This window comes from Lepeophtheirus salmonis, chromosome 14, assembly GCF_016086655.4.
Source record: "Lepeophtheirus salmonis chromosome 14, UVic_Lsal_1.4, whole genome shotgun sequence".
NCBI lineage: Eukaryota > Metazoa > Arthropoda > Copepoda > Siphonostomatoida > Caligidae > Lepeophtheirus > Lepeophtheirus salmonis.
The window spans coordinates 9,584,039-9,728,217 of NC_052144.2; the positions used below are offsets into that span (position 1 = coordinate 9,584,039).

The 144,179-nt window shown below is 29.7% G+C and overlaps 1 protein-coding gene across 2 annotated transcripts; it reads right to left on the reverse strand.

Annotated features, from left to right (window-relative positions):
- Window positions 1–2,248: 2,248 nt before the first annotated feature.
- LOC121129622 (uncharacterized) lies at window positions 2,249–80,968 on the reverse strand. Of its 2 annotated transcripts, XM_040725346.2 has the most exons (22): window positions 80,488–80,968; window positions 79,159–79,545; window positions 51,663–51,918; window positions 48,069–48,285; window positions 35,329–35,427; window positions 35,148–35,215; window positions 29,956–30,094; window positions 29,365–29,608; window positions 16,514–16,593; window positions 14,702–14,884; window positions 14,303–14,631; window positions 14,131–14,248; window positions 10,738–10,918; window positions 8,526–8,600; window positions 8,070–8,213; window positions 5,338–6,888; window positions 4,777–5,259; window positions 4,550–4,717; window positions 4,304–4,489; window positions 3,610–3,828; window positions 2,944–3,144; window positions 2,249–2,723 (listed from the first exon to the last, which is right to left on the reverse strand). In XM_040725346.2, the coding sequence occupies exons 2-22, from the start codon at window positions 79,517–79,519 to the stop codon at window positions 2,635–2,637; spliced, it is 5,391 nt and encodes a 1,796-aa protein (XP_040581280.1). In that variant the 5' UTR covers window positions 79,520–79,545; window positions 80,488–80,968; the 3' UTR covers window positions 2,249–2,634. The 2 variants fall into 2 exon arrangements, with proteins under 2 accessions (XP_040581280.1, XP_040581281.1); XM_040725347.2 differs by lacking the exons at window positions 35,148–35,215; window positions 35,329–35,427; window positions 48,069–48,285; ... (1 more) ...; window positions 79,159–79,545; window positions 80,488–80,968 and adding an exon at window positions 34,272–34,401.
- Between the last annotated feature and the right edge of the window lie 63,211 nt (window positions 80,969–144,179).

Sequence of the window (144,179 nt, forward strand, 5' to 3'; positions counted from 1 at the left end):
GTGACTCATTTTTCTGCATAAATAAAAAATCTTAATCATTAACATATATTTTTTTTGACTTCTTTTCATCAGTTTACCTGTAATCTTTATGCACCAAAATGGCTAAATTATTTGAGTAAATTTTTCTATTTCTTGACACAATCTACTATTTAAATTGTTTTTTGTTTTTTTTTTAATCTCCACGACGATTCTAAGACGTTGTGAAATGTATATTTTTAACTTTGGAAATTTAGTTTCAATGTATTTTTAATCATCTGAGCATTAGGTTCTGTGGTATACTTATGTATTCATATCTCACTTAAAATATATTTACTTTAAGTTGGTACTCTTTTAATATGTTGTTACATATTTCTTTTAATAAAATATCAGGTTTTCCTTAAATATCTTCCTATTGCCAGCTTTTGTGTAATATTTGAGGTACCTAAATTGAAAAATAATACCACTAGTTCTAGAACGTCGTTATGTAAATGTTATAACTCAACCTAGAAGAAAATGGGCCAAAATAAGTTGGTAGTTAGCCAACTCTAGTCCTATTACAGAATTATTATTCCAATATCGTTAAAAAATGACAACAGCCTAACAAGAACTAATTTCACTTTAACCAATGAACGTTCAATACACTCATTAGGGGGAAAAGGGGCAGCAACAATAGGCAACAAAATACACTGTGTATTTTTTGAATTTGTAAAGGAACGTCTTGCTAAATATGTATTCTTTTGGCTATTTTGGGCAAGGATGTAAGTCAAAACAGACCAAAATATAACATTTTATGTGAAAATAAAAAAATATTCAGTCCATCGTCTCACATCTGGGAAAATTATTTATATAAATGTTTTGATCATCAGTATAGCAAAAGATTATAACAAGATTTTGAGATGTTTTACTGAAATATGTAAGTATCTTTACCTTGAAAATTTATTATAAAAATAATATACATATATATACGATGCAAATTTTTTTAAGCATGATGATATTAAGTGATGCATTAATTTTGTTTAACTATTTTATAATACCCTTAGTTTTTAAGAGCAATATAACAACTAGAATAAGTTTTTTCTTTGGAAAAATAATAAATTTTGAGCATTTGGAACTAATAAATATAATTAGACAAAGTAGATTCCGCTTTACACCAAGGATGGCTTTTATTTAATGTTGGTTATCTCAAACTTTTGGAGGCATGAGTTGTTTCGTCTTTTAAGGCAGTGTTTAAAAAACTTTTATTTTTATTTTTTCACAATCATACAGCTTTTGAGCACCGGTTCCTCATCCTTCCATATTGTAAAAAGATGAACTTTCAACTTTTTTATTAATGTTACAAGGAAGTTTTGATAAATTTGTAGGGTTATGTTAATATTTTTCATATAGTTCTGTAAAAGAGAATTTTTTTTACACTTTCCCCATCTTTAGAAAGGATTTGCTCACAGTTTGAGAAGCACTTATTCTTAAGTGTAGGTATATGCAAAAAAAATGAATTTTGGGCCTTAAATCTGTGAGTAAGAGGTAAGCATCATAGTATGATTATTAAAAGGATAACAAGGCACTACCTCGCTAACTCAAAACTTTACAGTGAAAATGATTGTCAGCTGTGGATGTTTCCGTTTAAGTTATCCTGGCTAGTGTTGTAAATGTCGATTCGTTGAATTAAAATGAGCTCTTGTTTAGCGGTGTATAATTCCTAACAATTGATTTTCTATTTCATTATTGACAAGAATGAGCTTACTACTTATGAATTTTGGGCCTTTTATCGATTTACTTTTCGACAGAAAAATTGCGTGATATAATAAAGGTAAGAATGTGATCGGGAAAAAATTGGGAAAGGGTAAAAAGAGGAAGGCAAATTCAAAACTTTTGTCATAAATTATGAAGTGAATCCAAGATTCAAGTATGAAATAAAACACAATAGATCATTTTTTTAGTAACAATTATAATATAGTTTCTTATTAAGACAAAAAAAAGAAGGTGTTACAAAGCAGTTTAAAGTAGTATATCCAGTCACTTGATACAGGGGAAAAGCCTTGATTGATAATATGACTTGTATGGGTTTCTTTTTAAAGTAATAGGTAGCAAATGATCATGTTAAAAAAATAATAAAGAAGTATCAAATCTATTATTATTATACATAGTTTGTATGTAAATATATTTATATGAAAAAAAAAACATCCTTTCATAAATCAATATTCTTCCTAAAGACAATGATTATAAGAGCCTGTTTTTTTTGTTGTTTTCTTTTAAATTAAATACATCATAATTTGCTGAGGATTTTTTTATTGTGTGTTCTTTGTTTTTGTGTTTGGTTTTAATATATATTTTTGACAGTGAGTTACAAGTTAAACAATTAGTTTGATTCTTTATCATAATATAAAAAAATAATTTATATGGACTACTTTTCGTTGTAAATGAGATATCGGGGAGAAGGGAGGAAGAAGAAGATGGACTGTGATTTCAAGTAACACAAAACAGAAATACAGATACATGGGTAATGGAAGTCATTATTAGTAAGTTGATGTCAAAAAAAATAAATTAGTAGTTAATAATATGGAGGAAGAGTAAAGGGGAAACGAATATATCAGGATCCACACTCCTCTTGTATTATTCGTGCGTAAAACATAATTAAATGTCCAGAGAGAACTCTGTTCAGTGTTTCGGTATTCTTCGATGATAGTTGCTGTTGGATGGATTGTTGTTCCTGCTGTTATCTGACAATTTAGATACGAATGGGGATCCTGAATTATTAAAAGATATTATTTAGTTATTATAAAGAGGTTGAGAGATACGAAAGGGGAGAGAGAAAGAAAGAATGTGTTGAAGCTTGGAATTGAGGAGTAAAGGAAGAAGCGTTCTAATAGCTTCCTAAAAGCTCAAATATCAGTTTAAAAAATGTTAAAATAGTATTACCTAAATCCTAAGTTCATGTATTACATATGATATTAATTAGATTCTTACCAGGTACGTTATGGTCGTTAAACGTTATGCAAACTATATGATCCTCAAGCTCCTCGGGGAGGAAGCTTACGTTGAAATGGGCATCTCCTAGAGGCTCAACATGAGTCTTTAGACTATAGCCAGCCTCATAATTGTCTCGAAAATTCTTTCGAGACTGAACAAAGATTTCCAAATTTCCATCACCTGCTTCACTTGCGTCGACTAAGAAATATAAATACAAGGTCTTGTGTTATATATTTAATTATAAGAAGAAATAATTAAGATGCTGTTTGGGTCTTTTTTTTTTCTTTTTCTTTTTTTGAGCACCGATCCATTGGGGGGAGGTGCGGAAAGTTTTTTTTATAAACTTTTTATTCTTTGTTTGAGTTAGAGATTTGAAGTTATTTTTTTAGTTTTTTCATGCAAAAAATTGTTAATAATATTTTTCAATATTCTTTGTATGTGTTTGTTTTAATGGAAAAATGTCAATTTTTAGGTATGTTGATTAAAAAGAAACATTAGTAGTAAAAATTATGGAAAATTAGCCATTTCTGATTTGAGGGGCTTGAAGAATCGGTCACCTACTCATTTGCAAGAACAAAAGAAGGAAATATAAATTATAATGTAGAGATTGTTCAATTGAGGGAAGGGGTGGGGGGGATAACTAAGGATTCTTTTTCTTTTTACCAGCAAAGGTAACTGTTTTCCCAGGATTAGTTTTAGGAATTTCTGATACATCAACAGAGGAAACATCATAGGCTTTAGAGTAGAATGGAGTTCCTCCAACGGCAATTTCATTATATTCTACGAGGATAAGATGTATGCCTACTTCTTGAGGAACAAACTCTGCTGTGAATCCATTTTTCACACTTCCTGTCACTTTGACAGGAATGTCATCCGAGGGTCCTGTAAATAAGTCAAAATTAAATTAAATCCCCGCATATTGTACAAGTCAACAAAAGATCTTTTATAAAAGTTTTTTTTTTAACGCTTTAAATGAATTTTTTTGGCTTAAAACGCATGATTTTTTTTGATTTTTTTAAAAGGTAGTTTTTTTGTCTTAAATTCCATTTACTCAAGATTTGATGACTCCACATGAAATATAAATCTATATTTAAAACTAAAAAACAATCTTCATGTGCATTTCCGGGTCTTTTTTGTACTAAAAAATTGTCTCAATCCTATAAAAATACTTTAGAAATTCAAATAAAAAAATGTCAAAAATTTAATTTGATACAAAAAAACTCATTACAGAATCGTGATTAATACTCTAGTTGTACTAACTAGTGTTATATGCCAAACTTAAGTAAATTTATACAAAAGTTAAATTTTGTAGTATTGTGTTATCTATTATTGTTTTGTAATATGGATCAACTCAAACCTTGAACAGACACAGCTAGTTCAGCATCATCTCCATCTGCGACATGAATTGTAAACTGAGAGGGATCTCCTATGGGAACCATGGATAAATGATCCAAAGTTACAGAGACGCGGGAGAAGCCACTGTCATTAACTTCATAATTGAGAAGTTCATTCACATCCGTGATTCGACTCAAAAATGGAGATCCTGGGCATCAAGTAATTTATAATTTTATTTAAATCTACATATATCAGTATTTGATTTTACCTGGGACTTGCTCATCATTAAAAGTCACTTCAATTTCATGAGTTATTGACTGTGTTGGAGTGAAAGTAACTAAACATTTACCCCCCTCCAAAAGTTGAACAGAGTTTGATACTTCACCGTCATTAATTGAAATTTCTAATTGCCCATCTCCAGCTTTGGAAGCATCAACTATAAAATTAGAAGGTGTAAGGTGTAATAATTAGATAAACTAACAGAGTCATGATTACCCCAAAAGGTACTAAGACTCCCTTTGACTCCATCAGTAATATCTGTGACTTTGATAAGAGAGGAATCGTAAGCTTTTGCTAAAAACGGACTTTGAGGTACAGTTAATCCAGATACCGTTACATCCACTGCATAAGTTCCAACTTCAACTGTTGTAAATTCAATACGAAATACACCATTTCCCTCATCCACGATTTTACAAGGGATATTAGGACGGCGTTCTGGACTGATGATATTGACCTCAACTTCATCTTTTTTATGGCCTGGAGCTTTAAGAATGAAAGAAGCAGGCTTTCCTGCCTTAAAATTTTTAATAACTTCATCATCGAAACTACATTTTTCTGCCATTCCTCTGTAACTATTCAGCCGGGGAGATTGATTTGAAGTTGTGGTGGATTGCTGAGCTTTCTCAGGATTTTTGTCATCTTTAGTAAGGGAAGAGGATGATGTTGTCGTAGTGTAAGTCTTTTCCCCATTTCTAGTTGCTGAAACACATGTAAATACAAATAAATATACAATCTTTAAGAACTGGCTAAACAAAAATAAAATTGTCAAACTCATACTTGAATAGGAATAATTTGAAGTGGAGTAGCTCTGTGTTTTTGATGATTTGGTTTCAATGATGGATGAAACATCTATTTTTGGGGGGGTTGATTTTCGTGGGATACGTGATAGAGGAGTACTATTAGTTGTTGCTGTTTTAGACTTTTTACTGTCCATATCTTTTATTGTGGCTGAGCTCTTGATATTACCATCAGTGGAATTGACTTTTGAGAGAGTAAGAGACACCTCTTTTGGACTATTGAGAAGAGCGGAAATTTCCACATTTCCATCAGAGTCAATGTTTTTATTTTTAATCATTTTGGAAATGGTCGTTGAGTACATCGTGGGAGAGGGCTTTGCATTTTCCGTTACACTACTACTCGAGTATTGATGTTGAGTCGTTCTCATGGACTTAGTGACGGAAGAAACGTTATTGTTGTGGTTATTTGTGTTATTCGTGTTGGAGTGTGACTCATGATTTTCTGTAACGTAGCTGGATTTATGGGGACTTGTGGCTTTCGTGGTGGAGGAATAAATGTCTTCCGTTTTTATTGGCACTGATTTAGTCATAGTCAATAAGCTCGGTGTCATGAGTGAGGAGTATTCTCCAAATTCCTTCTTCTCTGTTTTGAGAGAGTTTTCTTTTTTGTTGAGGATGTTCTTATAATACTCATTGCTATGACCATTGACTATTTCGTTACTTTTGTATGTGTTTGTGGAAGAAGGTATTTCAGGTGTTGTTCGAGTCTCTCTTGTTGTCGTAGTGTCCAATAGATTATTGATGTCATTGATACTGTAGTTCTTGTTTGTGAGTGACTTTGTGACAGTAGATATGGTGTTGGAGACTGTGCTACTCTTGTTGTTAATGTGATTAGAGACGGATTCATTTCGAGTTGTTGAACTTTTTGAATCCGAATTGCGCACTGGAGACAAAGAGGCGCGGAGGGGAACATAGCTAGACAGAGTAGAAAGATTATGATCAGGACCCTTTGCAGACTTTGCAGAAAGAGCAGAATCATGTGCTTTAGCAGTATTTGTAGAATCATATACTTTAGTAGAATTTACAGAATGTGTAGTATCATATACTTTAGTAGACTTTGTAGAAAGTGTAGAATCATATACTTTAGTAGACTTTGCAGAAAGTGTAGAATCATATAATTTAGAAGAATTTGCAGACAGTGTAGAGTCATATACTTTCAACTTGTTAAAATCAGAGGAGGATAGACGTGAGGAAGGCTCTTCAATGTGATGTTGCTTGTTCACAGTGGCATAGTGATTTACTCCATTGGTGACAGAGGACGAATTGTAGTTGTTTGTCGATGTTGTTGTTGATTTACCCGTGACGAGACTGGGACTTGTGAGCTTAGCGTTGCTATCCTTTACTTCCACAAACCAAGTAGAGTGAGGAATCTTTTCTCCATTGAATGTTATGTCCATACGGTGACGTCCCATATCATGTGGTATGAAAGAGGCGTGGTATTTGGAATTTGACTTTTTGGAAACATGGCTGCTCACTCGACCCCCATTCACGACGAGCTCCAAATTTCCATAACCGGCACCAGTTCCATCAACTAAAACGTATAAATAAATATGAGGATATCCGAGTAAACAATATATGTAATATAAGCATAATAATAAATTAATCTGAGCAAAAGGGATTTGTGAAGTGGAGGGAGATCAGATAAATATATTAAAAATGTGGGAAAGGGTAATTTATTTATCTCAAGTGGCCTTATATATGTATGCATTCGGGGTAAAATATCCATATGTACACACACATATATATTTATTTAATCCAATGCAGTTCTCACTCGGATTTTTTTAAATAATTAAATGCATATATTTATTAATGTATTTGACTATCTTTTAATGACAGTATTTTATTTTATTCTTTAATTTTTGTCTTTATATTATGAAAATAAAATCATTTAATTAATAGCTATACGAGAAAAAAATAAAAGTTGTGAATATCAAAGATCGGAATGAAGCAGATAATTTGTTTGGTTATTTAACCTTTTTTTTAAATAAAACAACTTATACAACACGTGTCTTTATTATTTTGGGATTCAACTTTTCTTTTATTGAAAAAGTGACGACAAAAATAGAATTTAATTTCAAATAAAAAAAGTATAATCATATTTCTTTGTGTTCTGGTCATATATTTTGTCCTTTTTCTCAGTTTCTAACCAAATATGTAAGGGAATATACATATATATATATATAAGTATATTTAAGACAAGTCCTAGAACTAACTCATATGAAATAAGTAAAGGTATAGAACATCTGTTTCACAAAAGTGAGAAGGAAGAAAAAGTCTAAAATTTCCTTTATACTTACTTCAAACATATTTGATATTACATCGGAAGATATACATTATAAATAAAATTTAATTATATCTGACATGCCAACATAAAATCAGGCTGGAATTGTTATTATGAAAATCGATTAGTAAGCTGAAATCTGGATTAAGTTTTTTTCTTTAAATTATATTATAAAGTTTTTTTTATTAGTATGGTGTAAGCCGTAGGTTTTAACTACTTAATTACATGTGAGAAAAAAGCATTATATAATGTTTAACAAAGAAATAGATTGCATTTGATTCAAAAAACATAAATAATTATAATTGATATAATAATGCTTCTGTTTTGACACGTCACATATATGATATCTACAGTATTTATGAATTAACGTATGTCTGTTTTTGTATTTTTATGTTTACACGTCAGAAACGGTATATTATTCAAATTCTTACTCTCAAATTCCACGGGTGATCCCACATAGCCTGGAGGAATATCCTTGATATTAATTTTAGAGGCGTCATAGGTATAGAAATGCGGAGTGCAGTTTAATTTGTTACCACAAATTATGACCACTATTTCGTGCTTTCCAACTTTTGCTATTGAATAAAAAAATAATAAAGTAGTAATTATCACATTTTTATAGGAAGACAACTTTAATTTTGACCGAATATTAAAGATTAGTACAACATTGGGCACTCGGACACATTTAGAAATAAACAAGAAAACAGTTGCACATAAAAAAAACATTCATTTGATTAAATATTCTATATAAAAACATATCTATTATTACTTTTCTCATATCAGACATTTTTAAATCGATGTTTATTTTTTATTTATTAAAATTTAAAAAATCCTGAATTATTTCATCCCACCTAACAGTCTCCCCACGTTAGTAAATAGATACTTACTTGTGGTGAAGTCGCATGTAAAACTACGATTTTCGTTGAGCCGGATATTGGTATAACATTTCCTATCATCCGGATCTGTAAAAATATTTAAAAACATATAGATATATCGAAATTAAGCGTCTACGGATGCATTGGAATAGGTTATCAGAATCATCCCACTGATTTCACCAATACCAATGTATACTTATTTATAAAAATTATTAAGCAAACAAAATTTATTTTTTAAATTGTACTGTTTGAAATGGTCAACCCAAAAATAAGGTGAGTATCATAGTTTAAGCTTAATTAAGTTTAAACCGAGGATGTTCATTCTGTAGGGGCACCAAATTAAATTACTTTCTCCTATATTTTGATGTTAACATACCAAAATTTTGGTCATGATATCATGATAGTTAGTGTAAGCCGTAAAATACAGAAATCACATTTAAAACTTTTACCTCACCCAAGCTTAGCCTTTAGAGACTTTTTATTAAAAACCCAAATTTTGTCGTGAAAGAACCATATAGACAATAATCAACGATTGATTAATAGCATGGCATCATTTCAAAGATTGTGAGGCTTAAGAAATTCACCATCTCAACATTGTCTCGTACATAGCCGATTACAACATGGACACTCTACCTTTTTAGTGATTGTGGAATAAATATTACTTGTTGATTTTTTGTAACTGTCGGCAAACACTTCTGATTATCCGCCAATACAACAAACAACGTCTAATCTGCACATATGAGGCTGTCTCAAGAACTTAAATTTGTTGTTAAATACCGTCTGTACAATGTACATCCTTTCTTTTTCATTAAAAAAAAAATTGTTTTTCATTGTTTGCCTGTTTTAGTTAGCTGAAATGAGCCATTAAGATCAAAATATCGCTACATAAACAAATATATTCTCTTTATTTAACTTTTTAAAAAAGACAATATTGATTAAATGATTTATATAAATTTATTGCACTAGAAAGAAGAAGTATCTCAAAGAAGAAACGACTTCCTTATAATATTTTAGGTAGGATATGTTTAATATAATACCTACATTATTATTATATCGGTTACACGCTTCATGCTTTTTGGACAATTTTCCCAAGTTGAGAAACTCTATTCATATAAACTCATATGTAAATATAGGATTGTAAGTTACAAGCATGTACTGTTCATAAAAAAAACTCAATAAATTAATATTGTAACCATGAAAATTATGAGAATGTTAGAGAAGAGAGCAGCTTAACTGTCATGACGTTTCATTAAATTAGCTTAGAGCAGCTGTGAAATAAAGGAAATAATACTAGAGTGTTTTTTTATTCTTTAAAACTATTAATTATCATTATTATTTAATTCTTGGGGAGGGAACAAAAAAGAACAAAGTAATCACTTGATCAAAAATGAGGCTTACATGTAACGCTGCTTTCAGATAATTTAATGTAAGATCATGACGGAAAATCTACTCTCTTCCTAAAATTGTCTTGGTTGCCATGTCATTTTTTGGTGTCTTTTATTTTTATATACCGGCAAGTAATATTTTATACAGCTCTGGAGATGAATTTCTGAGTTTTCATCCTCAATTACTCTTACTGCTGCAAAAAAAATCTATGTCAATAATGAGCACATACGCGCATAATTATACTTTATGCGTAAATGTTATCTCATGAAGAATAAAAAAAATATCCTTGAGAATTTATTTTTTTTAAAACACCATTTAGGTGTATAGAGTTTTAAAAAATATGACATTAGACGAGCACTTGAGTTTTTTGTAGCTGTAAGCTCAAAAGTATTTTTTATTTCCCAAATCTATGACCATTATTGTTTTATTCATGAAGATATATCATCAGGACATAAAGTAATCACTTTTACGTCAAAAACGGAAAGTAACAATGAGGATTTGTTAAGATGTGGGTATAAAAGAAAGTCTTTATTGAATTCAGAGTAGAATTGAGGATCGATATCGAAGTCATTCCTGCCTATGTCATTGATAGATATACAGTAAAACTTTGTTTTTATTTCCTATGTCTCATAGCTGCCCCCAGCTAATATAATGAAACGTTATGACAGCTGATCTGTTCTTCTATAAAACATTCTTCAAATTATCGGGGTGACGATGTTCGTTTTCGTTTTTTTAAGCCTACTGGTATATCATAAATTTTTCAAATATACTGTACTACCAACATATTTTTATTAGGTTTAAAATATGCTCTTAATTTTAAAATTTTTATAAATCAAACCTCTAATTTCAACGGATATATCTCCTCTTTTGATGTTTTTGTCATCATCTACAAGAAGAGGACAGTCAAATTCAATTTTTCTCTTCACAGGAATTAAATCCATTCCATCATCTGTTCTATGCTCTGAATCGAAGAGAGCAGTGGTTTGATGTTTTTTCTCAGATTTGAAATCTTTGACACTCTGAAAAAATGAAAGTAAACTTAGAAAATATGTCAATCTATTGTAGAATTCAATTAGTAGTTAATTAATTAATTTAAATACTCTGTATGAAAGTTTCTATGCTAAAGCTATAATGTCAGGAGTAGTTTCCCCTTCCTATAAATTCCACGAATGATAGAACTACCTAAGAATATAAGGTAACATTCCCTCAAATTAGACGGACGCAATTTCGAGGGACATAGTCGAACATATTCTGTTATATAAATAATGAATATATATAAAGTTTGAGTCATATTGAACATTGTTTAAACATCCTTTAGAGTTGTAAATTTCGGAATTTTAATTAAAAATAAAATTGTTACATAAAAATAGTCAATATGAGTCAAAATTGAGCATTTTATAGTCAATTAATAAATGGATATCCCGTGTTGCTCGGGCCAAGGAAGAAGCAAAAAATCACTTAGACAATGGTTTAAATAATTGAAAAAATGGAAAATTAAGCAGAAAAAAACAACTCAGAAATGTGTTGTTATTTATTTGTGCAAAAAGTATTTTTTTTGTGGCATTTTTTCTTAAAAACTTGAAAATTGATGTTTGATGAAAAAGAAAAGAGACAAAAAATGAATAAAATTATTGAGAAAAGGACAGCTATTTCATTTGAAAATCAATTTTTATCTGTCAAATTTATATGCAAACAAATTTTCAGACAAATTTTTACATGCTTGAGTTTATTTACGAATTCAATATTTAATTGGTAGTTCCTTTTTTTGCACTTGTAAAAACGAAATTGTAATTTCCACAAATATACATTTTTTTTACTGCACATTGTACTGTTAAAATTGTACACAAGAAGGGAATTTTTGGTGGTTCAATGATAGTTGTTGACTTCACCAAAGCTTTTGATTCTATTATACACAGTCATATTTTGAAAGCAATTGAAAGACTTTTTCCAAAGGAATATTTTACAATTCACCCGTATGCCAGTTGCCTGTCTGAAATTATTAGAGAGTTTATCACACTGAATGTTCAAAGACTACAGAGAAACTTATCACTCTTTATTTGTTATTTGAACTCCATTCGAAAAGTCGTCATGCTAAAAATTGAGTATTTGAACATACTATTTCAAATTTGACTGCAGAAAAATTAACTATTGCAGAGCCCATCAAAGTTGAAAATCTTAAAAAAATAATGATTGCAGCTGATACAAGATATTCATCATTTTTAATTAGGATTCCTAATACTCTTTTAACTTCATGTATCTATGCTGAAGATTTAATAAGATATTACACCTCTTTTTCAGATAGAAGTGTAATGTTCCTGCATCGATTGTTTTGCAAATGTAGAAAGTTTCATAATGAATGTATTTGTCATATTTAGTTTATTGCTGTTCGTTTTTAAATTTTATTTTTTCTAATAGTTTTTAGTTGCTTAATTAATTTAGCTCTTAATCAGTTTAAAAGCCCTGCTTTTAAAGTCATTTTTTTCAATTATTTGAAAGAAGTATAGATTTATTTTAGTCTAATAATTTAATTATACATATGTCCTAGTTGTTTTGATGGGGATAACTATTTTTCTAGAGGCTTAATTATAAACTAAAATGTTTTTATTAATATATATATATATATTATATCTCTAGAATGAATTAAGTTAACAAAAAAAAATTCCAAACTTAAGTTTATTTACGAATTTAATATTTGATTGGAAGTTCATTTTTTGCTATTGAAAAAAACACAATGGCAATTTACACAGATTTTGTTTTCTGAAATAACTTTTTTTTGGGATAATGTAAAAATATAAAATTATTAATTTTTAAATCCATAGATATTTTTTGACCCAAATAGGACACATTTTTTTTAAATAAAATATTTTGATCACCAGTAGAAAGCAAAAGATTAAAATTTCAGTTATAGTATAATTACCCTTTGAATATTCACAAATGGTATATTATGAAAGGCAATTTAATTTACTTACTCCATATATCAGTGGTTGTGTAACAAATCAAATCGCTGAATAAGTCCTCGATTTTACACATATATGGAAAAGTTGTGGACAGACCCACGTAAATTTCGGTTTGTACTAACATTAAAATAGTAGGGGTAAAAAATTCATTGTCTCTTACTTTGTCTCGTTTTAGTAACCCCAGTTTTGTAATTTTCAAGATAAGGGATATAAAGGAATTTCGTGTGTTGATTAATCCCTGTTTTCTTATGGGTAACATACAGTTAAATATAACAGTGACTTAATATGCAATATGGGGACTCAGAGCCAGGAAAATTAACTATTATTGAGTGGTATGTTGAATTTAAATGAAGCCGTACAAGCATGGATGATGCTGAACGCTCTTGTCACTCAAATCCGGAAGTTGTTTTGGAAAACAAGAAAAGTACACCAATAGTGGTCACCTTGAAGTATCAGAAGGTAGAATTATTACTATTTAACAAGAACATTTGGGAATGCACATGTTGATTTCGAAGTGGGCAACGTTTTTGATCAGACCAAACAAAAACAACAAGAGCGCCTCTATGGAGCTGTTTAAAATGGATTTGTTGTGTCATTATGTGACAATGAATGAGACATTGATTCAATATTACAAGTCTGAATCACGAAGATTGTTGGCTGAGGGAACATTCGATGGAAATATATGCTTACGAAACTTGCCTCACTAAATATACTTTAACCTATATGTAAACTAACCGTCAGAATACAATAGAACTTTGAGACGTACTGATCGAAGACTATTACTAACTAGAAATTAAGTGGTTTTGTTGTTCATAATGCTGATATATTAGTGACACACTAAGGCTTTATTGAGTTTTGTAGTGTAGTGTTGTGCGTGTCATTATTTATTCGGTCCATTCCAGCTCAGTCTTAGGACTGGTACTATCAGTACATGGGGTTGTTAGTCCTTCGGACTCTCAGTACTAGAACTGATTAAATAAGAAGAAAGAAAATTGATTGACTTCATTAAGGACTGAATTTTATAAGTTTTAGGACTCAGGTATAGGGCTGAAATGGACAGGACTTAAGTCATAAATAAGGACCGGCACAACCCTAGTCATATGTGTATAATTCTTCTATTTTTATTTTATTTTGAAGTAATTAATTAATTTTGTAAATATGTTTGGTTACCTAAAGAACCTGTCATTTTCATTAATTATAATAATACAACAATTGTTTAATTGCATTATATATTAAAAATGCAAATATTGATCAAAATAATTGTATGTGCATACCTTGCTTTTATCTCTTCTTACTCTAGGTGGAGCAAGAGGCGCTGCCTGAATCGGTATTTCCTTCTCAGTGAAATAATTCTTCCGTTCTTCCAATCGCTGTTCCTCAAATGTTTTATACCTAATAACATATTTAATTACTACCAAATCTATATCATATGTAAGTCAATATTACCTAGAGACGCGTTTATCCGCACGGAAAAGTTCAGAAGAAGGCTTTGACTTTTCTTTCAAGTCCTTACCAATTTTAAGGGAAAACGGCGACCCTTTTACCTCCATGCCATGTAAATATACGTAGACCTTATGCTTTCCACGAGCCTGTGGTGTGAACGTCACGCGATATATTCTATGAGCAATTTCTTCAACATAGAACGTACGACGAATGGATTCGTTCTCAAATGCAACATCTATGCCTACTTCTCCCCATCCTGTTTTAGAAGCATCAACTGTGAATGTAAAGGGATCTCCTGGACGCGCCGTACGTGCAGCTGCTTGATCTGGGATCTAAAACAACATTTACAACATAATCACATATTCATTTTTATAATTAAGAAGTATTATGCTCTTTACGTACATGAATAGCTCTTGGATTAAACACCATACACTTAAATGGAGAGTTTTCAATATCCTCGTTATTATAAGTCACATGAATTTTCCACTCTCCCGCTTCGTCAGGTTGAAATGAAGCATAGAATGTTCCATTGTCTTCCGTGACTGGGCAACCTAGGGGTCTTTTGGTTGGGCTGTACGCTGTTACCTATGGAATAAAAGAATAGAGTTCAAAATTAAATAAGGATCGTATACAATCAGTTCAACTCTTATTTTGTATCATTAACCCAAAAATTTCAAAATGGTTGATCTGTAATGTCCAATAGGCCTTTACATTTTTTTTTCTGCATAAATTATTCCTCATTTATCAGAACTTTATTTCAGGACATCATAAAAATACTAATGACGTCAAGTAGTAAGATCAATAATTTTATACTGAACGTCTTTATAAAACTTGAGAGCCCTACATTTGTTGTACATATTAAGCGATGTGTTATTTATGTTATTTGAATGAAATCAAAGGGAAGTGCTTAAGAATTGAAGTTATACCCAAACACATCAATTATTTACTTTTCATCTATTAATAAAAATATTCATGTTAAAATTGTACATAATATTTACTCAGTCAACAAAGGTATGAATGTAAATGAAATATAATGTAGGGCAAAAATAAATACAAAGTGACATATATATATTGTACGTTTTTCAAAGCCTAAATTATACAATTACTTATAAACATTTCTCAAATTAGTTTGTTCCGCTGATTTTTGTAGGCTTATAGCTTTTTCCATGATCCAATTGGAGTAAAGCTGTCGATACAAACCCGACAACGACAACGGATAGTGGTTTGGATGGTAGCACAAATGGCTCAATAGAAAGCTTCATCATTTTACAATAAGCAATGTGCCCAAAAACCATAACTTGACCAATAAAATTACAGTTGGATAATTTTAAATATAAGTCACTACACCTGTTGTAGATTTGATCCATTTTAAATATATTTTTGTTCCTATCTTTTTAAAAAGTAAACGGTTGACTTAGATTATGTAACTCGTTTCTGCATAAGATTAATGTATACATTTGCCCATGGACTCATACATGCAACCTCAAACCAAGCTCTTTGGGGGGTCGTAAAATGTTTGTCCTCTCAACTACAAGGATTCTTCTCATTAACAACGTTGGATATTTTTTGATGGCCGTTGGACTGTGCAAGGTTTAATCTTGAAAGAATGACAACTACTTCATACTCCTCCATCTTCCTCTTCGCTTTTTAATCAGCTGGAATGTCCATATATTTCCTATTCAGACAGTCGGCAACCTTCCAATTTGACCATGGAGCTACGATCAAATCAACTATATGTTGTCTTCAAAATGTATCCATTGACATTTTTGTTTCAATTATAACTCGTGATATATCATTTGAAACCTGAGAGCCTAAGAAATTCAGTGGTACCTACAGTTTTTAAATTTTCGTTAACAAGCGTTTAATTTAAACTTTAAAAAAGCACAATTATATGTTTTACATTGTGCATTTGTATAGTGTTTCAACAGTTTTACAACCTTTGTATTTTTCAATTTAAATCATTAGTATTTTTTAAGCTTTATGTATTTGAATTAATTCAACCAAATATATGTATATTTTAACCTATTACGTGGTAAAAATCATTCCATTCATATTAGACGTAATTAAAATTTGTCACTTTTATAAATATACACAGATCAATACTGAGAAAATTTTATCATCTACTCTCTGGGCCTCATTCATGTGAAAAGCAAATATGTATTACGTAAACCTTAATAAGAAATATGTTTTTGGTATTTTTGTAATTTTTGTTACCTCTAGCAACTCGGGTCTTGCTGCATGATGTGGATTAATAAGAACTTCAACTGTAGACTCAACAGCACAAGGTTCAATGCCTGAAAAGGAAAGATCATGGATTAATGAGAAATTTGTACTTAGATTAAAATACATGGCAAGTTAACATAAAAAAATAATGAATTAGAATCTAGAAAACGGGAAATGTCTAAAAATTAATTGTACCATATGTGCTATGTGTGTAGAATACAGATTAACATTTTCTAAAGATACTTTGGGGAATTATGGCCTGTATATTGACATATTTTCAGAATATTGTGAGATACCCAAAAATGTTAACCATTGTTTAAAATCTTCATTTGATGTATTACACTTAATTCCCCCTCCCCCAAATGTCAGTCCTAATTGATTGTGCCTAATCTACCCTTAAAACCAATCCTACTGGTTCTTAGGACTATCAGTCGTTGAGACGAGAACTTAACTATAGGTTCTTGTGAACAAACCATAACTGTAGGTATTTGGGAATGACCCTTGGAATTTTTCCAGCAAATGTCGATGTTTTATCTAGCCATATATGATATATTGCATATATCGCCGGTCCATTGAAATCTGAATACTTACTAGTTCAATAATTAATAAAGGTGGTGTGATTATAACTAATTCATATTTCCATATATTAAAGCAGAAAAAATAAGTTACAATACAAAATAAATCTGAGCTCTCTGGTTTACGTAAAAATCAAGAAAATGACACTTGAACGTGATTGTCAAATTTCCATTCGAAAAATCCAAGCAGTTTGGCGTCTCACGGACCACTGTCTACGGCGTCAGCAAATTTGAAACGTTTGAGAGAAAGAAGGACTTTGTCAAAAAGTTCAAACTGGACTTGGAGGAGTTAAAGAAAACAGCCCAGGCCGAACCCCCATGTTCATGCAAGAAATATCAGGGTTTCGCACCAGGCTTTCCAGAGATCGATAAAAAAGTGGCTTAAAATAGCTTTGTGAGGGTGGAGAGGCCACTTTTGTCACCAGCAATGAAAGAAACCTTCTCCCACGATGCGAGACTCTTTTAAGTTCTTCTTATCTCTTTTTGACACTTTTGGCCCCCTATATCCCTGATGCCAACCCCCTTGACTACACCTTTGAGTGCATGTCCATAAGAAAGCCTTCAGTGTCCGTCATCAAACCGTCAAGAACCTCAAAGCCACTGTCATCCAACACTGGGACGCCATGACAGAGAACTACATCCGCAGCGGGTGCCAGAACTTCTGCTGCTACCTGGAAGTAATTGTTACTGCTAAGAATGCCTACATTAATGACTTAGAAAGCTCAGACACTCATCTATGTATTATATTAATTTTGAAAAAGTTATGTATTTAATTATTAAATTATATGTTAATGAATTTTAAAATTCAAACTTTTAAGAGTTTAATAGACCACTCGGTATTTTGCAAAGAAAAATATTCCTTACTTTTAACATAATACATTATAAAACGAACATATTATACTTTTACTTAGTTATATAATCTAAGTATTCTTTAAGGTGTAAAAAAAAATCAATTATTTTTTTCATGATGGTTGGACTATACCATATTTTATTCACATGTTCGACAATTACCCTTCCACAATCTGGTACATCTTTGACATCAAAATTACCGGGATGAAATGATGAAATCCACGAAAACTTAATTGGATGTAATAGTATTCAAACGATAATGACTATTCATATTTTCATCTTCCTGACTTGCGTTTTCCCCTTTAAGGAAGAAAAAATGTATAGCATTATGTATTTTCTCTTAGCTGGTGTCCATCTTTGACTCCACTGAAAACAATAATGAGTCCCACAATCACAAATTGTTTAAAAAGTTTTTTTTTAAGAACGAACCCTTATATTTCGAAAATCATCTAGTGTAAACTGATTGCATACATACAACGCGAGATACACATTATTAAAGCCATTTTTTCGAAAAATAGGGGATTTTGTTAAACTATATGGGCTTTCAAATTAAATCAAACAATTTCTAATTTTTTCAGTGGAACGATAAATTTGTACTACATTAATTGTAATTTCCGAATAATAATAACCAAATAATAATTAGTGGGAGATTACAAATGTAATCCAGAGTTAATTTAAAAAAAATCTATGAAATATGACTTACCTACACATTTCTTTTGCATAGAGGAAATAGTTATGAATCCCACTTAGTATATACATATCTAGAGGCTAATTTCCATATTACAAAAAAACAACAACATATGCTATAAAAGTGAGTAAATATCCAATATCTACACTTTTACACAACATAAGGTATTGAGTCATGGTCCTATTAGGATTAATCTGTCATCTGTAGAGTGATACATTTGAAAAGTAAATACGTACCTACATATGATGTATAATGATAGGACGTCCATGCTTTTATTTTTGTGTTTCATTCAGAAAAACCTATCATAAATCGTTTTCACCTGTACATTTCTATGACTTGTATGTAGATATCTAATATAGTATTAGACCTGTATAAAAAACATTTTTCTATCTTTCCCTTATTTTTTACATGCTTTCTGATGTCAAGAAATGTGGGGTTGCCCCCAAATTTTTACCATATTATATAATAATTTTTATAAGTCAGTTTTTTGTGTTATCAAATACGAAATCTAAAATGATGGAAGAGATTAATCTGAAATTTAGCACCTAGACGTAAAAAATAACCATGCATCTTTTTCAGTCAACCTTGCCCCAAAAATTGAAACAGAAACAAGGGATGAAATTCGGCTCATATAAAGCCAAATAAGTCAATCCCACCAACTGATATTGATCTCTTAAGTACTCCAAGACTTTCATTAGTCCTATTAATATTAAACCCTAGACAGTATTTTATTCGATATGTATATAATATTGCTTCATAATATTTTATTAAATGCGTAGCCATACATTTTAATTTGTGATAGCCACAATTAAGTCATAGAAATAATTAGATGGACAATATAATATATTATATTTTAGGTGTCAAGAGTTTTGGCGTTGTTAGACTTAAATATAATATTATATATATATATATACGACCAGGGATCAGCAAGTAATTGTATTTCTGTTCTTGTGAAAACAGAGCATATAATTTATGACTTTGTCTATTTACCAAAATGAATAAACTATGAAATAGCCATGACGTAACAAGTCTATATCACATTGATGACGTGGTCTTTTTTCTGTTATAAACATTAAATACTATTGATTGGAAGATTAATTGGAATCAGAGAATAGGGTGTGTTTTTTTTATTAACATCGGCAAAATAATGTTAAAAATCTAAAAAAAAATTAACTTTCTGTGAATAAATATTTACTTTTGAAATGAAAATTATATAATATTGTGGACGCTCCTGATAAAAAATGGTATTTTTAATTATTATTTAAAATATTAAAGTATCTGAATCGGGATTTTTTATAGGAATTGTCCATCAATATTATACTTACAGTGCTTTTGGTATAATTTGGATTTATATATGTTTTCCGTTGGTAATTCTTTAGAAATAAAGATAGTCAATGATATTTGTGAAAAATAATGAGTTTTTTACAATTGGTAACAAAAAATTGAGGAAAACTCATCTTTGATGATGTTTCTAGTTAGACATTTTATAAATGTTATAACAATATCTATCCGACCCTTATTTTTCTCTTATTTACTATTGTAATCATAATATACAAATTGACACATACGGGAAAAGAAAAATGTCGTCAATATTCCAAATATCTAGAATTTCATCAGGGACGTCTGCAGAACTTAATTTTTTTTTAAAAGGGCTGGGTTTGTAGGTTTTTTGCCGAAAAAAAAGTCAAAAAAAAAAAAAAAAATTTATTAGAAAAATTTAATTTCAAAAAATTTAAAAAATCTATAGCTATTCTCAGAACATTAAAATTTTTGGGGAAAAAAATCAAAATTCACAGTTAATGACAAAAAAATTAAATTTTGTAGAAAAAAAAAATCAAAAAGTTAAATTTTTAATATTGTAATTTTTGGAAAAAAAATTAAAAAAAAAAATTTGAAAAATTAAAGTGAATATCAAATATTAAATTTTTTGAAAAAAACAACTCAATATTAAATTTTCTGGTAGAAAACAAAAATTCTTTCATTTTGAGTAGGGCTACAGGCCCTCCAGCCCACCTCTTGCAGACGGCCCTTTTCAAGGTACTATCTAAGTATGTAACCTACAAAATAAGATTTAGAATATGATTATTATATTCATATTTCAAACAAATGGTTTTATTGTTTGGTTGGTTGCTATTTCTTCTTCTTTTCCGATATGCATAACATTTCATAAGATTCTATTTTTAGAACATAAAAAGGTAGAGACCATGTTTTGTGTTATCGTGTTTCTTTATATATGTAAAAGATGTTATGTGAGGTATGAATTTTATTCATTAACTAAGAAAGCAAATTCTTATTTAAGGTAAGGCAAGCTGGAAACGATAATGAATAGAAAACGTATGTAAAATTTACATATAGTATATCCAATATGCATATACATAAAAGTTAAGCATATGGATACATAGGACTTGCTAGGTATTTGACTAAGATGCAAATTAATATGCAAAAAAAAAAAAAAATGAATAATGATATGATTGGTTGAGTGCTTCTGGAGAAGTGATGTAATATTATCATTTCGTTCCTTATAAATAAATAAAATGTCATATTATGATATACCGTCTGGTAATTGCAATCTAAAAACTTATTAATTTAATGTGATATGAAGTTTTATTCTTCGAAAATAATTCATCTATCGAAATATTAGAGCATAAATAATTAGTTAAAAAACAAATCAAACTGGAGCTCTCAATTTGCGCCCTCCAAGCAGTTGGGGGTATCCGAGACATCCGTCTACGCCTTCATCAAGTGTGAAACGTTGAAGAAGAAGGGTTCTATCAAAAAGGCCCTATTGGAGGCAGAGGAGTTAAAGAAAACAGACTAGGTCAATCCCCTCAATTTCATGAGGGCTGAAGCAAGAGATCTCGGGAATTTTACCAGACCGTCCAGAATGCTATTAAAAAAGTAGATGGAAAGAGCCACTTTTGACTCCAGCAATGAAAGTAACCCATCTCCTCCGTTGCAGGACTCTTTTGGATGAGTCTCTTAAGTTCTTTTGAACTCTTTTTTTCTTTTTTTCTCCTTTGCCCACCACACCCTCCATACTGTCCTAATGCCAACCCCTTCGATTAGTCCTTTTGATAATGTTAAGAGGGTTTTTAAGCATTTTTCTTTTAAATTTGGTGCAGCCTGATCCACACTCAATTTTGGGAACAATTATAATTATCTTACTTTTGTGTAGACGCACTACATATGTATTTTGTATGTATGATTCGTCAAGAGCATTACAAAGCCAAACTATATTTTGCGGGATGTTTAATATATTCAAGACTCTTAGCTATAACGTAGAAACTTTATTTGACTGATGAGGCTTATAATAGCCCATATATGGCCCCTTTCAATCCTAAAAACTGTCAATTTATCAATATTTTATTGTGACAATCAATCTTGCCTTCTTAAAGTGCACTCTTGCTGAGCCTCCAAAGGGTTAATAAGTATAATTTCTTGATATAAATAGACTTACCTTATTTATTAACGTTGTATGTAGGAACCATTTGTTTCACTTCTTTAATTTGAAAAAAATATTTTGTTCATTAAGTCTCCTTAAAGTATGTTATGTGTATGCAGAGTATATATGCCTATGCCTTGTTTTTTTTTCTTTAAAAAGTCATTAAATAAAAGTAATGACAATAACAAGAACAATAAATGAGATATATAGACTAAATTGACTCAATAAGTGGAAATCTATTTATTCGGCAGAGAGTGAGTGAGACTCTACCACAGATGTTTATTAATCTGATAAATATAGATAGAGAGAATAAACAGCCGATAAACATTTCTATAGAGACTGTTTATTATACAAAATAGCCATTAGAGCGCCCTCCATACAAGCAAAACCTGACAGGATATCAAATTTTAAAATATTATGAGGAAGTCGTATTTCTGTCAAACATTCAAATTCTGTGGCTTCTTTTTCTTGTGATATACATTGTGCATAAGCAAGTTGTACCCCGCCCATTAAAGTTCCATCAAACTATTACTACTTGAAATCGAGGTTGGGTTATTAAATGGAAATTATTCCTAAACTTATTAGCTTTCATACATTGTATTATTGATTCCGAATCGTCAACAAACAACGACATTAGAGGCAAAAGTGCAACGGATTACAAATATCATCTGTGTCAATTACCAATCACCTGTAAAGAAGGTCCCATACGTCGTGAAATGCTCTGTTGAAATTGACCTTAAGGTCAAAAGGCTCATGAACAGCGATGAGAGCCTCTCTAGGAAACGGGAGACACAATAAGATTGTCATTGAAGACTTCTTGACCGGTGTGACCATTGAAATTGAAGCATGCCCAATCACCAGCAAGACGGGGTTGATCAAGGACCTTAACGTCAGTGATGAGACTATCAGGAATGTAGTTAGTAAAATGAAGGCCTATTTTTATATCTATAAATGGCGTAACTTAAACATGGTGCAAGGAAAATATTACTAATTTCTTGCCTCCAAACTTGTGGCCCCCTCAACACCAGACTGATCGGCACTAGACTATGGAATATGGGGCTTCGTGGAGAGAAAGGCCTTCAAAGTCTCTCACAGTAATGTTGATTCTCTGAATGCCTCCGTTGGGAAGGAGCGGTCTCAAATATTAATGACCATGTCATCAAGGTATGCAAGGTCTTCAAGCCAAACTGGAGGACATTATATCTGCCCTAAGAGGGTATTTTGAGAAATAATTGTTGATATTATAATGTATAATTATAATTAAAAAAATACACGCCATACTATATACATATTGTTCTTGATGAAGTTGATTTAAATGTTACAATCAAAAACGGTACATACACACAATGTATACATTTATTTAATCTTGGTTTTTTTGCAACTAATAATGCTTTTAGTCATAATTATTGTTTAAAATCCTATTGAGCTTTTTTGTGATACTAACATTCAAATTGTTGTAGTAATGAATAGGTGGATATGTTAACAACATAGAGAGTGCTTCAAATATTCATATGTTCGATATTTTCGGAGGCCGTTACCTTTATTGTGTCAGGCAACCTTTCATACGAAAAAAAAAATCCGAAAAAGGCTCAAAATCAGTTGTTAGTTAGCCAATTATGGGTAAATCTTCCCAACTATGCAATGTTTATTCAATATTTTTGAGAAATAATCACAACTTAACAAGAGCTATTTCTTATTCGACCAATCAACGTAAAGAACCCTGATTACGAAAAAAGAAGCAAATACCTCGACAGTTGACAAGGAAATAAAGTGTATATGTGTTAGGGGGGTAACTCAGTGCACCATATTTTACTTTATGGGACTCTTCAGTTCTGATAGATTCTGAATGATTTTAAACAAGATCTGGTGTGATTGATGTGTAAATAAAATATATATTATCATTGTTTTGGTCAACTAACTTTCGAATTCAAAAAATTCCCCTTGTTATTCCTTAGCGTAAGCACTCTTTGTATTTTATTTATATGGCATACCCATATAAAATGATGAGAATCCAATGTAGAATGGGCATGTAAAAAAAAAAGATAACATCAATATGGTATCCCTGACAATTTGAAGATTTTTTGGAGGAGAGAAATAATAATGCTCATAATATTTCACTAGACAATCTACAATCAGATGTTACAATTGAGAAAGGAGAATAGAATATTTATTAGAATTACTCTATTATCAATCCCCAATTTTACTTTGAGTCCAACAAGGACTTAAAATTATAACTCTGCAACAAATACGAATATCTAAGCAGGTTTTGAATATTATTGAATCTATTGACGAAAGGATGTTCACTTCTCAGGAATTAAATAATAATAACATCTGCTAAGGAAAATAAAATTCGTTCTTCAGATTACCAATTTAAAAAAAGTGACCCTGCTAAAAAAAATACACCAGATTTTCATCACTGCTCATATAAGTAAGAGAAACTGGAATAGTTTCAACAAACCCTTTTCCACGAGCATCAATAAAGCATACAAAAAATTTACATAGGAAGTGTTTAGTATAATGAGTTGGAATCTGAAAACTGTTGCAATCCACTTGAGACTACTTTTTTTGAGTATATGTTGGTAACCTACAAGATATAAGTGTTTAATTATTTATCCCTATTTTAAAAGTTCAAAACAATTAGCGAGCAAGAAGAAATTAATTATGATAGTGATAGTGATGAGGATATGGAAAATGCCCAAATCTGCGTGAGCATACATATAAAAATGAAAGTTTATGTTTCTAAGATACTATTGGACAAAATATAATTGGTCTTTTAGTTATTTATCTTTATTGCAAAAAATTCAAACGTATTTGTGATTAAGGAGCACTATACATTATTTTGTGATCTTTTCAGAAGATATGTTGCTTATCAAAGCTGCCAACATATACTTTTCTTCTTGATATACACCAAGGATGAGCAACTGGTGGCTGGAGCTGCACAAGGTCCTTGTCCTCACTCAATGTGGCCCGCAAATAGATCAGTAATATTTTTTTTAAATGGTCATGTGGCCCTCCCATGATAGTGCTGAAAAAAATTTGGCCCTCTGTATCATAGAAGTTATCCATCTCTGATTTACACTCACGAGGATTTAGACAATTTTCTCATTACTAATAATGACAATTATTATAAAAAAGCAGAAATTTTTGTCCCAAAATATATATATAGTATATAGTCCCATTTTTGTCCCAAATTTATATATAGTATATAGTCCCATTTTTGTCCCAAAATATATATATAGTATATAGTCCCATTTTTGTCCCAAAATATATATATAGTATATAGTCCCATTTTTGTCCCAAAATATATATATAGTCCCATTTTTGTGTAAATATTATTGATGTTTAGAAAAAACTATTTTCTTAATTGGATATTAAATTAACTGACTTTAACATTAAGGTCTTTCATACCATTAAAATTCAAAAAAATATTTAAATTTTAAATTAAAATAACTGTCAATCCTCCCAAAAAAATGTCCTTTGTGGACGCGTTTGGATTTGAAAATCTGTGGAATCTGCCATTATAATATAAAATCGTTATTGTTATCCAGTGGCCCAATTTAGTTCATATTTAGCCTTACAAGATTCCTATCACATGTCAGATATAACATATGAATTCTTTTTTGTTTTCTTATTTTATTTAGATGAATAAATTATCAGTTACAATGATTGAAAAAATTCCGTCCATGTTTAATATATCATAAAAAGTAGGATTTTACTTCAAAATGATAAATACTTATAATATAATTACTCGTTTAGCATAAACAAACACTTTAAGTATATTTGATTATATTATATTTCACACTTTGAATGAAAAAAACGAGATTTGAGTAGTGAAAATGAAGAAACAAATCAAGATATTTACGCGTAATATGCAGTTTTCCAAAGATTACATTTATTTTTAGGACTAAAATACTACTAATACAAGGCAAATTTGAGCAATGGTATGCTTATATTGTTGATAGATAATCTTTTTGTCTTACAATACTGCACATAAGAAAATCCCGTAGCTCGAGCAACTCAATAATTTTAAAGGAATAACATAAAAAAGTCATTATTGTCGGTATTTTACAGATTTTCAAAATGAAAACTCATCCAGTTTGAAAATTAATGTAATTTCTTGTTAGATTGAATAAAATAACCTTGTATACCAAGTTGCAAACTTTTGTACTTAGGACACAGTCTAATGTGTATAGTAACGCTCTCTATAAATATAACTAAGTAATTCACAAAGTATCACGATACAAAAAAACTCTGAAGTAACTTTTATCTTGAGTAAACGTTCCTACGTATATAAAATATATCAATGATGAATTCTTGATTACTTTGCTATTTTAAAAAATCTATAAAAATACCTAAGTGTTAACTTTTGTTTCATGCCATTAATAAGGCATAAACTACTAATATAGAAACTTTATATTAAGAGGAAAAATTGTTTACACAAACAAAAGGATTTATTCGATCAGAAACAGTCAAAGAAAGAAAGAACAAAAACAAGAAAAAAAGCTTTTTGGATACAGCATAAACTTTTTTTAAAATACCTCTCGAAAAACTAATAAAACACTTTTTTATTCATTCAACTCTACCATTCACAAGCTCATCATAAAAATTAAAATAATAATCCTCATCATTTGCATTTATAAAAAATATATCAATAATAATCTGTTCAAGATTTATTTGGCATCTTTTTGAGTGTGCTTACCAGCACTCAAAATGTACTACTAATCATACCTCTACAGGGATGTCCGGATAAAGTAAGAAAAAATTTAAAGGCTTATAACGAACGGCCTAGATGGGTTAGAATTTAAATCTTTTAATTATGTGAAAGCTACATTAAATGTCATGAAATGATTGTACTGAGATTGGCCTTTCTCGGTAACCTTACCACACGACACCGGAAGCTTTGACAGGCCAGGGCAATCTTGTGTAGATACAGCATTGCTATTGTACTTCTTCAATGCCTCTGCAAACGAATTATACTTGGCAAATGGCTCATGTTTGACCCTCCGCCAGAGACAAAAATCGCATGGTTTCAGGCAGGCTATGAGCAGGCCAAAAATTCAGACTCCAAAAGTGAGGAAATTTGGTGGCTAAGACATCCAACACTTTTTTAGCCTTATGGGCCAGTGCACTGTCTTGTTGGAAGGTGTAAATTTTTTTACCTTGGGCTACTCTATCCATTGAAGAAGGTGGGGGGGGATGACGTCCTCCTCACTGGAGATGACATCCAGAATCATGGTCTCAACTGGTTTCTTCGTCTTCACATTAGTGAGAACGAAGAAGGGTCTCAACAGATCCATCTGGGGTTCCTGCGGTTGAATGAGCGGTCATCTGTGAAAATTTTATCCACTGAAAAAAATATGGTGTGCTCTATCTTTCGCAAAACAATTTTGTAGCTGTTCGGAACTAAATGATTTTTATCAAACCACCAACAGAAATCGAGATATAAGCGATTGAAATTGTTACCAATTTATTTGGACCACCTTCTACCAGCCAAGCCTTAAGGATGTATCTGGATCAAACGCTAAAGCCGTTAGATAGAACAATATTTCATAAATGAAATCATCAAAGCTCGATATTTTTCATAAGAATAATAAATACATTAATTAGCCCTAAAAAAAAAAATTACAAACTATTTTCATGAATGAAATATACTTAAAGTTTTACTAAAATAGTCGAATTAATAAACTGAGATATTTTTCTACAGTATAAGTGAGAATTGTTAACCGCGCTATAAAATGTAGAAAGTTTTTTCTAGAATAGATAATAAGGACCAACTTTAGGTCCCACATTAACAAACAATACAACTTTAATACAGACAAAGACAAGTCCAAGAAATTGAGACTAATAGATTCAAGTGTAAAGACAACAACATGACCAATACTTTGATGAATCAAGACTACGAAAAAATGATTTCTAGTCTTGTTTTTCTGTTTTTAAACAATTTCAGATATGTTTAATAAAAGTATTTTATAAAGATAAACTTTTGATCGTTATTAAAGGAGTAGAGATCAAGATGAAACTTTCCATAAATTATTTCTCGACCCTGGTCTCAAGATCAGGACAGACTACTTGTGCCAAATACGTAAATGTGAAACTGAATGGTTAAGTCAGTGTGAAAATTAAAATCGGAAAATATTATTCAAGGTCTGGGTACTTAAGATAGGGCAAAGTAAAGAAACTTGGACTCCCTTTTGATGTAGTAGATATACTAAGCCATTTTTGTACGACGAAACATACATTTAAATAGTAAATAGTTGGAGCTAAATCAAGTTTATTTTGGTTTTACCTATGTAATCTCAAATAGTGTTGGTTTATAATTTCATATATTTGCTTTTATACACAAAACCTCATCAAATCCTACAAACAACACTAAAGTAAGCTTTTAATATTATTATTACAATTCAATTTATGAATAGAAATCAAGTAGAGGAATAAAAAAATAAATGCATTTATATTTATTTATACTCTAAATAAAAGGTGTAGAACCACAAATGAAATGCTTTAAAAAGTAATATATGGATTCATAAACATGTATGAAATATCGTGTGCTTTTTTGAATGAGTTTTTGAAGAGGTAGAAGTAATCGATTTTTCATGCATTAAGTCTAATAATAATCTCTTTTTGCTTCTAATACATATTTACGTTAAAATATATTGGATATATTGTTCAAAAATAACACCATGAGAGAAGGTATATATATATATATCAATGTTACTATAACAAAGGTTAGGCAACAAGATAATGGCTGGGTAAGTACATCCGATCTATTAAATAAATTTTTCTATTTCTAGTGACGTCATTCGAACGACTTTTGGTTATATTTAGTAAAATATCACTTTAGAAATATCGAGCAATAACTTCCATCATAATAATAATAATTGTTTTAAATATTTACTTTCTAAATTTACGTAGTACTAATAACCAAGAGTTGTCCAAATGACATAACCAGAAATAGAAAAACTTATTTAATAAATATCTTTAAATAATAGCCCTTAATATTCCCCTCCCTCAAACATGGATTCCATGCCCAAAAAATAGGATTAATTTACTCTATAAGAAAGATAAAGTTACTTTTTTAACAACCAAGTTTATCACTCTGTTGCATAAATTATCATGTTTGCTATGACAATATAATAAGAGTAGGCAAATAGTGAAAATCACCAATGTGAAGGATTATTTTTGGCAAAGAACAAGACAGGGATTAATAGTCTTGATGGAAAATGTCCAAAAACAAACATAAAACTATTATATATTTATGTAAAAAAAATATTAATATTGTTATAGTTACCATCATAGTCCTTCTTTGACGAGGGCATGACTCGTGTGAAATGTGGAGCACCTCGTACAGCCTCCCCTTCATTTGTAACAAGCACTTTATGCATTCCTACTTCAGAGGGTTGAAAGTAAGCTGTTCCACCAGAGCCTGGAATAAAGTCCCAATTCACGTAAATGGGCCCAGAGGGTCCAATTACTTGTGCATTCAAATTTTCTGGATGTATGTCCTCGTCCAATAAGTCCACTTTAAAGTTACACTTGAAAAAATATTATATGTAAATTAATTTTCGTAGAAAATGACAACAAATCTCTATCAGTTTTCTGTTAATTATAATATTTAATTAAGAGAGGCAAAAAAACTCCCAGCATACACTCTGCTGATAAGAGGAGTTCACAAGTTAATAAGTCCCATTTAAGTACGTGCTTGGCTTATAAATTCAAAGGAACATCTATTTTGTTTTTTTGAGTGTTTTTGTTGTGTTTTTTGTTTATTTGTAAAATTGTATGTACTTAATTTAGATCAACAAAAGTTAAGTAAGTCACACATTTATTATAATCAGAGTGAAGACAAACAAGTAGAAAACAAAATACTTGTCCCACATACCTCTTCTCCAACTTTTGTCTTAAGAGTACTACATTTCATTTCAAGACGATCCCCAGGAGGGGTCCTGTCAGCAATCCATTGAAATTGTGCGGCCCAAGACATCACTCCAAGATATTCTACGTTTGGATTAGCCATATCCCTAACAAAAAGAAAAACAAAACTTAAATATTTATCAGAGTGACCTTGTGTTCAGATCAGGTTTAGTGTATCCGGGTCAATAATGTAATGAATATACCTACATATTTATGTTTGTTCTTTTGTCACTTAACTGTTTATAAGTTCATACAACTAACATCCCTTGACAGTCTATATAGCTTCTTTATATAAGATTGTATATGAATATTGTCTCCTTTTGTTTGAAAAAACTGCATAAGCACATATGTAGATATGTGTAACAAATATGAACTTGGAGTATTGATACAAATTTATGAGGCATTCATTAAAAATGTATAATGAGCATAGTGTCTCCAATTATTCAGACACGTTCAACTTTTGGAGATATATAAATACAATTAAATAAGTAGGACACACATTTAAAGAAGTTGAACACATTGTTAAGTAAAGATGGAAGTATAAATTTGAAATGTTCACAATATTTCTGAAGTGAGATGGATTCATCGTAGTGCTAAAATGTTTATTTATACTTAGTGTTGGATCTTTTTTATCATTCATCGTCCTAAGGACTGATACATCGGTCTTTCAGTCCTACGGTCCTAGTTATCTTTTTATTTTCTTTACTCGGATTGAATATAAGAACTACGACAATAATAAATGATAGATAGAACGTACGCTAATACTTTCCAGTCACACATCTTCTAAATGTATCTTGTCTGTTTGAAAAGAGGTAATGAATTATGATGTAACTTTAGCGACTGTTGTTTCGACAAAAGACCGATAAGGACCGGTCCTAGGTCTGACAAATATAATTAGGACCGAACTGATAGGACCGCAGTCTTTTTGGTATTTTAAGACCTATTAAACACTACTTGTATTCAATCCTAGCAACTCCATATAACTTAGAATAATATATATAAACCCCCACGTCGTTCCGCAACATTTTCTCAAATAATAAACAGAGAAAAATCCCCAAAATCGGTTGATATGTATTAGTCAATTATTTCCAACCATGGAATTATCATTCAATAACTGTTGAAAATAGTTCACAGTAGCAAAATAAAATAGGTACTTCAAATTCAACCAATCAATGTTAAGAAACGAAGGATATAAATCGACAGCTGACAACAAAATAGTATGTACATTTTTATACGTTAGTGAGGTAACACCGTGTCAAATGTGAAGGACATTTTTTAAAGAGACTATTCAAAAAAATAAAAGGATTTGAAAAGTTTAAGAGGTAGTTGTTGACCTTATGGGCAATAGGGCATATATAGTAGTACCCAGGTGGTTGACATTTAATACATAACATATCTATGTACATGCAATGATATATTTTTTCTATATATATTTATGGATAGATAAGTCCCTCAATGCTCAGATGGAGCAGCATGAATGAACAAATACATTATACATAAATGTCCACCAAAGCAATTGTTTATATGAAAATAACCATGAAATATAAAATTAGACCATATTATGTATGTAATACTCATTACTAATACGCTGTCTGATCTCTTATCCCATGACAACTCTATTTAACTATACATATATGGTTAATACGTTAAGCAAGTATACCCTCTACCTTTATTTAATATCAAAACTGTATCCTTATTGAGATATGTAATGAAGTAGGTAGTTATATATGTACCATTTGTGCATTTGATTCCATTAATCAACGACATATTTCAATGACATTTGAGAGGAGGAAAAAGAAAAAAAGAAGGGAAAAAATTAGAGTTGAGTGAACTCCTTATTATAATTAAAAGGTTTTTGCCAATTCTAAGAAGATGACGATATTACATGTGGCCTGTTGCAACAACAGCAAGTTAGAATGTTTTATTTTAAAATATAGAGTATGAATTAAATTGTATTCCTTGACAAATTATCTTCCGTTTCTATGAACAAACTATTCTTATTGAACCTTAGACAGGGACGTCCTCAGGACTCAAATTCATATCTATTCAGAAAAATTAAACTTTTGGAAAAGAAACTTCAAAAATCCAACACAATTTTAAAAAAAAAAAATTAATTATTAATCTTTTTTTTTTTAATTTCAAAAATACATAACTATTTGCAAAAGTTAACTTTTTGGAAACAAATTTCGAAAACACATTTCTATTTACAAAAAATATAATATTTTGGAATTTTTTTGTTAATTTAACTATACATAAAAATTTTCCAAAATTGAATATTTTTCTCTGCTGCAGAATTTCCCCAAATGACGAAAAAGATTACTATTTAAAAGAAAATATTCCTTTATTTGGGGGAAGGCTACAACCTTTCTAGCCCACACCCTGAGGACGCCCCTGTACAATTTGTTTATATAAGCTATAACTTGTCAGTAGCGTCCGAGGGGTGTTGTCTAAGGATTTTTGCTCTTTGCTAGAGAATTTAATATTTAAAATTTTTTTTTCAATTTTTTTTTCAAAAAAAAAAAAATTTATTACAATATTCTATAGATTTTTGAAATTTTTTCATAAAAATTGTATATTTGAAATTTAATTTTTTAAATAATTCTTTGTGAACATCTGTTGATTTTTGAAAAAAAATAAATGATTTTTTGACAATAGCTATAGACTTTTTGATTTTTGTACAAAATATCAAATTTTTGATATACTTTCGAAAAAATTTAGGTTTTCTGTAAATAGCAATGGATTTATTATATTTTTCTCGAAAAAGGTTAATAATTTAAATCATTTTTCTCAAAAAAGATTAATATTTTTTTTTTTTTTTTTTTTTTTTTAAAGTTTGAATTTTGAGTTATTTATCAAAACAATTTAATATTTTTTGAAAAACTGTGGTTTATTGGAAAAAAATTCCAAAAAAGTTCAAATTTGAATCTTAGTTTTTAAATGGTTCATTGTGAACAGCTGTTGATTTATGCAAAACATTTAATTTGCTGCGAATAGCAATGGATTTATGACATTTTTTTCCAAAAATTTAAAAATTTTTTTTAAATTTTGAATTTTTTTTCCAAAAATAAAAATTTTGAACTATTTGCTGAAAGCAATGGATTATTGAATTTTTTTTTCCAAAAAATTTAATTAATCTTTTTTTTTTCAAAGATATAAAAAATTCAAAAAATTTTTTCGATATTTTTTTTCCAAAAAATTCCAATAACCAAACACAAAGCCCCCAAAAAAAAAAAAAAAAAAATATGTATATGTAATTCTACGCACCTGCTTGTATATAACATATACACATATATGAAGTGTTAAAAGAAAATTTATTTGATATTCATTACAAATTGTCTTTATGTTGACTCAACACGTATGGAAAATACTAATGATATACAATATGATGAGGTTCCTATTAGGTATGTTAATGGTAATTAGTTCATGATGGTGATGAAAGTTGGCTTACTTTACATTGTATCTAAGCAAAGACATACTACCAAAAAAGGATATATTGTGCACTTTTGAATCTAAGTAAATGTATGTATGTGGAAGGACGGAAAAAGACTTTTAAAGTCTTACCATATACAGTATGTTAATCACGTGTTTAACTCATGATGTCTTGTTATTTATTTATTTTTTAATAAAAGTGAGTAAATCCTAAAATAATACCAAAAAATAAATAAACTTTAAAAAATGGGAATAAAAAGTTACATAGAAAAAATAAGGATTTTTGCTTTTTTAAATATTTTTTTGGGTCAGGGTGAAAAAAATGTATGCAAAATAGGGCCATTTTGTGAAATATTTTTTTTTCTTTAAAAAGGTAATTCGTGTAATTTATGTGATTTTTGATTTTTTTTTTCAAATAATATAATATTTGAAATTTTAATTCCAAAAAAAATAATTTTTTGTGAATAGATGTTGATTTTTGAAGTGATATGTTTCAAAAAATTTAATTTTTGTAACTTAATAAAGACATTTTTTTTTTGAATAACAATGAATTTTGAATTTTTTTTCCAACAAAATTAATATTTCTGTGAATATTTATGGACTTTTTTTCCAAAAAATTAATATTTTTGTGAATATTTATGGATTTTTAAGAAATTTTCCCAGAAATAGAATTTTTTGTGAATAACTATGGATTTTTGAAAAAAAAAAACTAAAAAAATGTTGTATTTAAAAATTATTTTTTGCATTTTTTTGTTCAAGCTATGGATATTTTATCAAAAAAATCCAAAAACCAAACACCCCCCTTTAACTATAATTTTGTGGACGTCCTTGTATACTTGAATAAATGAAAATTACCTTATATAGATAAGGGATATGAAGTGGTGGTTTTAGCAATAAGGCATATTTACAATGTAAGAAACTAACACTGATATTTTCATGCACCTTTTTCAAATGATAAACCTAAACTGATTATTCTACGTGCTTTGAAAATAATAAATATAAGTATTTTTAAATATTTTTTTTCTTTTTTGTACCTATTTTTACCCTCATTCTGAAACTTGGGTACAACCAAGACGTAAAGGAAAAGAAGAGGGCACACACAAATCTATAAAGGAAAAAAGAAGCTTGATTTCTTTTCTTTTTTTTATCATTATTATTCTTTTTCAAGTAAAAAGTCAAATCGAGACAGTTTTTATACTTTATTTTGAGGTAAAGTAGATTTTTTATTACAATAATTAGTAATACAAAGATTATGACCCAAACACTCAATATATACATTGATTGCATGTTAGTTGTAACTAGTTTAAACAGATTGTTCTAGTTACTATCAAAAAATTTGTTGCATAATTTTAAACCACAAATTTAATGTACTTATAAAGGTGTAAGTACTATAAATGATCGACATATTATTAATGCTATAATATTGAGTGTTTCCATAAGAATTTATAATTGTAAGTCCGTATTTAGTGGCAAATTATAAAATTCGAATACAGAGTTATATTACTCGTATATATAAATATATAATGAGGTATTTTAATGCGTCCAGATGAAACGATATCATTATTTTATAGTTCTGAACTATATAAAATGACCAACGTTATAATGAAATAAGACGTTATGAGACGTACAAGTTGTTACTTGTACAATCTGCTTATACAAGTTGCAACTTGTACATAATATTTAAAGTAAACTATTTGATCCACAACCGCTATATAACTAAGCATTTTATACCTGGCTTCCATGACGGGCGTGACACCGAGTTTTTTTCCTCCATCCAATGCCACTTCAAGATTAGAGATCTATTAGACGAAGAGAAGGAAAAGAAAAGAAAAATGAAGGAATGGTTGTAACTTATAATGGGAGAGAAATTAAGATCATAATGATGGTTGAATGAGAAGAAATGGAGGCTTACATAATATTCTGGAGTTGTTTTCATTTCTGAAAATCCTGGAACGGGTCCACCTTTTGCCTTGACAAGAGAGGAAGGAACTAAACCATCATTCCAGTCCGTCTAAATAGAGAGAAAACAAAGTTGTTGTTTTTAATAGTTATTGCGTAATGCGTAAAGTAAGGATAATTTTGAAATAAACTGGTTATTTCAAAACATACAAGTATATTTGTATTATATATGAATATATATTATTGGTAGAGAAGAAAAGGTGCAGTTGTCATACTTTTTTTTTTTGGCTGAATTATTCCAAGTTTGTTTGTTAATCAGATGTTACAATCAATTTCAATTTTAGCTCAACTTTTCGGATGCAAAATGATATTTTAAGCACAATGTAAACAAATTCTGCCCATCTACTTTCAAAATAATAAGAAGAAACTCATGGACGACGTGATCATTATAGCCTTTGTTATAATTAAATCAATAGTTGTATAAAATTTTAAGGTCACATAAAAGGGTGAAAGGTCACAAAAAAGGTCAACTTCTTCTAACTTTTTATTTTAGTGTATATAATAGTGTGTCCATTTTTTAGAGGGACATAATAATTTGATCTAGTGTTGTATTTTAATAAAAAGATTATCTTTGAAAAGTCTTCAAATTGCGTTTTTTGGCCTTTACAGCTGTTTGAAAATGGCTTTTTTTACGCAACATTCTCTATTTATAAAGGGCTTCTGAAGTTTCAGTTTAAACTTATGTTGCTGAAATTTGAATTTTAAAGTTATGTTGCTGAATTTGAAAAGCTTCATTAAAGTTACTTTTCTTAAGTGATACATAAAAATATAATTCTTATTTTTCATTTTGAAGAAAGACAAATTTAACCCCAAAGAAATATGTGACCTGTATAACAAGTCATTAATTTTTTTCACAAATTTCATTTGAATGTTACTGTCAAATATTGCAACTGCCCCCGTAATTGTAGCAGTTAAACAATTTCCAATTTGATTGAGAAAAAAATTGAAAATATGACTAATTGATATTTCTTCATAAATGAATAACTAGACTTTTCCTGATATTAAATGAGTATATTTCAATGTGATAGTAGATGAAGAATAAAATTTATAACATAACTCAGTGGCCTGCACATGATTACATTTTTTTTTTTTTTGGGGGAGGCATGGTTTTTGGATTTTCTGTTTAAAAATTCAAAAATCAAATTTTTTGGAAAAAATTTCAAATTTTAATTATTTTGTAGAAAAAATTCAAAAATCCATGGCTTATCTCAAAAAATAAACTTATTTAAAAAAAAAGTATTAAATTTTTTGGGAAAAAGTTCAAATATTGAATTTTTTTGGAAAAAAATTTAAGGATCTGTAACTATTTAAAAAAATTTCAAAAAAGTACAATATTCAATATAACTGTTTTGAAAAAATAAAGTGTTTCACAAAAATTTCAAAGAATTAATTTTCTTGTAAAAAATTCTAAATATTAATTTTTTTCGAAAAAGTTCAAAAGTTGAATTTAAATATTAAATTTATTGCGAAAAAGCTCAAAAATTAAACTTCAAATATGAAATTTATTGGAAAAAAATTCAAAAACCAATAGTTATTCATAAAAAAATTGATTTATTTAAAAAAAAAAATTAAAATTAAATTAAATTTTAGATATTACATTTTCCAGTCAGAAATTTCAACTCATTAATTTGGATGTAATCATCCTGCCCACCCCCTACAGACGTAGTTATAGATCGGGTTCTCTAAAAAAAACATGCTTGATTATGATATGTGATTTTATAAAACATTAAAGAAGAATAAACACGCCGAGGAAAATTGTATCACATCTTGCAACTGTCAAATTTCTCCTCACGGAGTGAGTTTTTTTTTTTTTTTTTTTTTGATTAAATTATACCGAATGATAGTATAATAACCAATATTTCAAGGCATACGAGTCCAAGCAAAAACAATGAAAAACCAACTGCATTAATACAAAAAATATGTTCCTTACATATATGCTTCTACCCCCCCTGAAAAACAGTTTTTATCCAATATATCGAAGAAAAGTTGATGAAAATTATTGATTTTTTTTTTCAAATAATCTCTATTATAATATACTATATTAGGACGTATCTGTATTATAAACTTTATTTTGAATCATTTTATAAATGCTTTATATAACTACAGACTTTAGTAAAACTTGTCGATAGACTACATAATAATTAGAAATATATATTCCTCTTTAAACTTTAATAAAGATACAAATTAAGAGTAACTTGCTAAACCTTTTCCTACTTTCCTTTTTTCATTCATATTTAATATACTTTCTCTCCTTTTCCGTTTGTATAATAATTCGCTTTTTGGATTTATAATTTTTTCGTACATTTTCAAATTTACAACCCATACCTTATAAAAACTTTGAGACTCGGAAGAATCCATCTTCTTTAATGAAGAAAAAAATCAAATTATTAGGGAAAAATCAATATTGCCTCCAGAGCCTAAAAATCTGGTCTCGTCAGAATGTAACTCATAATTTTAAACAACTTTTATTTCATGTCTAAAGTCTGTATTTGTCTCCGTTTTGAAATAAATACTTTGTCTTTTGCATTTTGATTAGCGGGCATAGATGCATTTTATATATAAAACTATAATATTATATTATAGTAGATCATTCGAATGTATGCCTCGAACTTCTTTCATATTTCAGATAAGGGGATTGTGCCCAATCTCCCATAGCATGTAAAAATTGTCTATAGATGAACATCGATGAGTGTGATAATAATTCAAAATTTTTAATATTATGTAAATTTTGTTCATAAGTAATGAAGTAGAACAAGGGATGAAACATGAGTAGGTGTATAACTCATTTTGCTGTACATCATCAAAGGACCTTATGGAAGACATCTTGGCTCTAATCTATATATTTTTTAAATTAAGAAAATGGGGCTATATTGGATAAAATTCATTATTCTATAAAGTTTTTTCGGCATATAAAAATATTTTGATCGAAAGATATCTTTAAAAGAAAATCACGAAACCTTTCCAAATATATTATGTTTCACTTTATAATACATTTTTGTATTATGTTACAAGTATTAGTGTTGGATTGGTCCTTGGATTGATTTCCTAAATCTCCCCCTTTTTTTCAGTCTTTTTATTTCTCGGTCCGATCTTTTTGAACACTCAACTATCCTAAGGGTCTTTACATCAGTCTTTCAGTCCTACGATCATAGTTATTCTCTTTATTTTCTTCACTCATAGCTAAGTTTGAGGAATATCAGAATAAAAAAAGTAATGAACAATAGCTAAAGCCATTGAACGGTCATATGAACTGAAACATCAGTTTTTCAGTCCTTTGCTCCTAGCTATCTTTTTAATTTCTTCACTCATAGCGTTGATTGAAGAATATAAGAACGAAGAAAATAATAAAAGATAGAAGGAACGTATAATAATACGTTACGTCAAACATCTCCAACAGGTATTTCGTCTCTTTGAAAGAGGACATGAATAATGATGTAACTTAAGCAACTCAAATGACGTAGTTTGTTTAATTTTAGCAGTTTTAGTTTCTACTAAACACTCTAGGCAAAGAGTGGACACTGAAGGTAAGGAAGGTAGGGTTTAGTAGTTCACAATTCTGATTGGCTTAAAATTAGAAGCTGCTACATGTTCCTCCAGCTAAGCAAGCAGCCAGTGAGGGTGGGGGGAGTGAAGGAATTAGTTTCCCTTCTAGTTAAAAGAGAAGAATAACGAAGACTACGTTAGGAACATTGCCTGCTTTGTTTTTAGATTGAATTGTTTATTTTTTCCTTGACGGCTCTTTCTATAGAGTCTTTTAGTTTCTACAAACATGAAAAAAAACTTTTTATCTAATCATTCATTGTTTAAAAAAAATCAATTTAGAAGCTGCAGCAAATTCATATTAACTTAATTTAAAAAATATATCAAATATAAAAACCAAACTGAAATTTCAAATTTCAGAATGACTAGATAAAAAGTGCCTTTTCATGCATGTTAATAAATTTTTTTTTTATTTTAATTTTATTTTGACTAAAAATGAAATGCAAAGTATGAAAATAAGGATTTAATTCAATACAATAAATTTATCTGTCATGCAAATAATATCTTTGAGAATTAAAATTCATTTAAAGCATACTAAGCTTCAAAATTAATATTATTTTTATAAAAAAATTTTTTTGTCTAATTTTGTTTGGAATACTGATTTCCCGACATTTTTATTTGACTAAGTATATATTCTTTATTATTGGTCACAACGGATCATACGATATAGTGGTGTAAAGGTATGAATGTACACTAAAAATTCTGTTTCTCAAAGGAAGAAATTTGCTATATTTTACATTTTTGCTACCTGAAAGGGTAAAACGTGTCAAAAGCGACCAAGAAAATTTGCAAGGTATACGGGACCGCCCTTAAGCAGCTAAATTACTAAATATCATTAAAAGTCTTGTAAGCGGTATTTATTAATGCAGTCTTGGTAACAACTGTCCTCTTGTTAGGATTTAACTTTTTGACACAATACTCCAGTAGATGGTTAAACAGACGTAAAAATACTTTTCCTGTTTTTGGAACTGTATTAGATAATGAAATCCCATATCTCTGGAGGTATACTCGCTCATAATTTTAACCTTGACACTAAAACAACTACTAGTAGTTATATTTGGCAGATTTTTTTATTTATACTTAGTGGAACTTGAGTCTGGACTGTATTCGTAATTCGTAACCTGGTGCTCTTGTTTATTATTGCTAGGAAGACAAAGAAACGGCTATGGTGAGGAAGAAAATTATCCAGAGTGCATTATATTCTCAAAGTATGAATTTGAATATTAAAAAAATTAGACCTTAAACAAATGATTCTATAAAATTTCACTCCAATATTAATAAAATAGTACCATAGAAACAAGGATACACAGTACATGCAGAAAAATCGGGGGGAAGGGGCCCATTCCCCTTATTGGATAATCATAATATTATGTAACCACGTAAAAATATACAATTATAATTTTATATTTTACTATTAATTGACTAACAGTGACCAAATGATTTTGGATCCTTTTTTTTTAAGAAGAAAGGTTTTGAGATCATATAAATAAGCAGTACATGGTTCCGTGGTAAAATCTCCAAATAAATATAATTATTCAACTAAATAAAAAATAAGTAGTATTCTATTACATTATATATAAAGCATTTTTTCTTTTTGTTTGTTTTTTAGGAAAGGTTGTGAGATTCAACATTATATACAGATGTGTTTTGTCAACACAAAACCAAGCTAAAAAGATTTCTCTCAAAATTTAGTTCGGATTACATTTGTATTTTTGGACAAATTATCGTCAATTTCTATTAACAAATTACTCTTATTAACCCTCTGTCTGTTTCTAAAGTTGCACATAAAGGAGCCCAAAATTGATCGTCACAAAATTACAAAATGAGAAATTGGCATAATTTTTGTAGTTTAATGGGATCACATTGTTAGCAATATACGTCTCTTGAATCAAATAAAGGTTTTAAACAATAGCTTCAATTCTTGGGTATCTTAATTCACCCGAGTTATTTGAGTAATTAGCAAATAATTGACACAACTATGTAGTTATAAAATATTTGTCTATGTAGTTAAATCGAGTCCCAAATATAAATAAGGATCTTTCTCTTTTTCTTGATTATTGTTCAAAAAAGAAATTATGTTAACGCATCATATAGGTGATTCAATTATTGTTTGTTTCACTAGGAAATGTCATGAAATGATGAGCTTATTTTCCATACCTACAACATGTAAAGTACACATTAAATGCATCATGACTATTCTAGATGGGTTAATAGAAATTTTCGGGATACTGTAGGCTAGATTGTGAATGTGTAACTCTATAAATATATTATGTACATATTTATGATTAACAAACTCGAATAGCAAAAGCACAGTCGCTGTTTCTATATGTATATATATATATATATGGTATGTATGATTAAAATTAAAACACAATAATAATATAAACTGAAAGCATTAAATAAATATTATGCTTTAATGGACTTTCATTTAAAATATTCTTTCATTCGGCTTTTTTGTTCAAAATTATTATTTCTGTATAATTATGTATATGTATATTTATTATTTAAAAAAAATAATAATGTGAGGCAGCTATAAGGGTTATAATTTGCACTTTTTGTAGATGATGAGAAGAAAAAGGAGAAAGGATCATTATGAGGAAGCCCTTCCCACCCAGAGTAGTTATAATGATAATAATACATATGGCTTAATTAGACCTGACTTTTTGTTATTTTTTTATATATTAATATGGGTCTCATTATGTAGCAGAATGAGTATGAGAGTAGACATTTCATGAGGGAGCATTGTAGAGACTCTATTCTTGTATGTACACATACAAGAATATGAATTTAATTACTTTCTTTATATTATTTATTTAATAGCCGTGGTCTCCGGCATTGCCTTTGAGTTATTAGGCGCTGACGAACAGAAAAACGTTCCTTTATGTATGCTCATTTTTACTCACCTGTTCTTCAAAAGCACACTCACACATAACTACGCCATATTTGCATGTTCACTCCTCATTAATGAAATAATTATGATAACAACCCTGGAAATAAATAAATATATTTCTATGGCTGGCAACAAAAATAAAAGTTGCACGCTAAAAATGCTTAAGATATACAACTCTAAATATATTTACTTCTGTATTTTTTACTTTTGTTATAAGGGGCTAAAAATCCATAATTATTCTCAAAAAATTAAAAAAATTTGTAAACAAATTTCAAAAATCCAAAACTATTTTCAAAAAATTTAATTTATGTACAAAAAATTCAAAAATCCACAACGGATCACTATAAAATTTTTACAATTAGATTTCCAATATAACATTCGCAGAATAATACCTTATTTATATATCGTATTCGTATATTTAGCGTTTTTTAATCGAGATTCAGTGAATATGATAAACTGTTTAGCTTAAAAGTCGTACCTTTTTTTTCTTGTACTCTTTATTTTTTATAATACTGACCATCTTCTCAAAAATGATGAGTACTAGTTTGATGCCCAAAATTCCCGAAAAGTAATGAATATTTTATAAAAAATTTTATCAAAAGTAATGTTTTCCCTTTTAGATAACAAATAATATCTTGCTAAGCCCCATAATTCATTTTGTTAAAATTATTTAAAAATTAATGCATGTTTTTTTTCTCTGTGTCTTGAAAAAAAAAAGTATTTTTAGCATTTTAAATGGATAAAATACATTATTAAAAACGGTGTATCATGCAATTAAAACCCGCTTATACTGCAATTAAAAACGTTTTACTATATTGGATTTCTTGTTTATTCAGTTCAGTAACCGCGTTATAAAAAGGATGTTCCACGACGTAAGATAAAAAAAGAAGTCCTTACACGTCATCAACTAAATATTATCAAACAACCTTTCTTACAAAAAAAAAACAACAACTAATAAACAAAAATAAATCTCGGAAATCATTTGTTAGTTAGTCAATTCTTCCTAATTAGAATAATTATAATATAATAAGAACTGAGAAGTGTTAAAGCTTATCAAGATCTAATTCTAATGCGACCAATTAACATTCAAAACACAAATTAAGGAAAAGGGAGAAAAAATAATTACATTTGACCAAAACATACGCTCTATATTTTTGCATTATGGTGGTTTACTAGATTTATCGTGCGTGTGGGCAAAGTCAATGTTGTGTTGTAATAATATTTACGGATATTGGTAGAAGAGTTGCTCTAAAGAAGACATTTAATCATTTAAGAAGGGTTAGTATGTATTGTGTTGGGCAGCAAAACGTGGACTCGAGAGATACATTTAGAAATCCATCAATAATTTTATATTTTCAATAATAAGCAAAACAATCATGTTAACCTTTGTCAAAAGGTGGCTTGGGATCCTTGTGGAAGAAAATAATCTCAAAATGAGCTTTATAGCCCTCTTGATGGACATAGGAACCACCCAGAAATCGTTGGCTATGCAATTCATCGACTTTAGTTGAATCCTCCTTTATATTCTTCTCCAAGCTCTAAGTCTCATGGGTTTTATATCTTTAAAGTTGGTCTTAATATTTTGTAGAATAACTTATTCTTATTTTTACTAGAAGGAAGAATACATCCTTCACTCCCCCCTTCCCACTGGCTGCTTGCCTAGCTGGATGAATATGTAGAAGGTTCTAATTTTAAGACAATCAGAATTGAGAACTAATAAACCCTACCTTCCTTGCCTTGAGTGTCCACTCTTTGCCTAGTAGAGTCCTTTAGATCTACCCAGCAAATCAGCAGTGTCAAAAATGAAGAAAGGATAAATGTAAACTATTTATATAGAGTAACAAGGTTTAGCAGTAATCGCTTGGAAGGACTCTGTGGGTGTATATGTCGGAGAAAACTTTCCGAGGGTTGACACGGAAATCAAGTATTTTATACCAAAATTCAATAATTAATTATTTAAGTTACATGGGAGAAGTATACTTGTTTGACAATGATGTGGCCAACTATGGAGTATCAATAAGAACTAAGAGATGGTATTGGGCCTTATACAGTTGGAATCCTATTTTTAAATATGGTTCAAGCATGGCATTCAAGCATTAAGAAATGTATTAAATCGAACCACAACAAAAAAAAGAAGAACAAATCAGTAAATAGACTTCGTCAGGAGCTGTGTATTATCTATTATTATTTAATATGCAATACTATAAAATATCAAATCATCACTGGAGACAACTCTTAACCTCACTAAAGGTGCAACAAGAAATATAACAATACTATTGAAGTTACTTTAAAGGTGAAACCAAAAGTATTTGTACAATGTGTAAACATACACACGCAGTTCAAAATAGAGATCATTGTAGATGTAAGAGATGTAAAGTATGTACTTCTCTTCAGTGCTTTGAAGCCTACCACACAAAGTCAAATATTTATGAAGACGAATTATATCAATAAATTTAAAAAATCAAAATATAGAAAATATTCCTGGGCGTTTAACAAAGTAAATGCAGGGGAAAAACTCGATTATAAGTCTTCAATAATCTTGTTCGAGTTCAAAATTAACTTTTAACTTAATTATTTAAGCATCGTTATTTTAACTTTAACTTAACAAGTTCATTTCTAATTTATCAAAATAAACTTTAAATTTAACTTAATTATTTTTTAAACTGCATTATCTTAATTTAAACTTAACTTGATTTAGTTAAAGTTAAATTAGTTTTGTTATCCTAAGTTGAAATACGAAAAAACAGTCCCTAAATTACCGTTAATTCCCCAATGATTTAGTTAAACACTGTGTCAACACAATCTGTTTTATTAAACTTTTGAACAGGGTCATTTCCCTTCAAATCGATAGAAATGATATTTTTTTAATGTCTTAGAAAATGTCGTTGTGATATTCCCTCCGATATTTTTATAATTTTACATATTGTTTAAAATTTGACAAAATCTCAAAAATCTAAAATTTTAGCTGTCCTTGACTTCCATTTCAGTAGTAACTTGAATTTTTACTTTTTTTAGTCGTTCAATTGGAAATGGAGAAAATTTCAACCAAAGAGACAGACAGAATAGTTTTTATTAACAGGTCATGATAAATCTCTTAATGGACTATTTAAGATAGTTATTTATTCATATTGAAATTAAATTTAACTTAACCAAGGTTGGGTGAGTTAATTAAACTTAAATTACTGTCAAGTTAGCTAACTTACATGTAATTCATTAAAAAAATTCGAACTTAACTAGTTAATTTTCATAGAGATCGAGTTTAACTTTAATTCAACTAGTTATAAAAAATAAAATAATAATTAACTTTAACTAGTTAAAAAGATAAGTTAATTTGCCCATCTCTGATTATTTCTTTTGAATGCAACCCTTTATATATTGTGGTTTTTTAACTTTTTCTCATTATATATAATTTCATTGCGTAACAATTTGCACTAAAGTATCCATGCCTCATAGGCCCTTTTGATCATCTATAGCTTCTTTTTTTTTTTGTAATATTTGTTCATTAAGTCCTCTCAGTATTTGTTTGATAATTAAATAGACAGTATTTAACAGATAGTCATGTAATTAGTTTATTGAGATAATTAGTTTATTTATGAAGTAAGAAGAAAATATATTTTAATTTTGGGCCTCTCAGGTTCGTTGCACTTCCTAAAGTTAAAAAACAAAATGAGCAATATGAGATAAGGCTTTTCAATTTGGTGGATATTCATGTTTTATTAAGTGTTGAATATGATAAAATTAAAAATGACTCCTTTTGACATTTTGGAATGTTGAGATCCTAATACGAAGCATTACTTAAGGAATTGAGTAGTTGAAATTAACTCAATAACTTTTGGCAATCGCCTTATTAATTTATTTTAAATAAAAATTACCCTTTTAAAGTTTTTAGACTAAAAACTTTAGAAATGCATTTAAGAACTCTCCATGCCAAGTACAAATGTATGTATGTAGAGAGTTGAAAGATCAATGATATGTTAGTCATATATTTTTAGCAGGGTTTTCAAGTAACTAATTTACAGTTATTTTAGCTTAAAAGTAGGTTATATATGTATATATACGGACATGTTATGAAAAATGTACTTATAGGAATGAGTAGGTGTAAAACCTTATAAAAATTGGGTGTGTTATTATTATTGAGCATCAAAGAAAAAGAACAAACAATAAGTAACGAAATGTAGAAATTTTACAAGGATGGGCTTCCAAAATCAAGGTCAAACTAATGATAATAAGTATAATATAGTCAGGTACATTCCCTAATAATGATATTTCAACGAGCAAAATTCAAAAAACTTCATGAAAGGGCGTAATGTACAAATAAAGATCTATTTTTATTTTACTTGATTCCCAATAAATAACATACAAAAATTTGAATTTTTGTAAATGTCTAAATTAAAACCTTTTCAAATATTACATTTTTAAAGAAAAATTTCAAAAATTCATAGCAGGTTGCTACAGTCCCTTCAGCTCACTCCTTACGGACGCCCCTACACTACTCAGCAAAAGGACATGACAGATTGAATCAATATAATATCAAAGATAGATTTGATCATAGTTACCGTGGCAAAGGAAATATCATTGCTGGGAAATTTTCTCTCTTTATTAATGATAAAGTTTGTTATAGAAAAGATGGATCATGTTCAGCAAAGTAAAAAGTAGAAAAATAAGATAGATAATACTATTCTTCCATCATTTATACAACAGCTAAATGGAATATTTAATAGATTGTTTTCACTGAAGTCATATATTTCATCATCATTGAAGACCACGGCATTTTGAAGGCTCAAAGAAGATATTTATACAGAATAAAATGGAAAATTAGTAATAAGTATAGATGGAACAACATTACATGTACTAAAGAATCTAAAACGACCTGAATACTTCTTTATGCCTATGATAAACAATGATACTTATTGAAATCATGGCAATTTGTACTATAAATTCCATTGAAATTCAGTATATTAGTTTGTACAATTAATTTTGTTTTGTATCGATTAGGGATGAGAAAAGTAGGATATTTAAATAAGAATATATTATTCTTTGCATTGTTATAGTTAATGTATTGTCTACACCAGTGATTCTTAACCTTTTCTTAGTGATGTACCACTTGTCAAATATTAATTTTACCCAAGTACCTCCTTATCAACACAAATAGTTTTTAGCTTCAGTGACTAGCGGGGCAGCAGGATTATATTTTGAAAGGAGGGCTTGGTTTTTAAATTTTCTTCATGAAGAAATAAAAAAATTTAAAAGTATCAAGTTTTTTAGAAAAAAAAATTGATAATCCGTAGATTCTTAAAAAGTATCAAGTTTTTTAGAAAAAAAAATTGAAAATCCGTAGATTCTTAAAAAGTTTCAAAAATTTCTATCTATTCACGAAAAATTAATTTTCTATTTTCAAGAAATGAAGTTTTTGTGAAAAAAAATTCAAAATGCACAGCTTTTCACATAAAATAAACTGGTTTGAAAAATTATTTCTATTATGAAAATGTTTAGAATTTTTTTTCAAATATTAAACTATTTGGAGAAAAATTTCAAATATTATTTTTTTTTGGAAAAATTTAAAATAAAACTATCCATAGATAATTAAGTTAAATTTGAAATATTACATTTTTTGAAAAAAAAATGGCAACATTAAATTTTTCTTAATTTTCGGAGGGGGCTACAGCCCTTCCAGCCCACCTCCTGCGGACACTCCTGAGTTATCCACTACTTGTAAAATATTCTTTCAAAATCTCAATTACCCCCTCGAATGCTTCCAAGTACGTCAAAAGTAGACGTACCCCCATTTGAGAACCACTGGTCTACACTATGGAAATCAAATTGAAGAATTATTTCATATGTTGAATACATTTTAGGGTCAGATATATATTAAAACCATGGGATAAAATGATATACTTAGATAAACAGTAAGGTTTAAGTCATTTTATACGTTAGTCCCATTTTGGACATGCAGTTGTTCACTATTTTTCTTAATAATACTGAAAAAAGGGATTTCATTCTTATAAAACTTTGATTGTTTAGGCTCCGAAAATGGCCGACATCAATAATAATGATGTCACGTAAAAACGCTCTTTTCCATTGAAATTTATATTCTATAACGAAACCCAACAATGTGAGATAAAAGGATTTTAACTAACAAAAAAGAATTAACAATGTAACATAGGGTATTAAACATTAAATGATTTTTCTCAAAATATTTAAAAGTTTATTTTTATGCCCATAAGCAAAGGAAGATAACCACTAATTTTGATGGATATACTTACTCTAAAGTTATTCACTCTATGATGAGGTAGCTGATCTTTAACCCAGTTGAGTGTGGCGTAATAGCCAGGAGAGTCCTCTTCTTTCAAAAAGTATGAGAAATAAGTCATTCCACTTAGTTCATCCAGATTAGGGGAAGCCATATATTCAGGAGCAAGTACCATTGGTATATTAAAATGTCGTTCAGCTAGCTCCATTGCTCTTTGACAGTTTTCCAATCTACAAAAAGAAAAAAAAATATTATAGGTTATATGAAAAAAAAAAAAAAAAATTTTTTTTTTTTAAATTCTCTTTATTGACGAGTTTTTGTTTATTCATTCGTGTTTATTTGCTTTTTGTTTAATTTTAATATAAAATATTGGTAGAATTTAATTGTGAAAAAAGTAAATTTTTTATGAATACATATTTTTATTAAATATACCTAACTTTGTTAATATATTATACATAAAAATACTTGAATACAATACTTTACTTTTCCACCATTTTGTAAATCGAAAAAATATACAAAACGTTTAAAGTAATATAATTTGCTTATCACTAAAAATAAATGTTCTGCGTATTTGAAACTTTATTAGCTGAGGCAAGCCAACAAAAATTAGTTTTTTAATGTTTATTTTGTATTTTAAACAAAGAAAATAAATAGTTTAAAAAAGATTTAGAAAATATAGCGATTGGTTTTCATAAATTAGCATATTTAACAAATTAAAATAAAATATATATCTACATATAAACATTTTTTAAATAAAAAACCCTCAATTTGGCTAGATAATACTGCAAATAAAATATTAATTATCTCTCCTCCCATCTTTCGATAGAAAGTCATTATTGATTTTATTTTTTACCAAATGAAATGGAACACAAAACATTTCTTTACGAGGAATATTTTAAACAGCTACAAAGGATTGTATCAATCTACAAATGTGAATGAAAACCAAAGTATACTTAATTTTTGCCTCGTTTTTTTAAAACACTTAACTTTTTGATGACATATGATTTGATATTTATAATGTCATCAATATTTTTAAGTACAAACATGTTTTTCCTTCTAGGCATCATATTTTGAGAAGAAAAATAACATAAATATCAGAGTATCAGTTGTCAAATTTCAATAATTTAATACCTTGCATTATGTGTTAATGTAATATCATATTTGTCATTTATCTCCTTAAATAATATATAACAGTCAAGTGTTATTATGATCGATAATGAATAAAATATATTGTTGTGACCATAGCATGTTGGTGCAGTACCTATTCTGAACATTAGTGAACGGAATGTGAGAGAATAGTCACAGTTTGTAAGTAAATATGTGATATTTTCGAAATTCCTGGATCTGTTGAAACCCCAAAAAGTAAATTGTTCATTTTCATAAGGCCTAGACAAAAATAACAAAGGATCTGAAACGAGTTTTAGTTACATACAAAGGTAGAGTATGTTATAAAGAAACAAAAAACTTCGATAAAATACTCGAGGAGTTTAGTCAACCACTCTCTTAACAAGTATATGTTAACCATTATTACGTAATTTATGATTAGAGGATACGAAAAATCCTTATCATTGTCAAAAAGTTGACATCAAATACACTGAAGATTTTGTGGAAATTGGAGGCTAAGGGTGTTGCTACAAGTTGTAGAACTTGAAAAATTGATGACTCATTCAAGTTCCAATAATAAATGGGTCTAGAAGAGTTTAATAACTGGACATACAAATTTAATAAATAATTTTTAAGGCCAATTCTAAAAAGAAACTGTTCGATAATCTAGATATAGAAATACAGAGGATATTTGAGGATGTGGGTTTATTTTCCTCTTCATTTAAGTTAAAAAAACATTGTTTAGGCTACGTAATTGTTTTCACAGACCTGTGAGTCGATAAGAAACAAATTTTTTTAGTCAAATATAAATTATTTTTAAATAAAATGGTTGTCGTCAAATTTTGTAATTCGAACATAAGAGTCCAATAAAAAAAAACATAAATAAATTTATATTTTTTCTAGATTAATAAAAAAATACAAAAAATTGAATCTTTCTTAATCTCTCTCTTGATTGTTATTGATTATTTGTGCTGTAATTCTTTGGAAAAGGACAAACTAGTAAATTTACTTAAAGCTCAGAATGCTTTGCTTAGTTCAACTCTAGGGGTAATTTATTTTATATAGATGGAACTTGCTATTGTTCATTTTTGTTTTATGAACCTTTTTTTCAAATGCAGCTCTTATGAAAAACAATATACAATCATGGGACGCACACTAAATTACGTAATTATTTTCTCAATGTCATGAATGATTTATTGACTCCTTCTATGTCAATATTTCTTTTATTCTCGTGAGTAAATATGTATCAATTATTAATTGTAAAGTCAGGTTTTATCATCCACGTATATGTATCTATAAATGCTGATAATAAACCAAAAAATGAATTTAAAACACGAAAGACATTTATGGTTAAAAAAACAAAAATATGGCATTTACATTCTTATGAGCGTTGGTATATTTGTCAAACAAATCAGCTTATCAAAGGGGAGGGAGAAAAAATAGAGATGGAAAAGATTAAAAACCCTCGAATTACATATTTATATGAAATGTCAAAAATTGTCAATTTATATTTGTTTGTTATGTATATATAACGACAGATATTAATATATAATGATATATCATTAAAATATCATGATCCCTCAAGTTAAACAATAATTGTGGAGTAAATTCCTATCTATATACTAATTTGATAAAAATGATAACATTCCTTTTTATTCCGAAATCAATTCTAAATTTATTGTGTTATTTTGATGATACATGCCCAAAACTTTTGCAATGTTTTTTTTTTTTTGTTTCTTTTTTGACGGATAAAGAAATTACACGTCTTTTGGTGTCCTTTGTAATTTTCTACTATTAAAATAAAAAATGTCAATAAATACTCAATAAAGGGAAAAATGATATAAACCTTTTGAAAGACTTTTTATTTTTTTTAAATGGTTATTTTTTACAAATATCTTAATTTTAAATGCAATACAATCTTTTAAAAGTTATTAAAGAATATCCCCCTTCAATTAATATTTTCTTTTGAATTTTTATGAATATTAGAGAAACGTGGAAGTACAATAAATGATTTATTCTATTTTTTCTTTATCAAAAACACACTAACAACGCAAGGGTTGTGGCCATTTGTAGCCACATAACAAACAAATAAATTTAAGAATAAATAATTATTCAGTGTGAATAAGAAAATAATAGATTTTCCTATACGAGGCCTTGTATGTAAAAATGAATCCTAGTTTGTCTGTTCCTCATAGTTTGGTACTTTTTATTTTTTTTGGATCAAGGACTTTGCTTCACCAAAGATGGTTATAGGTATATTTTTAATCATTAAATATCATTAATCATAATAAAAAATTGAATCAGCTAAATCAAGATTAAGAGCCAATGGTTTAAAGGAGAGCAAGACAAAATAAGTACTCCTACAGATGTGGAAAAAAAAATAGCAGAACTTGAAGTATTGACTTTCATTTATTTTGTTTTAATAAATTTCTTTCATAAGTTCATTCAACGGATATTCTGCTAATACATTTAAGAATATATAAGTAAAAATATTTGGACTTACCCATTATGAGGATTCAATCTCTTCCAATTCGGCATCAAACCCGGCTTACAGTAGTCTAGAAGTGCACTTAGATTAAGACCATTGTTCCAATCACTTGTAAAATTCTTGATTTTGCAATCAGGAAGAGTGGCTTTTAACCATGCAAGCATTAATTTCTTTGGGGGGAAATTGGATGCCCCAAGTTGGTAGTGTGCGATAAGGGACCAAATGAGCCCCAGAATAAGTTTTAAGTTACCATGATGAATGTCCATGTTTCCTAATCAAACGAATACAGATAGATACATATTAGACGGATAATACAAAGTGAAGGATTGATGTATGTATATAGGTGAACAAAAGGTTTACAATGAGTTCGACCAAGCTACCAGAAGGATCGATTGCTACTTAATGATAATATTGGGTATTTAAAGGATTTTTAAGTTCAATAAGGGCTCAGTTGCATGTTTATTTCTTTAATGCGATACAAAAAAATACACGTTATTAATTTATAACATTAAATGCAGTCTGTATTTCTTTGATAGTTTATAGATAGCTTCATTATAAAGAGGATAAAATTTTGGATTAGGAATTTCAAATTTAATTTCAAGGGAGTTCTCTGACAAATTTAGACTGGGGATTCTCAAAGCCCTTGTTGTCCATGTCGCATCGTCAAAGGCTCCATGAGAGAATACATAAAAAATAAATACAACATTAGGTACAGTATTTTTGATATGCTACAAGATATTAAATAAATACTACAAGGCGCAGTAGTATTGAAAGGTTGATAATAACTGTCTTAGAGCAGGAAATAATCATTCGTCTGAAGGCATGTGGAAAATACAGATTAATCCTTTTTTAGTCATATAGTTTCAAATCAAAAGTAAACTTCATCATCAATTATTAATTTATCATTTTAATTGTTCTTTATGTCATAACTTCCTCTGTAAGAAAGTTAAATAAAAAACTTATAACAATTACATTTTACTAATGAATCATATCATCTTAGGGTATGAAAATAAACTGAATGTCAAATACCCAAAGCATTAGCAAGTGACGCACAATTGAGCCTCGCTCAAAATTCTTGAGTGGGAGCGCGCCAACATTTTATAAGATGGATAAAATCGTTCGAACACTCCCAGCTCCTGTCTTTGTAGAGATACAATTCGAAAATAAATCTTTATTTTTCGTAAGTAAAATTTCCGATTTGAAATATAATTTAAGAAAATTATATAAGCTTGAGCTTGTATGTAGGTTTTTCCAGCTAATTATCAGGTGTAACTCGATGATAGTGCACGAAAACTCATAAATATATGTCCCATAAGTCAGTGGTTCCCAAACTTTTTGTTACCAATGCACACCAAAAGACATGTAAAAAAAAATTTGACACCTATTTTAATAAAACCATTCATTTGGATTACTATAAGCTATTGTAAATAATGTTTGGTTGTCACAAATCGTAGGGCACACTTTAACTTGCAATATATTGAATTTAATTGCAATCATAAAGAGTTGTCAAATTAAAATACACATGTACGAGCGTCAAAATAAGCGGAGCTCATTTTTAATTGAGCGGGAGTGCATTCATTGCTTTAAAAATGAACGGGAGCGTGCTCACGAAATTAGTAATTCAGTGGAAACAGGAGTACGCTCAAAATTTTTGGAGTGGAATAAAATGTTCTGGAAATACCTCATAAAATAGCATTTACAGAGAACAATTAGTGTCAATAACTGTAGGGATTTATGGATCGGTTCAAGATTATCATAACTTTTCCTCAAAGAATTAAATCTGATCTATGAACCGTTCCTGAGAAGTTCAATATTATAATAACTATTGAGGACGTCATTTATTATTTCAAATAAGTAAACATTGCTTTAATAAAATTAGAGATATTTATTTGATTGTACATTACGGTCCACAATCAGAGATCGAAGTTTTGCTTTAAAAACATCACTAAATGCCCGACTGAGAGAGATGTAATCGGTCTAGTAGAACTCCATTGTTCATCAACAACGTTATCTTTATTGTATCCAGCAACTTTTCCTCCATAATAAAACGAACTAAAATCAGTTAATGTGAGGCAATTCTTTCGAACTGAGGAATAATGGTTCATTAAACACGTCGTTATCTTAATTACATTTCAAAACCTTTCCTTAGAAAAGAAAAAGAGAAAAAAGATCCAAAGTAATTTTACATAGTCATCTAATTCTCCTCCAACATAAAAAACTCGGTAAAACATCCAAAAAGTAACTCTCCCAAGTGTTGGGTCGGTCTGGACTGAATGAACTGGACCAACAATCCATCGGGATAAACTGAGTGAGTTTATGGATTGCGGTCTGGACCGATAAAAATTAGAAAAAGAACACATCTGACGTCACACACCTTTTTTAAAATAAAATATATGAATTATGATCATTCATTTGGTTGCTATTTCCAAATAGTGTATTCCTATGTCTCTACAGACCAGTTGTATAATTTTAAAAGCTTCATTTTTTGTGGTCTACGTCTTCAGTCTGCAGACCGATACAGAACCGAGTCACATGACTAGGCTTTTATTATTGGTTCATTTTTTTGGACCAACCGAGTGTGTGGATCACGTGACCTACTCAGACCGATAATGGACCGACCCAACACTAATTACCAATTCATTATATGCAAGAGCAATGGATAGGGCTTGTGTGTGTTATTATTATTATTATATATTTTTTTTTTTTGGGGGGAGGGGGGGGGGGAGTGATAAGAAAATTATCTTTAAAGAAACAGAAAGAAGCCCACCATGTGTTCGTCAGGTTGGTTAACAGCTCTTCTTAACTATGTAATTATCACTTAATAATTCAATTGTTACGAATCGTTCATACATTAACAAGAACTAATTTGAATTCAACCTAGTAACGTTCAGAACTCTGATAAGAGGAAAAGAAGCAAAATAATTGACAAGAAATTTTTATGTTTATCTGCTTTAAATCCCTTTTTATTTTATAAGACAACTATAATAAATCCCTTCACAAAGTTGAAAACCATTCAAACAGTTTACCTTCAAATGACAAAACATCAACTTAAAGACACATCACAAATATGCTTGTTTGTAAATACAACATACGAGCGAGTATACCAATGACACATAGATATATATGTATATACATAGTTCCTTTTGTGATGATAATTCAAATGCCATTTAATCTAATGACGTGTACATGATTCATGAGAAGGTCATGTATATATGTATAACATAGAAGTAATTATATTCGATATTTCTAAGAATATGATACAAAATACACTAATCAGTGCGTATGAACACACTCAGTGCTGTATAAAATATTTCTCCTGGTATTGCTTGGGATGAGAGCAACTTAGCTGTCATGACGTTGTATTAGATCAGCTGCAAGCAGTGGTGAGAGGAAAGTAATAAATACAATCCCCACTTCAATCAATGATATATCACTCCGATGTTGATCTTCAATTTACTCCAGATCCAACAAAAACTTACATTTATAACTTCCAAGCAATCACTTATTATTAATATCTGTCTTTCATGAGTAGATGCACTCGTTATTACTTTATAAGAGTTCGTAGATGTTTCCTTCTCAATAATTAAATAAAAAATATGTTGCGGTTGCAATTACAAAAGTTGCTCCGCTTTTAGGACATATTTTATACACTTGTATACAAATATATTTATATATGTATGTATAAGACAATTCAAGTTGTGCATTTCATGGATGAGAGTGATTTTCATTCCGTTGTGAAGCTAATTTGCTCCCTTTTATCTTTCTTTCTTATTTCATATTTAATAATTAATTAGTTTAATGTAAATTAAACTAATACTTATGTGTACCTACTTGTAATTGGTTTCGGTCCAAAACTGTTATAATTGATGTAAAATCGATCTAGTTCGGTACAAGCTCATACCAGTCTCAAAGTAAAATTTGATAAACACAAATATAAAACTATCCCTGATCGCTTCGGCGAAATATGCATTTTTTTCTTCTTTGATAATTCACAACAATTTCAAGGTTTTAGACCGCCTTTTGGATGGATATATTGTGACTCTATACAAAAATACTGAGCACAACTTAGCTAGAAAATAAATAAAAGCGAGCCTCAACACTAATACCTTTCTACTAAATATGACGTAAACCATATTAACTCATTGAAGTTGGTGATAAACTCTTAATCAAAATGCATTAAAAACTACTTAACGAAAATACAAATTGAAAATATTAAAAAAAGTTGAATTACTTCATTTATTTTATCTTCTACTTCGAACTATGTGTAAAGCCAAGACTTTCAAAAGATGGTAAATTATGTTAAAAACTAAATTAAAAAATAAAACTCATTTTCCTTTCATGTTCCCATAACCTCAAAGTGATTTAGATAAGATACATATATATGTATATAAAACTTATCTTCTCAGAATATATAACAAAGATTTCATACAGAATAATATAATTGTCATTATTTGTTTAATAATAATTATAAAAACATCTCATTCTGCGAATGGGTTGTACAAAAATGACGTCACTCTACATGTTCCTAGAATTTCTACGTATTTAAAGAAAAAAAGAATACCTAGAACAACCTGGGTACTCCAGGTTGTTCTATAGACACACATAAAGGCATATCAAGGTCATTGCCAAGGAATGAGTTTTGAATTAAAATGAGGGGATTGTATTCACAAGTATACATTCATTGATATTTTTAAGTCAAGTTTTTGCATTCAAATTTGTGGGATGGCTTAAGAGAGCTAAATATTCTTCCTATAGTTTAGAACATAATTTATATCTTATGTACTTATTTAGGGCCCTATAAAAAGATTTCAAATAAAATGACCTATTCCTTTATTGTGATGATCAATATTTGCTGTTCCATTGCAACTCTATGCACCTCCAATGGATTAGTAACAGAGATGCAACTCCTTGGGAATCATCCCAATACTTGGAACATCGACATTGCGTAAGGAGGGATTTTTATCAAAATATCTAAATCTTTGACTTTTATTCATGCAACCTTAATTGATCACTTTCGTTTGATTAAATTAATGGTATTTTAAAACTTGTTTTATCTAATACGTTAAGAGTTTAATCTTTTTCAACACGTATATAACTTATTTTTGTTTTGTCTCATTTTATCTGCAGCTAAAAAATATATTAGAAAGAACGGTGCAACTTGTTCGAAGTGGCAGGCTTATATAGCCTTAACATCGAAACTTGACAAGGTAACGTTCCTCTACGTTTCAAAAAAGATAGTCTTAGAATGCATAACGAAAATGATTATATTTACTTATCAGCACATATTATCTAATATAATTGATTAAAGGGGAATTTGACATTCTATTGATATCAGCATACAAAAGCATTTTCGCCCAAAGGCTGAACCCCACAATTATTATTGTTATATAAGATGTAGCGCACGAAAATGACCATTGAAACATGCTACATCAACAAATTTGGATTTTAAGTCTTTTTTTAAATCTAGTTTTTAGGGTATAACCATAATTCAGTGCCCTATTTCAACATGAAGGAACACCATAAATGAAAATCAAGTAAATAACAAATTGCTACAAACATTTAACTATTTGAAAATGCTTTATTCATTACTTTATCTTGATTGCAATTTTAAAAAAAAACAAGCTATTATCTTATTTATTTTTGATTCAGGTGCTTTATATCATAGTTGAAGTTCTACAGTATACCTTTTATTTCAATTGATAAAAAATGCATTTAAAAAAGACTGATTTAAATCGATTTTTGGTCAATTTAATGTTTAATATTTATAAAGAAATTTAATAAAATCATTAAGTTGCGTTGAATTTAAATTTTAATAATATTCTGAGGGAAAAAATTGAATCGCTTATCAGTTTATAACTAACTGTGTGATTAATAAGTAGGCAATTACTAATCAATTATTTTGAATATGAAGTATTTATAATTTTTTTAAATTCCCTGACATATTCTACCTGTTTTAACGCTTAAATAAGAATAATAAATATGGGTTTAAGCCTGGTAGCGCTTCAAGAACTTCCTTTAGTTGAACATTGATTCTGTAATTAGATTTTTAGGGAAAATCTAGGGATATAATAAAATACTAAGTGGCATCCCTTGTTATCAAGTATATTTTTTGATAGAAATTGACGATTGTTCAGCGAGGAATACAAATGTTATTCACAATCAATTTTAAAAATAATCATTCATCTAATGTGTTATATTGGTACGCATATCCACAATGTTCGATTGGTAGTTTTTTGTTTTTTTCATAGATCAAAAGTTAGACGACTTTTTTCTGTGGCTTGGGATTTTCTATGATTGAAAGTATAAGAAAAAAAATCAATGCTGCAAAAATTATTTAAAATATTACTTTTCTTCCAAATCTAGCATTGTATAAGAAATAAATATTTTAGAATAAGAAACAATCGTTCAAAAGTTTGAAAATAAAAGTTCCCTTTGTTTGGTTGTCTCTTTCAATTTAGTCATACTAAGTCTGATCAAAAAGTAAGGCAACTTTATACTTTTAGGAAAAATAATTATTTATTCATCAATATTTATATTGGGTAAGGCATGATTGAAGTGTTGTTTTTGGCCAAAAAAAAAATATCATAAGCAAAGATGAATAAACAGAGGGGTTATTGTATTGCAAAAGCCATGAATTGTTTTTCCACAAATCCGTACGTTTTCTTCGCGTTGCTTCTAATAAGCGACCCATAACTTCAAGATAATACCCTTTATTGGCCGTACGACCATAAATGAAGAACTCCGTATGCACTACGCCACAGTAGTCGAAAAAAAAAACAATTATCGAAAAGTCTTCCAGACCATTTTGGAAGAATTTGTACCACTTATAATTTTTTTTTTACTAAGAACAGTTTCACCGTATGCCATTGTTAACATTTCAAGTGTTTTGGAATACTTAACTCCCTTTTTTACACAATATTTGATGCAAATTCTTTGACCCGAGATTTTCAACACCAAAAAATTGGTAAACACACAAAAACTTGTATATGTTATGCCTCTCACAAACAAACTAAACATATTACACCACTGACACAATAAATATAGGTTTGTGGAGAGTGTACTAACATAAAGAATAAAAAAATGATCGTACCAAAACATACGTTCCCTGCTAAATTTGAAAATTAAACATACTTTTTGTAACCCCGTATAGTAGAACATTGCAGAGCACACCCAAAGATCTCAACCTTTTAATCTGTCAAAAACAAACAAACAATGCAAATTGGCTGAACAAATGCTGTAGATTTATGTACTATATAATAGAAAAGTAAATTTGGGAATGGAAGTCGGAATAAGAAAATATATTGACTTATTGATCAGTATAGTAAATAGAATATACAAATAAACTGACTTAGATAATTAATAATAAAATATCCCTTTCACTTTGAAATGATTTCCTTTATGCATGAACATGTTTTAACTTATTTAATAATGCATAGTAAGAATTGACTTAAGGTAAGTTATAATGCGGGTAAATAGTTATCCGTTTATTCATTAATTAGATAGTATCTACAGTAAAATATGTACATAATATCAGATAATTCGTGGGCTTAAAGTTTCTAATAGGTATATCTATATAGCAGATGGAGCCCTTCATTTTTAATTAAAAGTGTTTGTACATTTAGAATGATCTATCATTTACTTCAATACTTCATTCTATTTCTTTACAAAAGGAGTATATAAATTGAATTAGTTAATTGGCAGATTCAATTTCATACAAAAAAAAAAAACAATTTTTTTGTCTTTCACAATTAATTAATTGGCTATAGCATTGTAAAAAACTTCCAATGCATAACTTCACAGAAAACAATAGGTAGTTTATATTCATGCTAAATAAGATTTTGATGTTATTATTATTATTAGATATAATTAAAAACACCAGTTGTACATAAATATATTGCAACATTCTCTTAATTGATGTCGAAAATGTAACCTTTATTTATTTATTTTTTTGTTTCGTAAAATTGATGTAAATCTTTTTTTTTAAATGTATAAAATAATTGAAGTCAAAAAGATGTTCAAACCGGAAGCTTACTTTAAGATTTTAAATTAGTAGCCTTTGAATTAATTTGATTACAGAGTTTTTATTTCTTTTTCTTTTGAAACTCCGACGCTATTGACACCCTAATAACGCCTTCTAAAATTTATAAATTATTGTAAATCCACCCAGTTTTGTATTTAAGGAACTAGGTAATTATTCTCAAAAACGATCTGAAACTTACAGCCTCAGAAATTAATAGGAAAATAAAAATCAATATCTGATATTAAAATCTACACAAAATCACGTATCAAAAGCACTTGTTGTTTACTTATATAATATTTAAGGTCTATAATTTTTTTTTAGAATTGATATACAAGTATAAACTATAGTAAAAAGAAATCCATTATTTTTTATGGAGATTTTTTTCTCCATTATTTTTTATTTATCTCTTTTGCTATTAAAATAGTGTTTACATGACGTTTGGACTCGACGATTTCAATTATTTTATACACTTTTTGGACAATCGGTCTGGCATCTTTTACATCAAATTCATAGTAACGGAGAAAGGAAAATTGTATGATTGGTTGTTACATTATCAAGACCATCAACACTAGTCACATTTTCCACCACCTAGATTGCATTTCAGCCTTGTTCGTAGATAAAATATAAATTCTGGTGTATTTTCTCTTTGATGGGTTCCTTCTTTGACGACTATTCAAAGAATACGGAGTTAATCAATCACAAAACTATCTATAAAAAAATTTCTAGGATATTTGATATTTCTCACGTTAGCCAACATAACCCATCACACTTATACAACGCAAGATGCAGATTAATATAGCCATTTATTGGAAAATTAAATAATCTATTTTTGGGATTGTATCAAACATAAAATATGAAACCTTAAATGTGTCAATCCCTGTTATCAGTGATCAAAAAGTTCCAAAATTCGGAAAAGACTCTTGACTGTATCATATCTATTAATATTATCGTATAGTAAATTATTTACCGATTTCCTTTATATTATTAAAAAAATCGAAAATGTACCAAAAATAATAAAAACCCAAAAACCTAATTTTTGTACTAACAGAAAAAGGATAAATTTACATTAAAAAATGAATTAGGTACATGACTACAACAATAACAAAAAAAGATAATGAAGAACATATTCAGATAGAAAAAGAAACTCAATATTGTATATTGCAGCAAAATGCACTTAATTAGCTACTCTTTTATTATTTTTGCATATATTGCAAGTATTTCATCACTTCACATCAGACAGCTTCTAATTCCATATAAAAGATTTATTATTACCTATAAGACTCTACTTATAAAAACATTATCTGAAGGACTTATGATTTTTCATAAAATTAAGTTTTTCGAGTTTTTTTCATGTTTTCTATCAAAAAGTTCAATAACTATTATTTTGTAAATTAAACTGGAATTTTTGATAACCGATTTTTTAATGTCTTTAAATAAACTGTACGATCAGAAGCAATCAAGTTAAGAATTGTTTTTGGTTTCATTTTTAAACAATCAAAACTCCATTTCTTGAAAAAAATTATTAGTAAATTTTTTGCAATAGTGTTGTGTTTTTTTTTAATTATATACTTAAGCTATTTAGCAACTAGATATGTAATTAAGTAATTAAAACTCTATGGATCCGTTTACTGATTTTCATTCAAAAATAAATGCCAAAATATATTTAAAATGAGAAGAGGAAATTAAGTAAATGACTACGGCAACAGCGAAGTATAAGGCTGTGACCCCCTTTATCCTAACTGTCAGATACTGGCTAGCCATATTGAGCTTCGTTCTAGAAATCCTAGACCGGTCTGGGACCAATATAATTTTTGTTATAGCGGACTAATTCAATCCTTTAAAAATTTGTGTTTAAATCCGTCTCATAGAAAAATTCGGTCTAAATTGGTTCATAGGAAAAAATTGGTCTTATTTTAATTGGCGAAGCCAAGCTTAAGGGGCCCGCTCAGAGGATTTAGCTTAGCTTAATAAAACTTTAAATATATTTTATCACCCAAAATATTTTAATATATATAGACCTAATTTAATGATTTATTTTTCTTATAAAATTAATGAAGATGGATTACTATTGACGTTACTTACTGGTATATATGACGATGTCATTTGGCAAAGATTATTCTAAGGGTGGAATTTTTCTTTAACTGTGGAGGAGTCCTTACAGGCCGTTTTTTTGTTTTTTTTTGTTTTGAACACTCTGTTACGTCCCTTCTAATCCAAACTGAGTCATTCCTGAAGGTATATTGTTATCCCAATATAAAAAGGGATATTTTAGCAATAATAAACTACTTTACCCTTCGTAGTTGCTACATAGGTATGAAACTATAAGCATCAGTGAACAAAGTGAATGCCTGTTACAATTATATATTATAACCGTGAATTAATAACCTAAGATAGTAGTTGGATATAAGAACATATACATTTTGTAGACTATAGAGAATAGATTATCTCTAAATTAATATAGTATTATCTTATATTTATTTATATACATAAAGTATCAAAAAAACATCTGCCGCTTCTATTTCATCTTCCTTTTATATATAAATAATAAGAACGCATTAAAAACTTTCTTTGAAACCTCGATAATTAATTCCTGAATTTCTTTATAACTTAGCAAATAATGAAGTACCATGCTACTAAAAAATATATTGTTGTCCCAGCACAAAAAAACTTTTTAACAGGCATAACATAAGAAAAGCAGTTTAACACTTTTTTTTTAAAAAGAATAACTACAATATTTTGCCATAATTCATAAGCTACAAAACACCAACTGTAATGTGCTCTAAATAAATTCCGTGTTACCATGTACTATTAATAATCTACCTGAAGTACTGCGTTGCAATCCTTCAGAAAAATTGTGACTATTTTTCACTTACTAATCGTAGCTAAATTTGTATCTCCTAGCTTTAACATCCCAGTTCAACCTTTTGCCTAGATAACATTTTTTCGCGCTCTGTTAAAAAGATGATAAATTTGTAAATAAAGTGTTTATATAATAAGATATTAAAATGATTATTTTAAGGAGTAGATAAATACCCTGGAGAAATAATGGAGGTAATAATTATATTGAAAAGATTATGTATAGGTAAATTTTAGTGGAACACACCACGATTAATGCCCATTTTCTAATCATTCTTTGTCATTAAAATAGTGGGAAGTGAAGAGTTATAATCTAAAGTTGGAATATTTTGATTGTATATAAATTAAGTATTTATTCATAAAGGGGAGGCCACAAAAATTAGAATCCCCTTTGAGGCCGTCTAGCCTCCCTTCTAAAAGTCTGATTTTGTACTTAGTACCATTCGAAAGAGCTAAAAAGAAGCTAGAATTTGATGTTTGTTTTGTTTTGGTGCGATCAAAAAGGTCGGTATAACAAGCAGAACTGCAGAGGGCGTGCGATTACCTCCGCCCACAAGTCATGGGCACTGTTCCGAACCGAAAAAATGATTGCTTCTAGGCTGAATCAAGAGCTCAGGTCGAAGGAACCTTCGGGACAAAAAATCCAGCTCAAGTAATGGTCCTCGTCGTCCTGGCGTCCGACGGTAGCAAGATACCTCCCACTTCTTCAAAAGCAAATGAGAAAGTCAACATGGAAGTCTTCTACAAAACCCTCAGGTGCCATGGTTAAATAGCACATTACCCACGGACAACTGTGTTTATCCAAGACAGAGCCCCGGCACACATATTTTAGAAGATGCAGTATTACTGTAGGGAGAACAAGGCTGCCTTCTGGCCGGCAGACTTCTGGCCTTTATCATCACCAAACGTGAAACCCCTGCACTTTGCTGTTTAGTACATCTAGGAGGGAAAGAAGAACAAGACTTCTAACACAAATTTCGATACCCTGAAGGTTGTAATCACGGAGGAGTGGAACAACTTGTCCTAGAGCTTATTCAAGGCCAGCAGTGTTTCTTTTTGTCCACGTATTAAAGACATAATTCGGAATGGAGGGTGACATATTAAATAAAAAGTGTAGAAAATTGTTCTGTAACTAACTTTTACTTCGAAATTAAATGTGTATTAAAGTTCGTATGACGTATTTTTTTTGAGAATGAAATAATAGAAAATTTATTCTGGTATAAAATTGAATATAATTACTGAATAAAACCGCCATCAGCTGCTATGACACCCTCCATGCTCCCACGGAAGGCCTTGCACTCATTGATGATGTAATGGTCTTCCATGGCTGCCCATTGCTCATTAACGCTGGCCTTTAATGAGTCCAAATTCGGGTGGCGGGTAGCATAGGCCATCTTCTCAATTTGCCATCACACACTGTAGTCAAGGGGATTCAAATCAGGTGATTGAGGTGGACAAATGTTTTTGTTCCAAAATGGCATTTGGCAGCGAGCCAATCCTGATTTCAGATCTTTTCCCTCCTTGACAAGCTTCTGGACCTTGAACACAGTAGTCCTTGATAGTCCAGTCGTAAGAATGGGAAAATATACAAATATGAAGAAGTAAAACCACAACTTTTAAAATTTTCAAATGTTTGAGTTGACTGCTTCTGATACTCTTAATATGGGAAACGTATGAAACATTCAACTTGGTTTATGTGTTCATGCTTACCAAAAAAAAAAAAAAAAAAAAAAGAACAAGACTAATGGACCTCACAACAAAAAAAAATATGTGAGATGTATTAATAATGGTATTCTCAAACAAGTTCTATAACTTAATATGTACGTACACATTGAAACGTGCCAAATATAGTTACTAAAACACATGAAAAATAGACTTATATTTTTGGGTAATTTTTTTTATCCTAAAGATTTTTTTTATGTATTATATTTGTACGTATGGTTATTTTACTCAATTTCTTCATGGATTATAAAATTACATTCTGTTACTTTGAAAAGTAAAGAATAAATATTATGAATGAGAGATAAATTTTAGGCATATTTTCTATATATATATACTTCTGATACCAATCAAACCACTTTAATAAAGAAAAGATACCATTGCAAGAATAAATTTATGTAACAAATTGGACAATGAGTCCTCGGGGATTCAATTATTCATTTTTGGAACATCAATACTCATTACAGCAGTTAGTCGATTTTTAATAACGAAAAGTGAGGTCATACACAGGTAGAATGTTATTGGCCGTTGTAGCGGGTAGCCAGAAACTATAAGCGTCATTTTAAAAAATATGGTATTGAACAACGAAGTATAAATTCTATGATCGTGGAAAAAGTAGACTATATTTTTTTTTTTTGCGATCTGTTTCAGACGAGACCATGTTGAGAATGCAAACTTCTTGAGCCTGGACATATCTTTTTTCTTAATGATCAGAAAGGACCTAAAAGTGTCTGGAGGGTCTTATGAATCAACAAAAAAGAGTGCTGATCACATGATGAAGTTAGACTAACAGAAGAATCAGGATTTCATTGCAAATTGGAAAAAAAAATCTAAATAGATGAGGGACATTGCTAAGGAACTCAATTGTTTTGAAAGTATGATCAACAAATATGTGGCAGATGATTTGCGATAAATATCATACAATATGCGAAAAGCCCTTGTCCAGGCTAACGGGATCTCAATCCCATAAAATTCTTTTTGTGGGGCTAAGTTGAGCCACACACCAACATATCTTCCTGCAACAAGAAAGCTGATGTCCAAGATCGGGAAGGAATTCGAGAATTTGCCAAAGGAAACTATAATCAAGTTTTTCGCGAGGTCGAGTCGAGGTCGTTATTGGAGGCTGTAGTTAAAGCTGGCGTGCTTAATTTTAGTGATTGGCTTCACTATGTATCCTTACATGTAAGAGTCAAAGATTTTTGAATTTGGAGTAATAAATTGTAAAAATCTTTATCCGTCAATTTTTCCGATTTTAAACTTGTATATTTTTTATAATGCATATTTGTATTGTAAGTGGAATGGGATATACATAATGTAAAAAAAAAATATGTGCATAAATGTATAAACATAGAAAAGGAAAATGCTAAAAACTTAAATTTCATACTATTTTGTAACGAGAAAAGTTATGGTATGTATTTGTGTATCGTATATATTAATAACTTATAAAAATAACAAGTGTAACAAAATTCTTCATGTCATTATGTGACTCTAAGTAATGCAGTAATTTTCATCATCATCATCAACTTTTTTCTACATATCTTTCTCTTTAATTCTCCTTTCCTTCAATGAAATTGGACGTCTTAAAAAAGCCCACAAAAAGTTTTATATTATATCTCTATTTTCTTTTTATGGATTTTAAAAGGATAACTAAAAGTTAATGAGGGCTTTTTTATTTATATTCAGTGTACATAATAATTATGCTAGTCAATTCATGTATATTACACATTACTGTTTGCAACTTTGATCGTAGTAAGAGATATGAATAGGTAAAAATCTATGTTAGTGTAAAAACCACGCTTATATGTTATCATAATCCTCTCGTACATCTTAGGAACGACAAATGATTTTGTCTGTCGCCTGATGACATTTGATTCTTCAAAATAGTGGGAAATAATTTAGAAAGAACAATTTTTTTGCTAGTTACCAAAATATTCTATTTATATATATATATATATATATTTACACTCACGAGGATTTCGATATTTCTCACATATCTAATTACAGGTACAAAAGATTTGATTTGATATATTGAAAAATAACCAATCAACTATACATCGTTCGTAAGCTATCTGTGCTGCTAAAATGATTTTTTTTTTTTCAAACACAATTTTCTCTCGAACCAAATAAAAAAATAAAAGCAGGTTCTAAAAACCTGATGGATTCGGATTTTTTTTTCTTCAATAATATCACTTTCAACCTCTATACAAGGCTGAGAGCGTGAAAAAAGCCTTTGACACTTGGTTCCTTGGTAAATCATGGAATTTTTTCTTGATCCGACTAATAAAAAAATATATAGAAATTGACTCAATACATTGGATAAATTATAAACGAGACAGATATACATTTTTTCTAGCTTTCACAATTCGCCAGGCTTGAACACGAGAAGTATTTGACTTGTTAAATGTTGGCAACAATTTCTTTCTGTATCTAATTCTCCCTCCATAGACATCTGCTTTTGCATTTTGAAGAAATTAATTTTCCTATACCCTTGCTATGTTTAGAAATGCTGTCAGGAAATGTCAAGTCTTAATTTTTTTTTTCAACTCTGTTCAACTCTCTTGCCTTAAGAAACTGTCTCTAAAATTTATTTTAATATAAAATGATTAAAAATTGATTCTGAGTAACATCAAGGATCACAAAATCATTTCCAATTGAGATAGGAGATATTTGCCTTTTCCTGGATGCCATAATTTTGATTTGAGCAAAACTCTTGAGTAATGCAGCCTACAGTAAATAATGTAGACGTATAGGATTTAGTAAAGTACTCCGGACGACAGATAAACAAATATTTTATAATAAAGGTTCCATGTAGATCAAAAAATGCATTGTAAAAAGATAGTGGTTAATTAATTAACCTATCGCCTGGAATGGGTTCACTGAAGTTACCTCATGTCAAATATACAAGAATTGATATTTAAGCGTCATTTTAATGTCCCTCCACTCATTAAATATCAACCAAGGTTTTTTACAATTGATCGTAGTATTGTATATAAAATATGACCAACGTATAAAGTTTTCACTTGTGTTTGCTCATGAAAGATGTAAAGTAACAAGGAGGATTTGTTGGTGATTTAGAAGTGTAAGTCCTTCTTAGACTAAGAGTACAATTGAGGATCGACTTCTGAGTAATTCCAACCAGTAGTTAGTTGGTCAAAAAGGAGTGAGATTTGTAGTTATTTCCTTACGATCACGGCTGCTTGCAGCAAATCTAATAAAACATCGTGATAGCTAAGCTGTTTTTTTTTTTTTTAAAACCTCTTTAAATTGTGTTTTCTTTTCTTTTATATTTCATAAAGACAGGTCATATTTTATACAACTCTATCGATCATTTTATAAGTTTTAGAGTTTATTAAATATATTTTTTCTTTTTTTTGCTTTTTTTGGTATACAAATGAGTGCTAGGTAATTTTTCCTTAATCCCCCTTGCCTCAGAACATTTTGCTTAAAACCATTTAGCCTTAAAACCACTTTGCCTCAAATATATTTACCCTCAATATATATATAAATAAAAAATTAACCATCGTTTTTATTATGTTTGGTTAAAATTGATATTCCCTTTGAATTTTTAATGAAAACATGTAATTTGTATTATTATAAAAAAAAATTAAATATCTGCATTCTGTTGGAAAAATGATGGAATCATGCCCAAAAGTTTCAATGTACATACACACCAACAAAATCTCAGCATGTAATGAATTCGGACCAAAGACGAAATAGAGTATTAAATTGAGTATATTAAGAAAAACAAAAATAAATAAGCACGGCAACGATTTGAATCTCTGTTGGTGATTTTATTTATACATGATGGATTATTCATATTAGAAAAGACTCATGGATTGACGAACAAGTATATTATAAAGCAAAAGAATAATTTCATACTTATATTCTTATGTATATATTTAAAATAGAGTTTTTATGTGTGTCCTTGATGTGTTGCAACATTGTTGAACCCTCCAACCGCCTCCGGAATCCATTGCACACGTTGGCAGCGTAGTCTTTTTTCATGATCATCCACTACTGGTTAATGGAGGTCTTCAGGGCATTAATATTCGGGTGGCGGACTTTGCAGGCCTTCTTCTCAAAATTTGCCAGCATATGAAGTAATTCAGTGGATTCAGATCTAGACTCTGAGGGGGCCGAAGGTTCTTGGACCAGAAGTTCATGTTGCTACCAATCCACTCTTGTTCAATATTAGCAGTATGGACCAGAGCCCGTCCAGCTGAAATTCATACGTGGCCTTGTTGGACTTCATCATGGTCTTGGTAATCTATAGGAACACATTTTCCTTCAACACCATCAAGTAATCGTCCACGGGTAACTGGTATCCAACAGCAAAAAAATTGGAGATATTTTTTCTAAACTTGATGCCCCAACCCCCAACATACTCATAGAGGCCGGATGTTTGATCTTGGTGACTGTCCTGACGCTGTTTTCAACCTTGGCAATTCATACCATCCGATCCTTTTGCTTGTAGTAGACGGGGTCAACGATAAAGGTATTTTCATCAGAGAAAAAATTACTACACCCGGTAAATAACCCAATCACTGTCAGCGAGTAGAGGAATCTTTGTAGTTTGAAAAAACTTGGTTTAAATTAACACATTCAAAAAAAGAAATTTTTGAACAATATATATATGGATATATGGAGGCATCGACTATATCACAAATCACTAAGGATAATATATAAATGATTATATATATATATTCGGAAATGACTTTTTTTTTTTTTTGTATTTTTATTAAAAATGGTTTTAAAATTAAAGAATGTCGATAAAAATAAAAGGGAAAAAATATAGAGCGAGGAATAAAGAAAAGATATTTTTTCAATCAAAAGAGCCATTATGACGGTTTTGTTTATTTTTAAAGTAGCAACATTTTCAATTTATGAATATTTCCAATAGGAGTGATAATATGAATGAATAGTCATTTCTCTATAGTAGTTTTATAAATTTTGACGATAAGTATATCACGATTTATAAAACAAGAAAAGATATCACTTTCCAAAATAAGAGGTTTTGTAAACACGAAAATTTTTATTTATATTTTTTTTTTGAAGAAAATGTTTGGTATACCGAGTGTTCCATTAAAATATGAACACTTTGAATTTTAAACTTCAACAATAAATAATTTATTAATTAAGAATAAAATTTCACCAAAATTAATACTATAAATAGATGTTTGTCTCTGCTCCCTTAATCATTAATGTAGCCACCCTTAGCGGCAATGATGGCATCCATCTAAAGGTAAGTCATCTGTGTATGCCGATAGTTGATTTGAGAGCCTCTGTGTTTGGATGACAGACACTGCAGGTCTTCTCGTCAATATCCACCCATAATATTAGTCGAGGGTGTTGGCATCAGGGCTGTATGAGGGGGGGTAAAAAGTGTCAAAAAAGAGTTTAAAGGACTTATTCAGAAGAGTGTTAGTACTGAGAAGATGGATTTATTTCATTGCTGTAGTCAAAAGTGGCCTTTCCAACTTCACCCGGCTATTTTTACCCACTTTTTGATAGCTCTTGGTACAGTCTTGTGTGAAACCTCTGAGATCTCTTGCTTGGCCCCTTATGGACTTGAGAGGATAGGCCTGGGATGTTTTGTTTAACTCCTCCGGGTGTGTTTTGGAAAACTTCTTTGGAGTGCATGAATGGAAATTTGTTGATCACGTTCAAGTGTCCCTTTCTCGACTTGGACGTGAACTAGAGAGCTCAAGTTTATTTTTTTTGTAACTAATTGTTTATGCTTTAGTATATGGAAATATGAATTAATTTCAATCGTTCAACCTTCAATAATTATTGAATTAGTAAGTGTTCAAATTTCAATGGACCACCCAGTATCTGATAACACCATGACGATTTATTAAAGAATCAATAAAAAAGATCAGATACACCAATCCTTTTTCATTTTCTAATCGCTTTTTTGTGTTTTTTTTAAACATAAATCACATCTCTACTGATCAAATATGCGCAAAGACTCCGGAATATTCTCTCAAAGACAAATAAAATGTAAAGTAAAGTGTTTATATTGTCAATCAATATGTGACATCATAACTTTGGAATTGGTTCTGATGATTCGGGTGATGAGTAAGAGTGCAGGAAGCAAACAATTTAACAATCTATGTGACGTAATCCTAAGTATTTCTTCCTGAGCATTCAAAGCTGATGATGACATCATCAAAAATTATTTACTTATGTACAGTCTTTACGCTTGTACATACATACATGAAGGAATAACTCCAAATTAACAGTTAATAGTTATAGGTATATGATAAATATCCGCGTTAAAAAGAGTACTCGATAATAACCCGAATACTTATTTTAGGACTCTACCACCAATGTTTGATGTGGTAAATGAACTGTTCATTTATGAAAGATATGAATCGATGATTATTTATATTTGGTAATGAAAAATATAATGTATTTTTTCATCCTTTTAGTTGAGTTTTTACTTATGGATATGTCATATTTTTTTTTTTTTTTTCGATTGCTCTCATCTGCCTTCTAATTAGTGTGCTAAACGTCAATCCAATAAACACAAGTTATTCCAAAATATCTCTAATATCAAATAAAGAGTATTAACAATAGTTGAGGACGTTCATATTTTTCTTTTAATTACTATTTTGGAAGAAAGATTGAAAGAGATATAGAAGATTTCTATTTGACTAAACTTTGCATTGTACAAGACGAGGATAAGATCATGAGAAAATATATATATTTGCATGCCATACATTAGTCGTCATATTTTCCTTCATATTTCGCCCTTCTTGTTTCCATTATTTAATATACTTACTCCATAGACGTTGTACTTTTAACGACTATATTAATATATAATGCTTAAGGGGTGTTTAAGAGTTAAAATTTAATTTTTGTGAGAATGAATGAAAAAAGTTAGATTTAGACTTATCCTACAAACACCAAACTTCAACAAGATATAATTTTTTAATAACAATAGAATTTCAACAAAGTCAATGCTATAACTAGATGTGTATCTGAGCTTACATATAACCATCCCCAGTGGCAATGATGGGTCCCAGGCGTTGGCGGAAGGCCTGGCACACACTGTGGAAATAGTTATATGTCATATCGTTGAGGGCTTTGACTGTGGCTTTGAAAGCACCAGTATTTGGATGACGGACACTGCAAGCCTTCCCCTCAACATGCAACCAAAAAGTGCAGTCAAAAGAGTGTGCATCTGGGCTGCAGGGGGGCAAAAGTGCGAAAAAATAGATGAAAATACTCATTGAAAAGAGTTTTGCAATGGAATAGATGGATTTCTTTCCTTCCTGTTTCAAAAGTGACCTTTCCCCCCTCACAAGGCTCGTTTTACCCATATTTTTGATAGCCCTCTTAACAATCTAGTATGAAACTCCTACATCACTTGCAAGGCCCTTCATCGACTTGAAGGTATAGCCTAGGCTGTTTTCTTTAACTTGTCCGATCTAGTTTGGTCTTTTTGACTGAGTCATTCTTCCTTTCCAATATTTCGGGCTTACTGATGGCGTAGTCAGTGGTCCTGGAGACGCCCAGAGTCAAAGAGTGTACGAATGGAAATTCGTCGATTACGTTCAAGAGTCATTTTTTCGAATTTTACATAACCCAGAGAGCTCAAGTTTGTTTCGTTTTGTAAATAAACAATTGATGGTCTAATATATTGAAATATGAATTAATTTCAATAACTCAACCTTAATCAGTTATTGAACTCGTAAGTCTTCAGATATAAATGGACCACCCGATATATGATTATGTAGATCAAACTTAAGGTTCTTAGCAAATTACCTCTGGGAAAACTTTAAAAATTAGGACGCTTGTTTAGACGGGAATATAAAAAGAACTTTAAATATACAATTTAAAGTTTTCCATCAATATAATAAAGAACAATGGTAGTCAAAGAATAACTATGAATTAGTTATACCAATCTTTGTAGACTTTACAAACCATACACAAGCGGTTAAATATGGGACATTTCTTATAATATAAAAAGAACAAAGAAAAGGAAGTAATTAAATAAATGATGGTCGTTTTGTCCATAAAGCACAAAATGAGTAGTTCATAGTAGACCTCTCGCAATATCCGTATTGTATTATATGTAATATTAGTTATCCAACGATTCTTCTTCTTATATATTTAGGGATGAAAATCTTGTGTACAATGGACATGTTAGAAAAAAAGAAACTGAAAATCAACATGGTAACCCTTAAAATTTGAAATTTTTTTTAGAAGGAAAGAAAGAATTATCCTGATGACGTTTGATTAGATCAGCTACAATCAGCTGTGAGATGGAAGGAAGAAGAGAAGGAAATAAGCTAACACATTTTTTATAATTACTCCGATGTCGATCGCCAACTCTACTTTGAGCTCAACAGGGACTTTCAATTATAATTCCAGACCCAATCCTCAGGGTTTCGCTGTTCTGTCTTTTATGAGCACAGACGAATGTTCAATAATCAGGTTTTGAATATCACGGAATCTATTTAGAAAGGGATGTTTACTACTCAAGAATCGTCAAATAATCACAACTACTAAGGAAAAGAAAATTTACTCTTCAGATTACCAATTCAAAAAAACAGCTAGCTTAAAAATTAACAGGATTTACATTACTGGATTTTACTGCGATACTTAGCAAATTACACTATGCGACAAAATTCAGGTCCTGAATCTCCCACCGGGTAAAACCCATTCATGTTATTGTTATTTGAGCCATAGAACACGAAAATGATTTTTTAAATTTTCAGTTGCAGTAAGTTTGTCCTTTTAAACGTTTTTGTAAAGAATCACGTCTTAGAGTATAATTTTGCGTCAGAGGCATATTTCGAAATAAATAACAATATGGATGAAAATTAAAGCTAATAACACTTGTTAAAGTTGTTTAGCATTCGAAAAATAAAATATTTACAAAGTTAACTTGAATAATTCCTAAAAAAATGGTCAAATCATACAAAAATAAAATAAAATGAAGGGTCTTATTTGGAAGTTTGGAATATTTTTTGCAGTTGTCGTATTGGATTTATTCTGAAGTTTCAGCTATAAAAAAAAATAATTGAAAAAAATATCAAAAAAAAATTATTTCCATAACTGATCCTTCATTTTAATGGTCATTTTCGTATTCACTGGTTTAAATAACAATAGTAAATGTGAGTTTTAGCAGCAGACGATAATGCTGTTACATAATGATTTCATATAATATTGAATCAATAAATTTACTTGTACAAGTCCATAGGGAAGTTAATTTTTACATGGCAAATGCGCTCATTTTTCCTTCACTATTAATAAAGTCATCATACTATGTAGAGATGTGAAAATGGGCAATTTTTTAATTTTGTAAGTATACGATTGTACAATTTGCTTGTACAAGTTACAACTGGAGAGTAACAACTTGTACAATTTTATCCTCACACGTTTAAAAATGGACAGATTTTCATTTCTTTTCATAAGACATACATCATATCTAGAAAAGATAAAATGAGCGCATTTAGTATGTAAAAGTTAAGCAACTAGTACAATTGTAACCTCAAACGTTTAAAAATTCGTTTGTCTCTCTTTTATAAGAATCCTTGTTATAACAATTCTAATCCGTATCGATATTTTCTATCACTATATACATAATAACCTTATGTATTGATATCGTATCGCAATACCTTATGATATCGATATTTTTTACAACCCTTATACTAAGTAGTGTTACATATGTTACTACATATGTAAGTACGTGTACGGGCATCCCCATATATTGGTCAAAAAGAACAATCATTTTGCAAATATACGATAAACAAATATTTATTTATCGACTTATTTGATGGTTTACTAGAAGAGAAAAAGTGTATTCTTTACTGATAAGGCATGTATAATATAGATATATATGTATACTGGGTGCCACATGTTTATTAATAAAAAAATCTATAAATAGTTCATACTACTGAATTCCTTAGTTTCTTAGCTTTCAAATGATGTATAATATGTTCCAATTGAAGTAAAGATGGCGGTGTACATACATATACACGTTAATGATAACGTATAACTAATTTGGTTCTAGCGCATCGTCCAAATAGGGGGCATCTTCTTTCCGTCTAATGTAATAACCCAAAAAAACCATGACTTATACTGAATGTTTTGTCTAATAAAGCCATTCAACATCACTTGTAGATGATGTCAGATATTTTTTTTCATATCCATGATTGACTTACATACTCTGTCTCGTTACTGCATCAGAGTTTTTGTTAATATTTGCTTCAGGGCCCTTATATACAATATCAAATAAAGCAACACAAAGCATCGTGATTTTTTTTTTTACCCCCAAACTTCATGTTTCTTCGCATTTTTTTAACCCCAGTTTGGATCGTTACGACCCTTTTGGTTCAGTACGTTCCCTTTGTGCAGTACGACGGTGCGTATATACATAATCATATATAAAATATTTTGATGTTATAGAGTTTTGGTAATTTTTTTTTTCATGAATAGATATAGATAGTGAGGTTAGTTTTTAATCCATAAGCATCCTTTCATATAAGAAATAATTTATTTATATAAAAAAAAAGAGATCATGACTTAAAAATATATAAAATACATCCTAGTTGACGAAAACCCAGGGATATTTTTTGAAAAATTTCAATTTTTCCAAGTTATCTAGTTGATACCTCGCAAGTACAGATACATCATTTTCAAGCAAAATATATTATTTTTTTTACATTTGGCGATATTGTAGCAGCTAACCAGTCTTGTGTATTAACAGAAAATTTAAACAAGCTCATTTTTTTGTATATTTTATGCAAAGCTTTGTGTTTTTAAAGAAGTTAAGTTTATTTTTACAGAAAAGAAACTATTAAAGATTGAAATATCGAGAAATATTTTGTAAAACTACATTAATTATATTAAAAAAGCATTTAAAAAAATAATGTACCGTACTAAAATACAAATTTTATACTACTTGTATAAAATACAAAACTCTACAATTGTGTAACTATTTAATTAAACAACAATTGTTTTTCATGTGTTTATATTCACATCTTTACTACAATTGGAACATGAGATTATTTGAAAGCGGAGAGCCTAAGAAATTAAGTGGTGCCCTGGAATTTTAGAAATTTTCATAAATAAGCGTTGTGTAAACCTTTAAAATAGCGGCAATAAATAGGTACCACATTGTATGTATATACAATATACATAGATATTTAGGTATTATGTATGTAGAATCCCGAGTATATTGGGAAAATGCAATAGTCATTAACAGCTGTCAATATTGATATATGAACTCTGTAGGCTTAAGAGATTGAGGTAGGATTCTACCTTCGTATGTACCAAGAGAATGTATCATCCTCTTCAAAGATGTTGGGTAATTACTCTAATTTGTGATATGAAATGAGCGTTCTAGTCTACTTATTATGTACATAACTCATTAGTAGTTAATTAGTTTGTAGCAGAGAAGAGAGAAAGATAAACTCATTTTTTCTCCGTTAGATGCCGCTTGGATATTTATTGATTGCCAAAGAGAAAACTCCTGAAATAGCTTTTAAATAGATGACTATATATTCAAGTTAATAGGCACTTTAATAGTGATATCACGCTAGATTTAATTAACTTATTGACTTTTAAAACATACAAGTTTACGTGAGATGGATGTGTCCCTTGTTTACCATGGAAACAATCTTTAAGGACAATTTTCCAATTATATTAATAGCCTGTGGAATATTATGGGTATCATTACTGATAAGGTGATGAACCTGTTCTAAAAATAAACCCTATTTTAATGTTGACTTCTCTTGCTATAGTAGACAGTCTGTCTAAAAAAAGCATTGGGAATCACGAATTTCCTCCCTGTTCAATACTCATGTTTGGGAAGGGTTTATATTTAACCATCCGTTAGTAAACAACCTTTTTATAACGCGGTTAGTGAACTGGATAAAAAAGAAACTACAAAAATAAAGCGTATTTAGTTACATGATTACCAGTTGAACGATTATAATATTACGCCATCATAATTTTGTATTATTTTTCTAGTTGTTTCATCAATTTTACCCTAGTATGTATATAAAAATTAAAAGGCTAAAATTACTTCTATGAATATAAGATATTGGGGGAAAAATATTCTTATTTTAAAATAATCTTACCCACAACAAGATACAAATTGTTATTCTTATTTTTAAAACATTTATTTTTTATTTTTGATAGACATGGCCATCAAATGTTAGTTTATCTATGCGAATTTGGGAATCAAATTAGTAGGCATCAGTTTGGGATAAGTTTGTATATATTATCTAAAATAATCTATGGAATGTATAATTTTGTAAGTACTGTTCTACGTCTCAGTTATTAGATTGTAAAATAAAATAGAATCTAATAAATTAAAAATTAAAAACAAAGAAACATTTTTCAGAAATATACTAAACCTTGTTTAAAAGTTACTAAATATACGTACGTATAACTTATAAACAACCAATTTTTAAGAAAAATAAAGAATTCCATAAAATTTGTTTCCATGTTTCAAAAGATACTAAAAAGTATTAGCAATAATTTTCAGATTCAAAGGAATAAGAAGCATATTGGAAATATCAATGTGTATAATATCTAAATACACCAATGCATTAATAAAATATGCACTCCCAGAGTGAATACGTTTGTGTACTCTTCTTGGAATTCAATTCAAAACAAGAGAAGGGGACCAATATCAAACCTGAAGGTATTATCTCCTTGAAATTTAAAGCTAAACAACTAGTTTTATGATATATGCGCCTTGTATAAAGGTAACATATTATATAAGAAGTTTGGAAAATGATTTATCCAGCTAGAAACATATACAAAAATCACTTAGTATTTGGTTAATTCTGCCCAACTATTTAATTATTCTCAACTTAATTGAAAAGCAATATTAAGTTAAATATTAAGTGTTTTTTGTTTTTTGTTTTTTTAATAATAAGTGACGAAAAAAATGTATAGTTAGTGTTATATCAAATTTGATAAAATGGCAATAGTTAATAATTAAAATATGGTTGACTTTATCATTTGTCGTTGTACAGAATTATCCTATTGCAAATATTGTTTTTGATTTTAGCAAATCATGATGGGATCAAAAAATAAACGTTAAAAATAATCTATTATTGATAAAAATACATTTTTTCAAAATTTTATTTGTGCTACATATTTTTGTAAATTACTTTCTACGATTAATGGATGTTTTCTTAAAGAATAAAATGACTACTACTAACTTTACATGTTATTTAATAGATTTTTGATCAAGAAATTATGAAAAAATGGTTAATAAAGATTGAATTTGTATTAAAATGTGAACTAGCTTAGTCATAATTAACTGACAACCATGTTCTAATCCCGCGTAGAACCCTTTTGAGTACATGAACAAAACTTTGTTTGACATTTGATTTACTCGTTGGAAAAAATACAATTACATATTAAGAAAGATTATATAATGTTATAACAAAGACATTATAAAACAAGATTTTATAATTTAATCAATTAAACCTATTATTTTGTTTAAATGACTTGACTTGAGTTAAAAAAACGGCTTCAGACCAACTTGGACTCAAACCCGATTTATGTAGTTTTGAACAAGACTAGAGAATCAAACTTATTCAATCTTTCAAATAATTAATTAGCTTTATTAAATCTTATTATAAAATTGAAATTGAAGATTCAAATCCGTATATAGGACTCGAGTTGTAAAAAATTATAATGCCAGTATGTCTCAGCGCATTATGAATAAAACTTTCGACAGGTTTCATGGATTTAAAAAATCATTTATCAATTTTTTTCTTGAAAAATGGACTCGTAGAGCAATAAAAACTAAACCATTCACGTAACACAAATTTCTTCATCAGAGCTAGGACTACTGAGTTAGAGGTAAAAAAGATCGTGTTTCAGCGCTTCTTGACGCCGGAATGAGTTATGACGAGATCTCTTGCATTGCCCCAAAATAGAATGGTCTCATTAACATGATAAAAAGCTTGAGGGTGACAACAATACCCTTGAAAGGAAGCCACAAGGCCAGATAATCTCAAAATTGGAGTGAAGAAAACTTGGCGAATTTATACCAGACTACACCCCTCTTGACTATGGTATCGGGCTATACATTCAGAAGAAGGCCTTTGTCAAATCTTATGTGAATGAGGATGCCCTAAAGGCTGCTGTGTAGTGCTGACATGTTGAAGGAATATGTGATGGTGATCTGCAATCCCATCATGCCTAGGATCAAAACATTGGCGGAGGCCAAGGGGGCACTATGAGATATAATTATTTATATAAAGTAAATTAAATATGTAGAGTCTTAATCTCTAACTACCAGTAATATTTGAGAATCTTGGGAAAATTTGTGCACGCTTTGTAGGGCCAAACTGTAAAGCACGACAAGAGACTCATTTTTATAAAAATTGCAAATCAACCTGGACTTAAAATGTAGTTCGGACTTGGTAAAATTATTTCGTGAACAACTATGGTAGGTATAATGAACCATGTTTGAAAAACATATGAAAGTATTTTTTAACAGGACTGAAAATGTATTTATTGCTGATAATAACTTTTTCATAATATCAATTTTTTACTGTATAATATATGATATCCATAATTACATGCCTGACTCTTATCATAGTTATAATATGTATGTACTTTATCCGTATTAATATAAAAAACTCCCTCTTGGAACTTAATTGCTTCGTTTGGCTAAGTATTAATGAGTGTTTATACTCTACGTATAGAACCCTATCTTATTAAAAGATAACTTTGGTTTAAAAAAATAAATAGTACTAAAATAAAAAAATAGTCAATTATATTGACTGAAGTAACTGAAGCATCAAATTAAATATTATATACCTACCTACTTGATCAACCTCTCCTTAAATATTACGACTGATATAAATTCAGTAGATATGCATGTGGATACTGTTGGTAAAAAACTAAAATACAAATACAATAAAATCTTACCTATGTTCACAAGTTTAATTCCATCATCTTGAATGGCATCAAGAGCAATGGAAATATTTTCTAATTCCTGATGTTGGTTAATTGGTTTTTTATTATGACGAATCTTTCGTTTTTGAAGTTTCTCAACGAGGGTAACGAGGATAACACCTGACTGAAGATCCGTTTCTAAATCTGTAATAGGATCAAGTGCAGAGTCTGCCAGATTAACATTGAGCCAATTGCAAAAAGTATTGGCCTGAATGCGTATCCAAACTTCTTCATGTCCTTTAATGCTCATGGAACGAGCAGCATGTCCCTCTGGAGATCGTGCTGCAAGACCAGCACGATCCGCTGCAGACATTCGTCGATGCTCAAGTGTCATACTCGTATATGAGGTTTGTATTCCCCCTGAAAAAGAGCCGTTGAAATTAAATCCATTATTGATTCAAGGGAGTTTATGGCATTGATTGATTGATGGATTGATAGACAGAGGGAGATAATCAGAGTGTTTGGTGTGCATATTTAAAATAGTACCTCAAGGTTGTATTTGCGTATAGTTCAGAAGGAACAATAAAGAAAGAAAATGATAATTATCCAGTGATTCAACTCAATCTTTATTTGACATAAAAATATATAGATTACCCATTTTTTACAAATTCAGGTTTTACGTATATGAAAAATATTTTCCATTGTCTACACCAACTAGTTTTATTTGCATTCATAAATGACATAAGACAGAAAGGAAACATTGCTTGACTTTAATAAGTTAATTAATCGATATCATTAATACCTTTGGAAAGGTGACGTAAATTAGAGCCCACGTCACAATATACTCAAACAGATGTTCGGTCTTTATCAAGAAATTTTTTATTTATTAAAAACACAGCAATATAAAAAAAACACTTGCCTTGTCCAAGACACTGGAAATCAAATTTCTAATAAAACCTCGGAATAAAATACCATTAGAAATAAGATTCAAATAAAAATACATCCTTATATAATGAATATATTTTGGAAAAAAGTATTTTATTGAGGTTTAATTGCTAAAACGTTAACAAATGTGTCAGGACTGTTTCACCTTCAACAACTTGCTTCGTAAATAATAACGAAAATAATTGACCCACGCATTATTGTGTACAAGATATATAAAAAAGATACGGCAGCCCAAATATAAGAACTATAAATAAATTCGATGTTATATCTTGCGGAGGGTATTACTTTTAAAGCAAAACTGGATTGTACTTGACTGTCCCTTGAGGTAATTTTGAAAATATGTATTTTCTGCAAAAAAATTATCTATATATAAGTTTTTTACCCTTGAAAAAATAATGAATAAATGAGTAACGCTACCCTATCGTTAAGATAGGTTTGTAAAATAATTTTCTTTCTCGCCAAATATGAATGTTATGAGGGGGGGAAACAAGTTTTGCAAAAGTCCTTGCAAATATTCAGGGTCAAGGCCTTCTATTCTGTCAGAATGTTGAAGTCATGCTAGTAGATGAGGACGAGTTCTTGGAGTACACAACACATAGCACATCCACATAGTAATTATAGCACTAAAATATAATTTCACTTAAGCATCATGATCTCTTCACACCAAGGATTGATTTTCAAAGTATATTATATTAAATAAACTCAGGATTTTCTTTTCCAGATGTTAACTTCACCTCCTACAAAACGAATACTCTGTATGTATATACCTATAGTATTCTTTATTATTCCATTCACAGGTGTATGATTCAACTAAGAAATATAAAAATGAAAAAGGTGGAATCTCGGCCCCCAAAATCAAAATAAGCCCTTACGCTTAAAATGCGTGCTATTTACTACTACTTTTTCCTTCTTGTACAGAACCAACCTGCATCCATTTTTTTTTTTTTTTCAAGGCAGCAAGGTTACAAGAATTACAAAAACAACAAAACGACGACGTTCACAAAAGGATTTTAATGTCATGGTTGAATTATATTTTTGATAAGAGACGTTCCTCATGTTTGCATTTATAGAATTGATCCAAAAATATCCATCAAATTTAATTAGTTACAAGGGATGAAACTAGGGGCGTCCGCAGGATTATATTTGGGGACAGGGAGAGCTTGATTTTTGTTTTTTCAAAAATTTAATTTTTGGAAAAAATTTGAAACATTGAATTTCTTGAAAAAAAATTCAAAAATCAACGGCTGTTTGAATAAATTGAATTATTAGATTTTATTCCAACAAACTGTATAAGCTATTTTAAAATCAACAGTTCCTCAGAAAATAATAAGTTTTTGAAGTTTTTTTTTCATCCCCAATTATTTACAAAAAATTTCAAAAATACATAGCTTTTTAGAAAAAATATTTTTTTTGAATAGAAGTTTTTAATTATTGAAATTAAAAAAAAAATCAATATTCAATTTTATTTTTTCATTACAAAAATCTATAGCTTATCATAAAAAATGATATTTTTTGGAAAAAAAAATCTGAAAAATTAAATTAAATTTCAAATATTTAATTTTCTTGTAAAAATCAAAAATTCATTAACTTGGCTGGGGGGCTACATCCCTCCCCCCCCTGCGGACGCCCTTGATAACGGTCTTTAAGTCTTAAAGAAAATAAAACAGACCAGTGCTATGTTTGCAACCTGAGCAGGTTTTTATTTTATTTTTGAAAGCTGTAATCATGATTCTTTAATTCTTTTTAAGAGGTAATATATAAATATAAAGTAATCACGGAAGTTCATAAAAGACGGAGAGTGATAACAAATATTTGTTAGGGACTTAAAAGTATAAGTCTTTTTGGACTCAGAGTAGGATTAAGGATCGAATTCGAGGTAATGCCTGTCTATGTTATAGGCGCTAAATGCAGATTTGTACTCATTTCACCCTTTTCATAGCTACACTTTGCTAATCTAATTGAATATTATGACAGCTAAGCTACTTTCATGCAAAACATTATTCGTTTATTGTAAGGATTAACATGTTGATTGTTAGTTTCTATTTTTATGTAAAGCAAGAGGTCATATTTTTTCCCTTTTTTTTTTATCAGCCAGAAATGTCATCAATAATAACACTTGACCAATTTTTATAAATATAATATGTACTTAGTTTGGCTTAAACTATGAATTATGACAATTAATAAAGAACATGAAAGATACTTGAAGTAATAGTAAACAAATAATTCAACTGGTAAACTCAAGTACTTTACTATAATATTAGTACACATGATGCCTTGTAGATGGCGCTCTAAAATTTGGGACTTTGTCAAGGAAAAATAACAGAAACATGACTTATTTCAAATTCTGTATTTAGGACTAATACAAATCTAGTCCTTTGTTTAAGAACATGTTAGTATACATAGAGCCTTTAAAACTATTCTAAATACATAAGTACAACCATATGATGTCATTAACGTAACATAAAATATTCCTTGTCTATGAATAGAATTTTCTTTCCACATACTTCTCTAAAGCCTCTTCAACCTACACAGTAAAATTATGTAATAACAATTCCGCCACGGATGTTTCATGTTTCTTCAGACATATGAGACGTTCCAGTCCATTCTAAGAAAATAAAATTAGTTTTAATAGGGCAAAAAATTTGCCATGATTCATCTTTGTTTATATTCTGATAAGGAATGCGATATTTTAAACGAGTACGCATCATAGTAAAATAAAAGGAATCTTCAAACCTTATTCATAATAATTATTTACAGTCAAATGAATTAATTACAATTCTGAAGGTATTTTCATTCATTGTAATGTACCACATATGGCAAAGTAATGTTGTTTTGCAATGAGTGGCTTCTATGTCCAGCCATGTACAATTAACTAGTCATTTATATACCTTTGAAAAAATATGAATTTGCTACTAATTTTAGAACAATTATTGTTCAGTATAAAGAAAATCCGTCATTTGTTTGAATTTATACGTAAAAAAAATTGGCACAAGTAATTGATGATAAACAGCACATTTTTCGAAACGAAATACAAGTCAATCTCATTTCAAAAAATATAAATTTTATATGTAAATTTGATTGCAACTATGTTTTAAAAAAGTATATATATATTTTCAATTATACAATACAATTTCTCCGGACAAGAAATAAAAAGAAGATACGTAGTTTTGACACAGTGATGTAAATTCAGTGAAATTTTTAGCGGACCCATTTTATTGAAATGGGTAATCTGAAGATTTTTTTTTCCTCAGCAGTTGTCATTATTCTTTCATTCCTGAGTAGTGAACATCCTCTCCTAAATACATTCAATTATCTGTGCTCATAAAAGACAGAGCTTAACTCTGAGGATTTGTTGCAGATTTATAACTTTAAGTCCTTGTTGGATTCAAAGTAGAATTTGGGATTGACATCGGGGTAATTTTAGCAAATTTCCTATTTTATTTCCTTCTGTCCTTCCTCCCATCTCACAGCTGATTGTAGCTGATCAAATAAAAAGTAATGAGCATTATTCTTTCTCTCATCCAAAATATTCTGCAAATTGCCAAGGTTACCATGTTGAATTTTGGTTTCTTGTTTTTCAACATGCCTATTGTACACAGGAGTTTTACTACTATGTATTTCCTTTAAATATGTAAGGTGGACCTAGTACATAATTTGTATAGGTAAAACTATGGAATCAAGTTGAGTGTTAATACATATATCATAAGAAAGCAATGCTAAAACAACTCTGAGTCCAAAGGTAGGATACAGGTGGTGTCCTCAGGGGGGAGGAGGTTGTATCCCTCTCCCCAAATGAAGGAATTTTTGCTTTTAATTAAAAAAATACTTTGTCAGAATGAAAATATTGAAGGAAAAAGTAGGTAGGAAAAATTAAAATACCCCTCCGGGTATTTTAATTTCCCCCCCCCCACCAAAAAAAATAACTATTTATATAATCCTGCAGACGCACCTGTGATGAGAATACCGAGTTCATATGGTCTGTCTGTGGTAAAGAGATGTGGAATACCATGGAATTTCTAAATTTGGTAATAGTATCGTTAAATAATATTTGCAATATTCAATTAGAAAATTATGTATAAAATAGTAACCAAATAGTTATTCTTACGTGTGTTGAGACTCGGTCTATCACAGTTTTTTACCCCGGTTTGGTTTTTCGTAATATTTTTTAAATTGATTTGGAGTGGTATTTTGGTACACAGAACGATCTCAGAGGGAAGACCAAAATTTAATCGTCTCCAATGGTGGACCAATATTTTCAACTTCCATATAAAGTCCGTTTTTTCACATATCTTGATTGAGAAGTTGTACAAATATGATTGATGCAATCCTTTTAACTATATATGACATTATTGTAGGTTCATGTTCACAATTTTGAAAAACAATTGACGTCATCAGTAATATATTTATATAATCAGTCTTAACCAAATTTTAAATGACAATGATCCAGACATAATTTTCTTTGAGACAGTTTCAGACCAAACTTATTTAAAGGACCACATTAGTTCGGTTTCGAGGTGGATTCGGTCAACGTCCGAGCCCGAAAGACCACTGTAAAAAACCTCATTTATACAAGCCAGAAAAGTCCGTGGCAAATTTTTTGTATTGTATTATAATATTTTTTGTTTGGAAGAAACATTTTTGAAGTATTTCTTTTCAAATAATAAAGGTCATTCCACCAAATTATGTATCGGAGCAAAAAATATATATAAATAATATATATATATATATATATATTATTTATATATAATCCTGCGAACGCCCTTGTAATGTGATATTTGACTTCATCAATTAGTTATTACATTTCGATGTTTTAAATATATTTAGCTCTCATGAGCTTATACTGGAATACATTTATTGTATAGATTCTTATATTTTTGCCTGGCAGCTGGCCCAAAATTTGAAACCCCGTAGCCCAACTTAGTCCAATATTTTCTAGCCCGATCCACCTCTAATTTGGTTCATTAAAAATCATACTGATCTCTGACCGGTCAAGGATTTTAAGACCAAAACCTCTATAAAAACAGTGAACAAAAACAGTTATACTTATTGAATATTCATATTGTTAGCATACCTAAGAAAATATTTGGGTATAAACAATCGTATTTAAGTTTAAGTTAATCTGCTTACAATTTGGGTAAATGTAATTCACAATAGTTTAAAAAACTCTATAAAATAGTAATTTTCATCTTATTCCATTATTACATGTATAGTTTTATTGATTATATGCACAAAGAACTTCTGAATACATATTTTCCTGCTCAACATAAAAGCAAGCTAAAAGGATATTTCTCATAATTGAGTCTGGATGATATATTTAGTCCTCGACGAAATATCGTCAATTTATATTCTCAAATTATTCTTATTAACCTGTTAGCCGCAAAAGGCACTTAAAAATAGTTAAAATTGATTTTTACAATTAAATAATTATAAATTTTATTTGAAGGGTAATAAGTCTCTTAAATCAAATATAGGTACTAAATTATACAAAAAATTATGGGTCATTTTAACTGTTCCCACAAATTTGAATACAAAGCCTATAACTGACTAATTGATACTATTGAATTGTTGTGCTCTATGAATTTATGAATTAAAAAAAAATTATTTGGATTTTTTTCATTTTTGTTCAAAATGTTTTTATGTTGATGCACTCAATATGTATAATCCACTCAGTATATATAGGAAGTAATACGAAAAACCAAATATGAATCTAACGCAAATTACATGCATACACATATTTTATACACTTGGTTGAGTACATTTAACCTTGCTAAAAATAAAATGTATCTATGGTTTATTTTTGCATTCTATGGTGGATGCCTTTGTTGTCATAGTCTCTACATTTTTGTACGGGTTACAATATCAAAGTCAGTATTTTTATACGAAACTTATGACAAAGAATACTGGTTGTAATCAAAATGTAGTGAGACTTTGTATTTTCTAGGAAAATATATTTATTTATTAATTAATATTTATCTTGTCCCCTTCAATGTAATTCCCCTCAGATACAATACACTTGTCACATCGCTTCTTCCAATCCTCGAAGTATTTCTCATAAGCACTTGTCTATATAGCCTCGACCTCCAGCAATGCAATCTGTATCTCCTGTATCGTTGCATCACAGGTCTCCTCAGTTTTGGGAACAAGAAAAAGTTACATTGGGCCCAATCCTGTGAATATGGTGGCTGAGGTATGATTATGGTGTTGTGTATGACCAATAAAGTGCGACGATTTTTTTATTTTTTTGTAAAAATTAAGTATTTTTGGAGCAAAATCTGTAGACACATGTCTCATGCCCAAAACCTTCAAAAAAAAATTATGGCACGAGTCAACCGATATGTCAATATTCTCAGCAACTTCCCTATAGTAATTATTTTGTTTTTAATTTGTTGCTTTGGTATCCAGTTGGCCCACTGACAAATAAAATAATGATTTACAATTTCAATAGTATATTTATTTTTACAGTGAGAAACATTATATAAACAAAAAAATAGTGTTTGACTGCTCTCGGATATATATCATAAACATATTTTGATCTAAGAAAAAAATATTGTAGTTATATTAATAAAATCTCACAACCAGTTTTTATTTAATATACAGCGTGCATACGGGATGTACGGTGTATGGTGCTCCCTGATATATGTCTTATAAACATATTTCATATATTAAAATGTAGTCGTATTAAGGAAATATTGTAGACGTGAGCCTGTGGCATCAAATAGTTAGCATTGTTTCTCTATTGTTTTTTTATTGCTCTATTATGTATATCACAATTAATATGCATTTTTAGTATACGTAGATATTTGAACAAAATATAAATGCAAGCGTGTAAAAATGAACTAACTATAGCATGTGTGTTGTATATAGCATACACGGAGCACTGTTTTTATTAGTGAGTCCTCTATAGACTAAAATATTCTTCAGTCATCACATCATACCAATTTTTTTTTTTCTCAAACTCATATTATTATTGTTTTAATCTTGAGGAGAGAACACATGTGAATTGAAAGCAAAAATTGTCTTTTAGCCGACGCCTAATGTAAAAAACTTCAACTAGTACAAATTTCACTATTCTTAATCAGTTGAAATATTATCATTTTGAATTTGACCATCTCATTTTGAAGCCGACAATTCTAATTTTGAGTTTTACTATTCCATTGGGAACTTTCCATTTTCAATTGTACTTTTGAACAAGTACATTTTACAGGGAGCGGGGATCAAATTGTCGCCAAAATATTTTTCTACAAAAAACAACACAAAATATACATTTTTTAACTTTTTTATTGAAAATCAAAACTATGACGAGTATATAGGTATAGAGTAGCCATTCATTCGATATAATCACCGTTGGCATCAATAACCGCCTCAATAAGGCCCCTGAACCGGCCGCAGGCTCTTTTGACCATGTCATTGTCCATGTTGCCGAATGCCTCCTTGATGGAGTCCATCAGGCTGGCCTTGGTGCTATGGGGATGTCTATTGGCATGTCTCTCGATATAGCCCCAGACAAATTAGTCCAAAGGATTAAGGTTGGGAGAGTTAGGAGGCCACAAATCCTTGGTTACGACGTCATAACAGTTCTCGGTTAACCACTGCATGGAGATTTTGGACACATGGCAGGGTGCTGAGTCCTGTTGCCACACTCAGGGCCTGTCTCCGGCCACCCCTTGGATCCAGGGCAGAACCAACTTCTCCATAACATCCAGGTAGACCTCTGTATTGACCTTTAGACCCGTTTCAAACATGTGGGGAGGCATAACATGACCTTCACTGCTGACCACCCCGAACACCATGACCATTGCAGGGAACTTGGTCCTCATTACCTTCCTCGCATGGCTGGTGCAGGTGGCTATCCACCTGTCGTTCTGCTTGTTGACCTTCTGAATAATTATTAATTATGACTTAATTCATCTATATTTACATACCTATATGATTGGTGGACGGTTGAGTAAGGTTTTTTTTTTGGTAGGCTGAAGCGGACAAAGCGCAATACTGACGTACGGGCCTGGACCTGGGTATCCAATAGTTCTTTTAATAGTATTCGAAGGCCTTGTTACTGGAGAGTTATGTTGTATCAGCCCTATTGTAGGACAACAATTTAGTCTTGTCCCTCTTGTCCATCCTTAAAAATGGTGAAATAGATCCCTCTTGATGAAAAAGAGGGGTTTTTTCCATTTCTCAATTTTTCTGTTATACAATAGAATAAACTATATAACTAATTAAGAATATAATATGTTCGTTTATAATGAAAAAAAATAATATTCTATAGAATATATATTTCATATATCTTATTTGCCTTACCAAACCATTGATACTTTTATGAGAAATTCCAAAGATCGACAGTTAATGAACGGTCCCAATGATAAACAGTCCTAAGACTGTACTGACCGAATAAATAAGTACCACCATAACATTACTGATGAGTCATCCATTGTCACTTCAATCAATTTTTCAAGAACAAAACAGGAAAAAAATGTATTTTCTCAAATTTTGTGACAACCTTCATGGTGTATGTATATGCTGATAGTCTTAATAATTAATCTTATACTAAAAACGTACATATGTATTGAAATCATAATGCGGCATAATTATGTACGTAAGGAAATTAAATGTTCTTCTTTTATCGAGTCAATTTCTATGATGCATCTAAGTTTTACTTCAAACGTACATATTGATGATAATGTGATATTCATTTTTTTAAAAACCATGGGAAATAATATATACATTGTACGAATATCTTTATGTATAACAACGACTGCCAAATTTGTTAGTAACTTCCCTATACCTAATCATGAGAATATAAGTTGTTTGGGAGTATAAAAGGATAAAAAGGAAAGGTCATTCCTTAATGAAAATCGTTTGTGCTTAAATAGGATGGGCATTCAAATTATAGCAATTAAATTAATAATTTAGATGATTCTATATCTAAATAAATAACACAAATAAAAATAAAATATAAAATCTGCGATTGTCTATGTTATACATACTAGAAATGCGAATCTTTTCCAATCCAATATTTTACAAATAATTTGTGGCTCATATTAAAATATATTTGTATTCTTCATACTCTTTTGTTCACACAATATATTATTCAAATGACTCTGAGCATTGTCGTGTAAAATAAATATAGTCACTATAAATAATAGTGTTTCTTGCTTGCTGATACGTTAAGTTTTTCAAAATTGGTATAAATGTTGAATAAGTATCATTACCTATAGGTTTAACATAAGTCTCAAGGTATCAAACTGGTTCATTGCTCTTAAAGTAAGAGGAGAGAAAGACTTTAAAGTGGAGGCTATGGTTATTTACGCTGGAGATCAAAAAGGACTCCACTTCCTGAAGGTCTCAACACAACAATCGTGAGATATATAGAATTAATGGACTTTTACACTGGACATATGTTATAAATGGAACTTCTACCCCATCTTTTAATAACTTTTAAAACTTAAATGTGTTTTTAAATAACTTGAGAAAACTCTGTTGTTGTTGTTGTTGTTTTTTTTTTTTTTTGTAATTTAAACTATTAATCTTTAGTATCATATTTTGTATATCTGAAAAAAGACATAATTATTTGTATATTGTAATGAGAGAGTCGGAATAGACTATAATTATAATTAATAAAACATAAAATCATTCATGTTTTACTCTTACCAAAAAAAAATGAAAAAAATTATTTCATTGATCAGTTGGAGTTACACTAATTAATTAAGTATATGTATAAATATTTATGTCTGGCGCGTTGTGCCATTAAGTTACGTCGTTCCAAGTTTCTTCTTTTTTTTACACTCATCCGAATTTAGCCAATATTATCATCCCTAAGTTCATAATTCTTCTAATAGAATATCACTGTGATTTATTTCCATCCCCATTTCCAAGTTTTCACGATAAGGAGTGAGGCTAGTTGATACGAAATTCAATTTTTGCCACATTACTCGACTTGTATTTACATACATAGAAGGGATATTGAGATATGATTTGTTTTGTAAATTAAAAAAAAAAAACAATTTCCTACCAACTTCATATTAAAGTTCAAATAACTATAGCTGTCATATTTATTTTTATTTTATCCATTTTCTAAGCCAACTTTCCACAAAAATAGGGTATTCAATAAAAATAGAACATAATAATAATGATTATTGGTATAATTGAAACAAAATTCAATTTAATCAAAGTATATATTATTTGATTCTTGATCATTTCATAACTTCCAACCATTTCAACATTTATTGTTCTTTGCTCTCAACAGATTAGAAAAATGAAATATTCTTGTTCATCCTTATTTTTATACAGGGTGACACAAAAGTCTTAGGACAACTTCAACAGCCATGAGAGTAAACAAATCTTCATTTTTTGAAAAATATTTTTACACCATTGTAATCAACGTGAAATTTTCTTCAAAATGAGTGCCAGCTCATTCCATATGGATACCATTTGCGGCAACTACAGCTCTCAGACGCTTTGGAGCTGTTTTTCACCCTGTACGGATGGTTTTCTCTGTTAAGTTGTCCCATGCAGACATTATGTCACAATTCGTTTGTTTCCTTTTCAAGCATATTAATATATTTTGTAACAATATGTATATTTTTCTTAGTAGCTCTTCAGTGACTAGATGAGAAGATATACGAGAATATATTCATCCATGAGAATATGTAAAAAATCAATTAATTGATCTGTCATGAATCATTTCCATACTGATAGTTCGGTAATTCAAAAAAGCTTATGGTTTCTTAGTAATGAATTAATCTTATTTTTGATTTTTTACCTAATGTCATTACCAAGAAGAAAAATATTGTGTTGATATCTTTTTAAGAAGTAAATAAGTCATTACAGATACATTAATCTATTTAGTTGAATGTATTGTTTGTGTTTCTGGACTACAAAAAAAAAAAAAAAAAAAATGTTTATACCCCCCCCATATTTTGATTGATATTACCATGTAGTTCAGAAAAATCTGAGCACTTCAAAAAGATATAATTTATTAATAAATTATATAATTTAAAGAAAATTAATACTACTAATAGATGTGTTTCTGAACTGTCTTTATCATTAATGTAACCGCCATTAGCGGTAACGATGGCTACCAGGCGGTGGAATGCCTGGAACCCACTGCAGATGTAGTAGACTGTCATGGCGTCCCAGTTCTGGCTAAAAGTAGCTTGGAGATCCTTGGTGTGTAGATGATGGACAGTGCAGGCCCTCCCATCAGCATGATTACAAAAGCTGTAGTCGAGGGAATGGCCATCAGGGCTGTAGGGAGGCCAAAAATGTCAAGAAAGAGTGCAAAAGAACTCGAAAGACTCATTAAAAAGAGTCCTTCAACATGGGTATCTTTCATTACTGGTGTCGAAAGTTTTTGACGGAGCCATTCTTCCTCTCCAACATTTTGAACTTTCTGACGGCGTAGACAGTGGTCCTGGAGATTTCCCAACTGCTTGGAGTGCGCGAATGGAAATTCGTCCATCACATTCAAATGTCATTTTCTCAACTTTTGCGTCAGCTAGAGAGCACCTTTTTTTTAGTTTTATAACTGATAGTGTATGCTTTAATATATCGAATTATTTATGTGTTTCAAACACTCAGCCTTGATTAAGAATAGAATTAGTAAGTGTTCAGATGTCAATGGACAAGCTGGAACATCATACCTGAACAGAGCATGATTTACCTACTCACATTTCCTGTACAAGGATACTTCACCTTTTCCATGATTTGGAAGAAAATACTTCGTTGATAAATGGTGCTTTTTTACACTTCTGGCTACCCGCCAAAATAACAAAAAATATGACAACTGCTTTCTAAGGCACTCAAACTTATTTTTTAAACAACAGCTATAGATAATATCGCAATACATATCGAAATTAATAAGAATTTTCTAAGATACTAATACGATACAGAGGTTAGATATTTTGCCCAATGCATCGGCTATCAATTTCTGGCTAAATTATGATACTCTCCCGGTAGTTCTTCTAATTTATCGATTTATAAATTCAGTGTTTTTTTAAATATTTAAGTGCCAGAACATTTGCTCTGTAGAGATACTGTAGCATAAAAATATATATTATGTCTTTGTCTGGAAATGTGGAAATTTCCGGAGAAAAATCAGGGAATGGAACATTGAGTAGAAAAAGAATATGCTTACAACGAAAAACAAAAAATCATTATCATTACTCAGATCGTAATCAAGCCCCAAAGTGGAAATAAATTTTAGGTAAATATATCGATCGATTTCCAAGGAGTAACAAAGATTTAATAAATATAAAGGGAAAACTGACTAGATATTGTTTTTCTAGTATTCGAACCTCTGCTAAAAAAAAGGACAACTGACATTTGATTTTTATTTAAATGATGATAATAACTTCGATACATTTATGTAGTTTTATTGTATTTCATAATCATAGTTTCATCCAATAGATATGTCTATGAGAAATGCTTGGGGGTTTATTCCCTCATACCCAATTTTGTTAGTCAAATTTTAAATGATTTAGACTAAAAAAAATGTTTTCTCTAAATTTATTTACTAATTTGTAAAAAAATAAAATTAAGTTGTTAATTAATCATTTTAAAATTGTAAAATATTTTTTCTTTATGTAACGATATAAGGGATTTCAATAATGTTATAATAAATCTTCAAAAAGTTGTAGTAATTTTAAATACAAAATATGCACTTACGCACTCATATAAAACGGATAATTTTTCGTTTTTTATTAGTTTTTTTAAAACTTAAGTCCATATTTTATGCAATAGTTCCTTCTATTTTTTGAAGACTTTTGACAAAACCTCTCCTTTTTCAATAATTTCAATTATTTTCTAATGATTTCTTCTCCTTCAACAAAAAACAATCGAAAATTGTATAAAAAAGAGAAGGTTGAGATGAAATTGGAACAGTTTTATTGTTTTGTATTAGTATGATTTACTCACAAGTTCAAACCATATCATTATACAGCAATTAAATAGAAATATTACTGCTGCGTCATACAAAAATATAGAAGAGCAAAAAATAATAATAATAATAACACGGATTGCTCCATTTCGGTTGAAAAGTAATTATGACTCTGCACTGGGAATGAAAGGAATCTATTCGTTGCTCTTCTTTCCATCCATCCAGGGGGCACTTTATACTTAGCGCATGTATGTTCTGGAAACACGTAAGTTGACATTAACAATCCTCTGTATTATTTCATTAATCGACCAGACGACTTTATATTAGGGAATCTATCTCATGTATTCATTAAAACTGTTTCTTTGCTAAGAAGATTCCCTCCATTTGTCTCCAAGCTTCAGTTTTCCTATTTCTTCGGAGTTTCAACTGACTCTCCTCATCTTCAGTTAGATGGTAATATGATAGAAGTTCAACCCTCAGAATATGAGACCAATAGAGAGATTCTTACAGGAAAACTAACGTTTGTAAAGCTCTGAATAATTCCCAACAATTAAAGTATATAACAAGAATTGACTAACAACAGATTTTGTCCTTTTTTCTATCTCTTTTTGTAGGAAAGGATTGTAGATACCATAATAATGTTAACGACGAGAAGAGTATCATCTCCATATTTTTTATTTATCAGCTACTCCTTAGTCTCTGCCTTGGTATCATATGCATAGAGTTGAAAAGTTTGTAATGAAAAAACTACTTTTAAAAATTAGATAAGGAAAAACGTTTGTTGTGAGTACTTTGTCTCAAAAAGAAGAGTTCTCGCCTATCTTTGTTGTAAGTTATTTTTAAAAACGTTCAATAAAATAAGTATAAATGAATTTAAATACAATGATAATATTTTTCACACACTATTGCTATTTTAAATGTTGAAAGCTCTCCTCTTACAAGAGTTATTCAATTTCTCCCCCAAAATCAAATAACACGAAGCTGATATTAACTAGGGTCTTAATTCAGTAGTATGACATATCTCTCTCCTGCCTTTTCCAAGTACTCTTTTATTCTTTACAAAGATATCAACTCTTCTAATTCATTGGGTAGGGACATTACGTATATGATATTATATCAGTTTTTATTTTTTTTATCTTGAGCGGATGGGGAAGTGTGGGTAATTATGCTTCATTCATGTTTGTTTTTCGGCATTTTACCTAGATGAGGATTTGAATTAATACACGTATTCTATTAAAAATAAACCAATTAACATAATTATCAGATTATAATAGCTTAAATTGAAATATACCTATGTATAAAAATACTCTGTTTTTAATGAAATAAGTTTGTATGCTTTAAAAGAAGAATTTTATCATTATCTTACATATCATGTAGATGATATTACGATACATTAATAAAAATGTAGGAATGTACACACATATATCAAATCCTCTTTTGATGTTTCATTGACAACTTTTTATAAAAAAGAATTTTTTTTTTCTTTACAATAAATGTAAATACAAAAATAAAGTAATCTAATTTTTCTCTTCATTCACCATTTGAAAGAAAACTTATTCATATTTATTTTTCATGTATTTATATTTGTTTTTAATAATTTTAATGCAGGACCTGAAATATTGTTCGCCCAATGCCAGCAGCAAATTTTTTTTTTAACCTTCTCTTAGTGAAAGTCATTTTATTAGCGCAGTTAGTGAGCTGGGTAAAAAAAATACTCCAAAAATGAATAGTATTTCATTACATAATAAGCATTAAACGGTTATAATAACTACATTCACTAAATTTTGTATCATTTTGTCTACTATTCCAACAATTTTACTCATTGAAATGATAAAAAGACATACAACATTGAGGAAAATAATTTTCTATTTTAAAATAATCATATCACCATGTGTTTTAGGGTTTCTACGAGATATAATTTGTTATTGTTATAGTAAAAACATTAAATTTTAATGATAGATAAAAACTTCTATGAAATATTGATTAATTTATTTGGAATTTTGGGAATCAAATCAGTACACATTGGTTTTGATGAGGTTGCATGTATGAAATATGATAATAACTCTTGAATTCAAAATCAAATTAATAAAAAGTAAAAATGAAGGAACAATTTTGTAGATTGCTCAGTTAATTATTCTAACTAAAATTCGATTAAAAATAACTAAATCAAGGAATAGAATCGAAACAAGGCATGAAAAATCCTTATTTTTTTCATCTTATTGGAACAAAATTTTATATGTTAATAAAATATTATTGGAAAACGCAAAAATAAAATTTTTAATCCGTAACTAAATCCAACTCTGAGTTCTAAGCTTCTTTTCATAGTAAAATTGATCAAAAATTGTCTGAAGGCCCTTGGATTTTAAGTTGTAGTTTATAAACCCCTCAACTGAGTTTCAATCTCAAATACAGTTTCATAACCAGCTTGTTTTTGTTTTTTAAAGCCCAATCGGTATACCTTTATTTATAAAGAAAAGGAAAGAAACATTCTAACTGAATCTAACACTCTCCTTATACATAACTGATTTGAGTTAATGAAAAAACAATAACAAGAAAAACGACAATAATAATTACATTTTTCTTCATTACTTGTACCCAAAAGTCCGAATCTCTAGTTCTTTCTTTAGTAAGCCTTCCAAATTTGTTGGTGTGGGTTTCTTGTTACATCTGCATGAATATATTATAACTTGCACTTTACTGATTATGGCCTCCACCTTAAAAGCCCTGGGAAGTTCGGATCGGTGGCCACTTCCCAATCAGTTTCTGACGTCAACACTTGTAGTTTTTTTTTTTAAATTCTACTTGACACATCCCTACCAAAGGATTTATCCTATTACACTCGTAGAAAATATGTGCTCACGTTTCTACTTTTTAACAATCGAATATGCAGTTCATACTCTCATCCTCGTTATTCGACTTATTCGTACAAATTGATGAGGTAGTGATTCTGTAGTGGAGCCATTTTATTTTTGCCTTGATGAAGTAAAAGGTTTATTAAATGGTATTTTGTATCGAATTAAACCCTCGGGAAACCTTGTCTGTCCATCTGTTTGGTTGTACAGTGAAATTAAAGTGAAATTTATAAAATACGAGTTGAAGCTCTTAATCTCGAATGTTTTTTATAATTAAAAAAATCGGTCTATTCTCAATCGAGTTACGACTTACTCAAGCTCGAAGGTATTTTGTAAAGAATCCAAGTTTGAGAGACTCCCAAACCAGACTTTGAGCATCTACAAGTATAAAATGGCATACATATTGTTTCGTTCTTGGGATAAACACTCCTAAAAATTATAAAAAACAGTGATAGTCATCTCAAAAATTTCCAAAAAGTGCATATTTTTGTAGAATTATATTATTAATCATTTTTTCAAGGCAATAATGGTATTATGTGTACTTATGAATTGACCACTCATCATGGTCTTCCAATGGTGTAGGTTGACATTGAATAGTCGTTATACAAAATAAACATATTTATTTTATACATATTTTCCTCTTGTCAGTTATCTTCCATTCATTGTCATTTTTTCAAAGTTAGTAGCAATGATAAAGTACTATTCTTTGAGTCTTTGTCGGAATATGTCTTAATATCTTACTTATATGTAGACACCAATGTTTGTATTATTTATCTAACTACATAAACATTAATATTTAAAGGCTATAATTACGCTTGAATCCATTTATTAGCGAATATATTAAATCTAACATTTTACTTTTTAAAATATCATTCGACCAACTTTAAAAAAATATATTTGTGAATCATTTATTTTCTGGGCTCTCAAAATTTCGTGATTTTGTATGTTCCTTAAAGTAATGTAATTTGAATCACGTACAAAATCAAGGAGGTTTCTAAAACAAATACCTATTGACAAAATCCTCCACATGAGATTTGTAAAATATGTTTTACATTGGTAATTAAATAGATCATTAGTATTCCTTTCCCTTGAGCAGATAAAGAAGCCCAAAATTTAAGGTTTCCACTCCCAAATTGACGAGGGGATTGAGTTTTTTGGACTTATTCTCAGGATTTTTCTCTGTTTAAAGTGATTTGAGTTGACGGCAAAGATTAACTTATTTTCTCTGAATCATTTAGGTGTCCATTTCAAACTTGAAACGGGCCTGCGTGTATTTATATCTTTCAAGTAATTTGATTTTCTAATTTTTTTTTTCTTCTTGAGTCATTCCTTTGTTGCATTGTCCACCTGGTTTAGGTCATTGTCTAGCACTGAATCAGTTGTATTTGAATTATGAATAGTTGAAATATTGCACATAAAAATAAGATTTTTATGGCAAATCTTATTTATTACTTTTTCTTAATATGTACATAAAATAATTAGTACTACAATTTCATACTTTTCTTTAAATTACCCATAAATTCTACAATAAAAATATCAAATAGAATTCAAGGATTCAAAACAAATAGTCAAACTTTTATGAAAAATTGACATTTTTTTATATTGAAATTCAATAAAATTTTATATTTTTGTCCGTAAAAAAGTAACAAGGATGGATGTTCTATGTCCATTTAGAACCACTTTGGAGACACAATATTCATCGTTTAAGCAAACTTGTTACATCATATTTTCTATAAACGAATAATAGTTATCTCTTCCTGCTATCTCCAAATTTAAAAAGATAATGGGACTTTTAACCCAAAAATAATCAATACCAGGATATACAAATCCATATCGGTCAAGCCATAGTTCTTACATGATTAAATAACAGCAATTTGTCAATCCTCAATTGTACACTTTATCAAAGAGATAGATGTTATAAAGGAGTGTAACAAACATACTAATTTCAATACCGGTAGTATCCGGCATTGCTCGGAGTAATTAAGTCTTCAGGATTACATATATATATATTTATTTTTTTTGTGAGGAGGGCTTGGTTATTTAATTTAACAAAAATTAAAATATAAAATTAATTTTTTTGAAAAAAAATTAAAAAATTAAATTGTTTGGAAAATAATTAAAAATATAGTTTCAAATATAAACTTTTTTGGAAAAAAATTAAAAAATCCATAATTATTCACAGAAAAATATTTTGTTTTTGAAAAAGAATCTTAAAAATTAAATATATTGGATAAAAATTGAATAAATTAATCTTCAAAAATTAAATTTTTTGGAAAAAAGAATCTCAAAAATTAAATATATTGGATAAAAATTGAATAAATTAATCTTCAAAATTAAATTTTTTGGAAAAAAAATCTAAAATCTAAAGCTATTCACAAAAGATGTAAATTTTTGAAAAAAAATTCACATATCCAATTTTTTCTTTGGTACATTATAATTTCTAGTAAAAAGCAGAAATTCCTTGATTCGGGGGCTACCCCCCTCTAGCGCACCCCTGTGGGCGTCCCTGTTAGGGGTCCTCTAAAAGACCAATTCTGCTTTAACAATATAACTGACATTCCAAAGAAATTTTGTCTTAACATAAATATTTTTTTTTTTTCAAGGACAGAGGTAATATTAATAACATTCTTATTGACTCAATTGAAAAGAAATAAACAAAAAAAGTCAAAGTTGATGATGTGATGAGATGCTTCCACCTCTTTACCTCTCCAAGGAGTAGTGATAAAGAGGATGACAGTACATTATTTATCTTAAAACCTATCTAATGTGTGTCAATAAAGAACCCTTTTTATTAAGGTTATAAATCCTTTGTTACTCAAGAGGTTGTACAGCTGACAATATCTATTAATAAGTTTAAGAGTATTAAGAATTATCAACTTAATGAGGATTATGGATTGAAACACTAATAAAATGAAAAGTGTAGATGTACATAATATTTAGATTAATACTGTTTCACAACAGCAACCCTTCATAATGTTCTTGTGAATGTTTGGATATCCTAGCTGAAAAAAAAACAACAACCATGGATACATGGTTGTTATCAATGTTCACCCTTTCTATTGCTTCCTTTCCATTTTTCGAGGTTTCATTAACATGTTTAATCATTGAAAAAGATTCCTCCATTATAGCAAAAAATAGTTATTTACATATTTTTGATGCGATTAAAACTAATATGAATGCTTAGTAGGAATTTTACAAGACTAAGATACTGTCATGGATCCGAAAGATGTTTTCAGTAGCCCCCTAATTGTCCACATATGATATTGTCCAATTTCGAGCATTTTTGACCTCCTTCTTCGCTTGATTGTATCCGTGTGAACTATGGTCCGTACTGAAGGAGAATATATTGAATAAAATTTTCTTTGTGCCTTATGGACAGTATATCATGTTTTAAAACCTTTTCTTAGCTCTTTCTCCAGATTTGTTGTTTCTTATTCCAAGGAATCAGAAATTCCTGATTTATCTTTATAATTATATATCTTTTTTTTACTGCCTTTATCCCGAATATTCTAGGAGTTATTGAAAAAATATATAAAAATGACACTTAATGTACTGCATACAAATCTGAAATTAGTTTTTTTCCTATCAAATGTGATATTAAATAATTTTATATAAACATAAATGAATAAAAAAATCTACATTTTTATAAATTTAAATTTTCATTGTGTTAGAAAAAATAAGTAATCTACATGGAAAAAAAACCACATTTATTACAATATTGCATATAATGAAGCTCAAATATGGGTATATATATAATGTGGGCCATCAGCCATTCCTGAGAAAATGTAACATAAAGGCACAAAAACTACCCTTTTTTAAGAGTTTGGCTTGGAAAGGAATAACGTCGCGATTTTTAACTTACTTTTAAGCCAAAAGGAATTCATTTGAAGTATAAATTATTTGTATTTAAAAATAGAGTATTTGTTTAGTATGTGTCTCGTTTGTAGCAATATTTATAATTGTAGATTCGTGATAGGCTTGTCAAGTACATGTGAAATTAGACACAAAATATTATTGACAAATTTATATATTTTTAACTTTTGTTTTTCTCTAATTTGGCTTGTCCAAATCGAGGTTTATGTTATATTTACATTATAATAGACATTTACAGAAACTGAAAAGAGTATACACAAAGAAGGTAATGAACACCCAACTTCTTAATAAATTAGAATTCATTATTTTTTAAACACGAATAATAATTATCATTGTTTTTCTATAAATTTTATAAAAATAGCTTGAATTTTATTCATTTACTTCATCAAAAGGATGCAAAATTATTAAACTTAAAGACCATGTAAATATGATAATTATATTTGCTCAGTATTACAATCAGAGAAGGATAAATTTTTGATCATACAAAAAATGAGATACAAGCTTAAAAAATGATCACAATGTTCATCAATATGCGTAGATTAATTTGGAATATATTGTAAGATTTTTTTTATGGTTTTTTGTAATAGGGTGTTCTAAAAACCCATTAAAGTATTGACGTTGAAATATAATACAAACTACGGGGGGATGGATTACTGCTAAACCCACTTACAAGCAGTTGAAGGGGCATTTCCAATGTGAATTCAGTTAGTAAATTTTCCCAGAATCCTGGTTATAAGCAAATTAATCCAACCGAGTCGAAAATATAGCTTCAACTTTTGAAGGAAACGGTATTAATGGCATGATTAACAATCAATGATATAATCATTGTATATTTAAATTTGTCTTTTTCGACACGATTCAATACGACTTGAATCTTTTTTTCCATATATGGATTTTACAGTTTATTGAATGTATCAATTATTTTTTCTCTATATTTCATTAACCAAATGTGTGGGCAAGTTGATAAATATATACATACAAATAAAGGAACGTACTAAATATGTACACTTAAGGCCTATTACATAATCCTTGTGTTACTGATATTGAAGACCAAAGAAGGAAATCTTCAAGTGCTTATTTATCATTATTGAACTTCTAATTGGTATTCATAGAGTTTGTTACTTTTTATGTGATCGTAGATAATGTTACTTAAATTATGTTGATTACTCAAGATTTATATATATGCAAATACACACTTCTTAGGTTGTGTATGATCGATGCACTATTAATGAGATTCGTTTCAAGACCTGGTTTGAAACCGTAGACCGATTTTTTTAACGTTCCTTTAATTGGTCAGATGGAGTTGCACTGATTCAGTATAAGTAAAAATTATAGTATCACAATTAATCCATCTGACCTACGAAATTTTTTTTTTGAAGTCCATATACATAATTTATATTTATTTCTCTAGGAACGACCGGGGTGTGAACCTACGCATATTAAGTTCAAGAAAAGAATTTCTCCCGAGCCTGTTGTCCATTGAGCTACGTCCCTTCATGAAATTTACCCGTCTTCATATCGTAGACCAATCTTCTGAGTCTCAATTTAAAGACCGATTTTTATAATCATAATATTATATATGAAGATTTTACCACAAAAGACGTCACAAAAAATAATAATTAAAATTAATCAAGTTAAATGAAAATTTTGAGACCAGTTCAGAAAAACTTTTTAAAAATGGATAGGGATAGATTAATTATACCTGCATACATTAAATTAATTGTTACCCTCCCTCCCCCTTTACGATGTACATACACAGGGTAGTTTAGATAGCCATGAAGTCAAGAGATGGATTTAGTAATTCTTCGATAATGTCATATTTTCAATAGTAGGCAAAAAAAAAAAAAAATAATGTTAACAAAACATGAAGAAAATATTTTTTGAAAAAAAAAATCTCAATAAGGTCGCCTTCATTATCAATCACAGCCTTTGCAAGTCGTCTGAAAGCCATGCAGGATCTTATGAAAAGTTGTCCCATGCAGATACTATGGAGGGGCTTCAGTGAGTACACATTTGGGTCTGAGGTCCTGTCGGTTTCCCTATCCAAAATACCCCACTTGGAAAACTCGAGTGGGGTCAAATTTGCTGAGGAAGGAGGCCATATCTCTTTGGGCTGGAATCAAGATATGTTATCTGCACATAATTCTTGGCACTTCACGAACGTGTGCAATGGGGTGACTTCCTGAATCCTGCACGTAGTTACCCTCCGGGTAATTGGGCTTCAGCCATGGGAAGATGGTGCATATAAAAACCTTAAATTAGGCCTCCTGGTTTATTTTCTGTCTAGCCTTGAAAAAGAACGGAGGCATCTTCTTTCCATCAGAGGCCACAACGTCGAAGACCATTGCTTGAAATGAATATTTGGTGTGGTAAACTCCTTGGACCTCTGGTCGGTCTGGCAGTTTTACAATTGATCAACTGTGAAAATCTTCAGGTCCCAGAAAATTTTAACAATCGACACATTTGCCTTGATCCATGTGAAGATTTCTTGCACCTCTGTAGCCTCCTTGCTTTCATACCCTCTGTCAGAAGATGGCGTGGGGTCCTTGTGAAAGAAACTAATACCAAGTTGTGATTTATACCCTCTAGATGGTGCTAGGAGCTACAAAGAAGTCGCTGGTGAGGTGATTCATCAACTGAGTGGGATCCTCCTTTATATTCTTCTGCAAACTTAACAAGAACTTTGTATCCTTCTTTCAATTATGCATTCCTATCTCTGTCATCCTGGAGATATCTTCTGCTTTTTTTTCATCTTGCCCAACTTAAAAAAGGCTCCTAGAACACTTAACAAGGTTCGTAATCTTCATCACATCAACTCCAGCATCTAGGAGATCTGAGATGCGCTTCCTTTTGCTTGTTGCTTTGTCACGATGATGAAATGACTAAATTATTAATTTAGTTTTTTTTTTAAAGGACGGTGGAAACAGAATATCAAAACATAATAACTAATCCCTTTCATAGTAATCAGAAAATAAATATTAATTCACCGTCTACGTTTTGCTACCTTCTTCTTTTCTATACATATATAAAAAAGAAAAAAGAAGGAAAGCAACTGTGACGAGGGGGAAGGGAAAAAGAAAATAAATAATGAATAGGCCAGAGTTACATGGATGTCGATCCTTAGTTCTACTCTAACAAGGACTTAGATTTATTACCTCTCAGCAAATCATCAAAGTAACTCTCCGTTATTTATGAGCAAACACGAATGTTCAATCAAGTTTAAGAATAAATGAATGTAGTGGAAAATGAACTTCATTCCTCTGTAGTTAAATAACAATGACAACAGCCTAGGAACCAAAAATCCTTCTGGCAGTTTGCCTAATCTAAAATAAACAGGTGGGCTGAAAATCACGGCATATTCTCATCATAAATTATGGTTTGAAATGATAAAATTAGTTCGGTCCACTAAAACACATTACGGTCTCAGACTGAAACACAACACAAGGTCCCAACATTAGGGATTCCACACATCTTACTCCTTAATTAATTTTGAATGTGGATAATAAACTAATACAAATAATAATTTATAGAGATCTCTTGAGAAATATAAAAGAATGTTTTATGGGGAATTGAGATTCAGTTTGGGGAAATACATATTGTATTGTACATATCTGTATATTTATGCACATAAAAAACTATGACACTAAATTAGTACATAATTGTCTGATACTCAATAAAAGATCATCAATCCGATACTTTATCGTGCTTAAAGACATTTAAATTATGTGTGCATATACTTCCACTTGGATGAGCAAAAAATTTCTAAAAATAATATCCAAAATATATATTCAAAGTGAATATCGTTAAAACGCATTAATTTTCCAATAAATTTAAGATTAGTAATTCCACGAATAGAATTATATGCGAGATGTAATTGTATGAATTTACAACTACGTAGGAATGGGCAAATATGTATCAGACCTACAACTTGGGCTTGGAATCGGAAATATATGAACCCAGTTTATTTGACCTTTAACCCAGTATTATTTTAGAATAGCTATAAATTTAGCTATTCAAGTTAAACAATGATGCATCTTCAGTGTACAATCTATCTTCTTCTTTTTTTTTAGCTCTTTGTACGGAGTGACCAGAAATTATTATTTACATAAATATCTCAATTTTTTGAAAACTCGGTTGTAATCAAAATTAAACATCAAGTCTATTAAATATTTATGTAGGTCGTCATCACAAAAGCAAGTTCTATTTTTTTTTTTGTTTTTTTTTTTGAAAATTGAGTTTGAATAACTTGCATTTTTCGGCAAATAATCGTAAATTTCTATCAACAAATTATTATTTTTAACCCCTTCAACACACTCCAAATAACATTTAAATTACGTAAAACTGATTCTCACCATAAAATAATAAAGGCTACATTTCATACTTTAAATTCTTGGGTATCTTAAGTAATCTGATTAATGTGAGTACAAAACTTATCATTGCCTCAAATATGTCTATGAAATTTTTCTGTATGTCTATAGAATGGTAAATTAAAAACTGAGCATTTTGAATATAAAAAAAATAATTAACAATAGAATTAGAAAAAAAAATTAATATTATATATAGATGTGTGTCTAAGCTCTCTTAATCATTAATGTAGCCGGCCTTAGCGCCCAAGTGCTGCATGACAGTGGCCTTAGGATCCCGTTGTTTGGATAACGGTCATTGCAGGCCTTCTTATTTGGGGTATTGTTATATACTAATGCTATATTTTTTTTAATTGTTTTTATATTTAATAAATATGAAAATGGATTAAACTAAAAGAATTTTTATCTTCTATCTGTCAGAATAACACTAGATAGAGAATTATACAGAAAAAAGATCCGCAAATGGAATTTATGAAAAACATGAGACCCCTTTTTTAAATTTGAATTATTTTTTACACGATGCGCTGAGTATTTTATACACTCATTAGCTACACTTTTATTTTTGTAGATAAAGTAGTCAAGCAATTCTAAATTATTAAACACACACTTAATAAGGAACCCCTTATAGACTGATACACAAACTTCGTGTTTTTAATATTTAAAAAATCATATTGGTACACAGATGGTGTATAAATGTTATTTACAAGATATGATGTATGCACAAGTTGCAATTTTTTCGTATTGAAATACATCATTTAATTACAAAATGGATCATTCTAATTACCAACATCCAACTATCATTTCATGCTCATATATTAAAATGACATGGTTTTTATTTATTTAGAGTAATATAACTCTTGGCATTTGAACTTCATAAAATGCTACAAAATCATTATATTTGAGTAATTTGTTGTAAAATAGCCAAAAATTACATCTTTAATATATTGATCATCTACGACATATTCAACTATTGCTGATCGCCATACTAAGTACTGTAAATACTTCATTTATATTTGGTTGTAACTCATACAATATAGCAACTTTTACTCAACATAAAAGAACATATTACAAATAATATTATACGGTATATACATGTAAAGTCGACGAACTTTGACAAATGCTAACCTTGTAGAGTTTTAATAAATAAGTGGTTAACTTTTTTTTAAACTGTCATATTTCCAACCTGTTCAGTAATTACATTAATATTTGCTTTATTCACCTTCTCAAATTTGACACCTTGACAAACCATATCAAACACTTAAAGAAATCTACAGGGTGGCTGTTTTAAACTTTCTTTTATTAAATTAAAAATTAGACAAGGATTTAAGTTTGTATATAAATGAATACATTAATTTATAAAGAAAAAAATTGTATGGTTGACAAGTTGGATATATATAGATCTAATTTCATCTGTTAACAAAGGTGGATGCAGAGAAATACAAGATCAAATATTAAATTTTTTATAAAAAAAATTCATTTATTATTTTTTTATAAATTTTTCAAAATTTTTTTATTGAATTTTGACAAAAAAGGCTCAAATATTAAAATTTCTTGTATAAAAGCAAAAAAATTCCTTTATTTTTTTTTTTGAGGGGGGGAGTTTACTACAGCCCTCCAGCCCTACCCCTGCAGATGCCCCTGCTATATAAATAATTAGCACAGTTCTTTCTAACGTTATATCCGAATATCACTTTATACTGGCGAAGAGGTTGACTTTGCTGATTCTGAAAACTTAATTGTCCTTCTTTTCCACTATGAAATTTTTTTGGCGGGTTTGTTGATATCAAACTCAATTTTAATCAAACTTGATGATACAATATTCTAATTATTTTGGTAACAAGAAACTGTTTGCAGTCAAGCCCCTACATCCAAAAATACTTTTTGTTATAAATTTAATTTTGTCTGATTTTCATTTTATTTTTTTCCCCGACAAATAATCTAATAAATAGATTATTAGTCGGAAAAATTTTCATAGATTTAATAGATTATTTACAACGATCAACAACATCCACAAATGTTTGATACAATAAATTCATATTTAAAAGGAAGGAAATTCATCTTAATTTGAATTAAAAAACACTACAGATATCGTGGATCCTCAGAGAACTGTTGGTATCATTTTTTTTTATCAAATGACCATTATGCGAAAATTATATTTCATATATTTACAAATGTGATTGCATATTTTAATTCAATTTAAAATTATACTATTATTATTGTAGTTGGTCAACTGGAAATAATGTTTTTGTAAAAATCAAGTTTTTGAGAAATTTATTTAAATAGTGAGTATAAACGCCCAAATAGTTTAAAGACATTTTTTTTCCACTATAGAACTGATGTTCAACTTTGAGGGATTGTATGAGATCCTCAAAAATAATAGCAATAATTTAGATCCTTCCAACAATAAATGTGTCTAATTTGCTCTGTTATGAACTTTTCAATATAATTGGTCATATTCATACCCTCAGATATTTTTTAATTTGTGTATATGTTATTAAAATAGAATTTGTGTCGGTCAGTTAGTATTTGTCCTTTATGGTTGACCACACTGTTAAACTTTGGAGGTTGAAATTTTGCATGGATAGCCCATTTGAACCTGGCAAAACTAAGACGAGGGTGTCTATTTGGAGTGGGCTTATTTTATATCTATAAAACGGTTTCTTTAGTGTTCAACGAGACTAGATAAAGGTGTATGTTATAAATTAAAAAGTCAATGGCGTCTCAAAAAAACAAATATATGAACAATGACGTTTTCTAAATTTATTCCAAATCAAAAAGATAGAGCAAAATGAGAAATCAAAAAAAATTGCAGTTTGATTTTTTTTTTTTTTTTTTTTCAGGTGTTAAACACTGGATTTCTATTTGAATTTGGGATTGTTATATCAAATTAAGTTTGTAAAAATTTTCTGGAAGTTTGTTTGTATATAAATTAGAACCATAAAAATGGAGGTTTCACTGAAATATCTGTCATTTTTTAATTATTTTTTAAGTTTTTTCGCTTCTTGTAATCAAACGTAAATTTTCAATTTCTTAAGAAGAAAGGGCACATTATGACGCATTTTGTACATCAAATGTTGGATTTAACATAATGCATCAAAAGTGTTTTCAAATTACAGAACATTTTATTATATAATTTGTGTAATATTTACAAAAATGAACAAGTTATCGAGAGTTATTTTTTGACGATATTATTCTCCATAACTTCTTTGTTTTATATGATACCATTTTTTTTTTCGTATTTTTCTGTTTCTCTTTACAACGACAAGAAAATTTTTTAACTATTTTTTACAAAATTAGCACAAAACAATTTTTTACAAGAATTTTGATATGTCATTTTTTTTTTTTACAAAAATAGAAGCTGGACTTCTCATTTAGACAAATTCTATCAGTCATATATGTTAGTTAGAACTCTTCCAATTTGACTTTTTTTGTCAAATATATGCAAACTGTTATTATTCCCATTCTTCCAGGTCGAAACTAACTAACTATAAAGACAAGTTTGACTTAAGACATTGGATGTACCTGCTGATTGAGTCATTATGCTTTATTATTGAAGTTTTTTTTTAGATATACTGCATAATTCGAGATACTTTATCTTTGGTTTCATTGTAGCTTCACCAAATGAAAGGTAAACAAAAAAATTGAATATAAAAGTAAACAAATCAATGTTTGTGAAAAATTTTAAATATTATTTTTACTCGAACATACATATTTTTATGCATGGAAATGTTAACATCTTATGATAAATAATTGTATCTCAGAAATATTCTCTTATTACAGCTGTATAATTGATAAATACTGAAATGATAATGCACACTTCCTACAAAAATAGATTACACTTGCATGCCCCACATGGCAGTTCATAAAAAAGTGATTGAGAAGAATTATAGTCTGAGAACAAAGAGAAGGTAGGATGTAATCATTAGGGACTGATATAGGAGCAGAAGTTGGGAAAAATGTCATGTGATTAAGACTCAGAGAACAGTCAGGGCTCTGGTACAAATGGGGGTTCAGAATACAATGACACAACATCAAGATGTTCATCAGAGCTAAGTACAATACGTTTACACTTTCCACGTTCAGTTTTTACCATTGAAGGTATTTGTAGAACTGGAAATCGTCTGGTACTCTTTGACAACCAGACTACAGCAATTGTGTCTTATGTGTTGAAGACGGGGCACGCTGATCTTGATTAATTTGTTATATCCGTCCACACTTAATAACGAAATTCAATTAGTACTCGCCAAAATATGCGCCAATGTTAAATGAAAGACTTCAATGAAAATTTGCCATATTATTTCACACTACACTGGGATGGAAAACATTTAATGGATGTTTTTGATGTAACATAACCAGTGGAAAATCTTGCAGCACTCGTTTCTGGTGCTCTGTAGTATGAAGAAGGGAAACTTTTTGGTGTACCTTTCATAGTCAGTTCTACTATAACTCGAATGTGTAATAATACATTGGAGATGATGGAAACATAGTCTATCATAAACAACATTGCTTGATAACACAATGAGCAACAGAGTTATCAACCAACTTGAAAAATACTTTTAAATAGAAGATTGCAAGCCTTTTAACAATTTTCTTCAGGAAGCAAGTCAATTGGCATATTACAAGGAGGTATCAGAGCTGTGTATGATCCTGCTTTGTGAGCAAAATCTTTGAGATATCTATTGGGTCAAGTCAGGTGCCATTCGACAAGACTCTTCTATGGCAATGAACCTTGAATACATTATGATCATGATATTTTCCAAGGAACTTAAATAAACTATCTTCAAACTGGAGAGGATCTACAAGTTTTTCGCCTTATTTTACACTGGCCACATGGTGAATATTACAACTGAAGCTGATGTAATTATCCCTCACTTTTAACTGATGTCTACGCACTGGCAACTTCTCTTCTAAAGAAAATCCTTGTTGATATCTAAGTAAGAAATAGGTATAATTTACCTTGTTCAGTTTACATGACAGCATGAACAAGTCTGCAAAGGAGAAGGTCGAAGCTAAAATATCAGAAAAATAGAAACTTGAGAATAACATAAAAAACAAAAAGTGGTTCTTCTGTCAACGTAGTTACGATTCTCACAAAACTGGTAAGATCACTATATGTTTGATGCTCTAATGATGGCTTCAGGAAAAACACAGAAGTTTGTGAGGTTAGTAAAAGTGACCAATGATGTAGTTCAGAGAGGTGTGAAACTGATGAGTGATTATATGAGAATTATATTTCTTTCATTTGTTACCACTTTCAAGCCTATACCATCAACTTCAGGGCAGTTTTACGACGGAAAAAAAAGGCAAAGTATATCGAATTTTGCCTCATTTAAAAAAAAATTAAACAATAACCATTCCTTACTCTTGCTACCACATATCCAATGTACAAAGCAAAGACATTTTTATATTCCACCATGTCTAGAAGCTCTAGAGTACCAGCAGATAGACGTACTAAAAAACTTTGAGGATTCGGGGTTCCCCTAAAAAAATTAGGTTTCGACAGGACCTTTACACTAATAATTAGGAGTTTATCTAAAGCCTTGTTTACGACCGGCTCCCTTCTCCTCCTCTTTTTTTTTAATTTTTTTTTTTTGCCTTCTTATCATTTTACAGTAATACTGTCAGTATGTTTGATTGTTTATTATAAAATTATAGAATATTTCAATTAGATCTGTTTAATGTAAATGTATGTATGTATATAAAATAAGTAAATAAATATAAATTAAAGTAAAAAAATGATTTTGGAGTTTTTCCTAATCTTGATTTATGTTCAATTTTGCTTGTATGCTGACTCACCACATATGTCAAAAGAAAATTAAATCACGGACACTATATATTTATTTTATTTCATTGTCACCATTAATTTTTGCACCCTTTGACTAGGAATAATGGGGCTTATGGAGGGCTAATCAAAATGATTTAAAAAAAAGTAAATGGAAGATAATTATTTAAAGAATACAAATTTATCCCCCATTTTTTGGGGGAAAATCCTTCTATTGTCATTCTTAGTTTTCTCACCACATATGCTATATGTCATATCGTTAAATTAATTAGTGTTTTGCTGCAGAAAAATATATTTTTCTTAATTAAATTCATTAATTATCTTTATATAAATACAACACAGTGACATGTGGTTTGAACATAATTCGAAAATTTACATTGTGGTACTTTAAATAAATTAAATGATAAACAAACATGACAGGGATTTGAATGGAATAAGTGCTTGATTGATAACTTTTCCGTAATTAATTATACAAAAAATAAGAAAATGCAAGAGTTTAATATGTTATTTAGTAAATATTCACTAACAATAAAAAGTGATATGGCATTCAAGGAAATGTATATCAAAATTTACATTAAATGTTTTGTATACATCTCTGCTGCAGTTTGGTGGTTAGTAATACTAAAATTATTTTACTAACAATCTGTAATGTGTAGTGTACAGATGATATTAAAACAAAATCACGTTTTTTTCCGAAAAATATATTTTTCACAACTTTTAGGCGTTGAGCTACCTCTAAATGGTCATAGAAAATATTCAAACTTTGTGAATCGTATTTTTTTATCAAAAAAACACATTTAAACCCTAATTATTTTTACTTTTTCAAAATAAATGATTTAATTATAGGATCCTTGAACGAATTTAGAGTATTTTCCTAATATGATATTTCATTTGAATATGTGGTATTTATCAAAGAATATGAATATTAAAACTCAATAAATCAATTCAATCCAATTTACTATTTAGAATGAGAATCGGGCTACTTTATTAATTTGTAAAACTGAAATTAATATAAATTCCTTTGTCTTTTTTCAATTCCATTAATTTAAATATTTATTGGATAAATATGTAAACATATTTTATGATTACAGAAACGGATCTAAAAAGTATATTCGAAACTTCATACATTTATATAATTTGTTTAATTACGTTAGGTATGGTTGGGACTAACCTTATTGGAAGTTTTCAGGCCTTTTACGATTTCAGGTGCATATTTTTATGACAGTATTGTATTTTAAATGTTGGGTTTCCTTGTCCAAGCATTTGTCAAACAGTTTAATCTAACTAATTCTAAATTTATCTTCCAATGTTTGATAAATACTATCTTTTTTATTTCTTTTTATTATGGGTGTTATTAGTCCCTTTTTGGGAATCATAGACTTCGTAATAATTTCTTAATGTCATTCAAATGTCATTTTATATATTGATGATTTCGATCAATATTTTCTGTGTATGTATGGTTAAAAAATACGTTACATCATTTTTAAATGTTTGACAGTGTTTCCCTCTAATTAATAAAACAAAATATACATTTTTAAAAAGAACATAATCCAAGCTTTAATAAATTGCAATTTTGGTTTTTATATAATGACGAAGTCACGTATTTTGAACATAGTGCTATTTTAATAATTATATTAAATAAAATAAACCATAAAAGGCTGGAATCAAATAAAGCTAAGAACATATGTCATTTTAAACTAATTTAGATCAAATATGCATAGGAAAAAAAATTAAATAAAAGTTATGATGTGATATATTATATAATGATAAAAGCTACAAATATTATGGTGCTCTCTCATGTATATCATAAACATATTCTGATATAAGAAATAACAATGGAGTCGTATCAATGAACTATTGTAGGTTTGCACAGTGTGCATATAGAATCGAAGGTGTCTACAGGGTGCCCTGTATATAGTGATACCTGAAGTATATGATATACTTATACATTATTTTTTATCCAAGAAATAAAATGTAGTCGTATTAAAGAAATATTGCAGTCGTGTGCGTGTAGCATCGAATATATAACACTGTTTGGTTTTTTATTGCTCTCTTGTGTATATCAATTCTATGTATTTACAATATATGTTAAGATTTGAATAAAATATAAACGCTGCTATGTAAAATTGAATTAACTCTGGCAGGCGTTTTGTATTTAGCTCATTGGGATTACTGGTTTAATTGTTTTTGTTAATGAGTGGTCTAGAGATTAAAGTACTAACGAGAGTAACAGTGATGGTTTTAAAGTGAGTTATCTTATGTATTATTAAAGCAAAATTTGTCTATTAGACAACACCTAATTAATCTGTTGCCGGGTACTACCGCTATTTTGTGATAAAAAATATATGTTGAAAAGGGTCAAGCCCTCTACCAGACATTAAATTTCGTCGAACATGATTTGATTTTTTTTTTGAGTGTGAGTTGACTTTATATTTCAAGACATGAATACAAATTAAAAACTATAATATAAATCCCTTGGTACATCCATGATTGAACAGTTAATAAATTATGGCAAGAATTCATAAAGTTGTATGTGGTTGTACATACATAATTCAAACATAAGGCACAGAATCTATTAATTTACCTTTAAATATTTTTAATTTGATCAAATCCAATAGCTTCAAAAATTTTTGCATTAAATGAGTGAATGATGAATGAGCCAGTCAAAATGAATTATGAAGAAAGGGACCAAACATGAGAAAGGTTCTGCATGACTTTCGGAACATAAATGCATATCCTGTCAACACTACAATTGTACAATGAATGAAATCATAACTATTTGCAATATGTGCATCACCATTTGGACATTCCTTCAATCTCAAAATTACCTGCGAAAAAGGTTTAAGAGTACATGTGTCGTTTTCCATTCAAGAACCTCTCTAGCTCTTTGTGGGGTCTTAAGAGGAGTCTGTACAGACCAAAGGGTTGCAAGAGTTGTTACTTTTTACTGCGTCAGGAATAAATAACACTTTTGTAATTAAGTACTCTATTTTAAAGTGAAATCTATAAGTCGGCGGTGGCATTACAAGCCAATCCCAAATCGTTCTGCTGATTTGTAATATTCCTTCAAAAACTCAATCGTCATTTGCACTAAGTAAACCACTTTTGGGTCATCCCAAAACAGATTGATAAAAGTTTCGAGACTGGAATTACGGAATATGCAGTCTCTCTCTGTATCTTCGACTCTCGATTTTTTCGCATAAAGGCTTGAAGTAGCCAAAGGGTAGCAAAATAATTTTTTTATAGTTTTGAGTACATCTTCCGACGTTTTACAACATCATTAAAGAAAGCGTTTACGTGCCAAATCCGCCAGGGAGCCCACAATTTGCTTTCAATGGCTTTCTTGAAGATACTAGAAAGAGGTATGATATATGAATAATATACATTGGAATGACTGTCGTGTTTAAATATTATTTAAAGTATCACAACGGTAAAAATTGGAGCTACTTTCGAACCACATGCTACTGTGTTGTGTTTAAATAATTATCATTCATAAATATAATTAATAAAAAAAATATTTTTTCACAAAATAACTCTAATTAATTTACCTACATATATGACATATAGGTAAATTACATTTGCAAATACACATAGTAAATGAACAATATCTATTTATCATAGTATCATTTTAAATTGATACTAGATATGTAATTGCATATAGCAATATATTAAAGATTGTTGTTAGGCCAAATGTCCGTTCGACATGTACTTCTTCGGTAAAATGTCAATTCGGAAAATTTTCCTAATGGCTTTACATTAACACTTTTCCGACTCCGGGACAGGCAAATTGTTCAGTCGGACCGGTTAATACATTGAATATGCTGTACCATTGGACAAGTTGTCCCAATTAATGTAAACTAATCCATGTGACACAGTTGTACTATCGTATAAACATTAGATTCTGCTTTATTTTAACCAATTTACTTCGACAGCCATCATTCCCTGGTGATCATTCAAATTTTGTACACTTTTAATATGATATTAAATTAAAGGAAAATATATTATTGAATGTTAATTTCTATGTGCCATTGAAATATGTTCATAATGAAAAAACTTATCATACGACCATTTCAGAATACTTCGTTCTATTTCTTTTCTGCACAAAATCATTTTTAGTTCCATACTTTCTTATAAGAAGTAATGTAATATCGAAGAATCTACTGAATGAGGTAACCTTTCAATTCTGTTTATTTCGATCGTCGTACTGTTAATTCCTTGTTTTGTTTAGCATCATACAGAGTTCGGAAGCAAAACGTGGACTGATAATAAATGCTAATTATGTAACTAAAATAGATAGGTTTTGTAACTTTTCTCTGCATATTCTAAATTTCATGTCCTTTTTGCATAAGTAAACAGAAATAAATAATTCTCAAATATTTCGTCATGAGTGAGCAAGAAACAAAAAGGCAGAGGATCTCAGACTTTCTGGATTCCAAAATTGAGGTGACAGATATTATGAACATTGTGAAGTGCTCCAGGAGCCTCATATTCATGGTTGCCCAGATGAAAAGGATGGAAAATACCTCTCAAGGAAAGAAGAAGCCGGGTACACAACTTGAAAAGGGATTTTGAGTTTCTGGGGGACCTGAAGAAAAAGATCAAGGAGGATCCTATAAAATCCATGAATCACCTCTCTAACGAGTTTGACGTGACGAGAGGACAATCAGAAGGGCTGTGATGGAGGACTTGGGGTTGTCCTCTTACACAAGGACCCCACATACCTTTTTTGAAGGACACTCTGAAGGAAAGGAGACTGCAGAGGTGTAAGAAAGTTCGTGCGAGGATCAAGGCAAATGGATCTACCGTAAAAATTTTCTCTTAAACAAACAATGGTAGAGGGGACCGTGGGGTCGAACGGCAAGAAGATACATCCGTTCTTTTTTAAGTCTGGGGAGAAAATTGGTCAAGAGGCCTACTACAAGTTGCTGAGGTTCACCATACTGCCAGGCTTAAGGCAACCTACCTAGACGACAACTATGTGTTGACCCCAGATGTTGCACCCTCATACACATCGGCCAAAGGCCAGAAGTTCTGCGCCGACAACATGGCTTATTTTTGGCCATCAACTTCGCCAAATTTGAACACGTTGGACTTTGCTGTATGGAGCACATTGGAAAGGAAGACTAACCTGACATCTCACCCAAACGTGGACTCCCTGGAGGCTGCCATTGTGAAGGAGTTGAACAACTTGTCCGATAAGTTCATCATCAATTCCTGCAAGGTTTTCCGCCACCGTGTGGAGGCTACGATTTCTGCTGAGGGCAGCAATATTGAGTGAACATGTTCACAAAGGTCGTGTCTCAAAGTTTGTTTGTTTTTTTTCAAAATTATAGACACATTTCTAAAATAAATAATGCAGTCCTCGTTTTGATTCATAACCCTGTATATACAAGAGTAGGCTTGCCCGGGACATTAAGAAATTAAAATTAACTAAGAACTTTTTTTCTTAATATATGACAAAAACTAAAGACTGTAAAATTTAAAAAAATATTCTTGCTGAATTTTGGTGTTGGTAAATATCTTGCCACTCCTTTTTTAAAAGGAGATAGAGTAGGTTTAACAGGCGTTGCCCGAAAAGTAAGAAACTAAAATTTAAGTATGACCCCTTCTGCTTCATATAAAAGAAAAAATTATGAATTATTCTCGCTTACTGTTGTTACGTATCTTTGCATAATTTTATTAAAGGAGATTAAAAGGTTTAGAGAAAAAAAAAGTATTCCAGTTGAACTGTCGTTCACTCATCTTTCATATTATTGTCATAAATCCTTTGTCTTATTCTCTCTTCTTCTAAACCTTAAAGTTATTTTTAAAAAAGTTTGCAAAGATACATAACAACATGAAGAGAGAAAAGTTCTTAGAATTTCAAAGTCTTTTTTTTTTTGTTTCATTTAAAATAGTAATTTGTTTGTTGCATTTAAAATACCGCCCAAGAGTTTCAGCAAAATCTTTATATTAGTTTGAGTGTGATTGCCAGACAAACACACCCAATTATGTTGGGTTATAAAAGGGCCATAATCTGTTTATATCTATTCTTAATCTGTGATGTTAATTAATCAAAGCAATATTTAACTATAAAAAGAAATCCTTGAGTTTGATGCAGTTATTTAGGATTGAGATCATATTTAAAAAAAAAAAAAACAACAACACTTATCTGACCGTCTGGGATATGCAAATTTTTCTGTCCGACAGCTGAATACAGTGAATTTGCTGTAGCAATGGACAGGTGGGCTCAATTAGTGCAAACCTTGTTGGTTTTGACGTGTGACACAGTTGTATTAACGTATAATAATTACATTCCCTTTAATTTGAACAAATTTACATCAAAAACCATTAGTTCCTGTTGATAAATCTCAAATTTTGTACACATTACTTTGATATAAAAATGTAATAAGATAAAAAAGAAAAATCGCTAAAAAATAATAAATATAAAAAATATCCTTACGCTTTTTGGTGCGCCATTTTTTAATTAAATCCCTTAGAGATGTTATCGAAATCATCATGAGCGTTGTTAGCAATAAAAAGATATTCATAGATATATTTCATGTTTAAACTAGTTTGAGTGACATAATCCACAAAAGTTAATACTCTAATTTTTATATAATTTTGTGGAAAAAAACATTAACACATTTACCGGACACTTCAAATAAAATTATGATGCTTTATTAATAACTATCGCAATCATAAAGTTAAGGATTGATTTGGAATTTAAAGTTAAAAATGAGAATGATATCAATAGCAAGGTGGCCGAGCCGAATTCTGACAGCAAGTTTGATAAAAGGGAAAAATCCTAGAAAAACTATGACAAATAAAAACGCCTCAGACCTTCAAATTAATAGATTATCTATCACCCCTACAAAATATCTTTAAACTAGTACAGTTTGATAAGAGCAAAATTTGAGATGGATAAATTTTGAATAAAATTTGCCAGATGTTTAGAGATATTAAAAATAATTTTTATTATTTCAGACTCATTGTATAAAATTACGATAAAATTGAAAACGTTAAAGGTGGGTTACTACATTTATCGTGTGTGTGTACACGTCGAAGTATATATATTAGGGTGTACCGTAATGGTATAAGTTAGGAATTTGGTATAGCCTGATATTTTTTATTTTACATTGTAGTCCTTTAAACAAGAAAATAACCATCAAACGTCTAAAAAAATGGTATTTCATGTACGCGTTTTAATTTGAAAATCTGTCAAATGTCGAGAGAAAAAAGATATTTTGATGTGGTTTCTTTAAAATTATCGATTTAATTAAGTAGTATAGATGAAACATATATGTATATTGCAACAATATTTTAATGATCTTTCTTTAACTTGTCTCATTGTTCCAAGCATGCTGCCAATAAATGAATATTTTTCCGGGTACCGCGTGTTTATTTAGAAGTTTATTTTCATTTTTACTACTCAAATCTCATTTTTGATACAAAGTGTCAAATATCTTATATATAAAATGTACTTTTTTTTTGTTCATTTATGTCAAATAAGACACCTTATTTACCCGATTTATAATTTTGAACAACAAAAACTATCAATTAAACTTTTAAAAATACGGCCTTTTTTTAAAAGTCATTAATTTCTACTGTTCGTTTGTTTTTACTTAAGCATATTTTTATTTTTATATTCTTTAAGTTTGATATTTTGTATGCATTATGATATTTTTTTCAGTTGGCTTTGAGGAATAACTGCCATGATAAAAGGCTTAGTGTTGTTGTTTAAATCCTTGATATTAACAATTGAAGTATCATTCCGATTGAGGTTCGGTGACCAATGTACAAAGATATCTCAAAAAACACTTCCATCTCTTATGTCTGTTATTTTTGATATCCCGAATTGTCTATCTTCATGTTTAAAGCTTGAAAGTAAAGAAAGTAGAACATGCACATAGTGAAACTAATAGAAAAACTTTTGGGCAATAGACTTGATGGAATAGTGTGTAAACTTCATAACAATTAATTAACGTCATGTGACATAATAACTAAGCTTGATGGCCATTTAAAATTGAACAAACTCATTTTTAGTTTTTCTAGATAATAAAAAAATTTGATTATGAACACATTTAATATAAATAAGGAAACATAGGAAAATTATTGTTGTAACTTTCACTTCTTTGAATTTAATTATAAATTCAGCAAATAAGCACATGTTTCCCACTGCGTGAAATGTCTGTAAGTGTCGTCGATGATTTATGTAATGATCAATACTTACAGCATTACAAAAGGATAATCTTAGGAATAGCAGATGAAAAAATTGATAAAATGAAAATTGTCATTGCTTCACATTCAATATAGCTCATATTGGCAAATCATTTCAAACGACTCTACATATCAAATAATGATTTGGCTAGAGATAAAACAAAAAGTTGCGCTTTATAGTCAAGTTCCTTGTTAATTTGTACTTCCAAATGTGGTTTAAAATTAAAGTAGACTAAAATATTATAACCGGTACATCAAATAAAATTAATTCAGAACATGAAAAAAAAAAAAAAGATGCACTTTCAGAAAAAGTAAAAAGTAGCACCATGAAATTTGTGGAGAAAGGTGTGTTGCATGCCCACTCTGAGCATATTCTTCTATCTTTACTATCAAGTTCTAAGCAAGAAGATAGACAATTCAGGATATCAGAAATAAGACGGATAAGATATGGAAGGGATTTGGGAGCTATCAGACCTATAACTAATTATTGCTTCTAATAGTAATTGATTAAGAGTTTATTTTTTGAAAGGTTATCTGAAAGAAAAGGAATTAAATATTCATAATAAATGAATAATATCAAACTAATTAAATATAACAATAAGAATGAAGGAATAATAAAAAAAGGTTGTAATTTTAAGAGATTAATTGATAGTTTTTGTAGTCCAAAATTATAAATTGGTAAAATAAGATGTTTCATTCAGCATAAATGAGCAAAAGTTTATTTAATAATAATATATTAGACACTTGGTATCAAAAAACGAGAAGTGAGTAGTAAAAATGAAGAGAAATTTCTAAATAAATGTGCGTTATACGCGGTACCCAACGACAATATTTATTTATTGACAGCATGCATGGAACTTAAATACTTATACCATGAGGCAAGTTAAAGGCAGATTTTAAAAATATTGTTGCAATATATATGTTGCATCTTTACTACTTAATAAAATAACAATTTTGTAACTGCATTCAAATGGATAATTTTAAAGAAACAACATCAAAATATCCATTTGTTCTACATTTTACAGATTTTCAAATCAAAATGCATCCATGAAGGACCATTTTTTTGGACTTTTTTGGTTATTTTCTTATTTAGAGTAATAAAATAAAAACAAAAAATATCAAGTAATACCCAATTCCCTACTTCTGTCATTTCGATACAGTCTAATATAAATATACTTAGACGTGCACACGTAGAATATTTGGTATTCCGCCTTAACAGTGCACAAATAGTTATCACAATATAATTCAACAAATAACAAAATCAGTTAATTACAAGTAGATAATAATTGTAATAATAAAATTATTGGATTATAACCCGCTTTAAAGCACTATTAATATCAACTTCTCAAACTGTGGAGTAGATTAGGAAAAAAAGTCATTTAGAGCCCTAGTGTTTCTGTGAAATTTTTATTCGATCAATCGTCATAAATATTTTTAGCCAACAATCCAAGAACTATCCTAAATATTTTCATCCCGGCCAGTCTTTCAATTAATTAAAAAATAATTGTTAAGATCAGTTCTCTGGCTCTTTCCAAAACTAACCGAAGGATTTCAACAGTAGAGTGCAGTTGTTTTTAGATTTGGTTATTTTGATTTGATCAACAAATTGATTATATTGAACCAAAATGAGTTCAGAAATGTATTAAAGTATTCCTTAGATAATGGAATTGAAGCATTATGAAATACAATATTAAAGGTACTTGATGATTAAATAGTACAAGGAGCAAACTATCATGAAATGGCAACTCCCGTTTGGTGTTATCTTTTTGTTGGACATTGCGAGTTGAATATAAATCAGTATTTTATTAGGAATCTTGCCCTAAGCTTTATATATTAAAAAAAAGGTTAATATTTAGCAATTTACTCTTAACAATAAATACACTTTTTTTATAAGATAAAGGCAAATATGTCCGAATTCAATGTACTATACTATAAAAAGGTTTTTTCTTTTTTTGGCAGTCTATCTTCGTACATTGTATACCTTCACACATAATTAATCAAGATGTCATGTTGGAAATAAATTTATATATACATAGCTATTAATCCAGCAATATCTAGAATATACAAAACGAATATTGAATATACTCAGGCAATATTGAATCATTTTTAACAAAATTTATTTTTTATTTCTAATAAATTTCATACAAAGCTTCACTGATGATCAGTTGTTCAACTCTGTGTCCCATTGCATTTGACAATTCAGATTAAGAAATTTCTAGTGATTCAACCACTTGTAATATACTTTTGACTTAGCTCTGATACTCATTTGATTCGATTTAGAGGTCAGTACTGTGTTTCTGATTGTTTGAAAGTAATTCGTTGAGCCTTGAAAATTTTTCAAATGACTTGAGAGTCACAAAAACCCCATGAAGACTAAAACTATTTAAACGTAACTTTTTCATCTATACTAACCGAAGATTCATTGATCAGATCACTCTAAAAATGGGACACATCAGTGCACTCATTGCGATAAAAAGTCGAAAGAGATTAGCCTCTTTTTTTGTCGCAATTTTCCTTCTGTATTACCTAAAAAATATTACTTTTTAATTTAAAATACTATAAAGATTTAGTTTTAATTAAAGAATAGCACAAATTATCACAAAATACATTCATTTTTGCTTATTAATTAAACATTAGTTTTTAAATAAAAACAAGTATTTCAAGAGAAAAAAATAATTTTACTTCCCATTTTTTTCCTTGAACAAAATAGTTTTAATTTTTTTTAAATTTAACCTGTCACATAATAGCTTTTTGTACAAAATTATAAATTCAGATAAACAAAATTTTATACTAACAATATACCACACATAAAGCCAAACAATTCAACTGATACATACCAAAATTTGCAAGTAACTGTATTGTTTACTAAAAAAATCTAAAAAGTGCAAGTTTGGATTACTTTGACCTTTTAAACCTTCATTTGAAGAAAAATACTTATTCAAATAAATTTTATAAGATAGGTAATAAATATTTGTAAAGTAAAAAAGAATAAAAAAATTAGTTTAAAATTATTCACTTTTATATAAGTATGACCTCAGTGGTCTGTTGAGGCCGAGAGCAACAGCGAGTTAGTAAATATATATCCTTTTACTATTCCTAAATAACAAAATGTAGCAGAGATATAAAAAAAATTATGTAATTCTTAACAAATATTTCCTTGAAAGTCATATCATTTCTTATTGTTGGTCAATATTTACTATATCTTGTTTTTTTAATCCTTGTACTTTCTTTTTAAGCTTGTTTCCTAGAATTGGATTACAAAAGTATATGATCTTCGATTACCTGGAGGAGGAAATACTGTTGTGACTCATTAGATTTTCATATACTGATTTATTCTTGAATTAGATACACTACTTGCTTGCCTGGTTAGATTATTTAGTTTCTTAAAAGTATATTAAGCTTCTTTAAAATCATGTTTACCAACCAATAACTTTGAATGAGCTAAAATAAATGGGTCAAGTATTTTAAGCTGAGGAGAAGATGTTGATCACAAACATGAGTGAAAAACTGAGCCAACTATAAATTCCATAATATGGTGTCTATACACAAGGTGCATGATCTATTTTCCATTTTTTTAGACGAATATAGGCTCCATCATTCCTACTTGTATTTAAATATTTAAAACCTTTATTAAGGTTTAATTACTTAAAATTTTCTGGTAAAGATGCATTTACAAAAATTTAGGGAAGCATTATAGTTTAAATTTTTTTTACCAGATTAAGGCTTAAAAACATGACGTATTCATAGATCCAATCTAAAAATATTAGCATTTAAAATCAATAAAATACAAATATGTAACATTCAGACCAAATTTGCTTTCAACAACTTGTAGGCTTTTTTTGTTTGTTTTTGGTGTTTTTTTGCTCTTTCTAAAAAGTATGAGTATTTTCTACTAAGTCCAGAAATGTCTTGATGCAACTGATGAATGATAAATAATATCAAGGGCACAGTACCAAGCACCTTCGATCGTCCTAGGGATATACCATTCGAACGCTCTGTATCTTGCAACCGAGGTAATTAAAATAGCACAAATATTCTCTGTAACCACAGGGTTCCCAACAGTTATATGTTTTGCCAAGTAACTCTTAACATTTAATAAAGCACTCCCTATCGACTTAGATTTAGGAGTACTCTCTTTATTTTTAGATGAATTTCTGAATGGAATCATAACTGTAATTATATGAAGATTATTGTCCTCCGGAGCCCTTAGGCTTTAACTAATAAATGATCTCAGAATATGTGAACAATCTTTACATAGAGTGCTTAAAAACCAAATTCCCGTGGCTGTTTGAAATTGATCTTTGAATTTTCTTCACTCATCTATGATAGTGTTTCCCATTTTCTAGTTTTTTGATCAAAATCTGTTTCTGTTGATACAAAAATACAATACACAAAGTTTGAACAATGTTTAGAGGTAGTTAAATTATTTCAAAGAATTGAATATTGTCAATTTTTTTAAATTACTTCTTTCTCGATTATTAGTAAAAAGCCTTACAATACAGCTTCTTATGCATTATAATTTTTTTAAGACGTCTTAATAATTTACTCCAACAAATATTGAGGTTGTTCTGGGAAAAAATATTTTTAATTTGAATTACAATGCAAAATAGTTGAAGAGAAAACTAATTTATATAAAAGTGTTGCGCGCAACGTTTTATATATTTTCCCTTTTTTTTCATTACAAAACATAAAGATTTTTGATGTAATATTTTCATTTTGCTGAACTTTTATAGTCCTAGAGTGACAAAAAGTGATTTTTGATCAAAAAAATACAATCTGGAATTTATATGCCAAATTGAGCCATGTTTTGTATATGATAAATGGCTTTAAAAATTGATAATTTAAATAAAAAAGTTTTTATACTCAAATATCATCAATAATTTATTGTTTTGATTTGTGCAATACATATTTTATTAGCTTATAACTTTTTTATATAAGATTATTTACATCATAAAAGTAATAATTTCTAGTCTATGAAGCGTTGTAATACAATATATGTACATTTTGAAAAATAATTATCTTTTATTGTTCTGAGTAATAGGTCCTAAATAAATAGATAGCCTAGATACATATTTATTCCAAGTCGGAGTTTATCTTTTGATGCTATTCTTTGACTTGCAATAAGAATTGAAGCTACGATTCGTCAGCTCTTAATGATCTGCTGTATTATTTAATGAGTCTCACTCTTCGTTTTGATTGGTCGTTGATAGCTTTAAAAACGTCAATTATTTCAATGGGGTTCTTAATGTCATAGTTACTCAGCAATAATTTTGGATTGTCTTTTAAAAACCCTTCCGGGAGTTTCAGCATCTAAATGACATTTTCAGTCTTGTTTGTAGCAAAGTCTTTTATTTTTATAGATAAATTTTTTCTTGAAATATATATATCTCTTTTTTTTATGCCAAACTGACTCGACCATCAAATAGAGTCAAATCAACAAGATCTTCATGTATATATATATACCAAATATGCTTATAAAGTTTTGAGATGCCGTTTTTGAAATTACACTATTGATTTATGAATATTTATGTATTGATTGCATGAAATTCAAATGATTAAATGAAGTATCTGAGGCTGTAGTCAAGGACATCCATGTTTACAAATAGAATTGTACGATAAAAATACAAAAATTCCGCAGTTTTAGTTTTTCTTTAAAAGTTAATTTAAACTACTACTTTAATAACCAAATTTTTAAACTATACAAAAATCTAGATAATCAACGTGCGTGTTGCATTGGACCGAATGACATAAATTTAATTCCACAGTTTATAGGACTACCAAGAAATATTATTGAGAGGTCCAAAAAATTATTTATAATCATCGCTTTGAGGAATCTGTTAAAGGTGTTCGTTGGCAAATGGATAATTTTTTATTTGCAATGCGACAGGCTATTTTACTATTTACAATTACAGGCACATAATTAGTTGTGCCTATAGAGTTTTCCACGGTTTTTTTTTTTTTTGGTTTTTTTTTAAATCTTTGAAAGATATTTATTTTTCCCCGGGAAGATATATGATCTCCCTAAAATATGTTTTCCCAAAAACGTGATATCTATTTTATATGAATATTTGATTATTCCCGAATACTCTTTTTCAATTCAAAATGAGAATAAAGGAAAAATCAAAAAAGCCATTCATGATAAAGGCAATTTATTTTCTGTCAATTTGCTAACAAATACGCCATTAAAATGTAACTTGCTTTGACATCGCGTAGATTTTTATCGTGTATGTCTTTGCACTTTGATATTAACACAACTTTTGTTGAATAAAATATGATCCTACTAACCGTTTCATTTATTAAAAATATTTCAGTAATATATCTCCTTTCTATCTTTGTTCAAATTAGCACTCGTGGTAATTAACTTGTAATGAAACTACAAAGTATTGACTAATAGTATTTTTTTATAATATTTTTCAGCTATTATAATTAATAATTGAAGTACGAGGATAGATTTATACCAAATGGACTTAAATTGTAAACAAAAGTACTCCAGATGTGCCCATTTTACTAGAGATAGTAAGTGTGGATGACTTTGACTAAAATTAGTAGGGTGTATTGTTATTGAAAATTTCTAGATTCTTAATAATTATGGTCCCCGTATTGGTAAATATTGCTCTTGCTACTTTTTTGGAGTCTAAGATTATTGGGTATTCCCAAGCTCAATCGTAGTCTGATTGTGAGGAGGTTTTCGGGTAGATAAGGCCACTTTAAGGCGATTCTTTGCATTGACTTACCTAATCCCCCTCCCATCTTCTGTGGGAGTCATAGCTCACACAATTTTCCTCCACTCCACCGGATCTTCAATTCCCTTAAAGGAGTACCATGAAATCATTGTAAAATCCCCTTTGACCCCTACTACACTCTTAAAGATGTGTTTGGGTTTAGCTCAATTTTTTGCCTTATAGGGAGGCTAGTTTTCTACCCTCCCTGGTTACTAGCAGACCCTGAAAATTTGATAAGCTTTTATGCTTCAAAGAGGGGGATTTAAAATTTGGGTTACCTATGAAAGACCAATGAATGGGACTGATTTTAAATCCATAATTCAGGACTGACACAACCGAAACAAAAAGTCTTGTATTGCAGTTTTTAGATATATTAGCTTTCTCTTCAATGATTTTGTATTACAGTTCAAATTATAAACACTTTTTTTTCGGAAAAAAGTTAATATTTCTGAGAGTAAATTAAGTCATCTTGAAAAAATTATGAACCATAAAAAGTTCTATCATAAGGTGTATTCACAATAATCGAGAAATAAGTCATTTTTTATCAAAAAAATTGGCGAATTTCAAAAATTTGAGGGGGTTCAGCCACCTCTAAAACCTTCTTCAATTTATTTAGAACTTTATCAATTGTATTTTTTAATCAAAAGGAACGGATTTTGACTCAGGGACACGGACATTTCAATAAAAATAAGAAATACCCTAATCATCGATTTGGAAAGTTGATGGCATAATCCTTTGCATCCAATTACTAGATAGACTTAGTTCCCTAATCCATCCATCTAACCTTGACAACGCAGAGTCCTCTTTTGAATTAGAAAAAATCATTTTCAAATGCCAAGAAAGGGGCACATTGGGTATCTTGGGCTGTCTAATGAGAGGAAAAGATACCTTCCCGCAATTATTTTTTTTTTGTGTGTGTCATAGCAAAAGATTTTAAATGTCTCACTTATGCCCCAGTTTTAAGAAAGGTTTTGTAACCTAAATCAGCTTAAGCCTCACATTTTCCAGATGAAACCTTTGAAACATTATGTAATTTAGAATTTAATTTTAATATCACAAAAATGTCTGACTAATCTTCTAAAACTTAGCTATATAGTTATTAAAAAAAGAAAAAGATATAAAAAGGTCATTTAGGTTAAGGTCATCCAAATGTGCACTTATTTATGAATCTAAATAAGCAATATGAGTATTTGAAAATGTTTATGTACATCAGAATAATTGTTTAGCTGTGATACGCAAAGGAACAGACACATAAATTTGCAATTTTGTACGAAAAGCTGATATTAAAACACAAATACATATTTTTTTCTAAAAAAGTGTAAAATTTCAAAACATGAGGGTCGTTGAGCTACCTGTAAATATTATTTAAAATGGTTCTAAGTTAGCCAATGATTTTTATTCACTAAAAGGAATATTTTGAGACCTAAATGATCTCATATTTTGATCATTTATAAAATAACCTCCCCCTTATGTATATTAGCATAATTACTTTAAGATTTTTGATTCAAATTCGATTTTTCGCTGGTTTAGATTGATAAAAATTTACCTTTAAATGACAAAAATTACTTTATTTGATTAAAATTAAAAAAATTACTTCGCATAAACTATTTTAAAGATCCTTCACATTAATCAATTACAATAATGTGATATTGTAATGTGAGGTTTGAACGAGTATCAATGTTCAATGTGGTTCAGGTTAATCATATGAAATAATAATTCTAGGAAATCAGGTGGTTCAGGTTCGATTCTTGAAGGGTAAAAAAAATTTAGTTTCAATTTTATATTGATATGACTCTTCAGTTTGTATTAAAATAATTAAAATTTAATTTATATATCCAAAAATATAACTATATACCCTTTTATGCGTAATATTTTTTGATTATAATCCTTTTAAAGTTCAATTTTATACAAAAACAATTTTTAATTCAATTATAAAATAGTAAAACAGTATGAGATTGTAAAAAAGTTGTGATCCTTATGTTTATAAATATGGAATTACCTCATAATCAAATATATACTTGTTTTTTTTGCATAATTGAAATACTTACTGTTGGCAGACATAAATATTTTTGTAATACATACATAAATAAAAGCCTGGAGTGGCAACTCCCTAGTAAATTGATACAAGAGATGTGATCAATATATGAAAGTCTAATCTACACATATTTAATGTTCACTGAACAGATATGTAGACATTGATGGATAGCAATTGCTATTTACAAAAACCTCCAATTGAATTTCAATTGGAGGTCATTTCAAGGATAGTGAGTTAAATATATATACATTTGTAATTAGGTATGTACTTAGTACAAATAGGCCCCCCATCTTTTTTTTTAATTACACTCATTAAAAACTCTTAGAAATGAGATTTTTTACTCTTATTGCAGATGAATTAATGAACATATTTAATGTACTTGCAAACATATTTACAACTTCCTGAATGCTCTTATTGCTATACAATGCATACTTAAAATTGTAAGCTTACACTAATCCTAAATAAACCTTTGATTTCACAACTCTACGACATTTTCTAAATGGATTTAATGGACAATAATTCAGTTTAAGTAGTAACATTCATTACCATCAGCGATATCAAAAATGTAATATATCATACTAACTACAAAATATGGCATTAAAATCAGTCTTATTCAACTGCTACAAATTGTTAGGAGGAAAAAGAGATGAAGACAAGAACCGATCTATCCGGACACTTATATTGTTTAATTGTACAAACAAGGACTTACTTTTAATACCGGGTGGTCCAATGAAATCTGAACACTTACAAATTCAATAATTAATAGAGGTTGATTTATTGAAATTAATTCATATTTCGATGTATTAAAGTATAAGCAATTAGTTACAAAACAAAACCCACTTGTGATCTCTAGCTCAAATACAAGTCGAGAAAATTACAGTTGAACGTAATCAACGAATTTCCAATCGCACACTCCAAGCAGATGGGCGTCTCCAGGATCACACTCTGCGCCATTATTAAGTCCGAAACATTAGGGAGGAGGAAAGGCTCAATCAAAAGCCATACTGAACCCGGAGGAGTTAAATAATACAGCCCAAGCCAATCCCCTCACGTCCATGAGGCCCCGTTCAAGAGATCTTGAGATTAAACACCAGACTGTCCAGAGACCCTCAAAACTACTGTCATCCAGCACTGGGACGCCATGACAGGGGACTACATCTGCATCCGGTGGTAGGCCTTCTTTCTCCCCTGGAAGCCATCATGGCTGCTACGGGTGGTTTAATGATTAAGAGAACTCACAAAAATATATATTGTATTAATTTTGTTGAAATTCTATTGTTAATTAATTAATTATATCTGGTTGAACTTTAAAATTCAAATTGTTCTGAATTTAATGGACTACTCCGTATGTAGGTGAATTATACAATAAACATATATACGTTAATAAACATGGCCAGACTTTGATTTATAGGTTACCTGCCTCTCTGAAAGGATCTTACTCACAGTATAAAAGAAAATAAGACAAACTGATGTACCATAATCATTAATCATAGTAAGGAAACGAGAAGTAGATTCATATATAACAGGGCTTAACAATATTTTTAAAATCACGTGAAAATGTTATTTTTTTTAATTTATGGCTCACTAATTTTTTATAGTCAAGACACTCACTTTATTGTACCCCTAGAAAGTGGTGGTAAATTAGTTAATTATCCCAACTGTTGGACTATAATTAATTTAAAAGTAGATATACTCGCAGTTTCATAAGAAATATATTGAATTCAACAACAAATCATAGACCAGAACTGTAATAAGGTTGAGAAACCGTAAACAAATCAAAATTTGAAAGAATTTACATACCTAGGAGAGGTTGATATAACTGTTTTTTTAAAGTCAAGCTGTTGATTTGTTTACTACTTATCACCCTTATTACAGTTTTGGTCCTTGATTTGATGATGAACTCAATTTATTCCTTCTTAAACTGCGAGTATTCCTACTAACAATACAAAATGGCTGATCTTGTCAACATTTACCTAGGACATATGAAAGCACATAATAAAAAAAAGAACACATTTAGAATTGAATTCGGAGAAATGAAATTTTGTTTCTTTTATGAGAGTAGTATATATATTTGGATCTTCTGAGGCATTTCTAAATTTTTATCTAAATCATAATAGACTCAGAACTTGTTTCAACCTTATACTATCAGGGTTATGAAGTTTTGATATCTTTTAACGATTTTTTTTTAATCTTAAAACTATTTTTCGGTAATGTTATGATGTCTTTTAACCAGGGTCTCAAATTTTTATATAAGCTCAGACTCAAGAAAAATTAATTCATACAGACATAATATTTATTGACTCAACATAAAAGATTAAACGTTTCTTTTGGCTTGTTTTAAGACATATTTTAAAAACAATTGTGTTCGAAATCACCCGTTTTTACTTTTTCTTGGAAATAGAGTACATAATGTCTGAAAAATACAGTGTGTGATGTGAGAGCCTGATATTAAATGGAAATAAGTGAGTGTCACAATAATAATGTGAGTTATAAGAGCCCTGCATATAAGTATAGTTATAACATACTGTACAGAATGGGTACCCTAAAACTTGTAGTAGCATTAATAAAAGGTGATTTTATAAAATAAAGAAACTGCAACTAAAAACCAATTTGTAACATGTTTAAAAACTATATTTTTTATGCATATCTTCATATATAATAACAGCCTTGGCACACTGGCGAACAGACTGACAGCTCTTGACGATAAAGGGTATATCCATGGCGTACCAGCTCCCATGATGGGAGCTCGGAGCTAATCAAAAACGGATGAGAGATGCCAGCGATATTATACTCCAGGACACCCCAAACTGCAAAGTCCAGGGGGTTGAGGATATGGCTGAAGAAGGGCCATTTGGAGACAGGTTAGAAGTATTCAATATTGTTGCCAGAGAAGTTTTGGTTCTTTTTAACTGTGTAGGGCTGTAATTGACTTATTTATGTTTTAGGGAGTCTTAATGGAGATGCCAATGTTTTGTTTTTTTGTTTTTTTTCTCTCGCCATTTTTAGACTGAGACCTGTGATAAAAACAAAAGTTGTTTATTTCTATTTCGGCTGTCGTTTGGTTGCATAATAAAACATAGTAATCAAAAATAACTAGGATGAAATCGTACGTAAGTACGCAATCGTATTGCAAGTTAAGGATACTCACTCTTTTTATAAAGTCAATCCTAGTCTAACAGGCATTATTTTAAGTGATTCAAACGGTTTTCAAATTTTACAAAATATAAAAACCTTTTTCAGAGGTCACCTGTACTAAGCTGTGAGATCTTTAAGTTTTTCTTGCATGACCGTTTAATACAGATATGACTATATAATAAAAAAAAATATTTATATATATAAAGGGTTCCGAAGTAAACGTAGACTGAATGACTGATTTTAGAAAATACGACCTTTGTAAACATGTTCAGTAAATATGGCTGCCCTCAGCAGCAATCACAGCCTCCACACGGCTGGAAAGCATTGCAGGAGTTGATGATGTACTTAAGCGTGCAAGTTTTCCCCCTCCTTTACAATGGCGGCCTTCAGGGAGTCCACGTTAGGGTGATATATCCGGTTAGTCTCCCTCTTCAAAGTGCACCACACAGCTAAGTCCAACAGATTCAAATCCGCCATCTTGAGTCCACACATAGTTGTCCTCTGGGTAGGTGGCCTTGAGCTATGGCAGTATGGTGAATCTCAGGGCCTTGTAATAGGCATCCTGGCCGATTTTCTCCCAAGTTTATGAAAAGAAAGGAGGCATCTTCTTGCCGTCGGACGCCAAGGCCCCCATTGTTTGGATCTGATGTTTTGTACCGAACAACCCTTTGATCTCCTCTGGTGATCTTCCAAGCCAACAGTCGTTCTGACGGTTGTAGACCTGATCCACGGTGAAAATCTTCTCGTCGGAGAAAACTTTTACTGTATATCAATTTGCCTTGATCCACTCTCAGTTCTTGCACCTCTGCAGTTTCCCTTCCTTCAGAGTGTACGTCAAAAAAGCGGTCTGGGATACTTATGTGAGAGGCCAAGTCCTCCGTCACATCCCTCTTGATTGTCCCTTAGTCCACGTCAAACTTGTTAGAGAGGCGACTCATGGATTTTGTGGGGTATTCCTTGGTCTTCTTCTTCAGCTCCCGTAGAAACTCAAAATCCTTTTTCAAGTTGTGTCCACCACTTCCTTCTTTCCTAGAGAGGTATTTTCCATCGTTTTTATATACGTAGCACTTCATAATGTCCATAATCTCCACCACCTCAATTTTGCCATCCAGAAAGTTTGAGATCCTCTGTAATTTTGCTTCTTGCTCACTCATAATGAAAGATTTGAGAAATGTTTATTATTGTTCACTTATGCAAAAGGGACAGGAGATTCTGAATATGCAGGAAAAGATTAATAAACTTCTCTATTTTAATTACGTAATTAGCATTTATTAACAGTCCACGTTTTGCTTCCAACCCCTGTATTCATGTAAATATAATAATTATTTATGCACTAATCATTTATAATATTTAATATTTATGCGATCCACATTATTATAAACAAACTTACAAGGAATTTTATACTTTTCATAAGTGATTTTTATCTTTTTGTCTATTTTCGTACAAAACGTAACGTTTATTCAGTCCTAGATATAAGGGATTTTACTTTAGGAATATATTATAGAAACAAATAATGTCATTTTTTAAATAGGTAAATCTATTTTGTTTCCGACAAAAAAAAAAGTATAATTAGATATAATTTTTTATACTTGATACAGAAAACTTTTTAGACAAAAATGGGTGTATGGTAGGGTTTACAGGCTCATTCATGTTAATTAAATGATTTAGAATTTAGAAGTACCAATTTTTGATATGCCTAACCCCCTTATACACAATAATGCACAGTATTGATACAATAGTTAATAAGTACTATTCAGGTTGTGACAAGACATGTTGATGTTTGCGAACAAATGGTTCAAAATGATTTATTTTTATATGAAATAAGCTCTGAGTCAGTGATGATTACGTCGTACTGATGTTGCTGATAAGGTATACCCGTGGATTAAAATTATAGATGTCTCAGACGATCCAAATATTCTATTATGATCCAAAAGAAGCTGATATTTTCCAACATATAATATAATTCGATGCTTGAATATTTTTTATTACCTATGTTAGTACACGTCATGTCCACAAAGTTTGTTGTTAATATCAGCCAATTTGGCTTTCTTAATTTGTTTTTGAAGTATTAAAAATTTAGGATTTTTTTGGCATCTGTTGAAAATGTAAAGATAAAAATTAAGTAAAAGAAAAATTCATCAAAAACGTTTGAAAAGTAGTTCATTCTTCTTAGATACTAATATTTTTACAAAATGAGATCTTTTCTTTATAAAAACAATTTTACAAAAGTATTTAAAGAATTTCCTGATAAATTATTATTTCCTTTCAATTTTTATCAATATCGGGTGGTCCATTGAAATCTGAACAATTACTAATTCAATAATTAATAAAGGGTGAGTGATTGAAAGAATTCATATTACGATATATTAAAGTGTAAGCAATAAGTTACAGAACAAAACAAACCTGAGCTCTCTAGTAAACGTACAAGTCAATAAAATACACTTGAATGTGATCAACAAATTTCCAGTCGTGTACTCCAAGCAGTTGGGCGTCTCCAAGACCACCGTCTACGCCGTCAGCAAGTCCGAAACGTTGGATAGAAAGAAAGGCCTGCAATGTCCTTCATTCAAACACCTAGTCCCTCAAAACCACTGTCAGCCAGCAAGACTGAATAAGACGAACACTTTTTGCCACTTTTGGTCTTACAGAGAACTACATTTGCAGCGGGTCTCAAACCTTCCACCGCTGCCGACCGGAAGCCATCATTCCCGCTAAGGGTGGCCCCATTAATGATTAAGAGATCTCAGGCACACATCTATTTATCGTATTAATTTTGTTGAAATTCGGTTTTTGATTAATAAGTTATATCTTATTGAATTTAAAATACGAAGTGTTCAGATTTTAATAGACCACTCGGTTGTAAAATAGTGCAGTGCACAACAAAAGACGATAACTTTTTTATTGGTCATAAATAATACAAAAGTTGTGAACATGAGTACCAACAAAATAACAAAAATAATCTGAGAATCTCGGAATTAGTAAAGGACGGTTTCTTTTTTATCAAACATCGATGACTGAATTAATAATTTTATTAAAAAAATTAAATCTATATATAATATATGTCAGATAAATACTTTTTTTAACTAGTAAATCGTAATTAATACGAGTAGGTATATTGTAACTACGTTATCCAAAATAGATTTCTCTTTTTTTTCTAATAAGTAATTACAATTAAAATAATTACTATAATATGAGTGCAGGCAGTTTTTATATTTAGCCCTCAGACTAGGTGTAAGACATTTTTTTTTTCGGTTCAGTATTAAGATATTCCGGAGCAGACCTGAGATTTTAGATCGTAGATCTAAATTTAATCGTTTACAAAACGTAGAATAATCTTATAGATCTTAATCAGAGGCATCCACAGGGTGAGGGCTGGAGGGACTTCAAAAAAAAAATCCGACAAGTTAAATTTAATATGAATAGATATGGATTTTTGAAAAAAAAAATCAAAAAATTTATTAATAATAATTTAATTTCTGAAATTTGTTTCTCAAAAATTAATATTTGAAGTTGTTCTTGGAAAATTTAAAAGTTATTAAAGATTTAACATTTTCGACATTCTTTCAAAAAGTTTAATATATTTTAATTTTATAATTTTTTTAAAAAAAGTTGTGGATTTTTGAAATTTTTTCCAAAAAATTTAATATTTGATTTTTTTTTCTAAATATTAAATTTTTTGTAAAACGTGGACTTTTGAAATTTTGTTCCAAAAATGGTATATTTAAAATATTTCTCCAAAAATTTCATATTTAAAATTTTTTTCCAAATAATATTTGTATAAGAATTTAATTTTTTATTTTTTTTAAAAGAAAAAAAATATACATATCTATACACCATCCTATAGACGCCACTATCAATGGATATACCGGCTCTTTCCCATATTCAGATGTAGAAGTTGTACAAATATGATATATGCAACACATTGAACTCCATTTGACGTTATTCCTTTAAATTTCAAAACCTTGAGACTGAACTGACATCATCAACAATTCATCTTTAGAAACGATCAAACCGAATTTTAAATGAGACCTATCCTGACCAATTTAGAACGAGTTATTCTTTGTTTCCGATCTTCTTTAAAAGACCGAATTAGTTTGTCCCATTGGTATCAGACCGATCTAAGATTTTCAAACCAAAACCCAACACTAGTTTTTATTTACCTACAATATTTATGTCAACCCACACAGAAGAATATTTCTTGGAAATAGAATGAATTACATTTTGTTTATTTATTAAAAAAAGAAACAGTTGAAAAAAAAAGATAACATCATTAAACAAATATTTAATAGACAGAAAAGTCCTTGTTCTAATATTATTACTTATTATATTAGTCAATTTGAAAGTTTTATTAACTGGACAGTTGCACAGTTACATGCAATAAACATGTAATAAAAGAAAATGTTTTGTATGATGATTCTACTTTAAAGTAAAGGTTTTTTAGGTATATTCCATCAGGGGTGTGCGCAAGATTATACATATACATATGTTGTTTTTTTTCAAAAATTTCAAAATCCATAGTTGTTCACAAAAATTTCAAAATTCCAAAGTTCTTTACAAAAAAAAACTATTTTTTTGGAAAAAAATATCATAAATCCAGAGCAGTTCACAAAAAAAAAATTTTTGGAAATATATTTGTAAAATTAAATTTTATAAAAAAAACTCCCAAAAATAAAATCACCAAACAAAATTTTTACTAAAGAGGAACCAAATTTCCTTAATTTGGGGCAGGCTCCTCCAACCCACACTCTGCGGACGCACCTGTACATGAAAGGTCAAACTTTATAAAATACACTTAAAATGTCCTACTGTAAACATAGTAGATTGTCAAAAAGAGGAAAGGTTCGGGAAAGAGACTGAAAAACTATAAGTTCGAGAACCTCCCGCAGAAGATTTCACCCTATAAGGTGCAGAAGGTTTGACCCTCTGAAATTACTTATATCCTCTACAACATTGATTTTTTTTTTTTTCCGTCAGTCTGACCGCCGTATTGGGTTGGCTTCCAAACCCCCTTAAAATAGCCTTCGGACGAGTTTTTTTTAACAAAAACGAACATGGACAAAACTTACACCAAAACATACACTGGGAGTAATATGTCAGGACATCATAAAAACCAAGACAGACAAAAAAATCCGTTGAAAAAGTGAGGTTACATCCCCCCCCCCCTCAAAAAAAAAAAAAAAAAATGCCCAATACCGTTGCATTTACGGTTTATCTCAGCCCAATAGGTACATGGACCAAACTTGTACCAATGTATAGTACTATATCAGGACATTAAAAAAAAACTAAGATTGACAAATAAAAATCAGTAGGAAACATGAGGTCAGAACCCCTACAAAGTACCCTGAGAAACCATAAATATAAATTTTTTTCACTCCATAAGGTACATGGACTAAACTTGCATCAGTATTTAGAAAAATGTCAAAACATACAAAAAACCAAGACTAACAAAACAAATTGTTGGAAAAAAGAGACCCCTCGTCTTACCAAAGTCGCCCAAAGGTATGTTGAATTTACGGTTTATTTCACCCCATAAGGTATATGGACAAAACGCACCAATGGTATACTACTATCCCAGAGCATCATAAAAAAACTGACTACAATTTTTGTCAGAAAAATTAAGTCAGAATCCGCCAAAAAGTACACACACAAAATTTATAATGTTTTTTTTTGTGATAAAGTATTCATATATACTTTTTATTTAAACAAAACACTACTATAGAGTCAACAATTGTGGCCAAGGATATTTGGGCTTCTAACTCTCCTGACCTGAATCCTTTGGATAATTTTGTCTGGAGCTAACTCGAGTAAAATGTTATCAGAGGTCCTCACACCAACAAGAAATCCTTTGATTGACTCCATTGTCCTGGAATTCAAGAATTTAGGTAGGTTCTAGTGCCTGCGCAAATTTCATGAACCAAATCAGGGCCGTTATTGAAATGAATAGATGCTACATTGAATGATTTATATTTTTCATTTGAATAAATCTTTAAAAAACCAAGTTTACAATATATTACTATTAAATATAATGTTATTGTATATTTATGCCAAATAAGACATCTTATTTTATCAATTTATAATTTTGGTCTACAAAAACTGTCAATTAAACCTTGAGCCCTTCATCGTGATAAAAAGCTGCGTTGAGTTATTCAAATACTTGATTTTAATAATTGAAAATAATACCAAGGGAGGTTAGGTGAACAGTATGGCCGTACACTGATATATCCAAAATCACTCCTATCTTTTAAGACCTTTTTTCCTATCAAAAAAAGAGATTTGAGTAGTAAAAATAAAGAGAAACGTCTAAATAAATGCGCGTAATACGCGGTGCCAAAAGAGAGTATTTTTTTATAGGCAGCATGCTTGAAACTAAAATATTCATACCATGTGACAAGTTAAAGTAAGATTATTAAAAGATTGTTGCAAAATATGTGTTTCATCTATACTACTTAATTAAATCGATAATTTTGAAGAAACAACATCAAAATATTTTTTTTGACATTTTTTGACAGATTTTCAAATCAAAACGCATCCATGAAGGACCATTTTTTTTAATGTCTCATGGTTATTTCCTTGTTGGAGGAATAAAATGAAAAATAAAAAATATCCGGCTATACCAATTTCTCAACTTTTGTCATTTCGGTACATTCTAAATATATAACACGTTTTAGACAAGACAGGTCTTTTCTTTATCCCTTTTCTATGTTATATGAGAACTTTGTAGAAATACATTGAGTTTAAGGTAGTAATTCTACGTGGCCTGTTCCCTCATATATACTAAAAGTTGATTACCACATCTATTGTACGTGTATGCCTATATGTGTAAAACAAAATCTACCAGAAACGTTGCTCTTGGTATCCCCACACGCCAGCAATGTTTATTAATAGGACTAAATTTTCTTAAATCAAAATATATTTATCATATACATTATAGGGTGCACCCAGTGACTTGTTGTCGTATATCCATGCAGACAGACAAACTTTGTTATATAAATATCTTTGGGCAATTGAACTATAAAATTTTAACCTGAGTACTTATATTTTAGTAATTTTTATTAAAATACTTAAAATTACACAATTAATATATCGATCATCCACATAATGTTTAATTATTTTATTATGCAATTATTTCGTTTTCACTATTAACTCATGTTAGTTTATTAACAAAAGTCTCAGGGAGAGCATTTATTTTCCCAATATCCTATTTATTAATATATATTCATAGAAGCTGGACTCCTAATTATGTGAAATGAATAATTGTATTTAACTTTTTTATTTATATTATTTTAGTTTGGAAATTAGTGTACTTGTAAGTCAAAATTGGTAATTTCTATCATTCAGTTTATCCATTAAAATATTGGACACTTTGTTCGTTAATAATATAAGGGGTATAATATGTGATGAATAGTTCATAACATATCAAAATTTAACCCTATTTGAGGTGCAGGCTTTCATTTCTTCCACATCCCGTCTTCCAAAATTGGACCAGATTCCAAAATCCATCAGGTTCAAATCTGGAACACATGAAAGCCAAAAGTAACGCGCCGAAAAGCTAGGGAAATTAGTCTTGCACCACGCCCGGAGTCATATTGGAGATATGAGAAGGAGCACCTTCTTGTTGAAAGGTCTAAGTCTCTTCCTTGAAGTGTGATATAGCCCACGGAAGAAGAACTTTTCCAGGTTGGTGTTTACGTACTCTAAGCTGTTAAATTTAACTCCAGATGGTCCTAAGATTTACTGGATCTGCTAACAACTCCCAGTCAATCACTATCTATGGTTTTTTTCTTCCGATATATAATTTTTAATTTCTTCGAAAATGGACCCATTGTTGTCTGGGCAATGCCTATCTCCATGCCCATTTTACAGAGGCTCCTCTTTGAATTTCTACGAATCCTTTCTCGAGTGATTTTGATGTTCTTCGTAGTCCATTCTGTTTATTGTCGACCATTATGAGGACAATCTTTGACACTATTTGTCTCTCTGTTTACAGGCTCTGTTAATCTTTAAGACCTTTAAGGCCTTAAAAATATCCGAGTTTCTCTTCCCCAGCAGTGAAGCTTGACGACAGTATCACGTTTGCCTTCCGTGCTCGTAAATCAAGGATCAGAATAAAATGATTTTACGAACTTTGTTGATAATTGATCATTTATTAACACGGAATTTTTTACAATGTCATCTCAATATCTCTATTAGTTATATAAGTTTAAACATGTGTTACAGTATTTAAGATCCACCTTGTGTATATACGTATACGTGTACATGATGGATGTGGTAATCCACCTTCAGATCTTTTAGAGTAACAAACTTATTATCTCATTGAAAAAGTGCTAAAACTACTTGAGTTTTTTTAATACATATGTAATTTAGAGGTGTTATACGAAACAAATCCTTCATTTTTATTTGAAATCCGTAGAATGGTCAAATTTTTATATTAAAATTAAAAAATATATTTTTTTTAAGCAAAAATTCAAGAATATCGCCTATTTTTATCTACTTAAAAACCCATATTTCCTATTCTTAAAAATAGAGAAAGATTCTGACCATCCATTTATCAAACCTAGTGGGCTTTATGGGATGGTATATAGTTGTATTTGCGTGTTTCTTGAAAGTAAAGAATATTTAAATATTTCCAACAATTTTTGATATTTTGAATTAAGTCTAAAATATGTTAATTTTTGTCTTGGAATACAAAACATAATGTTAATTTAAAATAACTTTTTTGGTTATTGTAGTATGTTATAGTTTAATCAGATATTTGTGCATATATATGTAAATTGTTTATAGGAATTTTATTGCAAATGCTCAACAATGGCGAAATAATTAATTAAATTCCCTTAATGAAACTCATATCCTTTACTTACTCAAGTAGAAATAATCAAAGCAATATATTTGCAAAGGGCAGTTTTTTGAAATAATAATGTCACTAATTATTTGTAGATTAAATGTGTACGTATTATTCAATTAGATATATTTTCTATATTTAGCCATAGATTACTTAGCATCTTAATTATTACATTATCTAAGTTATATAACGTTTGTGATTACAAATTAACATATTTATTATGTAAAAAAATCAGTGTTGGAGTTTGACAATGTTTTTAGTAAATGAAGTCAATAAAGTTGCATGGAATGCGTCGTGCATTTTGAAAATCCACATATAGAGTGCAATCAGGAATCCTGATATTTTTATTTCATACTTCTTTAGTATTTATTTTGTTCCCTTGAAGAGTTAACTCCCGTAATTAATTATATAAACTGTGAACTGTTTTCTGGGCCTTATAGCCATTTTAGTTACAAATACATAAAGTTGTGTAAATATCTCCTAGAATGCAGAAGCAACTTTTAGTAGTTGCAACTTGAACAGAGTTTTTGTATTTTGAAAAGCTGTATTCTTTATTATTTTATTCTTGAGAAGGGAATCCTAAGTAAAAAGTGATAAATACTGATTTTACGTATGAAAGACCAAGAGCAATAAGAAGGGATTACTGGGGAGTTATAAGTGTAAAGTCTTATTGGACTTACTAATTCAATAATTAATCAAGTTTGAGTTATTGAAATTAATTCATATTTTGATATATTAAAGCATAAACAATGAGTTACAAAACAAAATCAACTTGAGCTTACTATCTTTCGTACAAGTCGAGAACATTACACCTGAACGTGATTGACGAATTTCTATTCTCACACTCTTAGCAGTTGGGCGTCTCCAGGACCATCGTCTACACCGTCAGCAAGTCCACTACGTTGGAGAAGAAGAATGGCTCTATCAAAAAACCCAAACTAGATCCGGAGGAGTTAAAGTAAGCAGCCCGGGCTAATATCCTCCATGAGAATCCATGCAAGAGATCTTGGGGTTACACACCAGATTATCCTCAGAGCTATCAAAAAGTGGGTGGAAAGAGCCTCGTGTGTGTGGAGAGGCCTCTTTTGACACCAGAAATGAAGGAACCCCATATTTTCCATATTAAGAATCTTTTGAATTCTCCGAAACATTCTTCGAATTATCAGGATAACTACGTTCTTAATTTTTGTTTTTTTTTTATTTTTACACACCGGCAGGATATACTTAATACTGAATAATGCATCACTGCTAATGTACGCTGACGCGACTTAAATGGAAATACATCCCGGAGCGTTTAACAATAATATCAATTGTTAGCTAACTTGTTTCAGAAAATGTTATTATTTACTTTTTATTACATTGATCAACTTACAACCAATAAGAAAACGAAAATATTTTTATAGACCAATCAGGAAGAGTTCTTAAGTAATCCCTGTGATCGTTGTAAATAGTACAAAAAATTTGTTGCGATAAGTAAAACAAAAAAAGAAACGAAATGACGTCATTAAAAAAATATGGGACATAGTTATGACGTATTTGGCTTCTTCATTTTTATACCTATCGGTACTTCTAACGGTTTAAGCCTCTTGAGTAACGCAAATTACAAAGTAAAACTTTTATACACACTGGGAGGAAGTTTTTATTTATGTCTCTCCAGGATACATTTAGTAACTGAAGCGTATACAACATAGATAACTGTTTGAGTGATAAATCAAGTGAGTTAACTCTTTCAATTATACAAACTATTTATTAAAGTCATTTTATCCGTAACCGGTAGATTTTTTCTAGGGGAGGAACCTCTTCTTGTATCAAGGAAAGAGTTCGTCAGTTTTCTCAATTATCAATTGTATTAAAATATATTATTATTCTTTTCTTATTCATACAAAAATTATAAAATTAGTCGACCTGAATTTTTGTTTCACAATGCTTTTATGAAATTAATACTATAATGGGCTCCAATTGTATTTTTTGTTACGTATAGTTTGACTACACATTTCTCACTTATGTATTTTATTAAAACAACTTGGAGCAATAATTTAGTCCATAGAGAATGATATACATAGAGGTGACAAGGGAGTTTTATTGGCAGTTTGGCAATGCAAGGCAGTAGTAGATTAAAATTTTCAGTATGCAGGAATGGATTGCAGCTCGATGAGGGGATATGTTAACTTCAACGTCAGCTAAAGAGAAGAAGTTAATGGTTCAAATTTTTAATATGTGATCCGATTTTAATATACTTTACACAGTTAGGATTATAGATCTCAATTGACGAACTTCATATTCTGCATTTGTTCATATATATATATTATATTTATCTCCTTTTTCTAAAATGTTAAAATATTGTGATTTTTACGTTTGCTCCCATTTGGACAAGGATTCTTCATCTGAACGGAGTTTCCATAGGATCTAGATAAAATATCGATTGAATACTAACCCCAAATTCAATTTCAAGTTTCTTATTCTTGAATAATAATAGTCAATAGAGATTCGGGATGAATGGATAAAAGTTGTGCATCGTTAGGACTTCACACCGACCCTTTTATCATCAATTATGATCTAATCACATTGCAGGAGGGGCATTTAAACGCTCAAGAATACACTGATAATCTTAAGGAAATTAAAATACAACGCTTTTTCCCTCAAATTTAATGCAATCTCTCAAAAAATTTAGCAATATAAAAGTCAAAGAAATCAAATTGATGCAAGACAAGGTGACTGAAAGAAATGATGGATATAAAGTCACTTAGAAAGAAAAGTCAATTCTAATGTCATGACTTTCTGTTTGGGATTATGATGATTTCTTAAATTTTTCGGATTTAGAAGAAATTAAGAATATTATTTTGTACTATCCATTTAAGCCTTCTATTTTAAATTTGGAACTTCAAATATATTTCGAAATACTCTTATTTTGTCGTTTTATTAGTTATTTTTCTGAGAATATGGTTCACAATAAATTACTATTTCATGGATTGTGACGTTTCCAAATCTACTGTAACGGATAAAAATCGTCTAAGTCAATTATACGTAGTATATCTTTATTAAACATTTTGCTAATAAATACTTTCGTTACACCCTCAAAAATCATAATAGAGCAGGCAACTGATAAATACTGATGTGATTATCAGTGATAATCACATCAGAATTTTAAACAATGATACCATGTGTCTTTCTCCCCCCTGTCTCCTCGCACGCGTTTTTCTCTACAATATTATCAACTATAGACTGATAACTCACAAATTCTAAGTATGGTAGAATTCGTTCGAAATAAAAATAAGTAGGTATGGGAAAAATATGATAATAGAAAAGGGAGTGGTTTGTAGTTGCAACCGTAAATTTTCCAAGCTACTATCATTATTCTTGAAGAATGAACTGATACGTATAGAGTAATCAATACTACTTGAAAGATGAAAAGTAACACTGATGATTTGATGTGTAGTTATCAGTGTATTTCTTTGCAGGACTAGGATTAGAATTGATGATTAACAGCAGAATAACTTATGTCTATATATTGCTGATACGGAATGGGGTTTGTATTTATTTTTTTCCTCTCACGGCTACCTCCAAATGATCAAATGTAACTTCATGATATCTAAGGTTATAAAAATTCTCCAATTTGTCAGGATTACCACATTTATTTTCGTTTTTAAGCAAATTTCAACTATGCCAATAAAAGACAAGAAAAATTGACAATAGACAAAAATACATTGAAATCGTTGATGTTTTAGGGTTGGACAAACAATTATTCAAGTGATTGCACAATTAACTTTAGACCTCACAAGACTTTTCTATTTTTATAAAGTAAGGGATATTGCAGGTCAAAATAAGAAGAACCTTTCTTAAATCATGTACCTAGATTATTCTTAAATAATTACAATATTATATTTAAATATTTTTTGGAGTTTAAAAGAATAGAGAGTAAATATTCTTTATGTATTTTTTACGCGTGTGAACTTAATTAATGAACATAAATTATCTAAGTTTTTAGTCTTCTTTGAGCAAAATATCTTTGCTCCTTGCACATAAATAAATACCTCATTTTACTTTTTATATGTACACAAATGTATATATGGTTATGCAACACGCCCATTGTTTCGACATCTCCTTTGCAACGTAGGTATATGATTGTGTAACAAAAATGTAACGTAATCACTGTGCCTTAAGACAAACCATTTTATTAAAAAAACCTCTTTTACGCTAAGTACATTGGATCTTTTTCTTTAATATTTGGAAGTATTTAACAAATATATTATGTCTAATGTATTTGGGAGTTAAATTAATGATCGGCGGCCTACATATGCGTATTGCATACCCAAAAACTGAATATAGAAAGAAGTAAAACAATAACTAAAAGTAAGATCGAGGTTGAGAGACAATTATTGGTACGGGTTGTTCCGTTTTTATATTGCCTTTAAAAAAATCTTATTTAAATAAAGATAAATAAAGGAATTATAATACTTAAGTTGTGAAAATTGCATTAAGCAGTATTAATCCTTAATTTAACATTAATTTTAACCTTTTGTGGTGTAGTATATCTAAATGAAGTAGTTTAAACAAATTAAGTTTAACTTAGAAACCCTTACATTTGATTTTTTATGTATAGTTCAAATTCCATATTATTTATTATTAGGAAACTTCAAACTTAAGGCCTCTTTTTTATTAACTCAGGATGCATTTTAGTAAAACCATGATTACTCAACAGGATGTTGAATAGTTCATGATATACATTTGGTGATTTCAAAACAATACAAATCATCAAAAGCCATAACATCAAAACAGCAGCAAACGCTATATAATCAATGATTCTGTAAAATTCTTTATAAAATGCATTTGGTATGAATACTCTTAAAATTGTCTCTCAAACATTGTATGGCATTTGAACTAACGAAGAAACATATGCGGACGCTTGAACGATGAACTCTAGGAACCGTACACCTGATAAGTAGGTTTAAAAATAATGGTCAAATCCACGCATATACAAATTTGTGAGGTAAAAAATTAGTCTTCATGTTTTATTTTATAAACGCTGTATATTTTTACCCATTCCCAAAACTTTTTCGAAAACTGTTTATTTATCAAGATATTATTTTTGAAATAGTATAATTGTAAACACACATTCATTACATTCTTTAAAAATTATACAAACAGGATTTTTCAATTTTGGCTTCATTATGTAATAAAATTTTTATTTAATGCGATTCATTTGAGAGTTTTTTAGAAGTTTTTCTTTATATTCATGCATTTAAACATTTAGAATCAATTCATAATGGAAAATAAGATGCAATAAAAATAATTGCTAAAGCAAAACGAAAATAGTTAAAACGATTATAAAATATATCAGAATAAGGAATGTTTAAAATAAATATAAATAAATTGTATTAATTGGACGTGAACTAAAAAAAATAGTCTAAATTTTCAATAAAACATTCGCATAAAG

Excerpts from the sequence above, each read along its gene's own strand:
- LOC121129622 (XM_040725346.2), bottom strand. The coding sequence starts at position 79,519 with ATGACACTTGAGCATCGACGAATGTCTGCAGCGGATCGTGCTGGTCTT. Across the intron at positions 4,718-4,776 it reads GAGTCTTAGTACCTTTTGGG|TTGATGCTTCCAAAGCTGGA; the intron begins GTAATCATGACT and ends CTAATTTTATAG. Across the intron at positions 3,829-4,303 it reads ACTAGCTGTGTCTGTTCAAG|GACCCTCGGATGACATTCCT; the intron begins GTTTGAGTTGAT and ends ACTTATTTACAG.